Genomic DNA, 127,999 nt, shown 5'->3' on the forward strand with positions numbered 1-127,999 from the left:
AACAGGAATTCGTCACTGAGTCATATGTGCGCGGTGGCAGATCAACTGGATCAGTTTTTGTTTTTTCATATAATATTTTTTATTGTGTACAATGTAGTGTGGTCTTTTGCTCGTCGCGCGCCCTCTTGGCTCGAGGATTCGCGGAGATGAGCGAAGATCTGCACCGAACATCGAAGCTTATACCTCGTGTACATATATCGAATTACTTTCTCTTCTGCAGCCCGTCCTCTCTATAAGCGCGCGCGGTTGTATACGCTGTGTACGAGAAACTGCGTGTGTGGCGTCTCGATGGCCTTTTCAAGGTACATAGGCAAATGAGTATACGTGCGACGATGTAGTGTAACCATTCACTTATATTATTCAATGTGTAGCACTCCGAGCCGCAAGACTCGCTTCCTTCTTTTTCGGAGCCCTTTAAATACGTATTATATTATTACACGTAGAAAGCGCGCGCGATACACACAAAGAGATTCGCTCGACTCGTGCGCGTAGGTGATCGGTTTTAAAAAAAACCGCAGTCTCGGAGCGGTACATTTATGTACGCATAGCGTGTTTACCCGTGGACGATGTGATATTCCCCGACGATGAGTCGTCGAGCTGCCTGGATCCACGTTCGTATTACACTTCGTGGCAGTCCGAGCTGTATTTTCTCTTTTTTTTCATTTCGGTTAAAAGTATCGATTTGCATACTCAGACGTTATTATAATTGATTCGACGGCGCGCAGCCTACGAGCTCCGAGCGACCCAATTGCTGCTGCGCAATTCTTATCGTCGTCGCGCTCTCGTCTCTGTTTAGGCTTGTAATGTAACTGTTCATTGCCGTTTTTCATATTATATCGCCGAGTAAAAACAAATAGTGTGCACTCGCGCGCGATCGTTTACGCCACGCGGTATCAGCGCGTCGCACAGTCAAATGGCTTTATTTCTCTCGCTTCTCTCTTTTTTCGTTCTCTATCTCCTAAATATGTGCTCTAGCGATAATAAATAAAAAATAAAAGAAATAGGCAGTGAAAGAGGGAGAAAAAAGAGTGTTTCGTTGTTCGAGTACGTGTGCGAGTACGTACATCAACGCGCGCAGGGATATTTATGAGAGCAGGTGAAACGCGAAACTGGAAAGTGATAATGTTCGAAACGCACTGCGACGATTTCAGCATACGGGTTGATTATCCGTTCTTTTTTTATTTTTTTTTATTTATTTTTATACGAGTTCGTTCGTTTATATATAGATGCGCGTCGTGCGCACAAGTACATCTACACACGTATGAAGAATTTGTACGTAAAGCGGCCGAATACGATGGCTTTCCCGATCATCATCGTTTGAAAAAAAATTTTTTCCAGCTTTTTCGTTTAAAATTTGTCAGTCACTAGTGTACGCGATATGCCGTTGAAAGTTCAGGAGCAAACTTTTCTGCTCAATCGATGCAACAACAACAACAATAACAAAAAAGGATAAAATGAAGGGGCCTCTATATGCAGACTGTCTCTTTGATTAAACGATTGAGGGGTGTACGCAGTCCATTTATGGGTACAGCGGTCGTGGCATCATTAAACCTTAACTATCCATGACCAAAGTGGCAATTTAATATGTCTGCCTATCGAGAAGAGGGACGTCTACTATCTGTCGGCTGGCTTGCAACATATCAAATCCTTGTTAGATGAATAAACGACGTATTTAAGGGACACGAATACCTGCATCGATACTGAGCAACATGACTATTGTATATAATGCGCTACGAAATATCAAAATGCATTCCAAAGGGTAGCACGAGCCAATCGTCTACATGTGGCAATTGACGTGTAAATAACGTAAGACATATGGTACAGTGTTTATTATATGAAGGTTAGATTCACCTATGTATCTCATTTTTCGTATATGAAAACAGTTCAAACTTTCGTCGTGATGCTGAAAAACTACTTTGTAAAGAAAAATAAAAAATTTATCACGATTATTTTCACTGCAAAGTTTGTTAACTACTTTTTATTTACAATCTGTCTATATACAAGAGTGCAATAGATAACTTTTTTTTAAACAAAATACAAGAAAGGAAGCGTGTGTGAACTCAAGTCCAATGATTGTAACTCGAAATTCTCAACATTAACAATGGCCGAATAAACAAAAATGCCTATTTAAAATGTTTTCAAATTACCTAACCATTAATTTAATTGTTTTGGAAAAATTTCTGTTTCAATTATACTAAAAATATTAAGGGCGTTTTAAATGACCCGACAATTAATACTTAAATAGTTTTAGACATTTTTAAGTGATTTTCAACCACCACTAGATGGTGATGTACCTTCGTCTATAAATTTGCAAGTGGTAAAGTAATTATAATAAGTTATTTAAATTCATCTTTTTTGTGAAATGGATCTTTTTCTCAATATGGATTCGATTGGAACGTTCTGATCTGTACAGTATATTTCCTAAAAAACCCATTGAAATTGGTGTTGTTCAATTTATTTTTAACTTTGCTTGATGAGTGATGGTATTAACGTGCTCTATTTTAAAAAAATGTTAGCTTAATGAAATGACAAAGGCCCTATATACCATTAAAAACTTACTTAAACAATCAAAAACTTCTTTTCACATGAAACCACTTTATCGCAGACACTGCATAATAGAGTTTGCCCATCGTACTTAAATACCCCAGAAAATGGTTTAATCCAGGATATAATATATTTTCTATCAACTGCTATGATGTTAACTTAGCATAGTAACTTGGCCTACAGAAAGAATAAATCGTAAATACTCTACTATGAGTATAATATTTCCTATCATTTAATACCGCAGCTATCCAAGATCGTCGTATACTATCATAAATAAATAAACTGAGGCTAATATAATTTTATTTTGAATAATGATTTTGAATAATTGTTTTGATATTATTTATATCAATTAATTTATTTAAAATTTATTAATATGTTAAATACTTGAAATAAATATTCAACATATTTTGATTTTATTTTCTAAAAAAAAGTTGAAAATATGCAGAAATATGCAAAATATGCATATTTAAAAAAAAAGTCTAAAATATGGAAATATTAAAACATGCGAATGTATATAATCCGAGCTCTAATAATAACATAAAACAGTCATTTGGTTTCCATTTATCATTGTAATCTACGCATTGTCGGGTATGACGAGAGTAATAAATAAATATTTTATATACAGGTGTTTTATAATATGCATCTGCATAAATTTTTCTCACTTTTTAATTCAGCTACTGCTTTACTTTCATCTTTTGGCTCGAGTAATCGAGTTGTATGTAAAACGATCGATCGAAATAATGAAGCAAAACCTCTCGTCACCGAGTAAGAGGTGCACTATTTCGCGTATAAATAACAAATAAAATAAAAACTCGTCATCTAAGTGCATCATCCAAAAAGCGCGCATCGTTGCATCTCGTTGTTTTCTTCTCCGAACTTTGCGCACAAGTACTTGCGATGTACGCACCAGTACGAATCTCAGATTGAATTTCTTTTATGAGTTGAATTTTGAACGCGCAAGAAAAACAAAAAAAAATTAGGGGAGGGAAGGGGCCATCCGTACAGAGTATCCGTTTACGCGCACTTCAATCTACTTCACACTGTACACAACTCGATAAGCTTAAAATAAATCAATGATCATTGCTTTATAAACTTGGTGTGCCGTTTAATAAAGTGAATTATGCTAAAAAAATGGAAGTAAAGAATCGAGCAGTTATTTACGTGACATCAAAGTAAAAAGTCAAGCTTCTTCGAGTAAACGCTCGCGTAATATTTATTAAGGCGACACGCGTCTGCACATATACATCACATGAACATATCGCACGGATGTTGTACGGTAATGCACGTACCAGCTATACATGAAATAAACGACTTGTCGGAGACACGCGCCTCCGACTGCACGCGGTATACGTAATGTAATGTACGTACCTATGTGTGTGTGCGAGTGCATGCGCGCCTTCACCCCATCATCGCCGAGCTTTTACGAGATATTAGCAATAGAGGAAGCGACGGCGGTTTACCGCTGTACCGTCGCTTTTTGTATTATACACCATGTAAGCGCGCGTGTCCAGGTGTGTTGTATACATACAGATATATTTTTTTGGCTCCACATTTTCGAGGACGAGCATCGACGCCGCCAAGTTATATTATACCCGTGCAGCGACTCTCTCTCTCTCTTAACCTTTTCGTGTACACACACACACACACACACACACACACACACACTCACAAGCTCGCACGTTACAAATTTTATCTCGGATCATTATACAGATTTGATCTCGCCACGTATATAATATTATACAACTCAGCATCTCGCGTTACATCGCGTGTCGTGTCTGGCAGATTAAAACGCCCTGCGCGTTGACATCTCATTTCATTCAATTTTCTAGCAAAGAGTTGAGAGCTGCAACGACGACACATGTATTATTATTTGGAGACTCAAAAAGCGACTTCTCGGATCATATCGGGACTTTTTCATCTCTCCTTGGCTATCCTATCCATTAGAAAGGGATGCTTTGTCGCGTATAAGCGTGCGCCTGGACCTCTACATATAAATTTGAAATGTCGGGCTGCGCTGTATATATCATCATTCGTGTGTACCTATGGGCATGCAAAACTGCAGCTGCGTCGAGTGGGGAGAGGGCACAGTTTTTCCAAATTGACCCGAGGAAAGCGGCGTACGCGTCGCCATGTCATCGCTCGAGTATTAAGCTTGCAGCTGTGTACGTGCGCGAATGTGCATGCGACACACACACACACACACACAAACACACACTGACAGACTATACAAGTTATATATACAGGGTTTACGTATGTATGCATATTATGTACGCGTGCTCGGCTCGTGGCAGTCGCGTTTCTGCAGCGCTGCGACGTTATAAACACACTACTCGCTCCTCTTCGTAATGAGCCCGCATATTACGCACCGAGTTACACGCAGAGAGAGACAGAGACACAGCAACGTACATACGAATCGGGCGCGCGCCTCTCCTGCACAGAGCGCCAGGGCAAAAGCGAAAGAGAGTGAGCGAGTGAGTGAGAGAGAAAAAAACGTGCCAGAAATATAAGTTTAGCCAAAAGAGATAAACAACGACGCGGCAATGGCATCGTGTGCCTAAGCGTTAAGTCGAGGCACACTGGATGCGCAGGTGTATTGTATAATGTAAGCGCAGTATGTGAGTGTGTGTGTGTATGTGCGCGCGTGCGCCTCCACCGTCGTCGACGCTGATACACAAGCACTTCGCCTCTTACTCTACATGGGTGGAGCCTAGCGCTCCGAGCCGATTTAGCCGACTGTAGAGAGGAGGTGCCAAGCCTCGTGCTTTTCTTCCTTTCTCTCTCTTTCTTTCTCCTCTCTTACTCTCGGTTCTATCTCTCTCTCTACTACTGCCGTTACATAATATGCTCAAGATGGACGATTTTTTTTTTTCATACTTCTGACACTTTCTGCTCTCGCTCGCGCACGACGGCGCCCAGTGCCGCTACTTATATATGTACTGCTACTGCACGCAAGCCAAATTACTCCCGGTGCGTCATATTTTCGCCAATCAGCCTACCCGCAGGCTTAATTGCGCGCGAGAGAGAGAGAGGGGGAGAGAGAGATCACGCAGAGAGCAGCAGATGATGCGCGTCAAAAGATTTACTCCTTTTTTACTTTTATTATTTCTGCTTTCGTTTCAATCGGCCGAGCTTTCGGTTATAACATCGTCAACACGAGCTGCTCCATATAATAAATACGCGCGCGTCACTTATCGTGTTGTTATTATATTAAACGTCATTCCACGCAGCACTGCCCGCAGATAAGACAATCGCGCTCGCCGACGGATAAGCTCGAGCTTAAGCTTTGCTGGACAACAAATTCGCGCGAGCGCACGCACGCGACGAGTGAGAGCGAGAGAGATTTATTTCCCGGCTGTGGGGCCTTTGATCGTCTCTTAACGAGCGACGTTTAATTTCAATCTCGGATCAAGACGAGCGAGGAATGAAAAAACCAGATACAACATGGGCCTCGTGCGGCGTGACAAATATATATCAAGTACGTCGTGACTTGCTCCAATTTTCACCTGACTTCCTTGGTGTACGAGTATACGGTGTTTATACGTATCCTACGGGCCAGCGCGAGTCAGCGCTAAAAAAGTGCTGTATTATTATACGATTGGAAACTGCACCGAGATGATGCCGGCTTATGGGCCTCTAGACGCATACGCATACACACAAGTACGCCACAGCGTTTGATGTGGGTTAGCAATTCCAAGGCTAACTCGAGGCTTATGCTCGCTTCTTCCTCTTCCTTCTTCTTCCCTCCTGCCTGTACGTATGTATAATGCACATAACGCATGCATACACCTTTGCAGCTTCTTTTTCAATTCTCCGTTCGTCGCCGAGTTTTTGCGCTTTTTTTTCTTGTTTTTTTTCTCTCTTCGGTCGCAAACTCGCCACGCACGCGTCCTTGACTCTCTTCTTTTCTCTTTCTTTCTTGGCGAGTGCGTTTTTTTTTCTTTTCTTCCGTTGTCTTCGCGCATACCTCGGTCTCTTCGCTTTGCTAGTTTGTACATCGCAATTTGTACCGTCGAGACTCTTCTCCGCTCTCCTTCTCTCTTCTCTTTTTCTTTTGCTGCAACGCACGCCGGTCGCGTGTCCCATATATCCCACTCTTTATCGTTCAACCCGTTCTCTCGCTCCAGCTTCATTCACACTTATATAGCGTCCAAGATCATATCTGATGCTACCTTTTTTCCTTACGGTCTCGGAAGGCATTATTCTAATTATTTTGATTCACGACCTTACCTTTTTCGATCTGAACGTCGATTATGTGGCCACGCTTCTACATAAGCAGCAGATGCTCGTCTATTGTATTCGCGACGAAACGTCTGAAAATCAACTGATCGATCTATTGACCGCGGTTACGCAAAAAAGGGTTTGTAACACCATCCCTTTTTCCCCCCTTGATCTATGTAGAAGCAGCTATTGCCGATTATTATACCACGGCCGGGTCCTCGAAGTATAACAGTAAATTTGACGCATAATTAAAATAGTTAGAATCAAGACAAAGTTGCAATAATTCATGAGCGAGATTCATGTAAAAAGATATAGTAATAATAATAATAATAATAATAATAATAATAATAATGAAACGATGCACACCAGCTGAACGATATTGTGGCGTCCAGCCGCGCGACGAATTACTTTTTCATTAGTCGTACTCAATAACGCACGCACGATCGGAAGCTTGATTAATGTCCCTCTTATTTTTCTTTCGCAGTCTCATTTTTTTCTCATTTCCACACTTCATTGGCGCTGACTCGAAAAAGTGTACATTAAAAACTTTTCGACCTAGACACATATACACGAATACGTAAACGTATGTAAGTACGCAAAGGACAAAAACTTAAAGTCGAGTATAAGAAGATGCGAGAGCTCGAGAAAAGGTAAGTATATTATACTGTGGCTATTGTTGAGAGTTTCTTTGACCGTGCCTCGATAAATCTACGCCTATACAAATAACGTTTTATTGTGATGCGAGTAAATTATTTGAGATTAACTCGCGGCTGATCTCTCCAAAAATGGGGAACTTTTTTTATGAGCGAGTATTTTATAACTTATTACTTTTTTATAATAATTTTATTTATGTGCAAATTATGCATAGGGTGACGATACCTGCAAATCTTAATGGAATTAAAGAAAAAAATCACTGTAATACGTATATAAAAAGTGTAATTTATAGGTAATATGATTATTTTTGCTCTCTTATATAAGAATAATTGAATAGTGATAATTATACTTGAAAGTTTACAAAAATCTGATATGAGTAAATTGGTATACATAACCATCTATGTGGATCTGAATGTCCTTACTGATGCTCGAAATTTTCAAGTCACTTTTGATAGAATTAATTATTACAAACCATGGAGCGTCGACTACACATTCAGTGAGGGTAACGAGCAATTATTTGTACGAATTGTAAAACTCGAGGTGGTGCATTTTGTGTGCCCGACACCGAGGTAACAGCCAGCAGCCCCAGCCACTCAGCAACTTGATAGACCGTCATCATCAAGGTCTTTTGCCACAATAGTTTGTAAGCGTTTGTAATAGTTCTTGTAATTACTTTAAGTCTACATTTGTAAATAAAGTTTTGTGTGTGAACCTCACTACAATCTTACTTATTTATTTCAACGTTCCTGCCCTCAGATGGTGGTAATATTTAAAGTAATACATTAAAGTTATTAGCCATAAAAAAATTACCCTAGATATGTAATTTTCTAGTTTGACTTTTCTTTTATAAACGAAAATGGAATTGTCTGCTTGGAGGTTGTCAAAGCGACATCTAGAGTCGTTGAGTTGACTATAAAAATAATCACGCGCAATTGACTATAAAAGTATCACGCGCTATTTTATTAAAAATTGTAAGAATTGAATAATATGCGTATATTTTTAACGAAAGGCAAGTTTATTTAAATTCGATTAATGAAAATTGAATGATAATTATTATAGAGTTTATAAAATTTGTTAGGAACAGAATTTTATGAAAAAAGGCGCTGTTACCAGATTTTTATATCTTTACAATTCATGAAATGTTATTTTTATTTCTATTTAAAAAATGTAGCATTTCAAATTTCACAGGTTATGTAATTAAACACAATTTTTAATCAACTTAAAATATACAATAAATCTCGTTACAGATAAAAAATGTTGTCATCTATCGAAATGAATATTCACAACTCACTTTTTCATTAAAGGATCCTATCGATTTCACATTCCATTCTTCGATTTCATCAATCGACAAAATTCTGGCATCGATATTTATCCCAATTCGTACATGCTTACACAAGCACTTGCAAATATCCCTGTACATAATGTACTCTTTTGACATAAAAATGCTGTAAATCGCGGAGTAAGGAGGCGCGCGACGATATAGCAATAAGTTAGCTTATCTGTCGCGAAAGCGAGGAAGTGTGTGTGTATGTGTGTATGTGTGTGTGCACACGCATCATGCACTGGACTCGATATCCTCGTGCCACGAGCTCGCACGCCAGCGAATAATCTCAGCTGAAAATCTCCGAAGCGATGAAATTTCGCCCCGTCGAGTAAAGTAACGGGCGTCGACACGTCGTTAACGATTCTCTCTCTATCTCTTACTTCCCCGCGCAGGCAGTCACTGCGGCAGATTATATACATAAATTTAAAAAAGGGACGCCGCCGCCACTGCAGCCCGGTGACGAGGCTGATTAAAATATTGTCTTTTCTTTTGGCCAATTACCCATCGGTCCAGCGCTGATATATATTTTTATATCATACGCACGCACTTGCTGATATTTAAGGACTTGTCATTGCGACTTCAAACCTGATTCTCGCCCGAATGTTTAACGAGAGCACGACGACGACCACTCCGTATATCGTTGTGTAATGCGCGCACGCCTGTTTATAATAACTTCGCGTATGATAAATAAACGCGCGCGACAGCCGAAAAGATGTAATTTCACTCGAGTGTGTTTTTTATATTGATTCTTTTTATCGATCTTTCTTTCTCCTTTTCCGACTGTCGCGTTTAATCGGCGTGTAAGATTACTTCGCATCGCAAAAGGATAAAAAATGAGAGCGTCACATAGAGCGAGAAAAAAATAAATACAGCGACAATGCGATTCGTTACATTGGAATATGGTACGCGTCAATATTTACTCACCGTTCCGTCAAAATAGTATAAATCACGATTCATGGCGTGCCTCGTACACAAGTGTGTGCAGTGCGTGTGTGTATGGCAGTCTACAAACGAACACCTGAGAAAAAAGGAACTCCTTTCCAGACGATTGCGCTCCGAATTTCATCCCTCGTTTCTCGTGATCCTCACTCGAGACTTGACTTTTCTCGCGCGCAGGTACAAAAATGCGGTTGCACGGGCCCACGGGGCCGTACAACACGAAGCGATGACAAAGCCACACACGTGCGTATGTATGTGCAGCGTGCGAGCGCGCGCTATACACTCGACTGACAGGCTTATGATACGCATGAACGAGTCGTCGCGCGGCGATCTTTACTGCTGCTTTTCAGTAGCTCCTTATACTTATACGTGTGCGTTGTATATTACGATCGGCCGAAAGGAGTCTTTCTTTATACGAGTGTGCCTTTTCTTAGCGCGGTGAAGGATATATAAGCAATTTCATATTAGTGATCCATCATAGAGAGGCCGAGGGAGGCTCGATAGTCCCACATTAATCTGTTATAGTGTAGAATAATAATATATGCTAGATGCGCATCTCTCGAGTTGTCGGTGTTCTCGGATCGTCTTGGATCGCCTATAGATATACCAGCTACTGGACACTATTTGATATCCTCTCCTACTACTTTGCTACGCACACCCACGCATACTCGTACAGGCTGAGAACGATTTTTTTCGTCTTTTTCCTCTTTTCTCCATTGCTTCTCACAGGTTACCGTGCCGATAGTCGCATTATGCGCGCAGCCTCGCTCGATCATCTCGATAGACTGCAGCAGGTGTGTCTTCTTTCTGGCACTCTTGACTCTTGAGAAAGAAGCGACACATACAATTGCAATGCAAAAATCGGACGTCTTTCAAGAGGCCAAGCGCTTTATTATAAATATATATTACATTCTCACGAACGTCGCAGAGCTTGAATTGCTTCCTTCGTCCGCGCCGACTTATCGCGGAGAGTCGGAGATTTACAAGGATATAAATCGAGATATAAATGTGTGGACACTTGGCTAATTACATGCGGAAGCCAAGAGAAACAGGGAGGGAGAGAGAAGGGCGTAAGTGTAGTTTTTGACGAAAAACTTGCCAACATCGTAAATACATCAGCAGCACGACGAGCGGTGTGATTTACGTTATCTTCGATCGGCTCGGAGCAACATATCTATATAACGTTACACACACATATTATGTACTCGCGAGAAGTCGAGTGAGAAAAGATGCAAAGAGAAAGTATATATATTATAATACTGATATGCATTTGTCTCGACCAGCTTTAACGAATTCGCTCAGTCAATTTACCGCGAATTTGCTTATGAGATTGCGCGAGCAGATCGATGTAAAATTTTTTTTCCCTTTGGTCGTAATCCCGATCTCTCTTTTACGAGCACGAATAATACATCTTTTAATTTTGAGATTTGGGCAAGTTTGCAATGTGCAACTAAATTTTTAAAAATTTACATATTGATTTTTAAATCTTATAGAATCATAGGAAAAAACGATAAACTCACCCAAAACCAAACTTCACCAACTGATATAATCAGTAAACAGCAAAATTCATAGCACGCTTTCTGAAACAATGAAAATGATCCATAATATACAATTGTTTATTTCAAATACGAACGTGAGCTTAATTTTAATTTGCATACGCATTTTTACGTGTGATACATCGAAATCGTTTCGTGCATTATAATACATTTATGGATATTGCGCAACGAAGTGTATTCACGCCTACGCACGAGTCAAGCATCACTTATCTGTCACATATGCTTTTTCCCCAAAAATATGTCACGATGTACTGCACATAAATTCAACCCTTTTCTCTCTTCAACTATCCGCCTGAGCATATGCTCTCGTCAACGAGATGCTATTATCTGAATATTATTGTGTGAAAACGCGAGCGAGCGACGACGCGGGGGGACGTAGAAGCTTATAACTGCAGCCCGCTACAATACAGTATATAGCGTGCGAATAAAGACACGCTATGTTCGTATGCGTAGTGCGTACGCCACGTCGAGTGGCCGACTTGAAGTGCGAAATCGGCGACTTTGTAGTTTTTGAGTATGGGAAAAAATCTTTTTATGTATTTCATCTTTAATGGGACCGTATTGACTTAATGAGTACCGTCACCTTTAGTTTTATTACCTACACTTCTCTTTTATTTGGTTACTTATCCATCTATGCGACTGTCAGGCTTCATCCTTCGAGTTAAGTTCGTGAGATTTGAAAATTCACAAATTTTTTACCGATTTAGAGAACACTAGGTGGTGGAGAAGACTGGAGAATGCTAGATGGTGTCTTTGCTACCCGCAAGAGAAAATGTAAAGCGCAGGGCTTATATAAGGGTCATATTCAGAGTCACTTCAAATGTTGTTTACAAACTAGTTGGCGTATATTAATTAAAAAATTGGTTAATTGATTTAAAAAAAATAATGGTCGGAGAAAGAGAGAGAGAGAGGAAGCATAAAACAAAAATGTTTATTTGGCTGTAATAACACATATGTACACGGGTATAGAGTGTATAGGCGCTTGGGAAAAAAGCACGTAGCCTGAGACTCGTAAAATAATCATCAAGGACGAGTAGCAGTATATGCAGAAACGAAGCTTGTCGCAGTGCATCGCAGCGGTGGTGGGTCCATGACCATCTTCTTGTGTATGCTAATACCCGGTGGGCTTATTCTCGCTGTATATGCGGTGACACTGCCTTCTGCTACGTCGCACTTTACGATCGCGTTTTTGCTTGCATTGTTTTTTCTGTATATACACGACATAACACAGTCCTCTCGTCGCGTCGCTTTCTCGAGGTACTTAATAGCTTTTCAGAATCATTTCGTCCTGTCTCGCTCTGGCCCTCCATATCCCTTTACTGCGTGAGTCGCTGGCATTTTTCAGCTCGTAAAAGCTCAGCACGCAGAAATCATATATAAATATAATATTATATGGAGAAAACAATGCCCAAGCTAGAGCGTACTCGAATCGACGGACAGCCGAGCGCAGCGGTAGCAGCGATGAACCGAATGGCTGCCACGGATCAGGAGGAAGCAAAATATTCATTTATAATAATAAAATACGTGGATGGGTTTATTGGTCTTGCGAAGGCTTATAGCACATCGGGTTTTGCGTAGAGGCACATATAACATTATATTAAGACACACATATGCGCGCGTGCGCACGCGAACTAGCCAATAACTTTTGAATGCGAGACACGCGCTTGCATTCAGCTGCTGCTGCATTATTTGTCTATATTATGCGCGAGTAGACGAGCATCTGCCTACTATACGTTGATAAATGAATCGGTAACATGATGCGCGACCACCGCACCACTGACCTCAACGTTTTATTTCGCGCACCGCTTAATACAGAACTACGTGATAGTTAGTAATTATTATGTAAAGGCTCGTTTCTATAGTATGATTACCATTTGAATACAATATAGTTACGGATAATCAGACACGTGTTGTATTATTTTTTAATCTTTACTTTACTCTTATTCTTACTTTGCAGAATGAGCGTTGTTAAATTATAAAAAAATTAAAAATCTTAATTTTTTTTCGCTACACGGAGAAAAAGACTAGTAAATGTAAACATATTCTTAAGCAAATTTTGCTATGCTCTGTGGAATAAGTGTCCCTGAGTCGAATTATGGTGGTTTTCTGTTAAGTACATGCTAAATATTACTAAGATATTGAATCATTTCAACAATTTTAATAAGATACCCTAAAAATTGCTATACAACATAATAAAAACTGACCTGTAGCAAAATTAACTTGACTATTGCGAGAAAATGCGAGAATTCAAAAAATATTTGGTATATTACAGGTTTCATCATAATCAAAGCTTTTTGATTTTATCAACAGATGGAGTGTGGTCAGTTCCCGCAAGTGGTAGAAAAATGTCTGATTGGTATATATATAGTTATCCTTCGTCTCAGGCAAGTTATTTCAGTTTTGTCTCTTTCCTCAAATCGTAGACTTTTGATGTATGTTCATCATCTTGCTCATTTCTGTAAGCAATATATTGAGACACTAAATTTCGAAATAATCCAATTTTTTCAGTGATTTTTTGGGCGGGTACATATTGCTTTCGTGCCTGACCAGCTGGAGTTGGTGCTTTACCAATTGTATCCAATTTTTTATACAAGTTTCGTTGTAAATGATTGTAACATTTTATTCTTACTGCAGGCATTACATGATAGGCATCTTATACCGCACTATCCTCAAGCGTTTTAAATGCATTAGCATCTCCATCGGCTACCGTTACTTTATATAATACTTTATGTGTGCCTATACTATCTTGAAATTGTGCTGTAGTCCAGTCCAATTAAATCTGACTCTATGTTAAAAGTGAAAAAATTTGCAACTGGCGTTTCTCACCGGGATTCGTTGGATTTCGATGGTAGGAATGAAGTAATAACAAATGCCACAGTTGAGTCGATTGGAATTTCAACAATTGGGCCCATTGAAATTAGGAAATTCGGGTTTTCGGCTACAGATTGAAAACCCTACGTTTTATGAAAAAAAGTTTCAAGCAAAAGTTGTAGGTCCTTGCAAGACCTTCAATTTGACATATATAACATTGGAAATCGGTTCATTTGTTGATTGAAAACGCATCAATTGTCAATAACAATAAAAGGAACTTACAGACATCGCAAGAATACCTAGGTGGGCTCAAATCAAAGATAATTACTTCTAATTTTGTAATCTATGATAAAAATATGTTATTTTACAAAATTAGAAGTAATTATCTTTGATTTGAGCCCACCTAGGTATTCTTGCGATGTCTGTAAGTCCCTTTTATTGTTATTGACAATTGATGCGTTTTTAATAAACAAATGAACCGATTTCTAATGTTATATATGTCAAATTAAAGGTCTTGCAAGGACCTACAACTTTTGTTTAAAACTTTTTATCATAAATCGTAGGGTTTTTAATCTGTAGCCCAATTGTTGAAATTCCAATCGACTCAACTGTGGCATTTGTTATTATTTCATTCCTACCATCGAACCCTAACGAATCCCAGTGAGAAACGCCGGTTGCGAATTTTTTCACGTTCAAAACTAATTTGACTGGGCTACTGGTTTCACCATATTTTGTTCAGCATAGGAACAGGCAAGGCAATATTTATTTTTTACGCCTGCGTACAGTACTTTTCCAGTGCCAATGATTACAGCAAAGCCAGACAAAGAAGCATAATTTTTTCCATAAAGCGAATCATCCAACTTCCATCGCATGTTATAGCGAACCACGAAAATCGTTTACCAGAATGCTCACTAGTAGAACTTTTTACTTCGTGATATTGATTATTTAAAATGGCGTATTGTCTTTCTAATAAACCTGCTTTGTTCATAGAATTTATAGAAGAAGTTCTTAAAATTTCGAGCAATTTATCAGCAATATGTCTATATGTTACGCCAGTCATGCATTCAATATTCACAAAAGCAAATAATTACAAGAGCTGGTTTTGTCCTATTCCAATGTTTATAGTACCCAATACAGCAGCTTCATTAAAATTCAATTCTATTTTTTATCTGTTGCTTTTTGCGTCTTAATCTTATTTGTCAATTTACATTTTCTATAGTGGTATGTGCAGATCGTGTCAAGTCTTAAATGCTGTTTTTTAATACATCTCAAGCGTTCTGAATACTTTTGATAAATCAAATGTTCTTCAACCATTATCATTATTTCATCAGCAAAATAATCGAAGTCAACGAACATCATCATTATCCATATGAATAAGGCATTTTCGTTTTATCGTTATTGGTAGTGTTTGTTTCAATCTTGATATTATCTGAAGATGATTCGTGCAAATCAACCTCATTATCAAATTCTAAATCAGATTGTTAATCATTTTTGAAATCATACATATCTTCTTTATCGGACTCTTGATCGTTTTCGATATCATTTATATATTTTTTATCTTCATCATTTACATATTCTTCATTTTATTAGAATAAAAGGGTACTTCTACTATTTTTTGCCCCCATTTTCACCAAAAATACAGTGGTCGAATAAAGTGTTGAAAAAACGTCCTGTTGGGACTTAATGGGGTAAGTTTTATGCTTCATACCCAAAAAAATTCTGCACTTGATTAAAGCTTTCGTCTTCACATTTGGGCTTAATCTTTGTTTTATTATTTTTATGTTTCTTGGACCAAAAAAAAATACCTTCCCACGACCCTTATTTTTATTGTTGATTATATGCCCGCAGTTTAGAGGAAAAAATCTGGATCATATCACATGCGTGAGTGTATAATCTATGTTCGTTATATGTAAGCAATTGATCATAATTCTCTGGTTCCCAGACAAACTTGCGCACAAACTGAATTTTCGTGCAAACTAGTTAGAGAGATAATAGAGGCATTGAAACACGGGCTATTATCAAAACTTTCCCAGAGCTCTTTGCTTTATTACAATAATGCATGTACGTCGCGATCTGCCGCTTCTTCCTCTTTTACTCTCGAGCTCCACTCAAATATAGTGTGCTGTAAAAAGCTCGGGGCGCACTATTGCACATCGCACGCACTAAAAGTCACCCCCCGCTGCGTTTCATATCGCTACCGTCGCTATAGATATATACCGCCGCATGGAAAATCAGCCAACTTCTTTGTGCGCGTGTGTATGACGGTGATTCGCAAAGGCACCGATTTTTTTCGCGTACGTCCCAAGGGTGTCTCGTCACTTCAATGTAGAAATACTTGGCGCGTTGAGTAGCGATTCATCCAAGTTCTTGACTTTTTTGTCATCTTCTTTCTTACTTATGCGAAAGAAAAATTTGTATCCCAACTTGACTCGTGCTCTCGAGCCTATTTAAAAGCATGATTTTCACACGTTTTATCGCCCGCTATATACATAGGCACATCCAAACAAATTCAGGTTACGATTTTTCGTCGAGACCCGTCGCAACATTCGAGATTCCGTGTCTTATTTTCGGGCAATATAATCTCACCAACTACGGCCCAAACAAAATTAGCTACCAAATTCCATGTACGCATATGAGATCGATCCGCCACTTGCTGCTTATCGTACAAAAGGCATTACATACTTGACTGCAGCTATGAGCTATTATATGCTGCATCGAGTATTTCTTTTTTCATGCAGCTTCGTATGCTTGTCATCACCCATAAGGGATCAAATCGAGCGTGAAAATCACGAGCAATATATACAAACAAGTGGGGTTTTAAGAATTGCATTCAACTGATTTTCAGGATTTTTTTTCGTTTCTAAAACTGCGAGTACAAAAAAAATATGTTACACATATTTTTCAGGCTGATAGAGACTCTAGTAAGAAAGTACTGTTCTACAACGCGTAGCTCAACTCGTTGAAATTTTTCTCGCGCCCGAGTACGATGCATACGGGTTGCATACGTTTGAAGACTCTCGGAGAACATCAACATCGATGTAAGTCCGTGTATAAATATGTGTACATCATTGTGCTCGGCTGTATGTATACTTGTTGCAGATAAAACATGCATGAACGCGTGTAATACTATATATGATATATATATAATATATACATACGCGTGTTCTCCAAAAGGTCCATTGTTAGAGACGCGCAGCTCGAGCGGCACAAGACTCGTCGCCAACACCACCCTTTAAAAAAGACTCTTGAGTGCCTTGCAATGCAAACGTATGTACTCGCGGCCTAACGTGTGTTTTGTGTATTTATACTGTAAGCACGTTAGCTCGACACGTAACCGTAGAGTTTTGAATTATTTTTTTTCCCTGAATATAGCTCCTTTTTCTGATACACTTAAGTGTATACACGTATTTCTTTCTGTGCACTGTGCCAGCGACGATGACGAATACTATTCGGTAACAATTCAGAAAACGTGAGTGTCGAAGACATGGAAAATAAGATGCGCGCGGGGCAGTATAGGTTGTTTGATAGCTTCTGAGGAGGACTTGCGGGAAGTAAGTCGAAACGTTGAGCAATTTCAAAAAATAAAGGATTGTCTGTTATCAGTCATTGAAATTTAATACAAAAAATTCTATAATACGCAGACGTTAAATGAGAAGAAAGATAGCATTTTTGTTTTTGTTGTTTTTGAATCGTACATTGCAAAAAAAAATTAGTATATAACTATAAACTCCAGTCGACCCCCGCTATTCGCGGTTCATTGGTTCCAAAAAACTATTGCGAATAGCGAATCCACGAATACCGGGGCTCATTTTACATTAGTTTATATGGAAAAACAAGAGTATCGTACCATGTCATAGCATTTTATATCAAACTTATTGATTTTAAGTGTTATAAAAGACCACAAATTTCACTTTTTTACAAAAAAATCGGATAAACGATTGCTTAGTTCTTCGCATATAATCTTTCTGCAATTCACGGTAAGTTGACATTGCTACTTCGCATTGATGTTTGAATAAAATGCTACGCGTTAATATAGGATCTTTAGACATCGCCTCGTCGATAGCGTTCTGAACTGCATTCAATATTTTATTAATTGCAATTTTAGATAACGTCTGAATAAGTTGAGCTTCAATGTTATCTTCGTCTGCATTTTCTGAAGGGGCAAGAATTTCTTCAATTTCTTCGGCGGTAATTTATTTTTCGGAAGGAGAAATGACCTCCAGTAAGTCCGTTTCGGTCATATCGATGAATCCTTCACCACCAATATCACGTGTAATAATAGCAACATCTTCTAGGACTGCTGTAATTGCTTCAGTCCCGTTCATGCTACCCGTATCGACAAGCTGCGGTAATAGCTTGCTCCAGCAAGAGTTTAAAGTGGTCATTTTTATTCCTTTTAACTATTCCCTTCAGATTTGTTTTTTTATTATTATTAGATTTATTTGCTGGAGCCATGATGAAAAGTTCAACGTGAAAAAAAAAAACAAAAGTTCGTTCACAATATGAAGAAGGTTACATAAAATCGCGAATATACGGAATCAAAATCCGCGAATGACGGGGGATGTCCTCATTTGTTGAACCGCGAATATGCGGGGATCGCGAATAGCGAATCCGCGAATAGCGGGGGTCGACTGTATATTAATTATAACTATTGCCCGGGTAATATTGTTAAATGTTTGATGGCTAGGTTTTGACCAACAAAAATTTTCTTGGATATCAAGTTCGGTGTATTAGATTTCTAGAAGTTTAGCAAAGACAAAAGCATTAATATAAATTTCGTTTGATCATGATGTCATGGTATACAGGATGATCTTTATAGCTTTCAAGTTTGTAAGAATGTTTCAGGCCCAGCCAGGGATCTTTAATAATAGATTCGCTGCCAAGTTTAGATAGTCATCAGGGAAGCCTATCCTATCAAAGAGCTTTTGTCGCACTCCACCTAGTAAGTAACGCAGGAGCTACTCTGCATTCTAGAATTAAAAAAGATGTATAAATTCGACATCGTTATACTAGATCAGGCAGCGCAATTGATGGAGTCGGAATCTTATCCCGATTGCGCTGGGCCATAAACTCAAGTATGTCTACCCGGTGACCATATGCAACTTGGCCCGATGGTTCAAGCACCAACAAGAAGACCACCCCAGCTCCGGGTCATAGATCTTGCCCAAACTTACTGAGGGTACTTTTGACACGTACAAAGCATGCACAATAGGTTTGATCTCTTGGGCCCCTGGAAGAAGTACAGCCCACATCCAAATATTCAAGATAAGTAGTATACGTAAAATTACAATGCAAGGTCTTCATGATTCCAGTAATATTTTTCAAGGTGATAACAATTTTTTAACTTATAACCCGTTAGAAATTAATTTTATCGACAACGAATATTCTTTTCAGGATCAAACTATGTCTGAGTCTTACGTATCATCTAACAGTAAGGATCGTGGGCCCATCACTGATAAATTGTCATAGATATTTAAGGAACATGATTGCATAACATCTGCTTGCGTAAACTCTTCATCACGAGATTCTTTGAACCTCTATAAATCTTTACAACAGTGAAAATAAAGCTGAGTCCTAACCCGTCTAAATGTGAAATAATAATATACGTAAGGTATATAATAGATATTTGTAATTCTAATTGTTGAATTTATTTTGGGACTACATTTGTAATAATAAGATCTAAGTATAGTTGTAGTGGTAGAAATTCAATTATAAATAAAACATTATTTAACTCTTTTCATTAATTTACTAAGATGGCTTTTGTACATGTCAATGATACACCTTTTTTAATATTGTTTTATAATAATTATTGTAAGTCCTTTACTAATCGTATATTGGTGATCTATGCAAGTACTTTTTAAAAGTAATAAATAATTTTATCACAAAAATTGGTTATACCAATCATGATGCCCGTTTGGAATGATTTTTTTTTCATTAAATTTTGGACATTTTTTATCTCACCTGGTTGAAGAGGAATGGGGGTCATATAAACATTGAATTAATTTTTTAGGTGTGAGTTTACAAGAATTTGAAAAAGTTTCGTCTCTATAATTTAATTCATAAGTTACCGACGAATCCGGTGCCAATACTATCTCCAAAATCTGCGAAACACTGTTTATATTTCTCCACGAACTCTTTTCGATCATTTCGGAAAAATTTATGATATCCTTTAATTGAAGCTCACATTCTTCAGCTTCTTTTTAAAGATATGAAAAAGTACCAATTTTATCTTGTTTCTAAATAAAATACTTTTCACATACACTTTGGCTATCAATCCCCTCACTTTGACACATTATAAATAGGGCCCATTCAAACGTAAAATTTTTCGCTCTTTTTAAATTTGAAATAAAAAATTGGGGTTGCCGTGTAAAAACTCGATTTTGAGTTTCTGCAGCTTTTAGGTTATGTTCTAGGTAAAGAGCAAAAAATTTTACTTTTGAATTGGCCTTTATGTTTTTTTTCTAACATCATTTTTGCGTGCGCCACAGTTAGAAAATGGAGTTCTTCTTGGTTCAATTTTAGGTTAAATGGGGGTTTTAATTGAGCCCGTAGCACCCTTAAAATGGTCTTTAAAAAAAAAAACAAAACACACATTTTGACGAGAAATTTTTCGCTCTTTTCAACTCTGCAATAAAAAATGGGGGTTACATTTGAAAAATCGATTTTTGAGTCGCTGCAGCTTTGAGGTTATGTTCAAGGTCAAATTAGAGGTCACCATTAAATTCCTCGTGAAAAAATACGTCGGATATAAGGTTATCGATTTTTTTCCCCCGCTTGTTTTGGACGCTTTTCGGAGGTTTCCATACTTTTGGGACACCCTGTATAGCCAACTCTAAATTTCAAGATGGCGCGCTTATCCCAAGCATTAACATTGAAAGTGTATGGGGACGAATTGAAAATGAATTATTTTCAATATAGGCAAATATGATTACACACCCAAATTTATTTAAAACAAAGTAAATGTAATGAGAATTCTTAGAAAATTTTTTGTACATTTTAATCAACACTCTAGATATTGCTTTATTTACTTTAAAATTTAGGCACAAAAGGTACACGGCTGCTTGACATAAAATCGTCTGCTTATGTGTTCATAACCTGCTTACATTTTAAAGTAGCCGACATTCGATTATTGTTTTGACATATAAGTTTGTTTAGGTATCATATATCTTGTATGAATTAAAATGACAGAAAAATGCTGTGTGCCCGGATGCAACAGTAGGTCATCTGATGGAAATAACTATGCATTTCATACTTTGTCAAAACCAAATAGTGTTAAAGTGAAAAGAATTCATCTATTTGGTAAAGAAAAATTAGTAGGTAAGTGGTTGGAATGTAAGAATTTAAATTTAATTAGCTACAACTCAAGGGACACAGTTTGCTCCAAACACTTCTCCTCTGAAGCTTATCATTTATCTGGTGTTCCTACAATGCGTAAAAGATTGTTAAAAACAGCGATACCTTCCTTGTTCTTACCTACATCATTAAAAAATCAAAAAAAAAAACAAAACACAAGTATAGCTCGGTCAGAGAGAATAAATGCAAGGGAACTCAAGTTATCAGTCAATCAAAATGAATCTGCAGTACATGACCATGGCTCTGAGGTACAAGAACATCAATTGAGGCACCACAACAAGATTCATGTAATGAATCAAATTTACTAGTGTTAAATGTCGATATAAATTCTCTTGGTGGATTGAATGTCATTGAAGCAAGTGATCCAGTAAATGATGAATGTCGAGTTGTACAACTTTTAAAAGAAACAGTGGCTAATAGTGTTACTCTAGTACAAAAAGATAAAAATGACATCATGCGGTGGCTTTCAATCAAATTTGATAGGCTGATAATCAATAGTAGTAGTAACATACTAGAACATGAATCTGAATCCAATGGCATGAGGCTGATGAAACATAACATGTTTTATAGATCATTGGCATTGATATTTAATATATCAGAAGAAAAGTGCAAGAGAATTTTTATAACTACAATTAAAGAACTAGATCAATGTTTGTCTGTTGCAATTCCTAGGCCATCAAAAGAAATTTCAAAAAATTTACCCACCTGCTTTGATGGGTTTGAAGACACTCGTATCATATTAGACTGCACAGAAGTTTTTATACAGCAACTAAAAAATCATTGCTGTAAAGTCATGACATATTCACACTACAAGGGTGCAGCAACAATCAAGTTTATGACTGGCATATCTCCAGCAGGTCTCTTAACATTTGTCAGACCCATGTATGGTGGAACGACAAATTTGAAAATGATTCTGCAATTTTCAAACAAAGTAAGCTAATCCAACTATTAGAACCTGGTGATGGTATCATGGTAGATCGTGGATTTTCAATAGATAAAGAATGTCTTGAGAATAGATGGAAATTAATAAGACCTGCATTTAAGAAAGACAAAAAGAAATTTACTGCTGCTGAAGCAATTACATCAGCAAAAATTGCATATGCCAGGGTACACGTGGAGAGAGTTAATGCTCGCATAAAATCATGGAATATTGTAGGAGGTAAAATGCCAGCTCATTTATTGCTAGTGGCAGATAAAATTTTCAATGTTATTTGTGCCACTGTTAAGGGGACATTCCCATTGAAAATGAAAAAAAAATCTAGATTTCTAGAATCTTTATTTCTAGAATTGCCACAGGCTGACCATTTTCAAAATAACACCATCTGGGGTGTACGCCAGCCAAGGATTTGATGTCGAAATAACCAGCCGACAGGTTATCACGTCCGCATTGTAACTTTGAATGAAGCGTTCTCTTGCTTTTGTCTTTATTTGTTTTCCATATTCACAGTACTCACTTTTGAAGTCTTTTGGATAAAAGGTGTCTTCAAATTTTTTGTCCCAGTAGGGTTTATTGTTGCTCATGTAGGTGAACAACTTGTAGCATATCGTACCTGTGATTCTTGACTGCCTTTGTTGAATCCAGACATCATTATAGTGTTTAATTTCAACACAGATCTTGAAATAATCACCCTTCAGCTTCTCAAACATATTTATGCAGCACTCGTCAAGCTGCTGAATTTTTTGTCCTTTGCTGTCTTCGTTACTGTCCTTCACTATTTGCATCAAGGTGGAATTTTGATTATCAAAAATCACCTGGATAGCTTGTATAACCTCAGGCGAGTCTAGGTCTACCTGTGGTGGTTTATAAGCTGCATGTCAGTCGCGTCTCAAGTGTCAACGGAACAACACGTACCACAGAGCGCTACTGAATAACAATAGTGGCTTCTCAACATTACCGTTATCGAAAACGCTAAATTCGTTCACCGACAATACAAGCTTCACGAAGGGCTCTTACCCGCTAATTTCAAGCAAAACACCACCAACCATAATGCCTCCAAAAACACAATTAAAAAATCAAACCCAAGTTATTAGTGACAAAACTTCGAACAAGCGGAAAGCTTCTCCTACAAAAGACGCAAATAAACGGACCAAGACGTTAAAGAAGGATAAACTGCACACCAATAAAGGTACCACGAATACCAGCCCTCCAACCGATAAAGACCCAGTGAGCGTGAATAATATAATCATAGCCAACGAGACATCGAAGATCCTTCAGCCCAAGTCCGGCGCCGGCACACCAAATATAGACATGTCAACAACGAATCCGGGCCAAACAGAGGCAGCAGACTCTGACAGTTACGTAACATCTGATAAACAAATCGATTCGCGTATCCCAGCAATAATAACGCTCGGGTACACTACCAAAGACTTGCTGAAGGAACTAAACTCGATCCATAATATAAGTGGCTTTCTCATCAAAAATACGGGTGCTAAAAAATGCAAAATCATTGCCTCGAACAAACCAGATTTCGACACAATAAAAACCCACTTCAAAGAAAATAAAGTAAATTCTTACTCCTTCACGCCATTAACAGAAAAGCCACAATCCATCTTATTAAAAGGACTGAGCTCTGATACTTCCACTGAAGAGATAAAGGCCGCACTAGAGGAAATCACCTCCGATAACATTACGATAACAAAAATAGATGAATTCAATAACAGTAGCAACTGGTCGAAGATCTTCATCGTCCAACTCTCCCCAGACAGTGATCTGCATGAACTCTTAAAAATAAAAAGCCTTCTCCACCAAGTTATCAAATGGGAAAATTTAAGAAAAAAGGCGATTACGCAATGCAAAAACTGTCAACGAGTCGAGCACATCGCTACAAACTGTAACATGCCATATAGATGCGTCAAATGTACTCATGAACACGAGCCTGGTCAGTGCAACATCCCCAAAAACAACACCGACAAAGAAAAGCTACAATGCGTGAACTGCCTGAACTTTGGACATCCGGCGTCATACCTGGGCTGTCCGTATATCCAGGAGCACCTAGCCTTAAAGGTAGCGAACAAGAACAACTTTACCCAAACATCAGCTGCCAAGCCACAAGCTCGTATCTCAAATAATACACCCTCGTACGCGAGCGTCGCAGCCACGAGCAGGGAAGCCTCATCGACTAGCCACGCGGTGGCGTTAGAACAAACAACTTGCATTGACTACACCCAATTTCTGACAAAAGACATGTTTTTGGAATGGAGTAACGACCTGAAATCTACCTTACTAGCACACAACGAGAAATTACAAACAGCAATCTCTACGAACTCGGCAAAAATTGAAGCTATAGCCAACCACCTCAAGATAGAATGGCCGAAGAAATGACGTCATTCACAAGAGCGCAAAATACTCCCTTGAAGATCCAGGCCGTCAATGTCAACTCCATCTACAGCCACGTAAGACGGTACAACTTGCAGCTATTTCTAAATAAACATGCCCCTGATTTATTATGCCTCTCCGAAACACGCCTAAAATCAAGTAACCAGATATGCTTTAATAATTATACCCTGCTCCGCACCGATAGAACTAATGACAATGGCGGCGGCACCGCTATTTTGATCAAAAATAAAATAAAATTTAAACCTATGCCATCGGTATCTACAGAAATTTTAGAAAACACCATAATTAAAATTTTTCCAAAAAACGCCAACCCAATCTTCATCATAAGTATCTACGCATCACCAACTCTTCGAAGCAACATAGAGCCGGATCTTATTAAAATAGCCAGCACACTGAGACTTTCAGACGACGGAAATCCCTTTATCATAATTGGAGACTTTAATGCAAGACACCACGCCTGGAGAGACGTGGCCTCGAACCAGAGAGGCAGACAAATTGAAAACTGGTCAAACAGGCTATCGAACCTATCCCTAAAAATTCTATATCCTACGGAGCCTACGTTCCAACGCTCCGGAAGTCACCTCGATTTTGCCATAGCGTCCGCCGCCCTCGAATTTAACTCAGAGGAACTAATACTGCACCCTTATGCCAGCGATCACCTAGCTATCGAGTGCACGCTGAGACTACAGCATAAACTTGCGGAGGATACCGGGCCAAGTTTGGATAATTTCTTAATCTTCAAAAAAACAAACTGGAACAAATTTAAAAGGATGCTTACGCACAACGCAAACTTTCCATTCCCAGCAGACAAAAATTTATCAAACGCGGAGATTGACTCGGGTCTGCACGTTCTTCAAGCCCACATAACAGAGGCTCTCGAAAAATGTACCCCTAGGTTTAAACCATTCAATATCCTCAATACAATAGTTAATGCAGAAATTAAAAAACTCTATAATGCAAAACATAAGCTTCAGACAAAAATACATCGCCTAATCAATAGAAGAGACCGAAACCTGACAGCCCAAATAAACCATCACAAAGCCCAAGTAAAAATAGTCAAGAAAAAAATCGAAGAAGCATTTAACAAAGCCTCAAAAAATAACTGGGATAACCAAATCAAAAAAATCAATTATAAAGAATCGGCAAGCTTTTTTCCGTCATTGAACAGATTCTTTAGAAACAACATCAAAAATAATAACCAGCAAATTAAGGAAATAGTAATAAAACCACATGAACATGAACTCACCCAAGGCCTAGTCGATCCCAGCACGCTCAACCGACACAGTGATACCTCCATTACGGACCAAACCGTAATAACAGAAGTGATAAGCAGATTCTTTGGCGGTATTAACAGGGCGGACCCCAACTCCAACACACTGCTCGAAAAGGATATTCTTAAAGGAGACTCGGAGCTGACGAACACCTTCACAACGCTAGATACCTTTGTCACATTCAACGAAAACTTAACGGCTCTAGACCCGAACCTCAGCCATCAAGACATTACATTTGCCAGTTATAACCGCATCAATAAAATAATCAAACAAATGAAAGGCAAAACATCTACAGGCTGGGACAACATCCCAAACATTGCACTAAAGAACTTACCCCCGAACTACATCGCAAAGTATACCATCCTGCTCAATAATGCCTTGAACAACAGTTACTTCCCAAGTGCATGGAAAAAAGCAAAACTGATAATCCTTAAAAAGAAAAGAAACCAACCTACGCATCTGGACAACCTGCGCCCCATCAGTCTGCTACCAGCGATAAGCAAAGTATTCGAGAAAATAATTAAGCTATCCCTCCTCAGCAAATATAGCAACGACAGCATAATCCCCGTCCAACAATTTGGTTTCAAGAGTAAGCACTCGACAGTGCATGCTCTACACAAACTAGTTGCGGACCTGCATTGGCACCTGAACGACAACAATATGATAGGCGCATGTTTGATAGACCTAAGAAAGGCCTTTGACTCGGTCTGGCACGAAGGTTTGATTTTTAAACTTAAGAAATTGGCGCTTCCTACCGGAGTAATAAAACTTATCAAGAGCACAATAGCTAGCCGTAGCTTCGTTGTGAGTATGAATAATCGAACATCCAAACATCCACAAATAGTCTCCAAGGGCCTGCAACAAGGTACAGTTCTATCGCCAATTTTGTTCAACTTTTTCACCGCGGAGATTGTCAACAGTTGTGGCCTGAACAGCGGTAACAAAACTTACTCAATAGCTTTTGCAGATGATCTCATTATATATGTAGCAAACAAAAACCTCGAGAGAATCAAGACATCGCTGCAACACCTCTTCAACAGAATAAAAGATATTTATACAGCTTGGAGACTATATATCAACGTGAATAAATGCGAAACAATTCTGTTCAGGTCGCAGCTGAAATCAAAGTCTGCCGCGACGAGGAGGCACTGGAGGGACTTCCACATAATGGACATAGAGTTAAATACGCGTGTCCCTCACAAGAGAGCAGTTAAATATTTGGGTGTCGTAATGGATGACATGCTGAAATTCGACCAACACATTAATAACCAAACTCAAAAAGCTAATACTACCTACATGTTACTTCGGGCACTATTCTGCAACACTCACCTGTGCAAAAGATCGAAAATAATTGCNGTGACTTTTCGACCGAATCACGTGATCATCGCGTAATGACGTCATATGACCATTCCACCGAATGGCGGCGATAATGACGTCATATGACCATTTCACCGAATGGCGGCGATAGTATCTTATAATATAGAGAGATAAATGTAACAATGTAGCCATTACATGTTTACGTTGCGCAGCATCGCCCACAAAACACTCACAATTAAAACTTTTTATTTTTCCATTAAAATCAATACAGCCTGTTATTTTATGCGGCTTTTCACGCATCTGACTTGATTGAATACAAGCCGCCGAAATGTCAAACGCGTCATTCGATCGTGTATAACAACACAAAATTAAATTTTTGAAGGCCAAAACACTTTCGCCCATTTGATATTTATTCTAGGCTTCATTACTATCAGCCCAAGTGTATATGTCGTTCAATGTTATAAACATTTTTGAATAATTTAGCTCTGCTCAGATATACTTCAATGTAAACACTAGGTATAAGTGTGTCAATGTAAGCAGGCTATGAGCACAAAAGCAGACGATTTTATGTCAAGCAGCCGTGTACCTGCTGTGCCCGGATTTTAAAGTAAAAAAAAACAATATCTAGAGTGTTGATTAAAATGTACAAAAATATTTCTAAGAATTCTCATTACATTTACTTTGTTTTAAATAAATTTGGGAGTTTAATCATATTTGCATATATTAAAAATAATTCATTTTCAATTCGTCCCCATACACTTTCAATGTTAATGCTTGGGATAAGCGCGCCATCTTGAAATTTAGAGTTGGCTATATATATATCGCTTACGATTCCCCAATACTACTTTTTATATTATTAATAAGATATACTTTTTTAAATTATTAACAATTATTGTATTTCACGCCTCGTCTAAAAGATCAACTTGTAGTTCCCCTCCCTGTTGCCCAAGTTCCACACGTTCGTAGCACAAAAAAAATCACTCCAGCGTCCGCCACCAACACCGCTCGGCGCTGCCGCATGCTTCATTCTTTTCCTTTGTGCCAAAGGAAACACACGTAGCGCAAGCGGGTTAAGATTTCTTTATTTTATAGGAAAAGTTGAAACAAAATTAGTTGGTCGAAGAAGCGAAGATCGGAGAAGAAATCTGAGAAGAAGAAAGACAAATCGCGGAGAAAGGTATCAAGGCTAGTGGAGAAGGAGCTGAGGAAAATAGGAAGAAAGAGGCGTACCACAACCTCCGACGACTCGTCCGGGAGCTCGCGCGTGAATTCCCGCAGTGGCTCACGAAATAGTTAGCGTAATAGTAGCAGATCTCGCAGTGCTTCGCACGATAAAGACGACAAGAGGAATTCTCGCAGTCATACTCGCAGCAAGTCTTATCGTATATAGTCTAAGTCGTATTTCACTTCTCTTGGAATGTCCAAGCGCTGCTTCACGATTATTCTTAGACACCATGCAAGACGAAACATCTATCCGTCGCAGTTTAATTCTGGACATCATTAATGCGTCGATTAAGGATACATTGGCATCATAAAAGTCGGATGAGAAATTTCTGTTTGGAGAAAATTTGTCGGAGACATAAAAACAGGCTCATATCACGGGAAGAGACGTGCAGGCTCTGGTCAAGAAAAGTACGACTGCTGCAGCTCATCCTTCAAAAAACTTGAAGGGCCCGCCTCGCTATCCAAGCAGAATACAGACAGCAAGTGCGAGCGGGCCATCACGATCTGCACGGAAAAACTATCAGGACTCGACAGGTTATCGGACCGATCAGTCCAAGCAGACTTACCCACGGAGCAATCAGAAGAACTCCTACAACAACTATGACCGATCCACAAAATACAAAATAAGAAAAATAATAAACGCTTCGACAAGAGATCGAGAGAGTAGTCAAGAGAGTTCAGACGAAAGTGACACTTCGGATACCTCGACAGAGTCATTGCAAAGCCTCATAGAACGACAAGACAGTGGGTTTTGAGTATACGTAGTTGATAAAGCACATAAAATAATTAGATTTATACTAATACGAAATTTCGTTGTTCTAATATTATTATTATTATTATTATGTGCATTACCGGTCATTCAGATTCACCACCGCGCGCTCGTGTTTACTCACTCGTCGCCGCTCATCTCGCTCGGCTGTTGCTTGCTCATAACTCATACTCAGCTTCGTCACCAAACTTGTAACGTTTGAAAATTCATCCGATGCAATACAAAGTGCACTTGTGATTGTCTCTCTTTCTCTCTCCATGCTGCGCGTCTATGTACGTTATATCATTCGTAAAATATATCCCAAAATGTTGCCTCTCCTATCTATCGCGTTTAATAAGAAAAGGCCGATTCGTTAAAAAAGATTACGCATTGCGTGTATTACACGCGGGGGGCTTGCAGCAGCGAGCTCTGACCCCGGGATAAAGCTCGCAATTCAAAAGCTGCTCTATACATTATCCTCGCATACGTCGTAGTACAGAGAGAGAAAGAGAGAAGAAATCTTAGATCAAGTGTGCAACGCTGCAGCACACAAACGCAACCCTACCGTCTACGCGAGCTTTTCTCACTATTCTATCGGTCAGCTTTCGCCCGCTTGATGTGCTCGCTCGCCTATCGCTCGCATCGTATCTTTATCGAGCATGCGGATGCATCACGGTACAATTAGTGTCCTCTTAATGCTTTTCTCGCTAATCTTTCGCGTCCGTATTACTCACTCATAGCCGCTCATCTCGCTCGTATATCGCTTGCTCATTACTCGAACTCAGCTTCACCACCGAGCGCTCTGTAGTCTGCTCCGGCTTTTCTCGAACATTTCTCGTTCGCGTAGGTTGCGCTCGACTCTCGCTTGCACGAGTTTCGCTCCTGTCTCGTGTCTCGTCCGTGCGAGGCTCTGAACTCTACTGCGCTGTTTAGTTTACATGTATTATTTTCTTTTTCGATCTTTTCATTGTCGAATTATGTCCCATTATCTTTGAATTGCATGCTTATGAATATTTGTATGAAAAATAATAGATAATGTGGAATCTGATCCTGATAACGTCGAAGCTGATGAAGAATCGGATGGACGTGATGGAGATGTAGTAGACGATGAAACGAACCGACGAGATGACGGTGTGCCAGACGATGAATCGGACGGACGACATGACGGTGTAGCAGACGATGAATCGGACGGACGATATGACGGTGAAGCAGACGATGAATCTGACGAACGAGATGACGGTGAAGCAGACGATGAACCTGACGAACGAGATGACGGTGTAGCAGACGACGACGATGAAGAAGAAGATTCTGAATCTTCGTCAAATTCGGAAAGCAGTTCAGAAACAAGTGAATTTTCAGACACCGAAGGAGAAGAGAGTGGTGATGATGACGATACGTTATATTCCATACCTGACGGCAACTCACCTCTCCATCAAAATGCTCCTATCACCTTATCGGAACACATTTTGATGTTATTATCATTATTGCTGCGCTTCAAATTAACTGGGGTATTATTTTCGAAAATTTTATCACTAATAGCTATACATTGCCCTCAACCGAATCTCTGCGTCAAAACCATGTATAAATTTAGAAAATTATTTAGTACGATTAAGACCCCCATAGTGAAAAATTATTATTGTTCAGAATGTTTTAAAATTGTTGAAAATGATGGCATGTGTGTTTATTGCGAACAGATTACGGAAAAAATTATTTTATGACCGTTTCCATAATAGAGAAGCTTAATCGATTTTTTAATCGTCCGGGTTTTCGATAATTACTAAAGCATCGATTTTTGCGCAATAAAAAAAATATTAATAATTATGAGGATATCTATGATGGATGCATGTACAATGAATTGGTTGACTCTGGATTTTTATCGGGGTCAAACATTTAATTTACATGGAATTCTGATGGTGTCCCTCTATATAAATCGTCAAAATTAAGTATTTGGCCTCTGTATTTAGTTATAAATGAATTGCCGTATGCACATCGCTCTGCCCGCGAAAATATGATCCTTGCAGGACTCTGGTTTGGCGCTACAAAACCCGAAACCAATACTTTTTTGAGTGGGATAAAAAAAGATTTGAAATAGTTGTATAAAGGTATTTTATTAGGAACTGGCGAAAATCAAATTAAAATTCGTGGTATAGTAATGTGTGGTACGTGTGATTTACCGGCAAAAGCTTTTTTTCTGAAGATGAAACAATATAACGGTTATTACGGTTGTCAATTTTGTAAGCAGCGAGGTAAAAAAAGGAATGAAAATGATAATGTTATCATTTATCCTAAAAATCAAAGTGCAGAGCTCCGCTCAACAAATGAGAATTTAGAGCACGCCGCGATAGCTTTGAATGAAAATAGAAGTGTGTTTGGCGTCAAAGGTTACTGCATGATTTCCAAATTAGTCTATAAGTACATTGAAACAACATCGATTGATGTTATGCACATTGTGTTTATTGGCATCACAAAAAAGCTTTGCTCTCTCTGGTTTGACTCTACATATCATGACCAATATTTTTCAATAAATCATTATGTTTCAATAGTAAATGCACGCCTTCTCAAAATTCGTCCACCGTATTCTACAGTCAGATTACCGCGAAATGTTACAGATATTGCCTACTGGAAAGCGAGCGAGCTTAAACTTTTCCTCTTAATTTATTGTTTACCGATATTACATGATATTATGAGTCCAGACTATTTTCAACATCTTTCATTATTAGTTTTTAGTATTCATTTATTGTGTAAAGAAAGCATTTCTGAAAGTGAAAGACTCGATGCACGAATTATGTTGAATGAGTTTGTATCGCAATTTGATTCCTTATATGCCGAAGAATTTATGACCTGCAATGTACATTTGCTATTGCACTTACCTGAGGTAGTTAGAAGATTCGGACCATTATGGACCACTTCTTGCTTTCGCTTTGAAAATTTCAACGGCGTCTTGATATCTTTGGCGCATGGAACAAAATATGCGGAATTGCAAATTTGTTCAACTACTTCATTGTTTTTAAGCTATTATGAATTAAAAAAAAAGTACTTGAGAAATCATAATTCTGTCAGTGAATTTTGCAATCAATTAGATTCGAAATCTCGGTTAAAAACAAAAAAAATTGGTGAAAATTTAAACATGGTAGGATCAAGCAATCAAAAAAACATCACTCCAATTATTATTGATTGTTTAAGTAATTATATAAATGATAACGATAAATTATTTTCTTTTTACCGGATACTCATAAATAACATGTACATTGACTCCGAAATGTATTCTCGTAAAAAGAAAACTAGCTCCTCGACAATTCAGTATTGGTTGAATGGATCTCTTCACGTAGGAAGCATTAAAATGTTTATAAAAATATGCAAGTGTGAATTCGCTTGTAAATGTGAAGTGTGTTATGGGGCTGACTGTAAGAACTACGCCATTATCAATAAGTTTTCCACTAAGCAACCGTATTATTTTTATTCAATTGAAAAAAAAATACCATTCATACAAGAATGTAAAATTACAAATAATTTAATAGCTGTAGAATTAACAAATATTGAATGTGTACTATTTAAAATGATAATTAATGATAATATTTATGTAATCCAAAAATGTAATAATATAGAAAAAGAATAACGACATTAAATCCCTGTAATGTGTGGGTTTTCTTTCATTTTTTTAATAATAATAAAAATTATTACAACGCATGGTAAGTTATTTTACGCTCGCATTTCGCGAGACTGTCTGATGAGAATCGACGGACCACACTAAATATCGTATTTTCACGGTAATGGTCAGGGTGCGAGTCTGGTTGATTTCGCCAAACTCTCAAGTGGACCTTTTGCCCGAGAAAATCGTGAATTTGAAGAAGTCTAGCAAAATTCGCCAGACGAAAAAAATTCTATTTATGCGGCTATTGGTCATGGTACGAGTCTGGCGAGTTTTGCCAGACTTCTTCAAATTCACGATTTTCCCGAGAAAAAAGTCTGCTGGATAGTCTGGAGAAAATCAACAGACCACACTAAATTTCGTATTTTCACGGTAATGGTCAAGAAGCGAGTCTGGTTGATTTCGCCAGACTCTCAAGTCGACCTTTTGCCCGAGAAAATCGCAGGTTTGAAGTTTTCAACCTCGATTTTTGATGCGCGCAAATCTGCACAAAAGTATGGCCTAGTGGCCAAAGCGAGACTTTGGCCAGACAACTATGCCAGACCTTTGCGGCACTTTTGCCATACTTTTTTTTTTACACGGGATATCAACAATTGTTAATTTTACTATTTTACAGAAATAATTTGAAAATATGTCCAGCAACTGCGTTGCAAGATTATATGGATAAGACAGATATGCTACGAGGTTCTATAAAAGAATTATTTTTATTAATAAATTTACCGACTAAATCGGTGTGTAAACAGACACTCAGTAATTGGGTGAAAGACGATTTCGAAAGTTGTAAGATCGACACATCCATATTTTCTGCCCACAGTACTAGACATGCGTCCAACTCTGCAGCGAGGCGGTTGGAAGTTAACATGGATATAATTTTAAGGTCAGCAGGGTGGTCTGAAAAATCGGATACATTTGCGAAGTATTATAATAGAGACATTATAACAGATCAATCCAGTTTTGCGATGGCAATTTTAAATCAGTCGAAAAATAAATCGATTACTTAATCAGTAATATGCTCAATTTATGTGTAAGAGTATTTTTCACTTGTACTATCAATTTTATTAAAGAAATGCTGCTATTATTTTTATAAAATTAAGCAACCATAGATTGCTGTAAACATCTACAAGTTGATCTTTCGGACGAGACGTGAAATACAACTATACAATCGAACGAACTTGGTGAAGTTCGATTACAATTGTATGAACGCCTCCTGCGGAAGATCCATGCCCACCCTATATCCATCTTTAAGTCCCTAGGATATTTACGGTGGCTTTGAAAAAGAATGAAGTATGCGGCAGCGCCGAGCGGTATTGGTGGCGGACGCTAGAGCGAGTTTTTTTTGTGCTACGAACGTGTAGAACTTGGGCAACCGGGAGGGGAACTACAAGTTGATCTTTCGGAGGAGGCGTTCATACAATTGTAATCGAACTTCACCAAGTTCGTTCGATTGTATAATTATTAGTAGGTGAAATTTTATCATTTTTACAATCTTTCGCGATATATTTATGCCAAAATAACCTTTTAGAGTTTGAATATAAGGCTTCAAAAACGTTTAAAATTATTGTAGAGCTTTCAATGTTTTAAATTTAAATGTTTTAAAAACATTTCGGTAAAGTCTGTAAAGAAAGTATTTTTTCACCGTATACAGTTCTAAATGAGAACCAATAACCATAACCCCAAGGGGGAAAAGGTAGAGGAGTTCAAGTTATGACTCACAAAAGATCTGGAATCGGAAAGCTCTTATTGCAATTTGTGCGAGCGTGGTAATACTTCTCGCAGAGACCTAATATCGTCGCCCCAGCGCAAAAACCGCACTAATAAAGTCGAGAGGCAAAAACATGCCTTAATCGCGGGCGACAGCATAGCGAGTGCTTAGTGGCGCTCAGCGGCAAGAACGTGTCTTATGTGAGCGCAGCGGCAAGAAGGTGTCTAATCGGCGCCGAATCTTTTGCGCTTCGATTTTAAGTTGGCAGCACTGTTAGACATCACCAGCTCAACCCGGCAGAGTCACGCGCTTTTGCCTTCGTCTGCAGTTCACTGTTTGTATATCACTGTTTGTATTGAAAATGTATGGTCGTTGCGTTGTGCTGTGTCGCTGCATCAAGTCAAACAGGTAAGTATGAATTGTTCATCTAGTTTCTAATATAATTATTTGTTGCAATTCTATATCTAACCTTAAACAAAACGATACTGTTGCAATACTTTGTTGCAATTTCTATAATACTCTTTCTATATTTCATATTCTTCTTTATATAATCTTACTAATAAGTTACCTATTTTTGCAACTTCTAATGTTTTTTTTTGTGTTGCATATGACCGGTGGCAATTGCATCCAGAGTATGCGAAGAAGCAGGTAGCAGGCAAAAATAATTTGAATGCTGTGTCAAAGACAGCAACGACCATAACAGTTGCAGCATCAACAACTACAGCAACAACATCAAGCCTAACAAAGACTGCAATGACGATAACAGCAGCAGCATCAACAACAACAGCAACAACAAGCTCAGCTGTCAAAAGGGTTGGTTTGAGAGTTTAAGGCATAAAGAGTCGATCAAGACTGAGATAGACACAAATGCTGTCAGTACAAACGCAACACCTCAGATCTGTTCACAGTTTGTGCAAAACAGTTCTGAGGTATAGAGTTTGTACGTTGCCAATACAATTTTCAACTATGACTCAGTTCCTTTAGATTATTATTGCTTTTTTAATAATGTTTTGATCTTTTTGCAGTAACGTTAACTATTTGTAAAATTTATTTTAGATATTTTAGATTTAATTTGGAGGTAATAAATGATTTTAACAATTTTTCATGTAAATTTTTTGTTTAATGAGATCATTTATTTTACTAGTTTAAATCATGCTATAGTTAAAATTATAAATATATGATCATATATGCAACAACGATGCCACTAGTTTACATGAACTGTTCATACCATTTATGGAAATCTTGAGGTATTGTACTTTTATTCATGAGATCTTTAAAATCTTTGATCTCATCTTTATTTAATGGAATTTTCTTTTTAAAACAATTCATCACTTTTTTTTGTAGGGTTCAATTTCCAAAGTGTAATTTTCCTCTTCATAATCCAGTTTATAAATTACATTGGAATTCGGCGCAAATGTAATTTCTGTTAAGCGCGATATCGGTACAGTTTTCCACACCTTCTTATAACTTTTTCCAGCAAAATTCAAAAAATCTTTGAAGTCGAATACATTTACTGTGTACTTAGGCTCTTCTGTTTTGGCTTTTAACATGACATCAACTAGTTGCTCCTGTGTATATATTATACTGGTTGTCTTTATGGCGCGTTCAATGGTTGAATGCATTGAATTCCCAGGAGTCTCTGTGTGACCTTTTACCAAAAATCTGCAGGAAATTGAATTTTTTACAATTGGTGTTTTAATATGTTTATATTTTTATAAAATTTCAATTAAGTACCTGTGACATATAGTAATTTTTAGCTCCTGGCATATTTTTAGGTACATGGTAAATATGATGTTATTTCGATTCTGTCCACCACAGTTATCCGAATAGAATCTAAAATCTCTGTAGCCAGCTCTAGCCTTCATTCGTATCCATTGGTATAAACAACTGCTGACTTCATTCGCTCCTTTTTTACCTGTGCACTGATTCCAGACGTTACAATATCCTTCACGAGTCAAGAGATCATATATTGTAAAATTGTAAATGGTAAACTTCCTCTTAAAATGCAAAGATCCGACATTATTAATTGGGAGATTGATCATTTGCTGCAGGTCGAATGACGCGGTGCATACTGCGCTATTTTCTTCGGCTATTGCCACGTCTGCCTTGTACTGGTTTCTCGTAAGATCAACATAGCTTCGATGAACTTCATATTTTTTTTTCACATCTGGTTCTTCTTTTTCTAGCTCCGGTAAAGTATCATATGCAAAACATTGAGTACACAAATCCTTTTTAGGTCTGTGAAAACCTATATTGTAGCACGTGTTGAAAATATGTGTGTACCGGTACGCTGATACAACATTGGTTTTATTTTGGGTAGCCATCCACTCCCGGTATAAAGCGTACATTCTAGAAATACTCAATGAGCCATCGATATATATTCTTTGTGATTCTTGTCTACAGTAATGTGATGGTACTGGATCGAAAGATTTTATATGATTATGGACCTCTTGAATAGCGTCAGCTGGAATTCTATTTGGTCGATTATGATGCTTTCCGCGTTGATCCTCTTTTATTGCATTTCCCAATTTTTTTTTTGAAATTATTGTTCGGAACGCGGACATACCAATACCTACAATTTTAAATCATAATAAGTAAAAATCACAATATAAAAATGTGTAAAAAAAATTCAATCAAAAATTTACCGAAAGTTTGCATGAACATTTCACGACAAACTTTGAGGGACTGTGATGGAGTCGATAATTTGTAGGAGTGGGAAAGTCGTTTTTCGTTTGCGCGAGTGTGAATAAATTTATCTAAGTAGTCCCACTGACGCGTTTTACTCCCTTGAGCCCAATATTCATCAAATAATTTCTTTCGCTCTTTTACGGTAATTTTCGATGAACATTTACTGGGACAAGCGCAACCAATGCCCATGACTCTTTCCTGAATTTTGAATCCACGGTGATCAATTCCTTCCTTTCCCGTATCTCGACACAATTTTGCTTTTTTTGTTACATGGTTTTCTGGATTGCGTTTCCTTTTTCTTGTTAATTTTTTAATATTACTTATTTCTTTAAAAACATGAGTTGCTAGAAGAAAATGAAATAATTTTAAAATTAATAATCGAGGAAGTTATAAAGGTTCACATCAATATTTTTAATTTTCGTATCTTACTGTTATTGGAACTTCTGTTTGAAGACGTCGCTGGCTTGGAATCGTTGATCGAGGCTTCGTCATAATCTGAAACTTCACTAGATATGAATTCCAAAAAACTACCATTATCATCGATTCCCAATTGATTTTGATCTGGATCGATTTCTAATTGATTTTNTATATGAAAAAATATTTTTTCTAAATTATTTTCAATATATACAATAATAATTACAAGTTGTACGTACAAAGTGCTGTAAAAAAAGTACAAATCATTTTTATATATAAGAAAAAAATACATTAACTATGCGAAACTATAATACAAACTAACTTTGCCTATTTTTGAACAAATTGAATTATTCTACACATTATTAAAAAAGCAGATCCAAACTTAATAAATATAATTGTTTGTGCCACACAATGAAATAATTTGAATATTTTGTAAACATAAGTTTTATTTACAAAATAAATAATCTGAAGGAATTGAGTCATAGTTAAAAATTATATTGGCACTATACAAACTCGACACCGCAGAACTGTTTTTGAACAACAATTATTGTAAACATTATTGAAAAAGCAGATCCAAACTTATAAATATAATTGTTTGATATATAATTGAATAATATGAATATTTTGTAAACATAAGTTTTATTTGCAAAAAAAAAATAATCTAAAGGAACTGAGTCATAGTTGAAAATTGTATTGGCAACGTACAAACTCTATACCTCAGAACTGTTTTGCACAAACTGTGAACAGATCTGAGGTGTTGCGTTTGTACTGACAGCATTTGTGTCTATCTCAGTCTTGATCGACTCTTTATGCCTTAAACTCTCAAACCAACCCTTTTGACAGCTGAGCTTGTTGTTGCTGTTGTTGTTGATGCTGCTGCTGTTATCGTCGTTGCAGTCTTTGTTAGGCTTGATGTTGTTGCTGTAGTTGTTGATGCTGCCTCTGTTATTGTCGTTGCTGTCTTTGTTGAGCTTGATGTTGTTTCTGTTGTTATTGATGCTGCAACTGTTATGGTCGTTGCTGTCTTTGACACAGCATTCAAATTATTTTTGCCTGCTACCTGCTTCTTCGCATATTCTGGATGCAATTGCCACCGGTCATATGCAACACAAAAAAAAACATTAGAAGTTGCTAAAATAGGTAACTTATTAGTAAGATTATATAAAGAAGAATATGAAATATAGAAAGAGTATTATAGAAATTGCAACAAAGTATTGCAACAGTATCGTTTTGTTTAAGGTTAGATATAGAATTGCAACAAATAATTATATCAGAAACTAGATGAACAATTCATACTTACCTGTTTGACTTAATGCAGCGACACAGCACAACGCGACGACCATACATTTTCAATACAAACAGTGATATACAAACAGTGAACTGCAGACGAAGGCAAAAGCGCGTGACTCTGCCGGGTTGAGCTGGTGATGTCTAACAGTGCTGCCAACTTAAAATCGAAGCGCAAAAGATTCGGCGCCGATTAGACACCTTCTTGCCGCTGCGCTCAAATAAGACACGTTCTTGCCGCTGAGCGCCACTAAGCACTCGCTATGCTGTCGCCCGCGATTAAGGCATGTTTTTGCCTCTCGACTTTATTAGTGCGGTTTTTGCGCTGGGGCGACGATATCAAGGCATTCACAGCACAGTGATGTCCACAAGCAAAATTTAAAAAGTAAAATTTTATCTGTTCAATCGCTGGGATTGCAAGATGAGGTTATAGTAAATCCCGAATTCGTAGAACACAACTCCTCGCTAAAAGTCACTGAATATCATCCTTCATGGAATATTGATAGACCTTGGCTTCAATATGAAGAAAAAACTCCACATACTGCGTATTGTCATAGTTGTCAAGGCCACTATGGACATCTATACATGTATTCGGTGCCATGAAGGATCAGACAAACATAAATTAAAAAGTATAACTTTAAATACGAATAAATTAGATTCATTAAATTATCAGCAAGCTATGGCGAAATACAAATGTGCGTATTTATTGTCAACCAGGCGTTAGCTTTTATATTGATTGATACTTTGTTTCCATATTTGAAAATAATGTTTTACGATTCGGCTATGGTAGCCGATTTTAATCAAAACAGAAAGCAATTAGTGCCTATTTTAAAATATGTTATAGTACCCACTCACAAAGAAAGGCTTGGTCATATTTTAAAAATTAATTTTTTTCCCCTTTTGGTCGATGAAAGTAAACAGTGTATGTGTATTGTTGTGCGATATTTTTGTCCTGAAACTGACAGTGTTCGTCAATCACTGTGGGATTGAGTAAGTATTTTTGACAGTGATGAAAAGACAAAAGCAGATGCTGAAACCCTTTCTGAAAAAATTGTTGAAATTTTTCGAATTTACGATGTTCCGCTTACTAATATTCTTGGATTTAGCGTTGATACAGCATCAGTAATTACAGGTGTAAATAACTCTGTCGTTAATTCATGGCTATTTAAGGAATATAATATAGAAACACCTTATACCCTGTCGAACCCAATTACGTAATTAATGGAAGGCCACCCAAGGAGTATGTCAAAAAAAACCAATAGAAGGTTAAGGAGTTGCCATTTGGATATAAACTAAAAACCCTGTGGGTATTGAGAACTAAACGATACCCATGCGCCCCCTGGTGAATCAGTGGGGAATTGAGGCAGATGAGTAAATTTTAAAAAATAACATGTAAAAATGGGAAAAACTGTAAATAAAAAATGCTAGCCATAACAATGTTGATGTTTATCATTCTTAAAACGAAGATCAGACCCTCACATAATATTAGAAACAATAAAATTCTTGAAAAGTTTGATCTGCGGGTCTTAAATAGTAAAATGAATGTAGCAAAATTTCGCGGGAGTTGCCGCCGCCACCGCAAGTTGATTGGTATTTGCGATTCTTTTGTTTTTTATTTATCCATTATTCTATTACATTGTGTTCACGCTCATCATATCATAAATATATTATCGAGATATAAGCTAAAGATGAGTAATATAGAATAAGAAATAAGCTTTGAAGATATTTATACGATATTAGGGGATTCAAAGCGACCTATAGTCGAAGGTATAGCCGTTTTATTAGCCGATCACATTTTATTGTGCCTACTATAAAAATAATTATGCAAATGTTAATTATTAGATAAGCATTTAATGATTGATCTTCAAAAAGGATTTGATACAAACTTGGTAAAAAATCTTCAGGTAAAAAGTGAATACATATACGAGCATGCACTGATAAATTTTTTACTTTCAGAGCCAGTAGCCACTTATTAAAAACTGAACGATCTTTTGGTGGTTTATGAAAACTAATACAGTCTTCGTGTGCCTTTTTTTTGTACATCCCTGTACACTGCAATACACTGGTTTTTTAAGTTTATCTATGTCAAATATAAAAAAATTGAGTGAATCTTGGCAATGTCAACAAACGAACGGCAAATGCTCAGCAGACGCCAGTAGGGTGCTACTTATGCTGTTTTCGAAACTGCTGTCAGTCGTGACTTTTAATTAGTGTTATTTTAAAAATGTGACAATTTTTCAAGAATGTTATTGTTCCTAAAATTATGTGAGGGGTTGATCTTTGTTTTAAGAATGATAAACATCCACATTGCTATCGCTGGCATTTTTTATTCACAGTTTTTCCCATTTTTACATGTTATTTTTTAAAATTTACTCATCTGCCTCAATTCCCCACTGATCCACCAGGGGGCGCACGGGTATCGTTTAGTTCTCAATATTCCATTCCAATAGGAGGCGACTATAAGAAAAGCAATAAAAGAAAAATTGTTGCATGTGCAGCCAATACTTTAAAAGCATTTGAATGCTACAAAGGCACTTAAGGACAGTGGTGCTGCTTCACGTTTTCACCATTCAACACCAGTTCTTCAAGTGGCAAGGCAGGAAGCGAAGGGTGAAGATTTGAATTTGGCAGATTATCCAAATCCTCTCCTAGATTCATTGTTATTAAAAATGCAGAAAAATAGTGTCTATGCAAGGAAAGTGTCGACAGACCCTGTGACAGATAGTGTGGTAATGGTCAGAGCTCCAGATCACATTATGCAACCAAGTGTCCAACCAACATCTATCCATCTTCATTGATGCTGCAGGAAGATTTGTAATGCCAGTGGAGATCATAAAAGAACACTTCAGTCCTGACATCGTCCTTTATAACATATGTGTCAAAATTGATCACAAGATTTTCTTTTTAACACAAATGCCCTCCAGTAAGCATGATTCAGAAACTATCCTGTTATAATTACTGGGACAAATTGAGTCTGGAGCATAACCACCATATGAAGCAGTCGCTGACTGTTCCAAGGAGCTTTTAAATGCTATCTGTCTTGCCTTTAACAAGTGTTATTATACAGATTATTTAGATGATTGCCTATCTCTAATCACCAACGAGTCCAACATTAATCCCACAACACTGGTAAAAAGAGATAGGAATCATCTCATCAAAGCAGTGATACGATGGAAAATATTTTACCCAATTAAAATCAACTCAGAGATCAAGGAATTTTATTGTAGAACGATAGCTTATTGTTTTGAAATAACAGACATAAAAATGACGAAGAAAGTGATTCTGGCTCTATTTATTATGTGTCAAAGTGAGGGGATTGATAGCCAAAGTGTATGTGAAAAGTATTTTATTTAGAAACAAGATAAAATTGGTACTTTTTCATATCTTGAATAAGAAGCTGAAGAATTTGAGCTTCAATTGAAGGATATTATAAATTTTTCCGAAATGATCGAAAAGAGTTCGTGGAGAAATAACAGTGTTTCGCAGATTTTGGAGATAGTATTGGCACCGGATTCGTCGGTAACTTATGAATTAAATTATAGAGACGAAACTTTTTCGAATTCTTGTAAACTCATACCTAAAAAATTAATTCAATGTTTATACGACACCCATTCCTCTTAAACCAGATGAGATAAAAAATTTCCAAAATTTAATGAAAAAAAAATCATTCCAAACGGGCATCATGATTGTTATAACCAATTTTTGTGATAAAATTATTTATTACTTTTAAAAAGTACTTGCATAGATCCCCAATATACGATTAGTAAAGGACTCACAATAATTATTATAAAACAATATTAAAAAAGGTGTATCATTGACATGTACAAAAGCCATCTTAATAAATTAATGAAAAGAGTTAAATAATGTTTTATTTATAATTGAATTTCTACCACGACAACTATATTTACATTTTATTATTACAAATGTAGTCCCAAAATAAATTCAACAATTAGAATCACAAATATCTATTACATATTTTAAGTTTATTATTATTTGCATAAGTGTTTCAAGCACTTATGAAAGCCTTATTTTACAATTTTTAAACGCTGAAAAAGATAATCATTAAAAATCATGTTATTTACATTATTTTAATGACCACAAGATTTTGGGTAAAAAATTTACCATAGAAAAAATTATGAACTCTGAAAAATTAAAGAAATACATGCTGAGAGGCGCAATTTTCTTGCAAAGGTTTTTTCTAAATCAGAGCAATTGTTTATTTTGAAACCCTCTGAAATAAAATGAAAATTGACGAGAAAATTAATTATAAAATATGCGTGAAAACGATATTAATTTAATTGATATCACATTCCATGTCGATTTTCGATTAAGGGGGGGGGGGGGGNAAGGGGGGGTATGGTCCTGACCTCGAAAAATTTTGATTTTTTTTTATTGTTTTATTTGATTGTTCATACTTTCAAGAGTATTCTGTGAAAATTTCATCCCAATCTGAGCAAAATTGACGAAAATATTGAACTTTTAATTCGATTACTATATGCCATCTGTGGCATTTCACGTCAATTCATTTTGTTCGGAAAATTCGTTATAAATAAAAAAATTTTCGGAAAAACCGAAATATCTCTACGTCAGTACCTGCTCAAAGGGTTTATAAAGAACTGTGCAAATTTTCAAAAGGATCGGTTGAATACTTTTTGAGTGACGTTCCTCACCGATGTGAAAAATCTTGACGTATAATGTTGTATCTTTGATGCAACGATTGCGATTCCTCGAAATGACATTTTTCAAATCGGTGAGGAACGTCACTCAAAAAGTATTCAACCGATCCTTTTGAAAATTTGTATAGTTCTTTATAAACCCTTTGAGCAGGTACTGACGTCGAGATATTTCGATTTTTCCGAAAATTTTTTTGTTTATAACAACTTTTCCGAAAAAAAGGTCGATTTTTCATGTCTGAAAGCAATTTTAACGTTTTTTTCAACTTCAAAATTACGTCAAAATTCGAAAAATCACTATAATTGAAAAAACTCTACGTCAGTACCTGATAAAACTCATAAACTAATGAGGTAATTTTGCATTTTTCGTTTCAGATGATTCTCTGAAAAGTTACGTTCCTCACCAGAATTTTCACGACTTTTCCGTAGATTTGCTCTCAAAGGTCCAAAAATGAAAATTTTTTTATGAAATTTTCACAAAATACTCTCGAAGTCATGTACTTTCACATGTACATTGTAGAAATAAAATTTTTTTTTTTTACTAGTAAAAAAAAAATTTTAAAAATTTAAAAAAATCGATAAATCAGCACCATACCCCCCCCCCCCTTAAGCTTTTTTTGCGATCATACCGTAATACGTTCTCAAACAGTACATTACGTTACGTTATAATTGTGCCGTCAAAGCTTCGTTTTATACGTTACGTTTATTTTAAACGTCCATACACTGTTAAAAACCACTATTAAAACCATTTTTTTATTTAGAGTGAGAAAGTATTATTACAACAGTGTTTAAAAAAAGTGAACTTGATGTTAAAAACCTCGCCAAAATTATTTCCCAGAACATATTATTAATAAAATATGTTAATTTCAACAAATTAACAAGTGTTTCATTACTTGATAAGGTTACTTAATAAGGGACAAAAAACCAATGATAAAAATATTACGAATAGTTTTAATGCATGAAAAAGGCGTTAAAACTTTTTAAACTTTATTTGATTTACAACTCTCATAAAAACCAAATAGTTATCACACCTGCATTATGTAAAAATAAAAGACTTTTTCTATAAAAATGTATAGGTAATTTAGCGACTAATCTCAAATTTAAATACAACAGTCGGGTTTGCCATGATGAGTTATATGTTAATCCTCTTACATTCATCCAAAAATTAAATTTTATAGATTGCTTTGTCAGATACGCCGAGTCCAAAAGCAGTGCACCTGCAACCAGCTTTCGCTAGAATACACTATGCCGTGAGATCGACTCTCTTACATGCTCAGAACTAGACTTATTCTACTGCGCGAGCGACGATTTGAGGGGACGCCACCTAACGGTGACTAGTTCAAACACAGGTGTTTCGATTTTGTCAAAATATCAGTGTAAGTAAATGTGATGAAAGCATAATGTACTAGTATAACAATAAAAAAAACATATGTAACGTAACTATAAATGGCACCACTTATTCTATTGGATCGTTTATAATCACATGTATGGTAGAACCAGAAATGCAGTTTGGCAAAATTGTTTCTATTAACAAAATCATTATTGATAATACTGAGTCGGCAATATTTAATGTATTATATTCAGAATTATATTTTGATGAACAGGAAATGGCATATTTTATCGAAAACATAAGCTCAGAAAAAGTTGAACTATAGTTGTCCGATATAATAAGAATGCCAGCAAGTTAAATGAAAATGTATTTATTGTACCAAGATATGTCCTATAATATGTATAATTAATCAATAAAACAATTCTTTAATATATGTAAACAATTAATGAAATAAATCTAATAAATACAGCTATGTGATTCACTTCTTTTGTATTGTAAGCATCGTAGCGTAATTCATATGTAGCGCTCGCATTTCTATCTGCGTTCGCCGCTCACTATTCATGTATAAGAGTAGTCACTACTCTTCAAATGAAATATAGCAGTGGCTCCCGAATTCGGAGGTGCCCCCACTACTTGAAGTGGTAGTCAAAGATCACAGCGCCTTCGAAGTAGCCCCTTCTTTTGGCATTCTTATTCTCAGTGCAGGTAGAACGGCTAATCCCTTTCAGTGCACTTACACAAAAAATTATATTTATGCAATAGTATGACGAAAAATGTCTTTTTTCGCACATTTTTTAGTGCGCAAAAAGCGTTGTTGGACACGGGTGTGCGGTAAAAAGCCTTATTCAAATGAAAGTATATTTCGCCTACTAATGCATAAAATTTTGTATGCAACACTTGCCCAGCTTTTTGCTCACGGTGTGCGGAAAAAAAACCCACTCGTGCCGGCATAGCCGACACTCGTGTCTTTTTCCGCACACTCTTGCCCAAAAACGCCTTTTGGGCACTTGTTGCATAAATAACTATTTTTCATTAAAAAATAAGTGAACGTACATGTTTAGGGGAGGGGGTTTTCGTGCTTCATTTCAATAATTGTTTTTGAGCACATAGTAAAATGAACTTATCTATAAATTATATACGTTATAAATAGTTTTGTAAAGAACATTTAGTTAGCTTTTTTAGCTAAAAATAGTGAAAAATAATCTAACTACAGCAAATTTTCTAGCACAACTGAAAAAAAAAGATCGATTGCGAGGGACACTGTTACTGAAAATCTACTCGACCGATTCTTTCCAAATTTTTCGAACTATTTAACTACATAAATTATGAGGTAATGACGTCGAGATTTTTCGTTTAAAATGATTTTTTGGGTTTTTGGCATCATTTTAAAGTGAAAAAAAACCGCTGCCAATTTATTGGCAAAGAACTTCCTCATAAAAAATAATATTAATAAAAGGCATTGGCTATTAACGTAAAAATTCGTATTTTTAATTTTTCATTCACTGTCTAGTGTCTTAACTACCAGTAGAATTCTATGTTAGCCAAAAGGCAGAGAAAACAAAAACTCATACAGACATTTGTTGGTAATTCAATGTAGTTTCCAAATATGTAAACCAAATTGTCCTACGACTTCTGGTTCAAAATCTCGTTTTCGAGCCTGTCACAGAGCTCCCTCTATGAGGAAGCAAAAAGACTTTTTTGAAAGAAATTAAGGTAAAAAGTCATCGTACATGTTGGTAAAAAGCATTTAAAAATGCAAAAAGTTAAATTATCTCGACGTCATTTCCTCACTTGAAATAATGATGGACCTGAAAGTGAAGCCAATCTATTCGGCCTCTGATTGGTCAACTGACTTTTGACTCGAGTCGAAACGTAATAAAGTGACATCTACGGTCAAAATAGCAACTTTTTCGAAACTGAATAAAAAATGTACGAGCGCGAAGCGCGCCTGAAAGTTGCTAGTACCTTATATATTATCTACTTAAATAGTGTATAAAATATGAAGTGGATCGGTCGAGCAGATTTTGAGTGATGGTATCCACCGGATTTTGAAGTGTTTTTTACGTTGCATGTGAAAATTTGTTGTAGCCAATATTATGAATCGAATTTATTAAATTTTTATTTGACATATGAAGATGAACTCTCCTTACACTGTGTGAAAACCGCAAGATAGAATGTGCTTCTCTAGTTATTCGCATCGATTAACGGTCAACGAGGCTCATTATTCAAAATCACACACAAAGCGAAGAAACCCACAAAAACTAATCGAAGGTTAACACGCATACTCGCTAGATTAGATCGGATCATCATTAACGAGAAGAAAGCTCAATAGCCTACTGAGCGAGCTTGTGAGAGTGAAGGTCCACACGATTCCGATTTAATCGAGGAGTGCTGCGACGATCGATTTCTCCGTGGTTTATGAAGAAAAATCGAAGAAAATTTTCGATTGAAAAAATTCGCCGTGAATACGCGTATACTTGGTACTGTAGCATTCAAACCGATATAAACACGGGGCTCCCACGTCCATTCTGCTCGCTACGCGTATCATCAATCAAATCTGTACTACTCACTACTCGCTCGAGCATAAGAAGTCCTCAAAAAAGAAAAGAAAACAGAAAAAGAACGAAAAATCGTTATTCACGTGATCCTCAATATATATGAGTGGTATAAACAGAACGATTATGAGCTACTGCACATTAATTATATAGCTCGTCGCGAGTCGATGCGATAATTGTGCTGCTATATAGTATCGTCGTCGAGCCCGCTGCGATCGCGATTCGTATATAAAAAATAGACGCGTAGTGCACTTTTATCGTCCGAATGGTTCCGACGCGATAAGCATCGAATTTGCTCATCGCCACATTCTGGGACCCCAAGAATTAGTATAGGCAAATTGCATCGTCTGCGAGTGGCCTCAAGAGCGACTCCTCTACGTATAAGCTACTCGTATATTTACTGTACGCATATATATGAGAATGATCTGTACGTAGTGTATATATACGGCATATATGTCAAAAGGGCGAGTGAATATATCGAAGAAAAGAGATGGACGTCAAGCGGAGAGAACATTTATGTGTTGCGACTTTTCGAAGTAGGGCTGAGTGTACACACGGGCCCTCGACTTGTGCACAAAACACATACGCTCGTTCGGTAGATGCTAGACAAGTCTAGACCGTTTAATACACGCGCCCGCGCGCGGCTTTTGTGTTATATCGCTCTCTGCAGTAGCAGTAGCGGCATCGGAGATCTCGCAATGTGCGAGAATAGCCAAGACCTATAAGACCTACGATTTGTACGGTGATATCCAATACGCTTATGTATCGTACGTACATCAAGAGCACCTAAACTTTTAATCGTGTGATTTTTACACTCAATTTGTACGATACCTCGGGGATAAGCTGCGACTTTTGCTCTGCTCTAGCTAATCTTTCCATCTAATTCGTTGGAAAATTAGCCTGGTCGAATGATTATTACATGCTACACCTCGAATGTACTGAAAAAGTTTTTACGAATCGTATTTGTATTTGTAAATCGAATAGGTCGATGTAATTTAGTTTAAAAAAAATGAAATACGATCGTTTAAATAAAAAAAAGTTAAACATGGAAAATTATTGAATGGTATTTGTGTGTTTGTGTTCTATGCAACAAAAAAGTCGCGTAGAAACGGCGTAGAGAAGCGATATTAACTCAGATTGAACAAAAAGAAAAACCGTTGAAATTATAGAAATTACAAATTTATGCTCGTTATTTTTCAAATATAAAATAACTGTAACTCTTACCTTGACTGCTGTATTCACAACAATTCTATACGATAATACCGAAATAGCTCCTGCATCCTTCTTGACTCGAACTTCGTTATCATGGATACAAAAAAATTTCAATAGTAATCCAACTATCGATCCGCAAAATCTGAACGTTTGATGCAATCGAACAATTACTGTTATAAGAGTCGTATTGTATTTATTACATACGCAACGACGATTTTTGAACATAGCTCACAGTTACTGCACTACACGAAACACTGCGAGGACTGCGCCGCCAATCTAAGCGAGTGCTGCCCCCAGTCGAGTCACTAACCGAAGCACTCTGCACTAGGCGTTCTGCGTTCTACGCGCCAACGGTCGTCGGCAACATTGGCAGTTATGCACGCAGCGAGTCCCGCGCGCGGGCTGCATCTTATCGACTTCGTATGCCCAACGTATTTGTATGCTGCCGGTGGTGCAATCGCTAGTACAATAACGCACGGACGTGCAACGTTCCAACGACGACTCGTACGACGGACGGTTAGTGAGAAAATTCAACGGCCAAGAATCCTTCGAGCGCGATGGCGGGTTTTCGTAACAGCAACGTCGTTATGGAATTCAGCGACGAGGGCAATTCGAATAGCTGCGACAGTTTGATGAGCTGCGGGTCCTACGCTAACAACACGGCCACTGCAACGAACTACGACGCGGAGCTTTTGGTGGAGAAATTCGCAGATATCAGCATTCGAGACTTTCGAACTCGCCGGTAAGCTATAACGATTTCGTCTCGATTAAAAATTCGCAATAGCTTTCGTTACACACTCATCTAATGCGTAGTGCATTTGTGTTTGTTTTTTTTTCGCGACGCAGTTGCTTTCTCGTAAAACGCATCGAGGACTTGGCTCGCGAGCTCGTCACCGACATCGCACAGCAGAAGGTCCCGAGCTTCGAGTACGACGACGGGCGCAACTCCGGCTGGAGCAGCTGCAGCAGCGGCTATCACAGCACGGGCGATGCGCGCGAGAGGCGCATACGCTTTAACGGCAACGCCGGCCGGCAGAGGTTCACTCTGCTTCTGCACATACTGAACGACGCCCACCGAAACCTCGTGAATTACCTCGACAAGACCGACGATGCCTTTTATCGCACGAAACGCGCACTCTTCTACATGATGAAGAACGAGCCTATCAAGCGGTTTGTCAAGAAGCAGGCCAAAGTCGAGTGGGGAATCAAAAACGTCACGCTGCTTCTGGACTGCAGTCCTTGGGAAATTGGTAACTTGTCTATGTTCATATATTTGCATTCAACGAATACGATTGTATCCAAGTTTCTTCGTTTGTTATATCACAGGCTACATATCGACCAGCAAAGGTTTGATCGCTGGCGATCTCACGCTACACCTGAAGAATCCCGATCGCGTAATACAGTTCGAGCAGCAGACCTGCCGAGCCGTGCCCGACGTCGTGGCCAACATCTGCCACATTCGCACCACCGCCGAGTTCGTACTCGTCGTCGAGAAGGATTCGGTTTTTCAGAAGCTGAAGAGCGAGGACTGCCCAAAGTATAACAATTGCATCCTGGTCACGGGCAAGGGCTATCCCGACATTCCCACTCGCATGTTCGTCAGCCTGTTGTCTTCAAAGCTCAAACTGCCAGTTTATGCGCTCGTTGATGCGAATCCTTACGGTTTCGAAATTATGTGCGTTTATAGGTATGATAAATGAAAGTCAAGTAAGAAAATGATCTTCTGAAAAATGAGTTATTCTTTACGTGTATCATTGTAGGTTTGGTACTACAAATAATCTAGGGTATCGAGAGCAACTCTTATGTCCAGACATGAAGTGGATCGGAGTTCACCAACATGATTTGGTTAAACTCGGTATCACTAGAATAAAGCTTACAAAAAATGATTTAAAAAAAATTCGAGATCTACAGAATCGCAGCTACATCGATCAAGATTTTTCAAAACAGTTGATGGAAATGAGACTGGGCAAAGCAGAAATTGAATCTGTAAACAAACCAGCCTACCATCGATTTCTCACGCAATATTATATTCCAATGAAAATTCGACACAAGAAATATTTTTAGAGTTTTCATCTCTATGCGGTTAAAGTGAAAAGCTTACATTTGAAAGTTTTTTTAATTTTATATGAAATATCATAAGAGAAGTGCATGTTTTATATTTTAATTAATTTTTAATATGCATCAAGCATTTTATAGAATTGTAAATAGTATTTTTAATGGCTAAAAATCAATTTTAATCGTTGATGTATATTTGCTCGATGTGCATGTATATTAAGATTATTTTAAAACTTTTTAACTGGATCTGTGCTTACGTGCATGTCTTGAAGCCTGTCCAAAATATCGTTATCACTGGGCATGCTAAAATTGAAAAAAGAGAATTGTAAAGCAACTGCATTTTGTAAAATTGCTTAATTAAACTTTCTACTTAACCCATTTGAAGGTAATATTCTTGAATTATTTCTATTTGATACTGTGTCATTGAAATTAACGTGATTACTATTTTTATAACTTCGCAATTTTTGTTTATATGGTTCAGTCTTGAGGGATTCGTCATCGCTGCCATCATCGAGAGTGACCAGTTCAGGGATCTTTTGATAATTTCCCAAATAAATGACACTCTCCATACTGGCCACTGTTACCGGTCTTGGTTTTTTTTGGAATGTGATGAACAAATCTCTTTTGGTTTTAGACGTGTCAGGCTCGGCAGAACGCTGTCTAATTCGGTGAGTCCTTCTGCATGCACGTACGAATAAAATTATAATTTTTCTGGAAAGTTTGTTTCAAATCGAATGAAATGAGTACCTCTTTGAATGACATGATATTTTTCGGGTTCCTACGTTATTGAGTCTCGGACTTCTTCTACGCGGTATTCTGCGCGCCATTATCCTGCTATTTTTTGATTTTTTCATTTATTATGTACCATTCAATCCGACTGGATCAAGCTAAAGACTTCCCGAAATATATTTTGTTTGTAAATATATAAAATATCGATTAGAGGCCTTTACTTTTAACCTATAGAGTTTAATCGATGCTCTTTTATTTTGCTTGCAAAATAAACGCCCGTTTCGCGATGCAGTTTACATATATCTTCGTAACTCTTCACCTTTGAGCGAGTAATAAAAGAGTGCATGAATGAGTAAGTGAAAAATAAAAAAAACACAAGTCAGGTAATGTAACAGTTTATTGAAAACATTTCACACCCGATACTTGACATGCTCAGACAAGCTATCGTTCTTTCTCTTGTATTTTTTTTTCGATATTAAAAATCGCAGAATCTTAGTAAATAGCGACATGATCGTCTCATTGGAGCAGAAAATAACTTGGTGCTAGACACCAGTTTTACATTGTTATTGCAATGTCATATCAAAGCGCAATTCGCATCGGTTATTTTTTTTCATTTTTATTTTTCATCTTCGTATTTATTTACTCTAATAAAAAATATCATGAATGTGATTTCCTTTCCTTTTTATTATTTATTTTTCCCTTAACGAAACGTATACCTCATCATGAGATTGGATCATTGCGTAACAAAGCAATCGAATGGTAAATCCAATTTCACAATATCATCAAGTACACAGTTATATTTGTATAAACATCGTAGAAAGTGTTACAATATCGCTCAATTAATCGTAGAAAATTCAAAACTCAAAACTGACGAAGATGTGTCGTGGGAAAAACAATTGAATGTTTTATAGGCATTTTACATACCTTACAGAATAGCGATCGCTTTTTTTGAACTCTTGTCGTCGATGTGCATACACCGCGCGTCGATAATTGTCAATTAATTGAGAGATATTTTGTTTTCGTTTGAATGAAGTATGTCTCATTGAAGTGGAAATTCGTTAAAATGGAATAAATGTTGTTTCGTCGTTTTCTCGTTAGTATTTTGGGGGGGGGTGTTTTGGCGTGAGTGTCGATAATTTGATACAATTGTTTAACAACGTTATTATAAAGATTCTGGAGTTTTATTTAGAAATATTAATAGCTAAAAATAATTTTATCGTACTTGTTCAAATATGCCTATATGTCGTTTTTTATGGGATAATATATTTGTACATATATGAGAATTTTTTTGTGTTGCAATTGCAGTCGTCGAATTATTCATCTCTCGAAATTGACGAATTTCTACATTTATATTAAGAGTTGCTTCAATGATAAATTTTCGAACAAATTCTTCCATTACATTTTAATTTTCACAAATTTTTAAGATTAATAATTGATCGTAGCACTATATAGTCCAGTTATACTTAATGTCTTTCCATTTGTTTGCATCATATCTTTCGGATCGAGTCAACGATATCGAACTCCAGTAATAGGTAATAATCGGCGTTCGGATTGATATGCAAACTTTTTTATTATATTTATAAATAACTTTCTACGATTCCTCAAAATTTTTTTCAACGAAAAATAAAAGTGGATCAAACAACAATGATTATCTCGATTCAAAGCTCGCGCATAAGCTCGGCCACTGCAACGGAAAACCAATCAAATTAATCTTATTGTAAGCTTACACTATGTATTTTTCGGCAACTTGCGTGCCTTTCCATAGTCTCGCGCTAAAGCTCGGTTTACTCATATCAATTACATATATAATATATTTTTGTTTGTTTTTAAAGTGCAAGGAACATGACGGTGAATCATGACATTCGACATGTTTGTGCTGAACAACATTTTCAATTCCCCGTGTCTATACATTATTTTTTATTCTCCGCTGTATACACATAATTCATTTATAAACCGATAAAAATAATGTATTTACAGAATTCAACGTGGATGAAAGCTCAATTTTTTTTCTCTTTTATTTTTGCTGTTTTCTGTCATATCTGAAAATGCAATAGCGAATTGGATTCCGTGCGCACCGCAGAAAATTATCGTTAAATCGCGCCACGAGAAAAAACAAATTTAATTCGCTTTCTCATCGTGCTCTATAGACGTGACCATTGCAACAAACTTATACATGCGTACACATACACACTCACACACAGATAACGCACACGTATTTTTTCTCTTTTTTGATATATTGCCGTCCACGCGAACCGTTTGTCTTTTACATATATACACAGAAGCGCGCCAGCGAGCGAGCGTTGATATCATTTGCAAAAATCACAAATTGTTTTATCACTATACGTAAAATGTAGCAGCAGTGCTGTATTTTCTCTTCCTTTTTTTTGTTACTCCTCTGGGATAAGCGATACACACGTCCAGCAAAACAATTTCAATCGCTCGTCGCCATCGTGTTTTTCTTTTCTCTCTCTCTCTCTCTCTCTCTCTCTCTCTCTCTCTCTCTCTCTCTTTTCATTATTTATTTTTTATACACGCTTCGGACTTAAATTACCATCAGATTATTTTGCAATGTTTGAACTGCTTTACATGTTTGTTTTGAATGCGGATAAAACAACAAGGTGCGTTCCAACAAGATTTTTCGCAAACTTTAATTTACGAGATGTAACGATTATCATAAGCTTTGCTCGTATCTTTACCCATTTGTTGTATCTATACTACTCATCCTTATGAACTAGCGGCGTTACCACCACCCGCTGTTATCGCCCTCGCAATCGTTAATATTGCTAAAATTGATATAATTATTGTTGTAATTGCGATCGAATTTCGCAAGCAGTGGATGTGGCGTTATAATCGTCGAGGCGCGATAACGACAAGTAATGACGGTAAGGAGGGTTTAATATTTATTAATTATATTTTGTCGATTATTCATAGTTTGATTACTTGCACTAGCCTTGATTGTCGGCATGTTGAAAGGTTGAACGAATCATAATTGAATAGTGCTGCGAATGCGTGCCATTAATATAAAGCTTATAATAACGACGCATCTTAATTATTATGACGCATATGAAAAAAAACTATTCTCCTAATTAATTTCCTCTCTTGTATTTTGATCGTCTTCAAGATTTTTGATTATCAAATTTAAAAACTCGTACGATTGTACAAAAAACAGGTACGATAATGGTGATGTTAGGGTTATTATTAGCGATAACAATTCTCTGGCAGAAAATTAGGCACATGCATATTAGGTTTTGATTACTGTAGCGTGCTGATTTTCGTGCTTATAAAGTGTAGATCTTAGAAGTGGAAAAACTTAGCGTATTGAATTTCTAAAATGACTGTCAATATGCTTAAATTCTACCAGAGTCGTAAATTTTAAATACTCAAAACAATGTAGAGTGACCTTTGAATAACATTTTCTTAGACCTTATCAGTTATGTCCTAGAGTTAATTATTTATTAATTCTCATTCAATAAGAATAATGTTTGTTAAACAACTATTATTTACAATTACCTTATTCTCGTAATTAGGTTTATATTTTTTTAATGTATATGACATTAATGTGAGGCCGTAATTGGATCACTCGCTTTTATATATATTGTATAATATATATAAATATTGTACGACTAGTTTGATTATTTTACACCTATATCGATTAGACGTTAAAATCCGTATTATTATACGGTAATTTTTTTTGATACATAATGGAAAGCCTTAACCGCAACGATGAAAAATGATTCATTAGAATAATCGATTTTGTTAGTAAGTTTTGGGGTAGTGCTCGAAAATTGCGAGTCTTTTTTCTAAATATCCATAGTCGACGTAGTATTTGATTGTATCGCAGGCCTTTTATAATTAATTTTATCTTTACAAAACAGCATAAATACTCATTTAGCCCGAACGCAAGATCGATTTTATTTAAAATGACAACATTTTATTCAACTGATTGCACAATGACTTTTTATCACATTGTTACAAGAGACTATATGATATTTCGACGCTGTTAATAATGATTAATCGGTGATTGTCCATGGACATAATCGATGCAGTTTCAAGCGTACACGTGATTATATCTTAAAACTTTGAATTTTTTTTTATTGTAAGCGTACATGTTGTAATTAATTGCTCTTTTGTGTATACATTATAATGTACATGAAGCAGTTACTTGGGTAGAGCTGCTCGACCAAAGTTATAGTGTTGAAACTTTCAAAAAATTGCCAGCTTCTTATTATTGCAAGTCGAAGTAATTTCCGAAAGACTTTTTGTTTTTGTATTTTTCTATAAAACGAGTAACATTTTTTAGCATATTAATTGTTGACAATATTACATTATTTACAGCTTTTAGTCAGAATAACGATTTTGGTTTTAAGAGTTGAATGGCAGCTAATCGATACTTCTTTTTTCTCCCTCTTTTTCTCTCTCTCTCTCGCTCTTTCTCTAAACTATATAAAACATCATGAACTCGTTGAAGAAGTTATTCGTTTCTCGTGACTAGCTCGACAAATTGAAACGAACAAGTTGGTTAATTAGCCAGCGATAACGAAGCAGCACCGCCGCGCCCGTTGGTATACCGACTATTTTCTGGCTACACGAGCACACGCGACGCGAGGACGAGGCTTAGCAACAAGAGTTTATATGCATTTTAGGCGTGTGTGGGTGTGGGTATAAGAGTGAATTAGGCGTGAGTTTGCGAGAAGCGACAAGCGGAACGATCTATACAGAGTCAAAGCGAGAGAGAGAGAGAAAGAGCTGCGCAAAGTGTGCGCTAGGAAGAGCTAGGAGGTGTTTGCAGTAGTAGTAGTAGTGGTAATAGTAGTAGTTGCTCCAGCAGTGATAATGATAGGAGGTTGGCCTTGTTAAAGCTGAACAATAGACGGTAGCAGTGGTAGCTACGACGACGACGACGTATCGACCAAAGACAGTCGTGAGTCTGAGGCACTAGGAGGCGTCCAGAGCCAGGCACTCAGCGAGAAAGTCCTCCATGGAACGATAGGCGTGCTCCTGCACGCCGCTCAGTGCGTGATCCTCGTCTGCGTAGCTCTGCGGAGGGAAAAGAGAAAAAGCTCGATAAAGGATACAGTCGAGTTTTATTTTTTTCAATTTTCAATTGATTTCACTTCGAATGTACGCACCTGATATCGGAAGATGACGCCGGATTCGGTGAGGGCCTTGGCAAAGGCCATGCCATGCGCGTACGGGGCCGTGTGGTCGGCCATGCCGTGGAGCAAGTACAGACTGTGACTCGGCACTAGTCTCGCTCGCTGCGACAAGTCGGCCTCGACGTAGCCCTTGAAGTTCTCCGAGGGCGGGCCCAGTACACGTTCCGTGAACGCAGAGTCTGCGAGTCATCACCGGTACACGGTTATAAAAAAATTTAATATCTCATTGAACTTGGTTAGTAGTTTCAGGTACTCACTGTAGAAGAGCCAGTCGGAAATTGGATTAACGGCGACGCCACATTTGAAGACGTCTTGCTGGCTACCGAGGACCATGGAGGTGACGTAGCCACCGTAGCCCCAGCCCCAGATGCCGACGCGCGACTCATCCAGGAACTTGTAGCTTTCCAGCAAGTGCTTGAGCACCGTCACCTGGTCCTGGACTTCCACTCCTCCAATGCGTCGATACAGGGCGCGTTTGCCCTGCCCACGAGAGCCTCGCACGTCCAACCGCACGTACACCACGTCGTTGTGGCTGGACATGTAGGTGCCCCAGTCCATGCGAAATTTGTCAGTTACCGCGGCGCTACCCGGCCGGCCGTTGACCTCGACCAGCACGGGAAACGCGGCGTCGCGCAGCTCCTCGCGCCACGACGGTGGTAACATCAGCTGCACCTGAGCTCGCCAGCCCTGCGGAAGCGGCACCTCGAAACTGTGACGCTTGGGCAGTGCGAGCTGGGATAGCAAATCAGCGCGCTGGATCCTCGTGTCGTACAGCACGCGTATGATCTGCTGCGTCTTCATGGAATGGATAGCGGCGAGCGGCAGACCCGGGCCCTCGCAGTAGAGCACGTAGTAGCCCATGTCGTCCTCGGAGGCCTCGGGGCTGCCCGGGACCGGCGCCGGATTCGCCGAGGCCCCGAAGTGCGAGCAGTTCGTGTAGTAGTGCCGACCGTTCCACTGCAGATCGGCGATGTCGCAGGTAACGCATAGCGGCTCTACTCGACGTGGATCGTCCGCTATCGGGTCCTTGACCACGTACAGGTGTCGCTGGCCGGGACTGCGCTCCCTCGTGGCCGAGTAATAGACCAGGTGGGATTTCGTGTCCCATGCCAAAATTTCGCCCACCTACGCATTAAAACGTTAAAATTATACATATCGGCTAAAAAAAGTCAGATTTTGAAAATGAAACAGAAGTGTTTTTGAAAGTACCTCGTATTGGCCGTGCGAAAGCACAGCGATTCTCTGTTGAGTCAACGTTACGTGCTTGATATGCGTGAAATGCTCTTGAGCACCTTCCTGTACGGCCGCGAGCAACAGAAAACTGTCGCCGTCGGGCGCGAAGACCGGATGAGGCTGGACGTCGAGCCACTGACCCTCGGGTGCCCTCTCCGAGTGCTTCTCCTCGCACTCCCAGTTAGGGGCGCGACAAGCCGACACCACCGAAAGATTCTGCGAGCGAGTCATCCAGACCACTGCCACTTGGCTGGAGTCGTCGCCTACCCATCCGGCTGATATCAGGTAGTAATCCCTGATGATGACAATGACACAGTTATTAGATTATGTTCCTCATCTGAACACATAAAATTGTTCGCTATGCACACTTACTGGCCATCGAAAACCGGTGGAGGTTTGAGTTTGAGCTTGGCAGGCATCGCACTGGTAACGTTGGTGATGTTGTTGTAAACATTCGTGACATTGGTGAAGTCGACGAGCCAAAGATCGACCTCGGGATTTGGGGAGCCTGGCGTCGGGTAGCGCACCGAGCGCGAGGGCGGAAAAGCACCCTTGCGCACGACCTCAGCGTTGTTCGTCTGACCGAACCAGGGAAACTCGAGAGCCCGCACCGTTGTGTCGTTGAAGGTGGCGAAGAGCAGACGCGAACCGTCCGAGCTCGGCCAGGTGCAGTCGGGTCTCGGCATTATCTCCTCCTGGTAGAGCCAATCGGGCACTCCATTGTAGATGACGCCCGGCTGGCCCGTGTCCGTGAGCCTGATGTCCTCCGCGAGGCCGGGCGACTGGCGCACGTAGATGTCGTTGTTCGAAACCATGAGCAGGGCGCTGCTGTTGCCGAGCCAGGCGGCGTGCTGCAGACGCGTCTGCTGGATGCGCGACGCGGTCTGCAGGTGCAGCGGCATGTGATGACTGCGTAAGGAGTTAAAAAAGGACGTGAGGAATAACACGTAAAACATAGAGCAGCCCCTAAACGTGATAAAAATACTCACTCGTTGGTGACATCGTAAACTGTGTAATGCGCGGTGAAGGTGTGCCTAAAGACCTGCGACCAAAAAAGCTCGTGAGTTTACACAAAGGTAATATACGCGAGGATAAGAATAAAAAGACTTTGGGACAATGTAAACACACACCACAGTCGCAGCATCGCTCCTGATCCATACTTTGCGATGTATGTGCGCACGTGTGTGTGTGAGTGTGTGTGTATCTATGTGTGGCAGTTGTGTAAATGTATGCAGGAGGAAAAGTGTTTACATACCAGCTTGACGTTATGCTTGAAGAGTACATAGCGAAGATCCGTGCTGCACTGATAGTCCTGAACGTTCAGCTGCCTCTGCAAGCCCATAAATAGCCTGGGTTAACGTTATACATACATAGCAGGGCATATAGATTACATTATTTATATAATACGCGTAATAGTACGGGTGTAATAAAGGGGAAGTAATACTCCGAGAGGATAGCTCTCTCTTGCTATATGGTCGATTCTCTGTGAAATCGAATGTATCACATTATTTGACATTTTAGGGAAACTCTGAATCTTTTAATAATAAAAGTCTGCATGATACTCGATTCGATTTTTTGTTTATATTGCTAAGAATTTAGAGTGCTTAGACGGCTTTGGAACATTATTTTTCTGAAATGTTGGAAAAAGTTCTCTTGAAAGACATTTCTCCAGCATTTTTTTCCTTTATTCACTCTACTTGTACTCCTTAGCAAGGAATTTTTGAATTATTTCCAATAAACATGAATTTCGAAAAAAATTCTAACTTCGGGCCTCTAAAAATGTGGCATACATTTTTAAAATTATAAAATTTCAGGGCATGTATAACATCACAAACAATTCGATTTTCATGACACTGGAAAAAAAAATTTTGGACATTCAATTTCTCAAAGAATCGGCCATGTACACGTACACAAATATACGAGAACCGATAGTAATTTCGAATCTCGGTAAACATTCTACTGTGCGAATACAAGTTTCTCTTGGCCTCTATATCTATTCTACGGTAAAGTACTGCGCTCGTAGCCCCTATGCACTGCACAGATGCCACCGCCTCCGCAATAGAAATAAACCGTGTACATACGCCGTTACATGGATGTGTGTATGTGTACTCCCGTGTACAGAAACTGCATGTGTACGTACGTACTTCAACACAGGGTTGAAAAAAAATGAAAAAAGCTCTTGAAAAACGTAAACCTTTATATATCTAAGCGCGCCGCAAGCTCTAATGCGCGGAATAAATTGGAAAGAGAAGCTATACGCGTGGATTATAGTAGCCACGTGAATGTGTCGGTGTGTACGTGTGTACGAACTGCGTGCGTGTTTGTTGCCGAGGGCACAGCACCTTTCACGAAAATCACGAGCGGCAATTCTGTTTCCTGACGCGTTCGGTTACACCCACGCCATACTAGCTGCTTTAGTCCATATTGTATATACTCGACTTTTATTTCTTTCCTTGTTGTTTTTATTTTACTTTCTTTTCCTTTCTTCGTTACTTCTTCTTCTGCTCTGTTTTTTTCTATTCTCTCTTTCTCTGCGCGTATACACACGTGTAACGCCTAGACCTCGTTCGTGCACAGCAAGAAAGGCATGTATCTGCCTTTAGCATGTAGAGCTGAAAAATTAACGCTCGGAACACCCATAGCCTCGGAGTATCATTAATCAGTGTACGAGAAGAAGAGAAAAAAGAGTAATCCGACCGCGATACAGGAGATCCTTTTATAGATAAAATTGAGGTAACCCGACGAATCAAATCTCAAGGTGGTACTTTGATCGTTTGATTTAGCAGCGTGTACAAAGTAGCCGGTATCGTTTCAGCATCCACGACGTAAGCTGGTTAAGAAATTAATATTTTAATCCGACCACGTAGCGCGGCTATCCGAACATAGATGTACTTAAGTCTATATGCGCATTCGTATAACGCCGTCGCGAATGAATCGCGCGCGACTCTTTGATCGAGAAAGAGCGAAAAAGCTCGTCGAGAGCTTGCGAAGCGCTCGCCGCCGCACTTCGTATAGTATACGTGCAGCGGATCGGGTGCGGCTGCCACTACTGCTGCATACTACTGGAGCGGATCAATGTCTCGCTACTGCCGCAGTAGTACTAGTACCACAACTACTACTACTACCATCGCCGCTAGTATAAACGCACGGCAGCAGCGGCAACGGCGGTGTCGGCATTACTCTTTGCGTCCGAGGATTTAGGGAAGCCTTTCCACTTGCCCCGACTGCTGCATCGTACACTCGCATCGCGTACTGTGTAATCATCGGTTCGTTTTTCTCTTTCTATCTCTCTCTCTCTTCTATTTTTTTTTTCAACTTTTTGTTTCTTTTTTTTTTTCACCTGGCCACGCGCGGATCCTCGATTAATAGGGCCACTACTCAACTTTATGGGATAATGAAAAGCTCCGTGGAGAGTTGCAGCAACGCGCGCGCGAGTTCTGCACAGCTATACATTGCCCGAGTTATTAGCCGAATGGAAGCTTTGCAGATGCAGTTTCTCTTTCTCTTTCTCTCTCTCTCTTTCTGCCTCTTCTTTTTTTTCTGCTGCAATAGTATCGTTTGAAGCGGCCGCAAGCAAACGCCCATTCAAACGTGTGCGTATTAATATATTCCTCTCACAACTGTTTACATTTATCATTAGCGCAATCATCAAAAATATTGGGAAGTGAAAGGACGCGTATGGAAACACTCATATATATTTCAAATGTCGAATAAATGAAAGGCCAAAAGCTGGGCGGCGTCTACTAAGTAGGGCAACAGCTGGGTATTATAGAAGAAATTGAAAACTGCCCGGAAAAAGTAATAATCTAAAGAGAGAGGTATTAAAGTGAAATAATAATGATAAAAAGACTTTTATAGCGAATGAGCTGTATACGAGTTCCTTGATGAATACCAACAATTGAAACAATTAAAAAGCCCTTGTGAACAGCTAGCAGCAGCAGCAGCAGCTACCGTAGCTTCGATGTGGCACAGCTTTAGAAGTTACTAACTCCCTTGGCCCTTGAACTGACGTGGCAGCTTTTTTTCGTTTTTTTTCCTCCCTCGATAAATAAACCCTCTGAGCCCTCGGAAAGTAAACGTGTGCCGTAGTTCAGTACTGCAGGATAGATATATAACATATATAGACCAATTGATCGAACGACGATTAAACGAGCTGATTCGTTAAAGCTGCACGTGCCAACGGTCATTCACGAAAATCAGCAGCCACGCGCGCGCACGAGTACCACTGGCGTAACTCAGTTCTTTCTCTTTTATTTTTTCATTTTCATCGCATCAGCACATCGAGTATCGTCATCGACGCGAGTCCTGATTTTTTCCAATGCTCGTCGAACTGTGTCGCAATCGTCACAATGCACGTGCGCAACGTGTGTGTGGCACATCCATAATGCACCATGCTGGGCAAGGGTTTATCTTTTTGTCACAAGCTCAGTTCGGTGTGAAACTCGTTTCACGGAGTGCAGTGCACAGAGGCGCGCGCACAAGCCCATACGCGTCTCGCTCGTTATGACCACCACGCGCGCGAAAGGGTCGAAACGACGTGCATTGTTTCATCCGCGAATACGCTTGCGTGGGCGTAATCGTCGCGCCGATCATCGCGATGATGCTGCTGCACTGCCTGCCACTGCACACGCATAAATTCTCGATGCCGCGTCGCACACACATGCATATAGCAGCAGCGCTTGCGTTTATTAAGCTCGTCCAGAAGAATCGATAATCGCGCGCGTGTAGGGCTTATGTACCGTATAGCATGTATTGTATTGTACATGTGTACACGCGTCCACGCGCCTCACTCCTAGTCCTCGATGTAATATAGCGCATACGTTATTGACAAATACATATAATACCGCGCGGCGATTGTACGAGATCCGTCTCGTTTACAAGAGGCCCCGCGCAAAGCACGTAGTACAAGCCTCGCGAACAAAGTCAACGTAATATTTCTCCCTTTCCATATATGCCTGCTCTGCAAGCTCTCTTGTCTCTCTCTATTGCTCCATATAGATATTTCACATCTCGCAGTCGAGCGCATCGATCGACAGCTGCTCTGCAACACCACCCCCCATTTCGCTGTGTAAAGCTTATCGTGCGGAAAATTACGCGGAAAATAGGCCTTTATCTCCTCGAGGCATTGCCCATCTCGCGCTTTCTCTCTCTCTCTCTTCCCCCGCTCTTGTTCCTCTCTTTTTAGTCGACTATATCCTCTTTTCTTTTTGATTCTTTTTTCAGCCCTTTTTTGTTTCGAGTTCTAAACCTGCAATTGAAAATCCCTGTGATCCTGTTTTTGCTCTGTGTATTGTGCGTACACGTAATATATACGCGTGTACTATTTGAGCTCCGCAATACGCTGCAAGAACTAATCAAGTCCTTTGGCGTGCGTCTGGAATTTCAGCGAATTTTGTCTCTCTCTCCCTCTGTATCCCTGGTGGAATGATTCCTTTGTATCAATGGCAAAGCGCATACTGTTGCATTGCAGCTCGTTTATATATGTATCCGCTGCGCAGCACCGACTTTTGTTTCGATTGCCTCTTGCGGGCAACGAGAATCCCTGGCGGACGAATTTGCATATAATCCGATGGAACATTCTTTACCACGTAGTGAGTGCGTCGTTGTTGCACATGTGAATACATCTTGGAACATGATTTCGCATCGATAAGGAAGTAGCGTATACGTATTCATTCGAATATAACTCGTACGTAGAGTGCGTTGAAACACGCGTATTTATCGCTAATTCCATATCCGCGCGCTGTGTATGCAAAAAAATTGATGCACTATGCGCTTTATCGATGAGAAAAAGAGAGCGAGTGAAAAAAGAGGAAGAAGACATTGATAGCTATCAGCTTCGCGCGCCGTGTATGATTGATGCTGCCTGTTAGATATATTCGTACGTATATAGCTTCGACTCTTGATCTTGGAAGATTGATTCGCCTCGGCAGGATACGGCGTCGTGATCCTGCAACATGTCGGATATTATATCGGCGCTTCCGAGTACGACGCGCGCACACATTATATACCGTTCCGCGTTGGAACGAGCTGCGCAGAAAAATATTTGCGATTCGAGGTCGTCGTGGTACTCGCGCGATCAGCTCCAGAGAGACCTCTAAGTGAAACCTCTTACGGACAGTGGTAGATGCATAACTGCATTTTTCACACCTATGTCCTCGCGTTTGTTTAGCATATCATCTACATATCTTTCTCGTTTTGCCCTGCGGTGGTTAAATAGTCGCTCGAGCCGCAGTTCTATTCCCGCATTGTAATAATTTATTGATGGCGACTAGCTTGCGAAATGCGTCGCTCGCACGCCTATATATGTACATAAGATATATAGTTGCTCCATAATCGTCCGCCGCATGCCAATGGGTAATAACTCGAGCAATGAGCTTACTGTCGCGCCTTCACACGCGGCGGGAGCTAATGCAGTTGTGCCCGTGGTGCTCGCTCGCTCGCCCGCTTGCGCCGTATAACCGTCGCAGGAAATACGACGTGATGTACAACTCGCACAAGGCAAACCAGTAGCTCGTCATAAATAGTATTAGCCGTTGCCGTTGCTGCTGTATAAGGGCCGGTAGCATATAAACGTAAACACACACACGCGCGCGAACGCTACGCTTGGGAATTCCGGAGGATAGCTCGGTCGGTCGGTGATCGCATCACATCCATATACATGGCGTGTGCCGGGCACATTTGCCGCAGTATACATAGTCCCGTACTACTGGTGTACAGGACAACTATCATCGTATAGTATACGATATACTTACGAGCGTGTGATTGGAGACCAGCAGGGAGACGGTATTGTTGGACGCGTCGAGGAGCGCCAGCGAGCCATCGTCCGCCTGAAATATGAATTTGTCGTGGGCCACCCAAGTCGGTGCCAGCCTCTGCGGCGTCAAGTCACCGTGAAGACATTCCTCGAGCGTCAATCGACGGCCGCTCCAATAAAGAAGCTCGTCTACGTAACTGCTCGCACGACGTCGGAGAGGCAGCGAGAGCGATAAAAAAAAAAAAAAGAAATTGAAAAATTAGACGAGAGAAAAAAAATCCCTCGGTTTTTATATCACGGGCTGAACGACGTATCGTATATACGAGCTTACCCTAGAAGGTAGATGGCCGTACAAATGCCGGCGATTACGGTACTGATGACCAGCAAAGAAAATATGATGCTCCGCCAGTTGTGGCCATCTCCGGGATAAGTCAAATCCTGTAACAAGTAATTTCGAAACCTTTTATTACGCACATCTGTATGAGAAGGTGTGTGTACCTATTTATTTTTCTGCTTTTATTTGTAACTTATACAATGTATCACCGCATCGTCTGTAGAATTGAATTTCGTTGACGCGATTGCAATTCGCGCGTTCTACGTGGCAATACGAGTCGAGCCCTCGCGCGCGCTATAACTCATTATATCTTTCCCGATCGCGCGAAAAATGTCATTGGTACACTCTAGGGAACACAGCATATCGTTGTGCATATACAACATAATATTGTATATATATTACACGCGCATATATAAAACGGTCGACACAATGCGCGAGCGGAAGAGAAAGAGAGAAAGGCTGTGATTCGTTGGTGCGTTATGCGCGTCCGACAAAACTGGACGCGGCAGTGTTCGCGACCAAACGTGCTCCAAATAGCTTATATACGCAGCTTCCCGGGTGCGTTGTACGTTTTCATCGCTTAATTACTCACCGGTAGCAGTTATATTCGCCGAGTCCTGCATACACACACACGTAGCCACGAGCACGAGTTGTGATCCACAGTCCCTACATATATGTGTACGGTTTATTACGCAGGACCGCGTCGACGCGCGTTTTTAGATCCTGTGTGCGATGCTTATCGCTTTTGTGTACGCTTCTCTCTTTCTCTCTTTCTACGGCGTAGCGTGTGTAATAGAAGTGGTAGTAGTGGTGGTAGTAGTCGTACTAGTGATGAAGGCGACGTCGAGGCGGCGAAGCACAGTCTAAATTGCTCCTTCTTATATATACGTGCAGCATGTATGTGTACGCCGCAGAAAAGAGCTCGAAAAGAGAGAGAAAGAGAGAGAAAAGGTTTAATCGAGCGTAACAGTCAATGCTCTACGCGATAGAATAACTTCTGAGCTTTCGGTATACTTATGTAAGTCGTTCTCTCTCTCTTTCGAGCTAGTGCTGCTAGTTTCCACTTATTTTTCCGAACGTAATGTGTTCGATTCGAATGTGTACGTGTGTAAGCGTGTGCTTAATCCTCCTTATAGACTCGCGATCGCGTTTATGAGCGATCGTACAATCGTCATCTCAGAGATGAATGTCATATCCGCGTATCGGAGTAATTCTATGGAAAAACCTTAAAATTGGAAGCTAAAGTCACGATTGAAACTTTGGTCAAAACGCAGAAACAAGCTACATTCTGATAGGTATTTTGTTTATAGCTATTTTTGTTTTCTACAGAATGAAATATCGCATTTTTTCTTAAATATGCGACTACTTATTTTGTGCTTGACAATGGAAAAATGCAAATTTTCGTCCTGTGTAACAAAAACATAACTATCGACCAAATACCTTCTTTTGTGATTCCTGCATTTTCTCATGTTCCTGGGACCCCAAAAATAGTTTCTAAAAAGTTATTTATAAAAGCTCCGAGAGTATGATATGAACATTTTTTGTCTATATTCTCATAACCCCGCACAATTTTACCTGATAACCGTCGAGCATGCACAAAGCTATGCCGTGTGCATATAATAATATTCAAAACTACATTTGTTATACGAAAATAGTCGCGAGAAAGCGCCGAGCTCTTTATAACTTCTGGGCGAACGCGAGCGGCAGCGCGCAACGGAAGAAGAAGAAGAAATCTACGAGTTACGGTGGGTGGGATGGGCTTTTCTCTTGATAGAGCAGGCGAAAGTAGCGAGTCAACATCGGAATCCTAAACAACTAAAGTAGCAGCAGCAGCAGTAATATATAGCAGAAAAGCAGCAGCGGCAGCAGCAGAGTAGAACGGAAGAAAGGGTATAAAATGAATAATCCACCGTAACGCGCGCGCTCAGCCTCTCTCTCTCTCTCTCTCTTTCTCTCTTGCGTACCCGTCGCGTTTAGCCTATATACATCGCGACTGAATTCACGAGGAAGATTCGTCGCTCTCCTTCTTCTTCTGCTTCGTGCTCCTTCTTTAAGTATTCCGTACAAGTGCGCGCGTCAGCGTTGTCCGCGTATACCATATACTGCACGGAGGCGCAGCTGCAGCAGCAGCACGAAGCCGCACCAACCCACACCCACCCCTATACAGCTCAAGCGAGTCGCGACTATACATATAATACAGCGGCAGACTTTTTTAAGCATCATTATCTACGGCGTTGAAGACAGAGTTTTTGCACGCGAGCGAGGAAGAGAGAGAACGAGCGAGCGAGCGAGCGAGAAAAAGCGTGTTCGACGTTACCTGACAATTTATGCGGCTCAGCAAGCTACGCCGCGCCATCAATCGCCTGATCTATTCCTATCTATCTACGTATAACTATACACTGCGTGTGATATATATTAGGCGCTAGTAAATCGCGCGAGCTAGCTCGCAAGCTCTAACATACCGCGCGCGACTGCGAATATAAAGCCCGGGCAATCGTAATACTACTGCGCTAGCGAGCGCGAGAACAAAGCGGCGTGTGGCAATGAAAAAGTATAGAGCAGCTCTCACCTCGTAATTCTCGATCGGCGCCTCATAACTCGTCATCATTTTTGACACATTCGATTCGCGCCGCGAGGGACGCGCTTAAATACGTATACGTAACGTTACAAAAGCACACGACGACGACGACTCGCGTGCGCTCGTGTAGCCGATACTACACAACGACCACACAGAGTTGGACGCGACAGTCGCACGAACGAATGACGGATATATAAAGATGCCGAGACGTCGCGCAGTTACACGCGTATTTGTGTAAATGTGTGCCCGCCGCCGCCGCTGCCGCGTGCCGCGCAGTTGTGTGTCGCGGTAACTGAATCTAATCGAATTATGCAGTTCGCACGTATAAGCCCTGCTCTCTCGCTTTGCGGAATCGAGTTTAAGGTTGAAATAACGCGACGAGTCCGTGCGTGCGTGTGGGGCTTCCCTTCGTTTGCTCTCTTTCTTTCACTTTTTCTTTCATTTTTTTTTGCTTCGAGCTGTCTTTTGGCACACACCGTCGTCTATATTATACGTGTACGCGGCAGCGAACTACGAAGCGCATCCATCGCACGGAAAGCGAGCTCGTGTAATTTAATGCACACACGCTCTACGTATATGACGTGCAGCTTTTTCTTTTGACTGCTCGTACTGTGCACGATGTGTGCTGCCACGCGTGCAGCGAACCATCACCGGTGAACGAAATTTTTCTTATATGTAATGATGATGACTGCGCGAGGATATGTACCAAACACGTATATATACGTATACGTAGCCCCGCGAGGCTGCATCGCGCTCCTGTGTACTTGCGTACGCTGCGTATATAAAATCCTTTCTGCCTCATTAAATTAAGTATCTCTCCGGGCCGTGGGCCACAACTGGCGCCCAAGTTTAATTAGCTTCGCTACCACCGCGGCGTCGGCGTCGAGCGTCGGCTGCGGCAACGGCAACGGCAGCAAAGACGAGAGCTTGTATAGCAGCTATTTCGACCCGTGCCAATTAACCCGAAGAATTATTCCAACATTACGCCCTCGTTGCTTCTCTCTCCCATCGTACTGCTGCAGCTCTACTCTCTGCTTTGGCCCTGCAGCTAACAATACTAACTTTGAATTTTATTAGTCGCTTGGATAATATCGCGTCGAAGCGAGAGTGCGCGCATATACATAGTCCGGGGAGAAAGAAGCAGTTCTAGAGTTCGGTGGCTGTGCAGTACTGGCCTCTGGCTCGCCGTATATATAACGTTATAACACAATACATACAATTATATAGCGCGCCCTAGTCGAATCAGAAATTCCAAAGCGATTTCAACACGAATAATTTCCCGTAAATATAAATGCGCGCGGCTTTCGTAACGCGGTCAACTCGTGGTCGGTAAAGCAGCCCGCGAAAACTTATCGGCGATACAAAGCTGCACTCGCTAGTATGTAGCTTTATATCGTGTATAGAGTTGAAGCCCGACTGATACGCGCGCCTGTTGTACATGAAAAAATCGTCCCGACCATCGGACCATCGTCGTATATATACCTAGGTACGTACCTTGGAGATCCCCTCACATTTTAACTTTTTATCGAGTTCCTAGCTGAAAAATTGTACTTTATGAAAGTAGCAGCACTGCGCGTCAATTCGATCACATTATTCGCGTACACGAGAGAGTAGAACTTTTTTTTTGCTCGCTTGCTTGCTTGCTTGCTACCGCGTTATATACAGTCGAGTACTAGGACGACGTCGCGCAAGCTCGAAGCATAAAATGTTTGTATATAGCGCGTTTTTTTCTAAATTACAATGCGCGCTTTGACCTCTTGGGCTATATATAGGCTTACGCATTCGACTTTAACGAGTTTTACTACCAATTTTTTTCCTTTTTTAATCTACGATAGTAGATTTTGCGTCGCGAAAAATCATTCGCTATCTCGCACCATAAACTATAAATGTATATAGCTAAAACGCGTTGATGATGTAAGCTCTAACGGAAAGCTCGAGCGAGTATAATACATGTATATATCATGCGTTGGACCTATACGCATAATAAAATTGAGCCATTGAGAGACTCAGGTGTAGTAGCGCCACGATATATCTATATAGGAACCCGGTATACGTGCCTTAGCATTCCGCTGCGTCGCTACTGCTCTGCTTCTTACACGCGTATATAGTTACTCATCATCATAGTCTTAGGTGACTCTAATGAAATGCAAGCTCGACGCGCGTATATATACGTATAGTGCGGCACGTGTTGCGTAAGCTCATTTACGCTGGCGCGTGCATCGCTCTGTGAACAGCTCGAAAGTGCCTCATCACTGCGAGCTGGTATAATGAAAGGAAGAAAAAAATCAAGAATAAAAAGGAGGAAAACGACCGTATCGATCGTTGGCTCGTTTTAGTCGAGCTTTTTGAACGAGTTAAAAGGGCTTTGTCTCGAAAATTATTACCACGTAAACGAAAATTGCGTAAGCCAAGTGTATAGTCCCGAACGTACTTCCAGAAGCGAAAAGTTGCTGCAAGGAGTAATTTCTCGATAAAAATTCACGACGAAAATCATATGTCGGCATTTTCTATCTTATGCATCATCGAAAAAAAAATTGTCTAGTGTAACGTATAGATTGAATGGATTTTCAATAGAAATTGTTGCACTCACACTCACATCTTGAGGTTCGTTTTTGCTTCGTACATCACCGACCTGTATGGTCTCGTCAGGAGGCAATCGCCAGGAGTTCCTCTCAACGTTGACGCTGGCGTTCATAGTGCGTACACGCCAACGACCTCTCTCAACCCCTACCTATCCGCCTCCCGGCTCATCCAGGCGCGCGTGCATTCACGAACACACACACGCGCGCGTGGACTTTCGTTCCAACTCCTTCAGTCCCTCTTGCGACGGACCGATCGCGTGTCGCGATTTTTCATGCTTGTTGCTCTCTCGTAGACTGGCTGCTGTAATGCGATGCTAATCGACGATGATCATGGCAAAAATTCAGCAACAGGCCTTGATCCTCGGTAGCCATGATTTTCCCTCTCCTGCAACAAAAACAACGATTAACGCTAAAGAGTAGTTCATTTTTCATAGGGTATAAAAATAGATCGCAGCGATTCGTAATTCAGTATGCGCGAAACGCGAAACTTTTTCTGTTTGCTTTTGTTTTTCATGTGGAATTTCAGCGCGACACGAGCCATGTACACCTGTCCGCGATTTCAAACTTGTCGCTCGTGTTGTGCTTTTTTTACGCGATATATGCTCGTATACGTACGCGTATTCGTAATGTTCCAATGTGTGTGCAAACCCCGAGGAAATATCGGCTGGATCGAATTCTCTCTCGCTTTCTCTCAGCTGTGCTTTCACACATACACACACGATATACAGAATACGCTTATAGCGCGTAAATTCAAGCGCAGCAACTGAACAATTAATTGGATTCCATTGATACCCTGTATCTCATCCATCTATCTCTTTTTTTCTTTCGGAAAATACAACGGATCCCACACGGCATACGGCGCCTGGTTCGCTTGCGCGTGTATTAAATTCTTCGACTTGGCGAATTATTCGACGGGTTTATCGACGTTGAGCCTCTCTGTCTCATGTATCGATTGGCGTCGCGTTTCTGTTTTTAATATGGAGTCACGCGCGACTCCGATGTGTTTAGACTACATTTAGCGAGTGCTTTACGGTCGCAGTTAAAAGTTAACATTCGAATGTCACCAAGTGACTGAATTATTGTTTTTATGTGAAATTTCTTATGGGATATTTAGTAGGCCAGACTATTTAATGAGAAACGAACGAACAAGCGAACGCGATGATCGCAGAAATGCTGACTTCTCGGTCCTCAGAGCCATCGTATTTCGTACGCTGTGATTAACCAGCACCCGGCGCTCGAGAGTGCCGAAAGTCTGCTTGCTTGTTACTGCTTTGATTAGTAGAAAAGGTGATTATTACTGAAATTATTGCTAAGGAGCTATCATAATTGCAGGATCACCTCGCTAATATACGAATACAGTGAGGACAGTTGCTGGCAAGGATAAAAATTTGAGCAAGTTGATTTTAAAATCAAATGTGAACATACAGTGAAGATACAGTGTTGCCTACATGGCTTAACCTCAAAATAGTGTATATCGTGAAAATTCATAGAGTCATTTTTATTATAATCAAGAAAGTTATGGAAAATAGCAAGGGCATAGTTAGGTATGACTTTCTTGTACATTTCATGATATTTTTTCAAGCGATTTGTAGAATCAAATTTAATAATTCTTTAAGGTGAAGGAAGATACGACAGACAATTGGCCAGATTCAGGTGGAGATGATATTATAGATTCTGTGGATTTTTGTAAAGTCAAAAACCTTGAAACAATCATGTTTTACAAATCATCAGTAGGTTTATTAATTTAAATTATATTCTATTTTTCAACATCAAAAATATAACATAAATTTCAATTATAGATAAATCACATGAAAGAGGTTACGCTGTTCCAGGAAAAGTTAGATAGAGAAATAATCATAGATTTAGAGTGCAAAGATGTTAAACCTGAATTAAAATCTCCATCAACAACTATCTTCAAAACTGAGAATCAAAGTTATCCACTAATCGTGAAAATAAAAAAGCAAGTTGAGAACAATTACAGAGATGAAAAAATTCCTGAAATTTTAATAAAAAAAGAAGTGGATTATAGTAGTAATTGTCAATTGCAAGAAAATTCTCAATTGGACCTTGACAAATCTGAGAAGGATAAAATATTTGGAAAAAGTAATTTGAGTCGAAAAACCTATAAAGAAGAAGCATAAGCATAAGAGCAGTAGAAAATATGAATGTGGAATTTGTTACAAATCATTTGGACAAAAAAGTGACCTCAAACGTCACGTTAATGTAATACATGATCTTTGTAAACCCTTTGAATGTGAAATTTGTCACAAATCATTTGGACAAAACAGTCATCTCAAATCTCACATTAATTCAGTACATAATCAAAGCAAACCCTTTAAATGTAAAATTTGTCACAAATCATTTTGCCGCTACAGTACATGATCATATTAAACCCTTCGAGTGCGATACTTGTCAGAAGTCATTTGGACGAAAAGATCACCTCAACATGCACATAAACACAGTACATTATAAGATCAAACCCTTTGAATGTGAGATTTGTCATAAACCATTCGTAGATAAAAGTAACTTCAAAAGGCATAAAAATACAGTACATAATGAGATCAAACCCTTTGAATGTGAAATTTGTCTCAAAACTTTTGGGTACCATAATAATCTAAAAAAACACATATTCGCAGTACATGATCGCAGCAAACTCTTCGGGTGTGAGGCTTGTCACAAATCATTTGGATGTCAGAGTAAACTCAAAAGGCACGTCAATGCAGTACATTATCACAGCAAACCCTTTGAAAGTATTATTTGTCACAAATCATTTGGGCAAAAAGAGAACCACAATAGACACAAATGCACATGATCTGTACAAACCATTCATATGAGATATTTGTCATGAAGAATTTATCAAAAGGCGCATGGACGTAGAAAATCATGTAATGTGAGATTTGTTCCGAAACGTATGACAGCCAATTAAGACTTTTACATGTACATGAGTACGTTACGTTATTTTGGAAAATCTGTCACGTGCATATCCTTTAATTTTTTGAACAGTAATTAAATATTTTAAATTGTTATACATTTGTTTATTATTATCTTCGTATATAAAATCAAACATTTGAAGAATTTTAAAGAAATTCCGCATGATCCTTGGATCGCGTTCTCTTGAAATTAGGAGAGAAGTAAGTACAGGGTCGACCACCTCGAAAAAAGTGAGAGGTTCATTCATCAGTTTTTTCAACGTCGCGACTCTACAGCAAAGAGCGTAAGCTCTCGAGCGAGTGTATGTTTATTCATGCACTTAACTACTTTTTTTAGTCATCGTCGAAAATAGGAAAGAAACTTTGTGTCGTTTCAACGCAGCTTCTGTTTTGCCGCGCGACGCAGGCAGAAGCTATACCGTTGTAGTTGTTGTTGTTGTTGTTGTTGTTGTTGTTGTTGTTTAAAAATTCATACGACCGAGTTATTCGTAATAAATCCTTTTCATAAGGCATTAAAGTATTATGCGCGAAGAATTAAAGAGAAGAAAAATTTATATATGCGCGCGGCTGTCGACGCGGAACAAAGAAAAAAGACCAGAAGAAGGAAGAAGACGCTGGAGTATACATAAGCAGCTGGGTACCGTTGTGGCGGTGGTGGTCGCGGGATTTTGTAGCTTTTACGGCTCACAATGAGTTCGCAATGAGCTTTGGAGTTTACCTTGCGAATACTTGTGTGTGCGCGCGTGCACTCGTGGACCGAGTGAGCACTAAGAGAGAGAGAGAGAGAGAGAGAGAGAGAGAGAGGAAAAAAGGAAGACAGAGAGGAGAGTCGCAGAGCTCAAGTTTTATTTTTTGAACGCGGGTAATTTCCGAGCTTCCTTTCATTAAAACAAAGTTTCTGCAGGCTGCATTCTCCAAGTTAGGCAAGTATATAGTTCGTGTTTTATGCAAAATTTATTACATTTATTATCCAGGTCTGACCGGCTTGCGAAAGGGAGAGGGTGAGCGGGTGGGCGCATGTATCTCTTTGTGGCACGCGCAGCAGCAGAGCTTAAAATTCTTCGTCGCTGATTTTTCTTTTTACTTTTTTTTCGGCGTTGAAACTTATGGTTCGCACGCGAGGAAAACAATCGATCAATGGTATATTCGGGCTATCCGATGAATATAGATAACGGACTCGTCTCGCGCGCGCACTACTAGCAGCGTCTTATGCGTTTTTCAATATCGAACGTGAACGTTATACCGAACTTTCGCTCTGTGCAACCCACTTTTTCATAAAGTCCAGAAGGAGGAACTTTTCGATAGGTATATCGAAAAAATGTTTATTAAATTTTTCCCTCCGATCCGTACGCTGAAATATTTCATCGACGTATTATATACGTGTATGTACCTATATAACGTAAAAGCTCGCGCTGCCGCTACTAGTCGGGATGAATTACTTTTAATACATTTACGTGTCTCGGGTACAAAAGTGATTCGACTGTTGACTGCTGCAACTGCTGCGACGAGCAATGCACCCAACCAAGCTCAAAAGTTTTTATCGTCGATTCGACGATTTATCAGCGAAACAATAAGTGAGACGTTGGAGGCGCCTCGCGTAAGGAGTTTATAGCCCGAATGGAAGACGTTGCACTGCGACGAGGAAATAATCGTCGCGCGTGCTATAGCGACGCTATTAGCGGCAAATGATCTAGCCGAGCGTGAAAGGTGGCCCTAATTCTGCCACTCGTTGTCGTCGTCGGAACTGTCTTTCTCTTTTTTGCCCAGATCTCGAGTCCAGATATACCCGTCGGGTGCAACGCGCGCCCGCTCCTATTCATTTATATCTATATATATCGTGCAGTGCGCAAACAATGCCTCGCAGACACGTCGCCGAGATGGTCGCGCGCGTCGCACACAAGAACAAAGGCTTATAGTGCTTGACGAGTCGTCATCGCGTCGTCGTCGTCGTCGTAGTTTTCGTCGCGCGAGAAGCCTCCTGTGTGCGCCGCGTGCTAAAGATTCTGGCTATCGTATACAGTGCCACGGGCTTTTCACTCTCTGCACTGCACGTATATGTATGTGTGTGTGTAGGCCAGACGCAGTCAGATAAAGAGCAATTTTTTTTCTTTTCGAGTTGACAACGAAAACGACGATGGCCGCGTTCTAATCGCCGACGAGCGAGGCAACTTTTTTCCTCGAGTAGAAAAAAAGTTTTAGTAGAAGTAGTCGCAGTTGCTTTTCGTGCAACCGCAAGCATTCAGGCGATCGAGGTCCTCCTAAAGCCCAACAACAAACATCTTTGAGAAAGTATGGATAGAGCTTGCGACGAATTTTTTCTCTTTTTCTTTTACACACGCGCGCAGACCTTCGAAATCGATCGCATGTTCTACTGCACGGGTGCAAGATTAAAGGCCAGTACTGCTCCAAAAAACCAACGTCCTGTGTAAAATCTTACGCGAGTATACTGCACGAGATCACGTACGTCGCGATCATCAGGCTGTATACCGCGCTGCAGTCCGGGGGCGAGCACTCGGGGCTGCATGTGCACACGATTGCGCGCGCGCTCGCAGCTCACATCCGGTTTTTGTGAATTTTCAGCGGGCGAGAGATCTTTGGCCGCGACTTGTGCAGTGTACACATAGCCGAGCTTGTCAGCTTATACAACATTGAAAAACAAGGCAGGGCTATCGGACCGCTCAAAGTCACGCGCTCTGCACTTTTTTTCTCAGAATAATACGTATACGTTTATGCGGCGTGCGCGGGAGTTAAGAGCTTAGATGGGGGTTGCCGAGAATACTGCGCGCGTGAAAGACCCCTTCTTAGTTTTTATTTTATTTTGAGAGCTAGCGTCGATTTTGTAGGTTTTTGGAACGCCCGCGCGAGTAGCTTGGTTCACTGAGAGAAAGAGAGAGGGAGATGATAACGACGTTGCGAATAAGCGAGCGTTTGCGTCACACGATTTTTCGCGTAGTTTTTTCCTTTTTTGTCGCCTCTGCTACTACGCTGCATGCTGGCTCAAAACCAAGAAAACGAGCAACCATCAAGGAATATTATGCGCCGATTTTTCGAAAGTAGGAAGAGAAAAAAAATGTGATCCCTTTTTTTTTCGAGCCGCGTCAACGTAAAGAGCTGGGCGCGAACGCGCGTGGCGGAATGTGTCAACTCGACGGATGAATATGCGGGAAAACGAGCGACAATTGTGTGCCTCCGCTATCGTTACGTTATTCGCGCGCTGGCATACAAGATCTTCGAGGACGACGACGACGATGACGACTATGCTCAGCGCGAGGCACGTAAGAAAGGGCTATAGAGCATAATATACGCCGTTGTAAAGCAGCTACTGTAGTTCGCCTTGAATTGTATCAAGCACTCGAGCCAAAGCTGCACGGAAAATGAGGCCAACACTCGCACAGACAAGCACGACGCGGCGCGTACACAGGCCAACGATTTTACATTTATTCGCTCCGAAAGGAAGCGACATTCCTTCAGCTAGCTCGACGCAAAAAGGGACTCGACTCTTCTTGAGACTATACTGTAACACGCGACTACGTGTACTGTGATTTAATATTTTTTTTTCCCCTCCCATCTCGCGCGCTCTTACCGCGTACATTATATGATAGAATAATATAAAGTCGTCGAGCTAACTGTACGCGCATATAACTCAACGGCGGACCTTTGCACAATTGAGAGGATAAAAATTAATCCTCTTTGCAGGGTTTAATCTCTTCCTTGTCCAAGGAGTGTGAAATCGCGAAACTGAGCGAGTTAGTTTTATATTTATGCTAATCGGGGACTCCTTTTGCTACTTGCAGATTTACAATACGCCATCTGTTTGTGGAATCGAAAAGCTCACAATAATATGACAACTTTTATTTATGATAAAACTTATTACGAACCAAAATGATTTTTGGAATATTAATCCTCACGCGTTTTTCTACGAAAACATACAACGCATATATTATGGAGCAAGGTTATAGACAATACGCCGAGCGTGTACGTTTATATTCCGTTCCGCGCTATTTTTTATGTAGTATACCGTAGAATAGAAAAAATAAAAATAAAATAATCGTGAACGGTATATACGAAGCAATCTATCTGTACGCGCGTACGCGTGTAGTGCATACGATATACGCGTTCATATTTTTTACCAAAAGAACCAGCGGAACACAGGTGCTCGCGCGCGGGCGCAGTGCACGAGGCCGTTCCTCTTTCTCTCTACCTCTCGACTGCTCTATACGTTGGAACTGAATCTTTTTTCTAAATACTCTTGACTGCAGGCGGCAGTAGCAGATGGAAAGAAAAAGAAAGGAATTCCTATCCCCGTCCGTGCAAGCGCACGGGCGCACACCGCCTGTAGCTTTCAAGTGCACTTCCGTAAAACTTTTTTCTTAGCCACGACCTCTCTGTCTCTCTCTCTCTTCCTATGTTTGTGAACGCTGGTGCGAGAACAATGCAAGAAAAAGATAGAAAGAGGAGAGAGGGAGTGAGTGCCGCCAGCATCCCTACCCCCGGCCTGTCAGTCGCGATTGTAATTTTTCTAATGGCTACGTGCCAAAGCAGCTTGACTGATAAGAAAATGTGAGCGCGTGAATGCCGTTATGTGCTTTTTTTCTCTCTCTCTCTCTTTCTGCCGCATAGCTCGCGCGCGCCGAGGATATAAGTCAATTAGAGGCTCGCGCCGAGTGTAAATCTTCGTTTGCTTGCCTTGCGCGCCCGCTCGACCAGCTGCAAAATGGAAACTAAATAAAAAAAATGGATGCATTTGTGCGCGGGAGGGGTACGGTATATAGCGTACTGTGTACGTTTGTTTTTGTTGGCTATTCGCTAGGCCACCGAAAACTGACTCGCCGATCTCGCGCGCAAATTAATATTGACATTGGCCCCGAAGCTGTTTATTATGCAAATTGCACTCGCAAGCGCAAAATCGTATTACATAATAAATATCGGCGATTAGTTGTATAGCGACGTTGAAACCTTTGTCAAAGTTATAAATTTACCAAAGGGTACGGTACGCTTTTATGTAGACTGTATAAAACCGAGGGAAATAGGAGGCGTAATCGTGCGCAGAGACGCAGATATACATCTATAATTTATCCAGCGTCTTCGTATCGATGCAAATTCAATCGACTCCCTTAATACGATATACTCGACGCCGAAAAAAAGCACTTGCGCGCTCGAGCTTTTTTCCTTTTTTTTCGCTTCTGTAATACCTAGGATATAGATATACTTATAAGATAAACGTTGCGAGCTTAATTATGCCATTTGAAATTGTAGCTGCAAGCGCGCAACTGCGGGATAACGATCTCTCCACCGAAACCGGGGGATTTTGTACCATTGTATTGGCCTCGTTGCGTGCTTTATACCGAAACGCCGTGGCGAACTAACATCGGTGCGACTGCACGCGCGTGGAGAGCAGCTCTCGGAACTTTGGATTTACTGATGGGGGAAAAAAGCGCAAACCAAGTCGGCTTGTGCAGTTCTGTCACATCTATATATCTATATACGATTGCGCGCCGGCAGCTCTGCAGATTTCTAATACATGTACACAGAGAGCCAAAGCAATTTCGTTAAAAGCGACGATGCGCGCTCTGTCCGACAATCGATGTGTGCTGCTTCGTGTGTGTTTGCGATAGTGAATGCGCCGACTTATACACGTTCGTCGAGAGTGCGCGAAAGGATTACGCGCTGCTCTGTGACGATAGCTTCGCATCTACGTCACATCCCGAATTTTCGACGTTATATATTATTTAAAGCATGAGGCGGTTTGCTTGTGGGGGGATTACCATTGGTTTCTTATATACATGCACTCCGACGCGATATTTTACTTTTCTGCCTTGACATTTTATCTTGCGCGTTTCGACCGATGGATTATATGCCGCGCGCGCGCGACGACGACGAGCTCCGTTGCACCCCGCGCGTATACGTATACAACTCAACGTGGTGGCCTCGCGTGTGTGCGTCACATCAACGAAACTCGGCTCGACGCTATTCCACTGCTGCAGCTGCTCGCGTAAATCGTAAAACAGAAAGGAAAAAGCCTCTTCATTGATTCTCGTCGCAATATTACTGCCCCCTTTGCCCCGCGCTCGCACGTGTTATATATGTACGACGTTGTTGCACACGCGGAAGGCCCCGGCTCGTATACCTGTACATGCACGAGCTTGCGACTTGCTTTATAGTCCGTGCGCCAGGCAGCTGCTCGTAAAAAAGTTAGTGCTGTACGGCCCTTTTATCGCTCGGCGGATTATATTCGTAAGATGGCGTGGCGTGGATTTACCAAAAGCCGTTTTACACTGCGTCAAACGTACAGTACTTTTGCCGCAAACTGATTTTTACTCCCGTGTCCAGTGTAGCCGCGCTCGCCCCTATAGCTGCTAACCCGCGTCTTGATACATCTATAATATACTTGAAAAATTGCTCGCGAAGCCTCTGTATATAGGGGTGACTGGTCCCTAAGACAATCCAGCATCGATAAAATTCAATATTGCTAGGAACTTTTTATCCACTCGAGCAGGCCACCTTTTCGCGTTTTCAAGCTGCCCTCCTCGTGGTCTCCACAATTTCCTTTTCATCGCGCGTCGGCTAAGCTCCATTGCACCTTTAATTGTATACTTCCCTGTGTACCAAAAAAAATATTTTTGAAAATTGTTTAATAATAGTGTTTGGAGCTATTTTTTAGCATAAAAAGGAAGTAGGAATCTACCGATTTCCCACTGTAATCTAACGAAATTAAACGCTCTTCGCCTTATTTTATTATTACTTTTGTTAAAATCAGTCTATATTTTTTAAATATATTACACAGAGTCTTTTTTCAGCCAGGCGACAACCGTCTTCCAGTTTTTTTGAAATTGATTGAATCACAGGCTTTTAACTACGAGTTCAAGTTTTACACAAGGTAAGAATTCGAGCATTTTTAAAAATTAATCTAATATTCAAAAAAATTATAATTTTAATCTGAAGAACTAAGTGAAAAAAATTAATTTTTAAAGTTATAACTATAATTTGTGCTTACTATAGGATAAATTTTACTCTTTTTTGTAATACAATCATACCCAGTTGCAGTGATATTCTCACACTGATTATATGATAAAATTGTTCACTCGCGTTTTAGAAGTTTCTCCGATTACGTTTTATTTAGCGAGTAATTCAAATTTACAGTTAAACTATTCATAACCTCGAAACCCCTTAAAAATAAAAAAAAATTACATGACATTAAGAAAAAACTTGTTCGTGTATGCATTTCACTGGGCCAATCCTCTTTAACGTGTTCGTTCGAAAACCCAAATACAGTTTTTACCAAATGACGTAATTGGAAATCCAGTAGTCACATTTTAAAAGTCCCTCAATCTAGACAATACAAAATAGTACAGTTTTCAACCGTTCTATTTATGATCATATTCTTTCTTGCATTTGATTGAATTTAAATTTTTGACCTTTTCTCTGGTATTTTTAGATTTTAATATTTTATGAGTGATTAATAATTTACTTGAATTAAAATTTTTTGTTGAAGTTACTCTGCTGCCTGGTGCTCTCAAACAGTTGCTCGTTGATTTTTATAATACATTTTAAATTGAATTTTTGTTTTTTTTTTCTTTTACGAGAAAAAAAAATACGAAGTCATGAATTTGTGTGTTGTTCGATTGCTCTCTGGTAAATATAATGATACCAAAATATTTATTGGCTCAGCTCAATTAATCATTCGCGATTTCACGAAGAAAGATAATTTGGGAATTTCATACGCGGATTTTGCACCGGCAACAGGCAGAAACCCGACGTCGTACCTTCACATATTCATATATGACAGTTCAGGGTTTTTTTCTCTCCATTGATGACCACTGATAAATGCGAAAAATGAATTTATGCAAATATATCAACTAATTATATATGGTAATTGTTTCGTTACTGAATCATTTCCATAATTAAGCACGTGCCGATTTATTTCTGCTCTGTAATATAAACCAAAAAGAAAAACAAGCAGGAGCTCAGTGTCATTTCAACGAGCAAAGAGCTAAGAACACGTAAGATATTAATAACGATGTCGATACTCGCGACGTTTTGCGCGATCGTCGTCGCTCTAAACGGCATAATCCTACTCGGTTCAGTTTCACCTGCGAGTGCCTATCAGAGTTTAGCGCTCGAACGCGACATTGGTGAAAATTTCTTAGTGTTTAGTGAAAGTGCCATAGAAAATACCACCGTCTATTACGGAATTTGTGGCAGGGCCGTCGAGCAGACAGAGAAGGAATGCATTGTGCGTCGGGTGCAGACCAATTTCTTGGGAGAGAACCCAAAGGAGGATGAATGTAACGTTGTGTTGCGCTCCGAGTCCGGTGGCTTCATTGCAATGGATGTCATGAAAATCGATCCTCTGGGTAAGAATCGAGCGATCGTGCGTTGGGTTGAGGATACTGGGCGCTCTAATTGGAGGAATAGGTTTCACTTGAGATTCAGCATCGTTGATTTTTCCAATTGTCAAGTCAAAACGACCAAAGTTTCAAAAGATCTTGATCAGCATATCAAAAATATAGTTTATTACACCAAAATTGAGGAATTCAAGAATGGTCATTTAACCCCCTTTTTTGATCAATATTTTAACAAACCGATCTATAAGAAAGGAGAAAATAGTTTCGAAGTTTTATCACCTGACCAGATGGTAGATGTAAATCATCACACAGTGAATAGATCATCGATTGATGCTGACGGAGTTGTTGCAAAGGTCGATACGTTGCTCACTTCCTTCGGGCACTCGCCAGGTATAGTTCCATTGTCAGAGGACAAGGGCTATTTACTTTTCGATACACCAATTTACGATTATCCCGAAAACCCGTCGTTGACGGTAGCTCATATTCAGCCAAACGGTAATTGATAGAGAAACATGTCTTGATTTTCGGAACTTGAATTAACACTAACGAGACATTTTTCACGCTTTCAGGTCAAAGGCAAAATTTAACCCATATCGAAAATGCACACACACCTTTGGTCTCATTGGCGAACGGACTGATCGGAATATGCGCTCGACAAAACGAAACTACAGTGAAATGTACACAGTTCAAGCTAGGAGACAAAGAGATAAACTGGTTTTCAGCTAGCATCGTCTACGAGGGTATTTCCTGTGGACGAACTATCTATAATTTACCAAGAGGCGAAGGATTTCTGACTCACGTCAATTGCAACGAGGGCTATGAAGTCTCTAACGATAAGTACCTGGTGAAAATCGGGCTAGATGGAAAAGCCAAGCAATTCGTGGATCCCGATATGAAGTGTCAGAGCGTCAAGGAGGCCGGTTTTATTAAACTTTTTGAAGACGATCGAGGCAATTATTGCCTTAGCACTGCCTGCGCAAAAGTTGTTTACCACAATTATAGCTTCGAATCTAGTTACGTAAAATTGCACTCCAAGTGCTTCGAACCAAAAGATTTTAAAAATGTTTCAAAATACGACCCGATGAAATTATCCTACCGCTACGATAGAGTGTTAGTAATCGAATGATAAATATCATTCTTTTAGTCAATAGTATACTCTATTGCTTAATTAAAAAGACAATTTATAATTCGTATGTTTGTTTTAAACTATCCTCTACTTTTACTAAACATACTTCATCTCTCAATGTCGATAAAACCCTAAAAATTAACTCGTTCGTCTAACTTGTGCTAGAATTCGCATGTGATTTTTAGTTGTTAATGAATAAGTGACTTTGTCACGTTTTCAAAAAAAATGTTTAATAAAATAATTTTAGTCAAAAAACTTAGTTTTTGGAATTTTTCCCTCCTTTTGACGTGCAAAATCTCAATTTTTTCATCGTAAACTCTCGCTAATATTACAAAGAGTGGTAAAAACCAAAATCTAATTAAGTTATATCCAGATTTACACCCCGAAAAATTCTCAAAGCTTCCTTTCCAAGTCATTTAATGCCTTACAACTATTATTTAAATGATCCTTTTAGTTGAACGGCCATGAAAAATCCGAGAACATTGTGCTGCATGGAATTTTTTAAAGTAATTAATATTATCTTTGAAAAATCGAAAATTAACTACATGTTGACATTGAGGACACCTTGTTTTACAAACCGTGTGATCGCTGTAACCGTTAACTCAATTTTTCTGTATACGAGAGTTACCTAAAATTTAAAAGTTTCTAAGAAATTACCCTGTCTGTAGCTGCTTTACGCTACTTACTCGTATAATTTGTAGTTGCGGCGCTGCACATACTTACATAATGTATTCGTACCGTCGTACACTTGTGCATATAAAGACTTCTGAGCTTGCACAAGTGTACTCGTACCAATACGTGGCGCAGTGCGCAGCTCGATTTATTGTGCTTGGCAGCTTGTAACTACTATGTAGCATCGGACGCAGAGTAAAGGCATAAAAAAATATATAAGAGAGAATGACGAAAAGGACAAGAGCTACTAAAAGTGAAAAATTTTAGTCGGAATTTCGGATGCGATAAACTGCATAGCCACGACAAGCAGAGTTAAAAAAATTTCCTTGTACCTGCACTGAATCGCAACTTCTACATTACGCTATACATCTATATTTGTAAGCTCGAGCTCGTTTTTGTCTCGGGCCGTACCGCTACAAACTTGCAAATAGCTTTTGACAATTTGCGAAATGTATATACGATTTCCCACAGCCTGCTGCTATCGCCCGAAGTTAAGATGTACGCCAAGTTCTTTCGAGCTTGAAAAAACGCTGCGGTGTAAAAAGAAGAAGGAGGCAAGAGGACGCGTACGTTATGCAACGAACGTAATGCGCGCAATAAGCTCCGAACTATCTGTGCAACTGTCCAGAGAGGTGCAAAACTTTTCCTCTTCCTGATCTGTAATCTTTCCTTTTTTTTCTTTTTAATGCGTCTCCGATTATTCTATGTCGCTTTGCCAAATTCAAACTCTGATTCGATGCAAGAAGAAAAAGTGTTGACAAAAAATTCACGGTCAGCCGAAGGTGGTGAAACGAACCGAATTACGTAGTTTCGAGTAACGAATGCGGCAATTACACACTGTGTAGGCGGTTTAATTATCTTCAAGGATGCAGCTTGCGGAGTATCAAGAGCTCACTCTGTAAAGTTGCAGATATAGATACGCGAATTGTTTGGAGTTTAATTTTTTGGGCCATATCCAAGTTTTTTATTTCAAGAACTATATGCGAAGCTTTTCTACTCGCGCCAAATTTATGTACAATTATATTTTCATACCCTTGGTATTGAACACTTTCGATGGAGATTGTCGAGTTTTTTTTATGCATCTAAATTCATGCAATCATCTGCGTCGCTTTTTTCAAAAACAATCGCTCTTTCGTACCAGAGCCTGAAAAATATTTCACTTCGTGCCAAGTTTCTTCGCTCTCGCTCTCTCTTTTTTTTCTCTCTGTCTCTATTTCTACCTTTATTTCTCCGTGTACCAAATTATTGATTCACACAATTGTTTTCCAGCGCCCGGCATCATCGATAAATCATTTCGATGCTTCTAGCTTTTTTATTTTCTCGTTGTCGTCATTAACCTCGCGTCCGGAAAAACGAGTAATCATTACTGCGGCGGCTGCTGCTGTGAACTGGTGAGTGTTTACGGAGCTTGAGGCCGCGATGACGAATGTATAACTGCGCACCTCCTCATAAAATCAAAATAAATCAAACGTGCCACTAGCGTAAATCCATTTATTTTTCCCGATCGCGTGACCAGTACTACCTATATATACGATACCAATGGTAGATATATGATTTATATTACGCGGCAGACAGTTTTGCGTACATCGACGGCAACTCAAGAAATATTTTCTGCCAAGTGAGCATCGACGTTAATTGAAAAGTAACATCTGATAACGCACGTTATTAGCTTAGCATCGTTTACAAATTGCAAATCGTTCGTATAAATTGTACTATTGTGCTTTGGTAATTCGAATCGAATACCAAGCAGATTAAGAGAATCATTTGCACATGCATCAATCACGCGTTAAAATGATCGACTGGCATAATATTATTTTAACATAGTATCGGAAAAATTAGTAAATAAATTTATGCGAATAATTAGCAACGATAAATTTTCGGGATACACGCGTGTTGAAAGTTTGTAGCGTCGCTCTTTGTGCGATATGCAACGTACAGCAATTATTCTGTATAAGCGAGGACCAGAGATGAGTTGCGGAATGAGCGACTCAACACGCGCCAGGATCAGTTGTACACGCATAAAGCGTGTATACCACATAGGTGTGTTACATGCGGTTACACGCGTATGTAAACGCAAACGTGTTTAAGGACAAACGCGTCGAAATCGCCCTGTGTACGAGTTTTCCCTTTCCCTGCCGTGTGCCCCCATGACGAGCACAGTAGTTGCGCTGCACGAAATTTGCAAGGGAACGTTAACTCGAGTTAATTGTATCCAACTGCCGGGCGAGTGTCTAACGAGTTTCCATAATTGCGATTAATATTAGCACCACTGTGGGGAACTCCTTGCTCGAAACAGAAAAAGAAAATCTCCATGCGGCAGAGCTCGTCCAAAAGAGAGATTCAATTCAAAATTTAGCTGTAAAGTTTCTTTCCTTTGGGGCGTTTCATATACGTTCGCCTACGCGAGCCCGCGCTCTGTAAGGTGTACAACGTATATAGCTGGCGAGGAATTAGTATGCGTGCCAATGGGCCAGGTATAAAAAAGAATCGTCGAAAAAGTGAAAAAGTAACTTCTCTTTAGTCGACTATCTCGTATAACTATATAGACTCGAGCACACGCAAAGAAATGGTCAAACTTGTCGGGTGTGCTTCGTTAGCGCGTCGCGGACGTGTGCCCCAACTTTGTCGAACAAAATCAGCAGTTGCAGTACAGTCGAAGCACAGTAAGCGATAGAGAACCGAGAGGCACAGTTTTTCCCCTCTCTTTTCTAGGTCTCTTCCCGGCTTCTACTCGACATTTGCACCTACAAAGCTCCTGCTGCTGCGTGAATGTTGATAAACCCCTACACATTGCGCAGCTGCTATACAGGTCTACGTACCATTAGTTCAGCGGGAAAATGAGCACGTACATGTACAAAATCCTTGATACATAAAACCGAAATATCATCAATTCCTCTCGCTAACATTCACGCAACATTGGTCGATGTTTGCGCATAGATATATATTATGGGCACAAAATCCCTTTGAAGAGTTAAGCGATGATCGCTCGTCGGGCTATACAAACATGGGACGTGCGCAGCAGGCGAGCGCATGTGTTCACTTTGAAAATTAGCGCTCATACACACTAGGGCACTCACTCACTCATTCACTAGCGCTGAGCGTAATAAAATTTGTGAATTTGGCGTATTATGCAAAAATTTTGCTCGCGAGTGTACACACTTGCAGAAGTACCACTGGCTGCTGCTGCTCTATGTACTGCTTTAGCTACTTTCTCCAGTGTGCTCGTGGCAAATATAAGCGTACGCAAAAATGAGCGCGCCCCGTGGTTTGCACATGCAATTTTCGCTCGCGTGGAAAGCATATATGCGAAATAAAAATATTCTACGTAGTATATTTCTTTTTTTCTTTTTGTATCTTTATTTTTATTTCATAACCATTGACGAGTATAAGCAATAAAAGCGCGTCGCACTTTTTTCTTGCGCGTTAATTCGAGGTTATGAATACCAGCCGCGTTTAATTGATGTATTACAACTCCGCAATTACTGTAGAATGCAGAGTATTCGATAATTGATTACATAATCTCGAGAGTGCGAGTGAGAGAAAGATATTGAGGTTCTAACGATGAAAATTTCCGTGTGCAGCATCTATTGTATGAGTAGTTAATCGAGACGATATTACTCTCGATACGAGGGGAGGAAAACTGGGCTGCTTGTTCATTAATTTCAATCCCGGGGATTAATCGATAGTTAAGCAACGCGCGCAAAATTATTTACCATTATTATTTCATAATTCAACGCGACGATCGGCGTCGAGTGGATGTTGTAAAATGCTGCGCGCTCGGACAATATAATAACTCGATAAAGCTCGTCGAGAAAAAGAATAAATAAAAATAAAAATAAAAACAGTAGAGGAAAAAGAGAAATAATGTACTCACAATCAATAGATGCAGAAGAGAGGGCGAGATAGAGGCGAGAAGAAACTACATCGGTGGCTGCAACAACGGCGACGACGACGAAGTCGCTGACGACGGTGACGACGTCCAAGTCCACGGTATCATTATCGTTCCTCTCGCAGCTGCAACATATATACACGCCAAGTGGGTAAAAACTAAGAAAAAGTGACGTACATGAAAGTCTGCGTGGCTCGAGTAAAGTATCCGAGAACTCGTGTTTTTATTTATATGTTTACTCGATAAAACTTTGCGAATTAAAATTCCGAAGCCACGTGAGCACGCGCCCTGCATAGCAGTAGTAGAAGTACCAGTAGTAGTGAAAGTAGTTGTAGTAGTAGGCGCATTCTTTGCTTGAAGCATATTTTTTTTATTTGCATTTATGTAAAAGGGATATAGGGCGAATAGTGCAATATCGGCCACAGAAACGTCAACAAGCTGGCACACATGCAGTATAGGTCTAAACTCTCGCAAGCAGTCCACTGCGCGCATATGGCTAAGCTGCTGCTATATTTACGTACTCGCAAGACCGTGGGGCTTAAAAATTTCTTGTCACACACAGAGCGTCGTAGTGCGTATATACATGCGAGGTGAACTCTAGTGCCAAACTCGCATGTGTCGCAATTTATATGAAGTCGTAGTTGTTATAGTTTAGTGCAGCAGCCGCAGTATATTGAACCTGTATCTGCCAGAATCCGCTTGCCGAAATTACTGCCGAAAAATTCGATCGAATTGCGACTCGTTCGTGCGTGCCAGTACAACAGCAGCAACCGCTGCGGCAGAGCTAGCCATGGGTGATCTTGAAAAGTATTGTAATCCGTGTGTCGGTCAGCACGCATCAGGCTTGTGCGCGTTTTTGTGTGTCTATACCTTTATATCGACCATAGATTCGATCAAATTCAATATTGTTTTTCAAATAAGATTCAGAAAAAATGATTACATCATGAATCGCGAAAATCTTGAACACTTATGCACACAGTTAGGTCGCGCCGCGGACACTGGTACAGCGCCTATAAGTGGACTCTCGGAGCAAAACGACAAACGAGCCGCAGCGCGCGCGCGCGCCGCTTTTGTAGTCGACGCTCGCTCGCTCACCTATAATACGTACACGCAGCTTTAATCCCCCATAGCTGGGCGGCCGCGTAATCTCTTTAAAAGAGCAGCCGAGTGCGCAGCATTAAGGGATGTAACGAGATTCGAGCCGCTTGTTCTCGCTCTTCTCGGGACAAAATTGACACCGACTGTGTGCTGCACGGTACCCGAGTAGAGCAGGTAGGCGGCGACGCTGCGATCCCCCGAGCGAGAAGAAATTATAAAAAAGAAATTTTTCTCGTTAACGACCGCGGTGCGCTCGAGAAAAATCGAGCTCGCCGAATAAAGCTAGACTGTCGCTGCGGCCGCGGCTGCTGTAGCGTCGTCGTCGCGCGCGCGCGGCTCAGCTGCACACTTGATATTATTTCTACATGACTGCAGCTGCTGCGACGGCGGTGACGGTGGCCAGCTATAGAACGCGTAAAAGCCCAGCGAACTCTCGCGATGCGGCCACAAAAATAGCCGCTTCGTATGATACAATATATATTTTAGATCAGTACAACCATGGGTTGCAGTGCATTCGCGAACGTAATTGTCAACTCTCGTAATCGAACGATAGCCAAGATATAATAATTGTTGCTTTGATGCGTATATGTATGCGAGTATGTATTCGATAACGAGAAAATCCCTGAAATCCTCAAAGTCATTTTCGGCAATTGCACTTGTGCGACATCTCTGCATGGGATATTATCCATTATATATGAATACCGCCCGATTAAGCTCGCACGAGTCGAATCGTTCGTAAATTCAATAACCGTGGATATAAAGTCGAATCACAGCCGAACAAACCGGAGGTATAAGCGAAGCTCGCGAGTACAGCTGCAGTAGCAGCAGCTGTGCGGGAGCTTTTATTCTGGCGCGGACGAGCTACACGTCATCCGTGCTGCAACTCACACATATAGTGCGCATAGGTACGCGCGCACTATGCGCGTTGTCATAGTTACAGGTGTGTACAGCGTGTGTGACGTCGTCCCAAAATCTGTTGCTAATACGCAAATTCGCCTCTAAGCACTTTTATATATTCGTATACGTTGTGTGCGTTGCAGCTGTGCGCGCGCGAGCTTCGTTATGAATGCCGAGGGAAAAAAAAGAAACGAAGAGTTCGTTGATTTTTCTCGATGAAAGCGAGAATAAAAGATTAGCTCGGACATGAAAATCAACGAGCGCGATCAAAAGAGAAAAAAAGAACGGACAAAGCAGTTCCGGGTTCTTTTGCGTATTCTTTTTTTCCACGACCAAGTTTATGCTGGATACAGCTTTCCTAGCAAAAGAAAGAGAGAGAAAGAAGGAGATAGAGGCTAACGAAGTACGCCCACGCTAGCAAATTGCCACAGCGGAAATTCGAAGGAGGCCTATAGTTGCTGCGTTACCGCCGCTGCTACTACTGTACCGCTGCTCTTACGTTCGAGAAAAGGAGGTGGGAGCGCGCTCGTGGAAAATAAAAATCTCGAGGCTCGCTGTACAGCTTGGAGGTATAATCTGCCTAATCGTCTTTGACGCTAATTAAAAAGCTATGCTGCACCGCGAGAGCCGCATTACCAACTGACCCGCGCGAGCTCCATCATGAACTCGGAGCTACTCCTACTACTATTGCTGCTGCTGCTGCTGCTGCTGCTGCTGCTGCTGCTCTACTCGAGAGCTATAGAGAGTGGGTAAGAGAAAGAGACTCTGTGATTATTAATTAATTAAAACCACGCACGCGAGCTCTAGTGCTGTGTGCGGGACGAAAACTGTGTTTCTGAAAATACGACGATTCACGCCGAAAAGTAAATATTCAAAACGCAGAACTATATATACTTTAGAGCCCCATACTCGGCTAGCAAAATAATAATATTAACCATATTATTGATCAACGCGGTGTATACAATTAGCACTTGCTATAAAGTTTCACATCTCGCACTTTCTGTTGCTATATTTATTTTGTTTACATTTTCGTTCGCGCCGATCTATACTCTATCGTTTTGGTCAGGTGAGATAGCGGCGCTCAGTGCCAATAGTCGTGTTGCTCAGTGTACCCTACACCTCATGACTAGTAAAATTTATTCAAATTAAAATGGGACTGTCTTTGTCTAGCCACGTGAAAAAGGTGTTCGGAATGAATCTCGATTTCGGTAAAAATTCCAATGCAAGTTCTGATGCAAGTTCTGGAACAAGTTCTAGTGCAAGTTCCGATGTAAGTTCTAATGCAAATTCTGGAACAAGTTCTGATGCAAGTTCTGATGAAAGTTCCGATGCAATTTCCGATGCAATTTCCGATACATTTTGGGATACATTACACAGTTCTGACATAAAATTCGTTAATCGAAAAAGGGAAAGAGGCAGAGTCAGATTAGAAAAATTCAAGATCATGCGAGCAGAATTAAATTGGGAGATCGAAAAAGAGCGGCACGAATTTCGGGATAAATTTTCTCTCCTCACCGAGCCTAGATCAACTTGGTATTGTTACCAACCAGATCTCCGGGACTTTTTTCAGCCCGAACAAGTTGAATGGCTTATCATGGATTCCCTGAAAGCAAGGGTGAAGAAAAGGAGTTGTGACTGTAACTGTGAGTATACGGAACGTTCAGCTTCACTTATCGACTTCATAAAACTAAGTGGCTTCAAGATACAGCCCCACTTGGATGGGGACGGCAATCCAGTGTCGCGTCGCACCACCCCACTTCACTATGCGATCACGTACAGTTGCTCATTTATATGTCAAGACTTATTTGGTGCTATAAGGCTATGACGTTAATTACACCGACAAAAACGGTCTCACGCATTCACACGCGGCCATCAGCATTCCCTTACCAGACTACGTGGATGAATTTCTTGAACTCGGACATGCGACCTGCGTCCCGGAAGAATCGGATACGGTTGATCCGCCGCTGCACTGGGCTCTGATCGAAAACGATAGGTCGTCTGTCGTAAAGCTAATCGCCAAAGGCGCCGATCCGAATTTGGCCAACAAGGATGGACTGACTCCTCTCCACGTTATTTGCAAGAGTGGTCGAGAATATAACACAGAGTATTTCTTCAGGGCATAACAACGACATCGGGCCGGTGCTGATCGTTGCCCGGGACAATTTGGGTCGAACGCCGCTTCAATGGGCCGTGTCGTCTCTCATGCCGAAAACAGTCTATGTGCTCTTGGACCGTGGTGCCGATCTGTCTGATTTTATTTTCCCAGACGAGAGTTATTTCGCCCTGAAACTCCAGCAAATCAAAAGGCTGAAAGGATTCGAAGTGGGACTAGCAGCTGGTACGCTTGACGTCGTCAAGCGCTTGGAGGCGAGAGGATACCAATTGGACCAAGACGCTGCTCAAACGATCATAAGAGTATTCGCCAAACTCGAAATTTTCAAGATTACTCAAAAATATTCACTCGCCGATTCCTACTTCGTAGGCAGGTCGAAAAAGCTGATGATGGGCCCCAAAGTTTCGCTCTACAAGTTATGCCTGATGTCACCCAAAGAGGCGATGAAACTAGCCACGTTCGAGGACTACGTCCGATTCGCGTTAACGCGCAAATTTTGGAAGCTGCGCAAAGAGTATCGTCAGGCCTGCGGCCGGCGTCTGTGCGAGATCGTGTTGAGACAATTTTTCCGACGATGGGCACTGCAACACGTCTCGACGCTGACGCGACTGCGGTTGTCGATTTACGACTGCGAAAAAATCATCGACACGCTGAAAAACGTGGATTTGTGGTGCATTTGCATGGCGGCCACGGGACAAATCTCGGATGACGAAGAAATGAAACAATATCTAAAAGATACATCTCGACACACGAGCCATACTACCACGACCACGAGGAATGTGAATGGTATATTACTGTCCTAAGCCGTGAAAAACAGAAATATCCCAAACATCGTGTACTTGGTGCCCTCGGCGAGACAGGCGTGCCCGATAAACACATACTCTGGGGATTTCATTTTTGGCGGTGTAGGCCTGAATGCTATTTTTTAAAAGCAGTGTCCCGAAAATATCTCTTCCCGCTTTGCGCAGCGGCAGGGGGCGTTTGGGGAACTTTTTGGGCCTCTGGTATGAAAAGAAGTTTTAAAAAAATAATTTGGTAAAAATTAAGCTTCATGTTAAATATTTTATCATAAGTCTCGGTAAACTCGCATTAATTACAATTAGCGATCGAGATTGCACCAAAAAACTTGAAAATTATTAAATTTTTAATTTATTTTATTTTGATTTGGTTTTTAGTTCTTTTTTTATTCAAACATTTATTTCATAAATGTAGTTGAATGTAATTTATGCTCAATAAAATCTGTTCTTGTTACCTATGTTTATAATATTACGTTTTTTTTTATTAGTAATTTTTTTAATTGTTCGAATATTTATATGAATAAATATACGTAAATATATTTCATCTAACAATCTGCTATCCCGAGAAATTTTTCGTCAATTCATCCACTGATTCACTGAAATTGAAGCATGCATTCGGCACAGTACTCGATATTCGAGCCCAGTCTAGCCTATCTTTTAGTATCTATTTAAACTTTCATTGGATCTGTTGCATTTGCATAGCTGACCCGCAATGATCAAGCAAAGCAAATTGTGCGACAAAACCCTACGCATTGCACGTATTTTAAATGCAATCGAATTTAAAATTTGTATAACCACCGCGTACAATTTTTTTCGAGTAATTTATAGAATAGCAAATGTTTTATATATAGATCCGAAAATTCATAAGATTCATTAAGCTCGTCAATCGTGACTAGCGTACTCGTGTTTTTACGCGTTCACATAGCTTACGTATATATATGATATTGTACGAGCATGAATCTATACATGTATATCTGCTCATCTCCTCCATCTCAGCTTTGCAAGCCCAGTACCTTAGAATGGCTGTTAAAGGTGTGCACTTGTTGGAAGTAATTGAATGGAAATAATAGCCTGAACTTTATAGAGCCACATCTCTCCATTCTCTCCCTCTCTTCATCTTTATAAAGTCATATTCTCTCATTATCACCACCCCACCCATGTGCCCGCCCGTACACCAAGAGGATATTATAACTCATCTGAAAATACTACTCGAAGGCACTACTAGTGTTTGTGCTTGAGAATATATATATACATATGTATGTACGCGTAGTTGTGCAGTATTGGATCGATAGTAAAGTTCCAGAGAGAGAGAGAGAGAGAGAGAGAGAGAAAGAGATAGAGCTTTTGCAAGTTTCTCTCTTTCTCTCAGCTTCCATTTACGCTCTGAGAAGCATATTCGGTGTGGCGCGCGTCTAGAGCCCCGGCAATGTGGAAAAAGAAGGAAAAAAAGGAAAAACAAAATGTGCACCGACAAATTTTTGAAGCTCGTACATTGACTCTCGTTTCGCCGCTACGTGACGACGAAAAAAATCAAGTCAAGCGTGTACACACACCCGCGAGTTCGTGTGGTTTATATCTGTGTGGCGATGCAGCCTTTATCTTTGTTTGGCCGTAGCGATGTCTCGTGCGCGCCCCCGCCACATACGAGGGTTATACGGCTATTGGCACAGATCTTGCTCCGCACATGCTCTATATACTCATTTTTTCGGCTCTGCACACACGCAGTTCTCGACTTGTCTTGGCTTTCCTCTTTGCGTCGTCGATCTGAACCAGCGCCATAACTATTATTTTACCAAAAAAAAGTAAAATAAAAAGAAGCTCGTCTCGACTCTCTTTCTTTTTCGCAGCGGCGCTCCAGTGACAGCTGTGAAATAGCAATTCGATCGATCGTATAACTCTGAACCGCAAAAAAGTCGAGAGACGGCTTTGCATTTTTACTACTGTTGCAGTCGCGCGTGGCTGAGTCGCTTTGACTTTTACCAAGGCTATATACGCGAAACACCTTTAGCCATTATTCGGCTCTCAAGAATTCTTGATACAGGTATATATACACGTACGAATGAAAACGCTTGCGGTTGCGATATAAAAGAGGTGGAAAACAAACGCGCGTTGGGGCCGGTAGCGAATATAAAACGGGCTTATGCGAATATATCAATCTGACGCGACAGGCAATGATAAACGGTGCAGCTGATGTTGCCTCCTACATACACGAAGATCATAAAATTGAATTTTTTTTTTACTTTATTCTTCCCTCCGGACGTTCGAGAGTAATTTGCCCGTTATCGAGTCATTGAGTCTCTATTGCGCTCTCGCAATAGCTCGAGCGAAAAATATAAAAACGAAATATCATACGTCTCTGTCTTTGCTCCTGTCGCGCGTCCAGTATTCTTAAATTATCCCCCTGCGTCCTTCCCTCTTGTCGGCATCGATCAATCTGACAATCGCTCTACGAGCTTACACTGTCAATTTTTAAAGTACATGATCCACGCGCTCGTGTCGGTGTCGTGAAAAAAAAAGACGAATAAAGCGTATTATATTCATAAAACATCGCAAGCTCGTCTCCGAGAGAGATTTCATTGGGGAAATACGTACTAGAATACGTATATATCGAAGAATAGTTTACACATTCTTTGCCGGTGCATAGGCAAAAAAGATTATACGAGTGGCGTGCGAGCGAGCTTCACTATGTACTATATATAATATATAGTACGAGACTTTTGGCGCCGTTCCCTGCCTCGGCGCTCACTCACATACATACAAACACACACACGTACTTGCCATGCCATCCGACATCTTACAAATGAAATTCGAAAAGTGAGCGGATTTATATAGATATATAGTTTGTAGGTGGAGGCGCGTACGTTCGCGAGAACTGCAATTAAATTTGCAACGAGTTTCGAGTGTGTATAGTCTCTCTTGCCTGCGCGCAATGTATAACGTATAACCCGTTGGCTTACTTCTCTCACACTCTGTATCGTGAATAATCTCTCCCTCTCTTTCCGGCTGTAAAGATTAATCCAGACTCACTCGAACGCGCGAGCGCGCGAGTCACAGCTATTCGAATGAATTTTTCATTTTCCTTTCCTTTTTTTTCCTGTTTACACGTCCGCGCGCGCCTTGGATTCTCTAAACTACTACTTGGCACGTTGCGTTTCGATAGCTTTATAACGATGAATGCTCAGCGAAGCAGCCGATTTACAGAGCCTATAACTTTACTTTTTTCCCATTAATAACCGGCGTAAGAAAATAGAGTGATAAGTTTCATATATATCTATTTTATATATATACTCGTGGTACGTGGATAGGTGTGCAAGCTCCGAGCAAAGTGTAATATAACTCTTATTCCCTCTCTCTCTCTCTCTCTTTCACTTTCAGAGCGCCCGAGAGTGATAAGCGCCCACGCGCGCGAGTGAATATAGGGATATATAAGCTCAACTGCGAGGGATGAGCTCTACAGCGCGGAAAACTTTTTAAATGGGTTTGTCGGGGAAAAGTTACACGCGCGCGCGGGAGGTAAAATAATTGAATGAAATGGCCGACTTTTGTATCGAATCCTGAAGCCAGGGCAATTATCAGCGTGGCGCACAGCGAGAAGAACCGAGCCAAGGCAGTGCACGGACAAGCAGTACGCGTTGAGAGAACGTTGTGATCTTAATTTTCTCTTTCTCTTTCTCTCTCCTTCACTCACTTTGGTGCCCTTAGCTCGGCTCGGCTGTAGATATATCTATATGCCGCGCACACGTTTCCCGGTTATAATGTCTTAATTTCAATTCCTCAACTTTGTGTTAGATGCGGAATGAGATTCGACAGCGAAGCCGGTTCCCAAGGCCAAAGTATTGACTTTTGTCTCGTGTGCGCCAGGCGCGCGCGCGCGCTGCACGGCTCGAAACTATAACGTGGCAGTTACACGTACAGCACGAGAGCCACTTGTAGTCGAGGAGGCTGTGCAACTATCCTGCAACTTGTGGAGTGCGCGCGTCGTAAGGACCTGCAGTATATGTGTCTCAAACTCAATCGCCACAGCAGCTGCTACTACTACACCATCGTTGATGTATATACTCAGATCTCGTATAAACAAGTCTTCTCTCTCTCTCGTTGGGGCTATATGTAGATACGCACGAGGCCACTCCAAGTCTAACTTATGCAGTCGTTCTTGAGCATCGACCCTGTCACTTTATATATACAATGTATAACAGCTGGATCCGGAATTCGCTTTTCTCTAGATTTAATGGATCTATGTTTAATGGACACCGTTTATACGACGAATTGGAAATGAGCTACATCGGCTTCGGGCATTCGCATATGTATATAGCTGAGGGCCGAATTTGCAGCGAGTTAGAAGCCAAATTGAAAGCTCGGGTCAACCAACATTAGCTGTCGTCGCAACGACGATGATCATTGGAACAAGTTGATACGGCGCTGCTGCTGAGCTACAGCGGAGGAGAAGGCGAGTTTACGCAGCTGACAAGCAGTAATTATATAGCGATCGAGCTACTTTGTTATATATATATAAACAAAACGCGACTATATAGCTCTTGCGTGTGTTTATGTATGCAATAGCTTGCGAGACATCATTCATCGTTCATTGCCATCAATAGCGTACTGAGTTCGAAATTGGAAAATTTTAATTATCCGCTCTAGCTTTGACGCATAATCTTCGTCCGAGTCTATAACGTCAAAGTAGCCTGAGTTATTATGATGATTATTCCCCGACTCCACTCTTCGCCCATGTATTGACGGGCCGTAGATGAACTAATATTCATCATGTTTTGGCATTAAAGAAGAGTAGTTTTATTAGGTGCTTAAAATGTTTTCGGATAATGAGTCAACAGAAAAAGTAGCATCATCTAATTAAAAAAGATACAAAACGCACATACGCGAACGAAGAGGCCGCAAAGAAGAGGCAAATATGTCGCGCACGCTACACGTATGCGCTGTATCCCCGCACAGCTGCTGCTGCTGCGCAGTCGAGAGGAAAACGAGGAGAAAAAATAGAGAAAAAATGTTGCCATTTGAGATGGGTTAAGAGACATTCAAGTGGATCGCGCTGAGAGTAGCATAAGAGTTTCATTGCGTTGATGAGCCTAGAGAGAGGGAGAGAGAGACAAGATGGGATCCCGTTGCTCTCCAAGCTCTCTTCCTCTCTCTCTCTCTCTCTCTCTCTCTCTCTCTCTCTCTCTCTCTTTCTCTCTCTATCGCATACATGCTATATATCTTAATTAGCAGGAATGCAACGACGCGATGCAGTTGCACCGCTAGACAACTGGAAATTCAACGAACGAGTCAAAGAAAACGTATACGTACATGTATACGTCTCTGACGAATTCCTCGCGAAATAGGTGCGAAATAGGTATAGTCGCGATCTACAGTCTCGCAGCGGTGCAATGGAAATTTTGATGTAACAGCTGGGGGTTTTCAGTCGAATGCCGCCCTTCTACATTGATACGGGAGCTTTAACGTAAACACAATATGCATGAGAATTCTCGACGCAAGCTCAGCTATTTATTATTCATATTGTAAACCAGTACTCTGAAGTTGGCATACAATACGAGCTCCAGAGCTTATGCAATTAATCCTTTGATACAAGAATAACAATGAGTAAAATCGAAGAAAATTGGCTTGTATATTTTCTCCGATCGCGCACGATTTCTCAAATAAGACTGATTTACATCATTGTGATTCGAGCGACGAGTTTTTTTCCAATCCCAATCAACAAATGAGATACGTGCATCTCGAGTTGCGAAATTGAAGCTGCCCGTGCTTAAAGGAGCTTTACTCGAAGAATAATTTTCACAATAAAGATTTATGCGCGGGAAAAGGTGAGAAGAGAAAATTTTTCTTTTTTCTTTCATTCTTCTTCGTGGCGTAGTTAGCTGTAGAAGGAGATTATTCGTTCATTTTTTTTCTCTAACCTAGACGTTCTCTCGCTGTATCAACTTTCATAGCGTACGGCACGCGCGTCGAACCCACGCAAATATATGTATAAAATAGGAAAAAGAAAGAAAGAAAAAAGAAGAAGAATAAATGGTAAAGGAGAGGAAAAGAGATGGAGTTCCGAGCTTAAGAAGCTAAACGCCTTTCACGTTCTCGAATATAAGGAAGAGAAGAAGTCGAGAACTCTCGGAAAAAGGCTGAATTTTATAGATCCTCCAGCGCGCGCGCAGGTTTCGCAGTGCAGGAAAGAGAGACTCGGCAATAAGCGATGAATGATAAAAGATGCGGCGTCGGCGGCTGCAGCGGCTGCGATGACGGTGGCGACGAACATCAGCGCGGGGATGAGCAGGAGAGAGGCAACGACGGCGTTCCTTTATGTATTATATCGCGAGCACTGTACCTTCCGAACTCGGGGGAAAAAGGGAAGAGAGGACGGACGGGGGCTGGATGCTGCTGGATATAGAGGATGGAGTGAGAAAAGAGAGAAAGAGCTGGAGCATTGGAAGAAAGGCGATCTCGTCGAGTCGAAGAAATCTTACTTTTTTGCCCGGTGCTGGCGGTGCTACCGTCCGTCGGCAGCTCTTTTGCTGACTCTTGGGATCTATCTTGAAGCTGCAGCTTCACTCCTCTTGGGTCCCGTATATATATATAGATACATACTCACAGTATACACACTGCAGCCAGCCACCAGCTCATTTCAGGCTATTACTCTTTTATTCTCGGCCAACATCAGCGCGCATAGACGTAGTCTGAGAGAGAGAGTGCCGAGAGCAGCAGCAACAGCTCTACCGCTCAAACTGTATATAACCCATTATAAAATATATACGTATCCACGCTCGTTAGCTACCGCGCCATTGGCTTGATGAGTCTAGGGCGCAGCTAGCACACTATATATATATATATATACGCGCGTTTATATAGAGCTGCCTGCACAGAGCTTTTGACGTTTTGGAGCGCGCGAGCACCGGAGCCAAATTATATGCCCCGGTTGCAGCAGCAGCAGCACTACCGAGCTAAATCAGCTCGGGCTTCCAAGGAAATTTGCACGGTAAACAAGGGAGTAATCTCGAGCGTTGCAGACCATGATGTCTACATATAGGTATATGACACGTAATACGTATACGGAATACGCGCGCAACAAAGACGCACACATACACGTACATAGACCCACACAAAGTGTCCAAAGTATAATCCTCCATTGGTATACACGCGCACGAAATCAGCCGTAAGCCCGTTAACAAGTGACTCCCGCGACGAAGCGCATATATATGTTACATCGTGGCAGTAGCAACAGTAGCAGTAGTAGTAGTAGTAGCCCATGCCCGTTGCTGCATGTCCCAAGATTACTTCGGGTAGCTGCTTCAAGACTTTCCAGCTCCTTGGCGCGCATTTTTCGTTATACAGCCGCATCGTCGCGCATAAATATATTTTATGGCGTGTGCGCGCCAGGGCAACATCTGCACGGCGCGCTCCACTATAAAAGAGAGCTTTTCTGTACTTAAGAAAAGCATCAGCAACAGCAGCATCAGCGAGCCTTGAATGGAAATTACGTTGGCAGGTGGGTGCGCGAATGAGACGATCTCTGGCTCGACGAGAATTCGTCAGCCAATGAATTTCAAGCGCAGCTCAATCTGTTAAAGTTCAACAAGTATACACCTCGCGCGTATACTCGCATATCTATCTCTCGGCAGGGAAAACAAACTTATACACGCATATACTTTAGCACACACACACAAGTGCACGTATAGTCGAGGAACTGCGCTGCTAGCTGCAGTGAGAGAGTAGAAGCGGCAACGCATTATCTCGGCTGAACTTCATGCTAAACCCAGCAACTTATACCTTGCCTCTCACCTCGCGTTTCTCCATTCTCTCGTTGGCAGCTTCTCTTACGTACACCACTACCCTTTCTTTTATGTGCCCTCGCAGCACGAGAGAGAAAGAGAAAGAGAGAAAGCACGGAAGAGCGCAGAAAAAAAGTCATTTTAATTAAGCTCTTTCACTGTGGCTGCACGCAATTTTTCTCTCGTCGTCGTCGTTGTACGCCCAGGACAGGCTACCGTTACAGTGTCTAGTTCTACTGCTGCCGTTGCTACTGTGGCTTCACAACGTGCATATACACGATATATAACGCCTGGTACTAAGGTATATAGCTATTTTCTTATGTGTGTGCGCGCACATCTGTACGTAGGTGTATGTACGAGCTAAAAGTCCGCAGGGCTCGCACGACACGATGCCGCTCTGTGCTCTCCCACGCGAGCTCGTGCACATCCGTCCGTCGCCGTTTTGCATATGCAAATCGCCTCGGGCTGCACGAGAGAGAGAGAGAGAGAGAGAGAGAGAGAGAGAGCTACCTGCGCAAGAATATATATATTGTGTAGCGCAACGAGCTCGCTCCGGTCTTCGCTGCTGCATGTGTACCTCGGTACCTACGCTGCAATGCCCAATGCCAGGGAATAAAAAGGTAAGCCAGCAGTGCTAAGCTTTAATTTATATTTGCACGCGAGTCATTTAAAGCATCCTCTTGCGCGCGCGACACCCTCTCGCTGCAACGACTTTATGCATTCGAATGTCCTTTAAAGCAGCAGCAGCAGCGCATGGCGATCGATTTGGCATTCAAAGCAAGGCTGCTCTCGTTGAACAGGCGGCATCGGCAGGGTATAACGTCCTGCTGTGGCCAGAGAGCTCGGGATGCAGAATCGAGTCCCCGTGTATATGATACCGCAACGTGTCGCGCAGTCGATACACGTACACGCTACGTTGCACGTACATGGCCGAGTGGTGTGCGAGAGCTTCGGCCTCACGGTGTGCCCAATACATATCACACGTGTACAGTACGTGTGCCGCCGTGTTCGGGCGAAAGCGACAAACTTATCCCTTAACTGGCCGCGCGCACCAACACCACCACCAGCCGCAGCAACATCAGCTGTCCGATACACATGCCTTAACGCCCTGCGGACTTGCCTCTTGAGAGCCAAACTGTTGGATACCTATATAGCATAGGCGTATACGACGAGCTTGTGCCCTCGTCTATATACCTAGCAAATACACGTTATGATATGATATCGAGTCACGCGACATTGCGACAAGTTGATCGAAGACTACGTGTGTATGGACGCGTTGATAAATGTGCTTGACCGCGCACGCGACTGAAAATATGATCGCAAATTCGTTAGACTTACCACGACTATCCGGCGTCGTGTCGCTTTTTTCTTTTTTTTTCTTTTCATTCCTACTTTGTAAGACGTTATATAAGCCAGGTTAGCCGACCGCGCGACAATGCAGCTTTTGCTGTGGGCAGAAAAGCACAATTGCGGCGTGACACCCGAGCTGGGTTTACTTCCTCTCTCTCTCTCTCTCTCTCTCTCTCTCTCTCTCTCTCTCTCTCTTTCTCTCTCGATCTTTCTCTCCGCACACAAGACGGGCTGCTTTGAAGCCTTCGTCTATATACTGTCTAAGAAGATTAAAGCATATCGAGATAATCTCGGATCGTTCGAGTGCGTTTCCGATTTCCCAGCCGCTGCCTTTACTGACTGCGCACCCGCTGCAACTATTACTGTTGCCCCGTTGCTGCTGCTGTTACTTTACGTCGAGCCAGTTGCAGATCCGATATTAGATACAACGTTCCGGTTCTCTCTTTGCTGTGTGTGTCTGCGCGACTGCTGCTCTGACTAGGCGCTTGCAGCAATTGCAGCTGCCCGCGCAAGATCTTTGTATTATATCTATATCTATATGATAGATTATATATCGTGTATCAGTCGCGAAAAAATTTCTCATTGCAACATTTTGCACGGATGTTCGGCTTATATTATCGTATTCTTGCCGTTCAATCTTCTCGAGACTTCTGTTATTTTCTTGTTTGGATTAAACGAAGCTAACGATATCAACAAATTGGTTTAGATTCGGATTGTTTGAGCAACGTGTGTATAGGTATATATTAAGTAAGGACGATCTCGCAGTTCCAGTGGTCAATCGAGAAAAGCTTCCGCGTTTCGGTAACGAGATGTGTATATGTATACACGAGAGAATGAGAGAGAAAGCCGGATCAAGAGCAGCAGTAGTGATGGAAGGGGGAGGACATAAAGAGCGAATAATAGCAAAGATAGGCGGGAGGCATCCCTCTTCAGCGCCGGGCTATAAGAGACTAAGCCAGCAGTGCGGCGTATTGAATTCGATTGGAAACTTTGAAAAGCTCGACTACTCGGAAGCGCAAAAGCTTACCCTCTTTGCGTATAGCTCCATTTCTCGTTCGTGTATATATCTGTATAGCGCGAGTCGTGATGATGATTCATTTTGCTGGCAGAGGTCAAACTTGGCTATTCGATTGTCATTTTAATTAAACTTTCTTACATCTTCGATTCGACGCACTGGTATACAATTGTTCTTTATTTTATTTTTTTTATTCTTTAACCTTTTTTTGTACGTCCTTTTTGTATAGGAAAAGAGTATATGACATTGCCCACTTTCTGCTCTTTGATGTAACCTTGTAAAGAGGAAAAAGAAGTAAAAAATCGAGCTCAGTAGGCGATGTAGTACTTTTTTCGCCATTATCTCTCGCGTACATTTTGGACTCGATTGCTTTTTGAAACTCTGCCAAAACAGTGTAAAGGCACAAATACAGACAGACACACACACACACACATGCGCGTCTGGTTGAGGGAAAAAAAGTAAAAAATTGTTTTCACGTGGTTATGCATCTGCCTCGTTTTCTCGTCGACTCTTTCAAACGAAATCTGAATTCAAGCTCGATTATGCGCTGTGCCGAATAAATAGAATAACCAACGGCCCGCACAGGTATGTACATATTATTAGGTTACAAAAAAAACTGCAATGCGTCAATCTGAATATTTATAAAACGTGTGTCTTACGATATCGAAGTTTGGAACGTCGTTTCAAAATCTATGACGCTCGACTTTCTCGAAGCTCGCGTAACTTACCCCCAATCCCAAATTGGTAAAGTTTTTTAATCAGTCCTATACATACATACTTTTTTTTTATCTCTCACAGCTGACTGTGATTTTTATTCTTGCGTGTGTTCGCACAGTTTCGTACGGGTGTACAGCTTTGCGAAAAAAAATGTCAAAAATTTTCCTTTTTCCCCCGTCGTGTGACCCCGCGCGCGATCTCTCGCCGAGAGTTTGCCGAAAGATATATAACACGCTCTCGAAACTCGAAGGTTGAAAAAAAACGAAAGAACAAGTCAAGCCGCATGTATACGCGCGCATAGAGAAGTTTTCAGTTGCACGACGACTACTTTATTTACTCGCTTCTCCTCGTCGGATGTATAAGAGTTTCACGATGATATCCTTCGCTATCTAAGGAAGTAAATCGAGCCGTCGATTATTTGGATAAATGAAAACGTTCACTCGAGTTTGTTAAATTAAAAGCTCGAGTTATCCGCGCGTTCGCGTATTCCGGTAAATGAAAGGAGCTGAGAATGAGACGGAGTCAGGGGGGATGGGGCGCTTAACGATAGGACAAACGAACTGCGCGCTTTTGTATATAGCTATATATATATACGCGATCCACGTCTACATGACAAATAGCGGCAATTGACACCGGGCGAATCGATGCGCTTGGGTCCGTAAGATCAAAGTGCTTTCACAAATATATACACGACGTATAATGAGACGCGCCAGCGCAAAATCACGTCGGTAACATGCACAACGATTCGATTCGCTTACATGTGCCCTAGTAGCTTCGACAATGGAGCGCACCATGGAGTATAAGTATATTCGGCGGCGATGTTGACGACGATTGGGTGGGGAATGGAAAGTCTTTAATAAATTAAACGCTCACCAGTCACTCTGAACCGCTTGTCGAGCTTTTGTTTCTCTTATTTTACGCTCGAGCTACACGCGCGCGCGCACGCTTAGAAGCAATCGTTTACGCGCATATATTGTATACTCGCGAGCAGCTTGCATCAGCGCCGACACGAGGGCCGTTGAGCTTTCTCTTCTTCCATCCCTCCCTGCGCTCTCTCTCTCTCTCTCTCTCTCTTTCTCTCTGCCTTCCCCTCTCTTTCTCTCTCTTCAATTAATTCGAAGCATCAAAGCGAGCCTTAAAAGGTACATTTCCAGTGACGTAAGAGAGAGAGAGAGAGAGAGAGAGCCTTGCAGCAGCCCAGCTTCTCTTTGTGCATCAGCAGCTTCGTTTGCGCGGGTGTCGAGGCTTGAAACTTCTCTCTTTCTCTCTCCTTCTCTTTCGAGCCATTCTCTCTCACTCTTTCAAGTTGTTGTTGTTGCTGCTGCTGTTGTTGTTAATGCAACTACTGCTACTACTACTACTCCTACTACTACTACGACTACTACTACCTCTACTACTACTACTAGCAGTGCTTACTGCTGATGATTCCGAGAATATAAGGCAGCTAGCTCTCCAACACTGAACTTTACTCTTATCATACTTCGGGAAATGAGATAACGACTCTTGTGCTCGATGAAAGTACGTGTGCGGTTGCACAGCAGTGCCATAATGCTTGGGTGTGTCATCCTCGTGTATGTGCGACTTTATGCACTGTGCGTGTAAAAAAAGGGAAAAAGCATGAAAAAAAGAACCCTATATAAAAGAACGAAGTAGCCACTACGGAAGAGGAGAATAAAGTCTGACCCAAAGGACAAATCGAGGCTGGTGACGTTTGCGCCCTGCGCGCGCGAGACGCTCTTTGTTGCAAGAAGAATAAAAAATGACCGAGAGAGCTTGGATAGAGTCCGACTGCGAGCGCAGCACGAAGACTGCCCTCGACCGTTCGTTTATATACTCCATGGACTCATGATAATTTAACAAAGGTTAAAAAAATAACTTATTTTTCCCTCTTTGTCGCTCGCTCATTCCTGTTGCACACATTCATTCTCTTTCATTCGTGGACAAAAAAAACGTGACATTGTGTTTCTCGAGAGTAAGCTTTCCTTTTAATTTCATGACGACGCAGCAACAGCAACGGCTGCAAAGCATCAGCAGTACCTTATAATGAAACTGCTCTGACCACGCATAATATTATGCCAGAGAGCGAATATAGTCGGGAGAAGGCCGAAAGCCAAAAAGCTGAAATAGACTTGCACATGGAAAAATTGTTCGCGATATGTGAATATGTGCACGCGAGTACGCATGTGATTTCGCGTAGAAGGAACATGCAGCGAGACGTTCGCAAGAATAAAGAGAGAGAGGGACTCCTGACAAAGTTTGCGCAGAGTGAACATTTATTCTGTCATCTTCTCTCCGGCGATATCTTCTTCTTCTTCTTCTTCCCTCGTTTGATCTTTTTTCTTATTCTCGGATACGCCTCAATTTCGACTCCAAAATTTACGGCGCCTTCGCAGCGGGAATTTTATTTTCTCTTTCTCGCCTCTCTCTCTCTCTCTCTCTCTCTTTCTCCCGGCTCTTCCGGCAAGTAGAATCGTTATTTTCGGATTTTCTTTACCAAGACCCTGCGCTACTTTTACGTATGTACGTGTATGCGAAATACGCAATCGGGATTTCAGCACATTTTTTTCGCTAGCTGCAGTAGAAGCAGTAGTAGTAGCTGCAGCACTGCACCGACGTCGCTGCGTGCTCGTCGTCGTAACGTCTCTTAGCGTACTCGCGCGCGTGGTAAAAAATGTCAAGCGCACCGCGAGAGGAAAGAGCGATTTCAATGATTCTTCTTGCTTCTTCTTTTTTACATTTACCCCCCTGCGCGTCGTGCAAGCAAATAAAATTTTCACAAAAATCTTAATATCTAGAAAAGCATACGTGTGAAAGTAAGAAAGCTATATATCGTTACCGGATGTGTAAACGTGAAAGAAACGACAATTTTACATCGATTCCGGCCCTGCTCGGATATGCAATGCATGTATTTTTTAGTTTATATATTCTCATTTGTCCCTTGGTAAAAAAGAAACATTAAATAATTCACGGTCATTTCGATATTTCTTCTTACACTTATAAAGGAAAACAATCAACAGCCGGTGCCACTGCCGCTGTTTTTACTTGGCTTATTAATTGAGGAAGAGTCATAAACTTGAGTTAAAGTAACTGGGAGGTAAAAATCTTTGCTTAATTACAGATTTTTAGACGGCCAATAATAAAAAGTTTTATGGGGTTGTTGTTAAAGTTTTCTAGGATTTTATGAAGCTATTGAAGTTATATTTTGGCTTTTATAGAATTTAGGAGTTGCTTATGCGGGTTTTAGGGGTTGTTTTTTAGTGTTGTACAAATCACAATTTCTTTGCAGTGATTTATTGGCGTCGATAATCAACAGTTTCTAATTATTAACATCGCTTGTCGTTCTTGTGCTTGTTATGTATACAATGCGTTGATTGATTTTGAAATGATAACACAGCTCTACAAAAAAAAAAAAATTTTCAAATCCACCGACCGGACCTAGTGGACTTTATGTTTTTGGGGTCGCTGAATCTGAATCCGGGGTCGGTTTTTCAAGGTTGGCTCATTTTAGAGGTCATTTGAAGGTCAAATAATAGGAAAAAGGTAAAAAATCTGAAAAAATTCATACATGGGTTTTTGAGGATGCCGAATCCAAATCCGAGGTCGGATGACCTTTAGGAGGTCACTTTCAAGGTCATTTGAAGGTCAAACTACAAGAATTCAATGAAAATATCTGAAAAAATCACCCTATTGTTTTGAGGGTCGCTCATTCTGAATCAGAGGTCATTTTGACTGAATCCGGCCTTGTAAAGGTCATTTGAAGGTTATTTTAGGGTCAGATCACGAAAAAAGCTCAAAAAAAATCTGAAAATACTCATTCAGAGGTTTTTAAGGATGCTGAACTCAAATCTGAAGTCAGATGACCTCTATGAAGTCACCTTCAAGGTCATTTCAATGTTAAATTTATTTAATGCGATAAAATATTGGAAGAAGTTTGTGCTTAGTTTTTTAAAACTGAATTAATTTTTCAGTCTGAGACATTTAGCGAGCTCACATTCTGGGATAGAGCTGCTTTTTTCCCTACTCAATAAATATAATACATTTTTTCTAAGCTATTTCCCCGCAGTAAAGCAACCAAAAAAATCTCTTCATTTTTTAACAATCAATTTTTACTTCCTTTACTTTTATATATTATATATGAATATAATATCGTCGCCTCAGCGCAAGAACCGCACAAATAAACTCAAGTGGCAAAAAGGTGCCTTAATCCTATCCTTTTAACATAAGGATAAGGTTGTTTTTGCCCCTTACGTTTATTTGTGCGGTTCTTGCGCTGGGGCGACGATATAGGCTATTTTATTTTTTACTATAGAATTGGGTCACAAAATTTGAAAAATCCTTCATCAATGGATTTTTCTTCGATTAAAACGAATGCATTTTAAAATTTTGTGAAACAATGTCTGAGAGTGTAAAAATAAATTCACTATAAGTATATCCTTATGACAAAGTAGAGATGAGCCAGGTGGATTGGCATGGGGAGTAAATTGACAAATCGGCATATTTTTTCATATTAATGCACCGTTTTCGTTCGTGATATTGATATGGAGAAATATGCAGTTCTGTTAACTTACTCTCATTCTGACACACTTTTTTCTCTTCTAGTCTTTACCTACTGCCTCGATAAGTTTGATGTCGGTGAAATGAAATGTAATATGTCTTATAAACTGCATTTCTTACATAACCATTCAGATGAGTTTCCGGATAACTGTGGTGATTTTAGTGACGAGCATGGAGAACGATTCTATCAAGACATGAAAAGTATGGAGCAGCGGTATCAATTAGGTAGATAGGATGTTTCGATGATGGATCATTACTGCTGGATGTTGAAGAGAGAGAGTCAAAATGAGAAAGGCAAAAAACGCAAACGAAAACCATTACGCCGTTCGTTTGAAGAAAAAAAGATGCGTTGCGAAAAAAAAGTAAAAACGCATGCAAAATTAAAAATATTTTCTTAATTTTTTACTTCCTTGTATTAATTTAAAGTTTAAATGACCTTCAAATGACCTTTACAAGGCCGGATACAGTCAAAATGACCTCTGATTCAGTATGAGCGACCCTCAAAACATAAGGGTGATTTTTTCGGATATTTTCATTGAATTCTCGTAGTTTGACCTTCAAATGACCTTTAAATTGACCTCCTGAAGGTCATCCGACCTCGGATTTGGATTCGGCATCCTCAAAAACCCATGTATGAATTTTTTCAGATTTTTTACCCTTTTCCAATTATTTGACCTTCAAATGACCTCTAAAATGAGCCAACCTTGAAAAACCGACCCCGGATTCGGATTCAGCGACCCCAAAAACATAAAGTCCACTAGGTCCGGTCGGTGGATTTGAAAATTTTTTTTTTTTTGTAGAGCTGTGTAATTAATTAAAGAGGGAATTGATAGGAAAATTTTGGTTGGGGGCTAAGCAGACGTAAAAATTGATAAAAATTGATAATTGAAAAAAATATTTAAATTTAAAAAAATAAATTCCTGCTTTAACGATTAAATAAAAACGGGGTAGGGGGAGGGGTCATCGAACGAAACACTCAGGGGCGAACCCCTTACAGTATTTTATATGTACAAGCGGCAAAGATGAGAACGGCAGATTATAACAATGAAATTCGGCTATTAGAAGCTTTCTCGAGTCGCCCTCTTCCTGCGTGTTGGCGCATTTTATATAAGGTGAGTAGCTGCCCGTGCAAAAGCAAATAAACGAACGAACGAACGCAACTCGAGAGTAATGACCTTTTTCACGTTGCAGAGAACAGGAGTATAGCAGATAGTAGAGCGAGCTGCTCCTGCTGCTCGCGCTGCTTCTGCGAGTGCAGCGGGAATTGAATCTAATGGGAAAACCACGTTCAGCGCTCGGGCTATTGAAGTTTGGCTACTTTGGGACTGCAGCTATACACCGTTATACGTACGTGTGGGTGTGTCTGCGCGCGCGTGCACATCTGCAAAGTAGTCGTCGAAGAACTTCGTGCATATATATCTGGTCTCGAGCTGCACTCTGCCGCATTTATGCTGATTTTGCGGCGCGCGCGCGAGCTCGTCTCGTCTCCTCTCTCTCGTTCTCTCCCTCTACCCCTTTTCCCCAAAAACTTGCACGTACATTATTGTCGCGCCCGAACTCGAGACTTTATTATTGTTCTTCGACAAGACTCGGGCGCGCCTCGCTTATTATCACGCTTATCGGGTAGCCCGCTATCTCTCTCATATAGCTCTCACGTCTCTCATTGAAGCTTCTAATTCTCCATTATTGCAAGTATAAAGATTTGAAAGATCGAGGGCTAGGAGGAAAATAAAATTCGCTTCGAACTGGAGCATTTACAGGCAAACTCTAGCCGACTTCGAATCAAGCCGACGGGGTGGGGCTTGTAGGGGATTAAAATTAAAATAGATTCATCGAGCCGTGCGCTCTCGCCCACTCTCTTTTTACGGAAGTACGCGCCCCTGCAATTAACGAGGAGCTTCGGACTTTTATTAAAATTAGGGAGCAGAAATGAGCTTTTTTTAATTCTTCCTCGGAAGGACTGCTTCGGACGAATCCTTGCCCTCAATGCAGCTCCGTAGTTTATGAAAATTCGTTTAAAGCCCATACAAATTGAACAGAATGTGTATGTAAGCGTACGGGGACGCGCGCGCGTGCGGCACAGAGTGAGAGACGGCCTGTGGAGACAGGCTCTGCCGCCCGCGCGCGTAATTAGAGTTGTGCAAGGCCAATTTACACTCTGCGTTAATACACCCACGCGTTTTACAAATGGCCTGGACGCGCCACAACATTCATTACAACTTTTGACTCGGGCTAATGCCGTATACTGCTGCCGCCGCTGTCGCTGCTGCTGCTGCCACTCTGCTCTATATGATGAAACTTATCGATTTTCGCGCGACCGGAGCGAGAGGAGAGCTCAACGAAAAAAAAACAAAAGAATGGAAAGAACGAAAAAAGATAACAAATACACTTGCGGAGTCGTGGAAACTAATCATTGCAAGGCCAACTATGAGCAATAATTTTAAAGCTACGTAGCGGCGTACTACAAGCGTGTATACACAAACAGCTCGGGAAAAAAACATTTTTCTTCTTCCTTTTCCGTGGGATTACCTGCCCTTTATTCCCTTGAAACTTTTTTCGCTCGTCTGCCGTTGTTTGTGAATTCCTTTTTTTTCAGCTTATATGCGAATCTAACGTTAGTCCGATGGAATTTTGCCCCGACTTCCGAATCAAGGTTTTTTCTCAACCTCCCGATGTTTTATTTCACGTTTTTTGTAGCGTAGAAAACTGGAATAGTACTGAACATCCGATTTTCGATTATTTCACTTTATAACAATGTACAATAACGATGACTTGTGTATGGTGTAGCTTCAAGCGACTTACGATATTTATATGAATTTCACAGTTTCACGCGCACGTTTGTATGTCTGTACTGGAGCACCGCCGCGCGTCGCGATAAATGATTTGAAGTGTGAAATATACGGGCGGATTTTTAATCGACAGGCGCGCGAATGCATCCTATCGGAAACACCGTTTATCCCGCCGCTATGCCGATAACATAAGCTTGCATTGTTTCATGCATGAGGTTTGCGTATACACACACACGCGCGTACACAATCATAGGATGGATTTCATGGGGTGCACGTTTCTACGGCATAATCTGAATTTTTTCATTTGTCATTTTCTTTTTTCTTTTTCATTGTGCTCTTCCTTTTCTCACTGGACCGAATTGGAACACGAAAATGAAAAACAAAAAAAATCTCTCTCTTTCTCATCGCCATTTTTCTCTCCAGGGAGTAAAATATTTTTTGTCAGACGAAATACGCCACCGCCCGCCTTGTATCCTTGTATACACATTATTTTCCTTCAATTATTTTATTCTCTCTCTCGGTTTGCACGACGAAATAGAACTCTTTTGTCGAGCGGAAAAAGATAATCTTGCCTCTTCTCGCCAAAACTGAGCAAGAGAGAAAACTCGAATCAGATTCACGACCGCGCGAAGATAGCGAGCATATTACGCCGCGTCGCTCGAGAGTTGCTCTCTTCTATGTATGTATATACCGCATTCGATGTAAACAAAAGTGTAACTCATGCAAAGTGACATTCAAATTTCGCGCACGCGTGTGTGCATGTTTATTCGTGTTTAAATATATATTCATATAAATTGCTCGCTTTTATGCGTCGGTGTTCTCTTTACGGTACTTCTTTCCTTTTCTTTCTTCGTCTTTTTTTTTACTTTTTTAAGCGTAAAAACGTCTGGGAAAGGAGGTAAAAGTATATACACCAGCCTGTGCACCGAACTTTATCATCATAACTCCTTTGCTTGTTTTCTCTATCTTTTCCTCTTGCCTTCTGCATTTCGATTAAAATTATTTAGAACGCGCCCAAAGGAACTGTCATCGCTTCTCCCATGCACGTGTAATAACGTGTAAGAACTTTTCCGGAACGTGTAACGTTCCATGTTAACATCACTGGAATAAGGCGTTTTTACGAATACATTTTCGGGTTTGGCTCTATCGATTAATTTTGCTGGGAAACAGTCAGCAACGACGAAAAAAAGAGAAAAGGAAAAATTAAAGAGTCGGACAGTTGATTTCGCCGGAGCTTTTCGGGGTTGAAGGCTTGCGGACAAAAAAAAATTATACGTCGAACAGGCGCGCGTACGATTGAGCGACAAGAGATACGATTTTAAAGTTGGAAATTCGATTTCACTCGCACCTTTTTCCGCTCTCTATCTGTCTCGCTTTATAGCCGGTCGCCTAGCAGCAGCTAGTCGTGGACTATTGTCGTGGCTGTTGTTTACGCCATCGGCGTGACTGCTCGAAGCGCAGAGGTACATGCTATATGCACATCGAAAAATTGCAGTATACGCAAAGGAGCAACACGCCGAGCTTTTTGGTGGCAGCAGCAGCAGAACAGAGTAGAAAGAGGATAAAACGAGTGGCAGTCCCGAAGCACAAGAGAGTTATTGACCGATGGGAAAATTGATTTTCCGGTTTCACTCGCACCAGCGTTGTCGTCTTCGCGCGCGCAATTTCTTCACCGTGCTCCAGGATATATAATGTAGGTTATGCATCGCAAAATCATTTATGATCGTTGGTCAGGCTAAACCATGTTTTTGTCGCTTATATGACCGTCCGCGCAAAACCATATTACTTCTCGAGCCTTCATATAACTGCGGTTGATGACGCCGGCGTCATTGTTGCTGTTGTTACTGCTGCTGTTACACGAAAACAATCTAATAATGCGAGAATAAAACAGATGTCCCACTTAGCATTGTTGATTATTTTCAGTCCTATCTGCATTTACCACAGAACATCGCGTCGAGGTCTGTTTTTCCATTACGAAATGTAAACACGCGCGAATACACGTATGCGCGCCTCGTGCGGTCGCTTCATATTATGCATACCATTGCTGCAGGTATGGTATGTACCGAATGTAGCTCGCGCGTTATAGAATAAAAAAAAAAAGAAATGAAAGTCAAGCAGACGTGCGATATAACAAAAAAATAAAAAACCAATTGTGCACGCGCGCGTACGTAGATACACGTCCTGTGTCGAGAGGAGTATAATATAAGAATGGGCCGAAAGGGGCGCGAGGGAGAAAAAAATCTCGGTCGGATATGATTGACGGCTCGTCGAGTACAGACAGCGGTTGAAAAAAGCAAAATATAATGTATACCGTTGCGTGAACTACCACACGTTCGAGTTTTCGCAACTTTTATTATTATCTCGTGCAGTGAGTTAGGTGGAGGAGGCGATCGCAAAGCACATAAGACCGCGCCAACTTGTATGTGCGATGCATATACATAATACGCACGATGTGTATAGGAGCTAGCCAAGTTCTACACCCCTCTCTCAAGCTCCTCGAAGCTTTGTTTGTTCTCGGCACTATAATACACGCTACACAGTACTGATCAAGATTCAGTTGCCCAGTCAAAGTATCGATTCGTAAACAAACTTTGGACTTCGATACTCGCCCTAAGACTACACATAGATAATGCTCGCGCTACAATTATATATTTGCTACAATGGCAAGATACTTTTCCCGCTAATCAAATGGTTGCGAACGCGATATACCGCCCGAGAATTAATTCGAGTTAAATCGAGCTATAAATTGGATAAGAAACTATTGTTCCAAAACGACGATGATTAATCGTTGACGTGCACGTGATTATCGGCGAAGAAAAGTTCAGCTTCCAACGCGATCGAATATAATACATTCGATCTCAGCTTTGGCAATTCATTCCTTGGAAATTTACTATTGGTACCCTGCTGCGTGCTACGTCTGCGAATATATGTATGTACCATTCGGTGCTGCGGCGTATTATAGTATTATAATACATATATAAATTCTTGATTTCACGTGGGAGCTCGGCGATTGCAATTTTCCAGAGTTAAACTTATACTGTATGCTGTACATATATTTCGCGCGCGCATGCGACGTTCGTGTATTATAAATACGTGCTATATGGGAAGAGAGAGGAAGCTGCTAATACGAGTGAGAGAGAAAGAGAGAGGGTAGAAAGCGTCAGGACTTATCATTGACAATGGCTAAAAGCGAGTCTCTCGCAAATTCAATAGGATTGCAGCTCGTGCGAAGCTCGATTTATACAGCATACATATATAGCGACGAGCCATGCAGTTGCGAACGCAACGCGCTATACATATATAGTCATCGATATAAATCAAGTCACGACTTATAGGTATATAGAGAATGCATATATAGCGCGGCCCACTCGCGCGGGTAGGACACGAGCAGCAGCTCCTGTGGGTGGTTGGATGATACATACACACACACGTACACTGTATGTCTGTCCTATATTCGCATACAGATGAATCTCACCCGGCCGGCGCAGGGCGTTATATACACGATGCCACGTACAGTACGTTGCCTAGCATGGCGCGCTGGGGCGATATGCAATCTGCAGCTTACATATGTCGGGGACCAGAAGCAAAGCGCCTGTCCCGTGCTAAAGTGAATGCAAAACATTGTAGCGCAAAAAAGGATGCGCCATGTATATATCTCATTCGCGCTCGCCCGGAGACTGACATCCGACAAGATGACTTTTGTTCGTCGCTCGCACGCGAGCAACAAGTGCACACAAAGGCCCAACTTGTGTGACTGTGACTGCGTCTATGTGGCATCTCTCTCTCTCTCTCCTCTACCGTCTCGCGAACTTTGCCGTACTAGCGCGAAAGGAGAGCCGTCTTGATAACATTTTCATCGGTGAGAGACAAGAGAGAAAGAGAGAGAGAGAGAGACACCGAACGAGATAAAGTCAGGTAGAACGAGAACGCGAAAGTGTGCCCCTTATTTGCAAGTAGTTCAGGCTAAGTTTGGTCAGACCGGAGTCGCGCTGTATAATTCGCCCCATGACCGCGCAAGCACTGCCGGAAATTCATCGCCGTAATTGCTGCTACTGCTGCTCCCGCCGAGGCATATGCTTTATAATCCCCGGGCTCGCTTGCTTGGCCGAGAGATTTCCGCACACGTAGCGTGCATTATATTATGCATATATCTATATATCAGGTCGCGCGCACAATAAAAGCTTATTTTTTCACGGAAGTTTCGATTAATTATCGCAGAGCGTACACACGTACAACACGTTATGCACACCATCGGCGTACCCGGGGTATGCAAACACACATACACACACACACACCAGCCTAGATAAAATTAGCAAGCGAGGGGTGAAAAAAGGAGGGTGAAAAAACGCGAAGAGAGAAGCGGATAGCGACGTCAATTAAATATTCGATTGGATGCGCGCTCGTTCGAAACGAAACGAAAAAGCAGCAGCAGCAGCTTGTTGCAGTATATACAGCTGCGTTAAAAGGCTCAGCTGTGTGAAATTGTGACTTGTTCGACTAAATGCCAATTCATCCCCAGCGATCGCGAAAATTGTATTATTCCTTTCGACGATGCTGCTCCTACCCAAGCTCGGCGCAGTGCAGTGCACGGAGTTTTTCGCGAGCCGAGTTCGCTCTAGAGTTTGGTCTTTGCAGAACTGAAAATGTATACACCTTTTTGGGTTTTTTAGTTGCTTGGTCGTTGCCTACAGCGAGTTTTTTTTCGTCTCACTCAAGAGTCACTTTAATTTCGATTGAGAGTAATTTAACAGCTAATGAGATGTATGATATACTACCCCCATTCAACGCGCTACACCCGTCTACAATTTGCTCATAGTTAAAAATTAATAACAATTTAACTAATTATGAATACATAACGCATTGTTTGAAATTCATTGAAACATTTGTTCTATAAACATGATTTTTAGCCTGAAAAATTATCTGATTCGAAAAATTATTTCATTCAGTTTGAAACATGATATAAAATAACGAATTTTGGAAACGTGGGCTAACTCTACGACTAATTTTACGACGCCCAATAATAATCCCTGCGCTGCCTACGCAAAACTACTTATGACTTTTTAAGAGTGGTTAAATCAGAAGAAACTTATTTATTTCTGCTGATATCGATTATCCAGCAGGGATGAAGCTCGTATATATATATATGGACGGAAGGGAACGGGGAAGTTACGCCGATCAACCCGAACAAAGTTGCAAGTACGTAAGTTGCAATGACTCGCGTAATTGGTCTTTGATGCTATCTTCCCCTAGAGCTCAGCTCATTAGCCCCGCTGCGCGACGTTTTCTCTTTCTCTCTTCCTCTGTCCCTTATAACGGCTGCTGCTTATCGTTGCCCATTTACATGCGTACATACAGCACGGACTGAGGAGATATAAGGACGTTTGCAACGCGCCAACAAGTTTCTCGCCTGCTGTACACGACTAATACGATGGTTCAACTATGAAAAATGTCCTCCCGCTATTACGAGCCTGTCTCGCGTTTAATAGCTACAGGACTATTCAATTTTCAGCAGTCGCTGCTGTTGCCACTGTTGCTGCTGCTGCTGCTGCTGCTGGAAGATGGAGAGAGCAGATGAGAATGATACAATTGTAGAGATTAGCGCTCGACACAGTCGGAAATTGCTGCCAAATCGAGAGTAACGAATGGATTTGTACTTCGCTCGTGTTGGATAGTAATAGGAAATTTTCGTTAGAAAAGAAAATGAAAAAATAAATCTCTACTATGACAGCATAGAGAGGAAAAAAATGGAAAAAAAGAATAAAGGAAACAACAATTGTTGTCGAAGTCGAGTCTTATTATGGGATCAGCCAGTTATCGATATAGACATGAATACTAAGCAAAAATCTGACTTTTTTCCCCTGGAGGATTTTTTGACAGGATCGAAAACGAATTTTTGAAACAGATGTCGTAAGGTAATTTTGTTAACATACTTGAAAACTATATTGAATTCTCGACAAATGCCAGTATATGTGTTTTTTTCATCGAATCATTGGTAAAAATTCCAAAATTTTATGGCTAGTTTTTGGCCAACGATAAAGTTTTATACATAAAAATACTGTTTCTGTACGGATTTAAACTGGAAATCATGCTTTGACTTATTATAACTATATTTTCACTTTACCACTTGCAGATTCACAGATAAAGATACTCGCCATCTTGTGGTGAAAAGTTGAAGTGGTGTTATCGTTTTTAAAGTGGTTGAAAACTGGTCTGAATTCTTTGAAATGACTAAAATTTCATTTTCCGGCGATTTAAAATACTCTCAATGATTGTAACTAAGTTTTTAATAAAAAATCGCAAATCTAGCTAATAAATGGTTAGGTAATTTAAAGCATTTTAAATTGTCATTTTGGTTCATTAGGCCATTATTGATTTTCATCATATGTACTAGAGTGGGTAAAATGTCAACTCACACGTAAAAACATATGCGTAATACGAAAGAGCTATTCCAAGCCGACTGTGTGAAGTAACAATTAAACTTTGCCTCAAAAACTTTATTATAAGCTACTTTCGGGTCATGTTCAATTTAAAAACTCGACCATAGTCAACCACGTATTCACCGATAGCTATTAAAAAATAATACGAATGAGACCAGGTGATATAATTTAATCGCGTGTGCACCGAGTTGAATGGGGTGTGACACGCCGTAGCATTCACCACTAAAATCAACGACTGCTTCGCACAGCGAGTCAAATTATTTTTCATCGTTTATTTCGTCTCTTATACAACCATTTTCTCTTTATGCTATGTCTACGAATCAAAAAGTCTCATGCGTACTTTAATTGAATTTCGCTCCGACGACATTCTTGAGAAACAACACAAACGCGCGGGGCTGGTTATATATATATACGCTACTGCTCTCTGCGTATATATATTCGAGCTAAGAAAGAAAAACTAAAATCGGAAACTCGGCTCGCGCTCCGAAAGCAAATGAAGACGATGCGGGAGGAGGAAAAAAAGCTTTCGCCGTGAAAGAATGCAGGACCCGAACGAGGACGACGACGACGTCTACGACCAAGAAGGAGAAAAAAAGTACCTTAGCGCGCGCGCTCTAAAATATATACTCTATTGTTTTTGTCGCTACTATATACGGCTTGCCGCGGCAGTAAAGAGAAGAAAAAAAGTCGGGCTTCCTTTCCAGACACTAGCGTGTCTCTCATTGGGTATTTATTTATTTAGGTTTTTTTTTTAATATACAGAATAATGAAGCTCCAAAATCCAAGGAAACGGATCAGTGATTTTTTTTCTTCTCCATATTTTTTTATTTGTGCTGCGCGTGGCATTTCAATGCGAGTAATCTCCTTTCAGCCGCGCATACAGCAGTAGTATAAGCAGCGGCAGCAGCTGATCTAATAGACCATAGTGAGATTGGCTTCATTCGAAACGGCTTAATTACTATCTATCTTTAGCGGGCGGTATAAGCGGTATTGTTCGCGGCCAGTGCCGAGGTCGATCCCTATTGTCGAATTTTGCATTGTACCGTGTGTATACGTACGTCGTGCGTACATGTGCGCCGCTGAGAAAACGTCACTCGGATATCCCACACAGTTAGGTTTATCCGTGGCAGTCGAGCAAGGGAATTAGTGTCAGTGGTGTGCGATCAACAAGATTCGCCGTGTATTACACACGCCTGCAGCATGTAAAATCCACCTCCGAGGTGGGATTTGAAAATGAGAAAAAAAAGGGGGAGAAACGATCTCTCGCTCGAAGCGAAACGAGGATGAGAAACATCACGGGGTGGGCTGATCGAAAATTTCTCTCTCACTCTCTTTCGTCGAGCTCTTTCCGTCGCGCTCCGTGCTGCACGTCGACGCAGACACGCGCGCGGACAGCTGCAAGAGAGGCACAAACATCGGACTAATTTCGCGCGCGAGCTCGCCTGAGAGCAGCAGCTCCGACGTACAGCACAGCGCGCACAGCAGCAGCAGCAGCGAATATTATTATGTCGGTGCTGTGTGCGGACTCGCGTCGGAGACTGACGGCTCCCGTGAGAGAGAGAGAACATATATCTACTATAGGTAGAAGAAGGATGAGGTTCGAGCGCGAGGAGAGCCTGGGATATGGCGTGACGAAGCTGCTGGCAGAGCCGACCTGCTCTCTGCGCGTATCATACCAAGAGTAATGTATACGTAGCATAGACGAGCAACAGGAATGCCGACGAATAACAACTCGTCGTCGATGTGCCCTTTTAGTTTTTCATGCATTGTAGCTGCTGCTGTTATTGTATATACTGTTGCTGTTTATCCGTCGACTCGTCATACGTTATTCCGTTTTACGAGGAAAAAAAAATTACGATTCAAGGAAGCTGTGAGTATGCTTCGCCATGTTGCGGTAATACGGAAACAACGATCTCTCGGGATTGGAGGGTGAAAGAACAGGCAAAAAAATGATACATCGCTGCGGTTGTTGAGTGATTACCTTGAGGAAATAATCAGCGAAGCGGTAGTAGCTAGCTTCTTTCCTTGTATTCATGCATCAGTTTGCTGTTTTATAATTGCTAAACACTGGTTAATTCCAAATTAAACGTTTTTCACTGTAGTCAAATTACGCTTGCACTCTTAACTTTTATAAAGTGTCCCGCGCGGAAAATCGCTTGCCCACGTACATAGACAGGTAGGCTCACTCGCTCGTTCTCTCGCTGTAAACAATCGTCGTCGTTGGGCGCTTACACGCGGGTGTGTTGTCACTGCCACGGCACGACGTCGATCATCCGTAGCTGCGTAGCACAAAGATGGCCCGGCCAGGTGTGTGCGTGTATGTTTAAGGAAGAGGAGATCGCAAGCAATAGGAGAGAAAAGAGGGAGACAGGAATAAATATGTCTAGGGACAGATCGCTCGTCCGACTATACGTGCACACATACGGCAGTCACTTGTAAACTTATTTATTCTATTTATTATAATATTTAATTAAAGTCCACGCACAAGCACAGGTGACAGACAGACAGAGACAGACTGAAAAAAGGGAAAAATAGGGCCGCTGCGAGGAAGATAGAGAGGCCTCCTTGCCGAAAGGAAGGCGGCGCGCGCGAGACGGCAGAGTCGAGATGCTCGCGCGTTTGCCCGGCCACTGCGCCGACGACTGAGAGCAGCCACGCCGCATTTTGCAGCAGCCTCCTGGTGCCGCCAGCACAGCAGTAGCAGCAGCAGCAGCAGCAGCTCCTCCTGCCCCTCTTTTGCCGCGCGCAGTCCCTTTTCGCAGCAGTGTGCGAAAGCAAGGCAGCAGGAGCGCCGCTGCTGAACACCCCCGGCCGCGGCCCCCTACCCGCCAAACTCGCGCTGGCTGCGCTGTGCTGTACGCCGCCACCACCACCACTACCACCACCACTACCACTGCCGCCGCACCACACTCTACCACTACTATTACTAATACTACTACTACTATGACTGTTGATACTACTGCAAGTGCACGTCCACGCGCGCCGTTATATATCTCTTTATTAACGGAGTTGCATTTGCGATTCATACATGTGTATGCGTATCTTTTTGTCGGAGCATGCGATCAATGGAAACGTACGTGTTTAGTAGCGATTACGAGCTTTTTCAACTTCGCGCCCACTTACTGTGGAACCGTAGGAGGGAACGTGTTCTCCGGTTCATAATGATCCTTGCGAGGAAATTCGTCGTACGCACATGTATGTACCTTTTATACGTACATCGTCGAAGCTCCGTCTATCGATGTATCTCGGTCTCTCGAGTTTGACGAGTTTAGCGCGCGCGCGCTTGTTGCCGGCAACGAGCATACACACGCACACGCACACAGGAGAGCGCGCGCAGCCTCCACTCCCTGCAAGCGCGGAAAAGCTCACCCGGCGTATTTCCCCGCTGCACATACACGACGACGACGTGATGCTGCTGCGGCCGCTGCTACAAGTGCGTTGCGCAAGTCCAACCTTATAGCAGCTTTTCTATCTCGCTCCTTCCTCTGACTCTCCTCTCCCCATACACGTCCTGTAAGCAACACGCACACGTACGCGCGCGTACTTACACGTACGATGGCAGCGCATTTATGCTCTTTTTCACGCATTTCACGTATATATACTCCGTTGGCGTATACTTTCATACATACATTCGTGTATTGTGAGCTTTTTTCCATGAGCTTCCGATAATTCAAGTAAGACTAACGAACGACGCGGATAAGCCAGAATAATGTATAGAGATAGACTCTGACGAATCTGATGAGTGACAAAAAGGAAGAGAAAGAAAAAGAGAAATAACAAGCTTCCAGCTTGTGAACTGCATACAGCATTATCCGAGTGCAGAGGCTGCGATGAGCGCATACACATATTTTATTATCTATGGCAATTTGTTTGGCTGACTCTAAATATATTCAATCTATTATTAATTTGAGAGAATGTTTAATTGTCAACAACAGTAGAGAATTTAGAATATGGTGCAGTTTCAATAACTTCGATTCGTGCGACGGTGAGAAGATTTGTGAAAACCTGAAATATTAGGCACTTCTAAATGGACCATTTTTAATTTTTCAAGTATAGATTTGAATTCAGTTCATCTATATTGTATAAACAATGTCATATTGCTTGTCGCTTGTGCTAAATATCTTCTGTGCACTATATGGTTTTTCAGAGTAAGACAAACAAAATGTTCATACAGATAAATCAGCTAAATCTTTTTTAAATTCTAAAAGCTTTGCAAAGAAAATGGATACTTAGATAGAATAAGATTATGTTTGAGAAACGTTGTAAGCGATCCTGTAGAGTTGTAATACATAAAACAGATCAATTGAATTGATTTAAATAAATATTTTGAAAATGGATTAGACTCTAAAATGGATATAATCTAAAATTTAATTTAATTTTCTTTTAACACTCAGTAATTATGATATAATCTCATCTAATATAATTAAATTTGCCCGCATCGATCAACAACCTTGTCCACCTACGCCAGTATAGTTGTCATCGGTAAATTCTGTTCATCCACCAGTCTTATCAATACCAACGTTACTCTGCTAATTAGATAGTATTAGCGCAAATACCCAATTTGAATTTCTGGAAAGCTTAAATAATAGAAATTCGTGATGATTTCATGTACGTTATGTATTATTAATTTTCTTAACCAGGAAAAAGGCCGCAGTTATGATACGAAAATTCTTCATAAATGCAGTGGGATTGACTTCTGCAGAAATTAAAAAACGAATTCTATATTAATGATGCAATGTAATTATTATATTGGTCTTTATTCTCTGTTTCTGAAATCTACGAAAAAAGTAAGAAAATACTATATTAACCTGAGACAGAGAGAGAGAGAAAACAGAGGTATCGTCGAATGTTATAGGGTTACGATAGGCCTATTGCAAGTTCAAAGCCAACGCGTGCATCGCATAGATACGTGAACGTACGCGCTGCAGGGGCGGACACGTTATATCGAGTGATTTGTGCTATAAACTAAATTGAAGCAATTAACTCGCACTTCAACGTCTGTATGCATGGGTATGTACTATCTACCTGCGCATACATAGAGAGAAAGAGAGAAAAGCACGAGCGATAACGACGTATCGCTTCGGGCTCGATCGATGTATACGCGGCATACGTTGCACTAGCAACACCAAAAGTACGCCTAACATATTTCCACCACTCGACAGCCGACCTTCCCTTCTCTCTCTCTCTCTCTCTCTCTCTCTCTCTCTCTCTCTCTCTATTTGGCTCCTTTCCGGACACGGTTCGAAAGGTCAAGGTATATATGCGTTGGTCTCAGCTACACTACTACCACCACTACTACTGCTGCAGCGATACTCGACGGTTAATGAGTTTTTGGATGCTCCGTATAATTAACATATATCATTATGCGCTGCGGTACAAAGATGATAACAAGGGATGGTCGCATCGGACTTGCAGAAGAGATACGTGCTTTGATCCTCGTTGAGAGATAAAACACCGTCTGATGTACTTCATATCCAATTGTCGGTGAATGGAGCGTATAAATTTGGAAAAGTTAGGTCCTCGTGGGACGACCACGTGGAATCCCTACATCAAAGCAATCCATTATTAACGGCGGTATGGACTGTTAGGAAGTACAATAATGACGTCTTCTCGTTTCAAGATACTTAATAACAATTAATTGAGTCCAATTTTGAAGGCAACTTCCTTTTCCCTCTTATTTAATTATGAATCGCGATATATATATCGAAATACGACTAAAAAACATCAACTTGAAAATTAATTGAAAGTATTCTTCGTATTTTTATGATTAAATCCTCTTTAAATGAAAAAATACTCCAAGTCATCGAGAAAAGCTGCCACGCTTCCGATCGTAGTTATGAAAAAATTTTCCCGATTTTTAAAAACTTGGTCAGGGCACACAGCACAATGACAATTCACGTCGGATTTCACAACGAACGTACTTCAAGTATCAAGCGAGACGTATATATACACTTGTTCAAAAAACTTATACTTTTCATTCTCTTTTATATTTTTTTTATCAAAGATCGTATCGGATCGTCGCGTCGGATGCATCGTCTCGCGAGCCTCGTGATCAAGCTAATCAAGATATGTCACGTATTTTATGTAGCACGTGCACGTTTGGCCCTGTGTGTGTATATGACTCGAGATGTTCCTACACACGATGTAATATAAAATATATATCATGTACGAAACTCGCTGACGATGTACCAAAGATGAAAGTAAGAAAGCTGCAGCAGCCCCGCGCGCGTACACGCGCACCCAGCACGTGCACTTTCGGAAACATCCTTTGATATATGGAGCCAGTGGAACACCTATATCGCGGCGCGCCCGTCTAATGCAATTAATCGAATGTCTCGAGGCGCTGCGCCGAAGTTTAATTTATATTACTACGAGCGAGAGTAGTAACGATTACGTTATGCATTACATCCGAATTTACGTGTAACGCGTGTAATATAATTTCCGCAATGCGGATTATATGGCGCGAGTCTAATTATTTTTCGTTGTCTCTGCATAGTAATCGCTCGAAGCTATAAATTTATCCCTGTAGCGGGTGCTCGAATGAAAAAAAATTAGCCAAGCACCGAGTATAAACGCGTGTCAGTCGACGCCTTTCGACAACGTGGTGTGCAATTGCTCGACACGTACTACGCTTGCAGCAGCACATCCTTTTAGTACCCTCTTTATATATGTACGCTCGTCTACATCGGCGCGTGGTATAAACGCGTGGTGGCATGGAGCACGGCGTATGGGATTTACGACTCTCTCTCTCTCTCTTTCTCTCTCCGACTCGTTCTCTCGTCTCACTTATTGCGTGGCGTTTGTCTTTCGAACAACGCGCCATTTGTTATCCAAGCCAAGAATGCCTTTTACGCCTTGTCTTGATTATGTCTTTCGCGCGCGAATCCCGTCCTCCTCTTCCCCCGCCTACCCCATCGATCGATCGTGTACAATACATCGCGTCCTGTGGCACAGCCGCGCGGGCGTCCGACACGGAAATTTGATTTTCTTATAATTACGCCCGCGGCGAAATTGAAAGACAAATGTACATAACATTGGCGAGTCGAGCGGAGTCGCGGCTTTGCGAATTCGTCGTAATATAACTGTATATGAAGGAACAATTAATGGGCAAAACTGCTGCGCATTGCTACCGTTAGTTCACCGTTATACGCTCGCGTTAAAACAAAAAATATGATATAATCACGCTATAGCATATAAGAGAAAAGTTTTCGCTCGCGAAGATGATTTCGTTCGAAATTTTTTTCCTCTCTTTCTCTCTCTCTCTCTCTCTCTCTCCCTTTTTCTCTTTCTTTCCTCTTTTTTTTTTATGATCTCAAACGCTAGTGGACAATATCGCACCGGTCAGCGTGAAAGTTTGAACAATGGCAATTTATATACGAAACGAACTCGGCGCGCTCGCTGCAATCGCCATCAAGGGAGAGCTTTCGACCCGACGAACTTGTTTTGCGACGCCGCGACTACTGCTGAATGCTGCAGCAAACCTCCCACAATGTCTCGCGCGCGCGCTCGCCCCGCCAGTTAGTTTTTCTCGTATTATATTCTCTCGATCTTTTTCTTGCTTTCGCGAAGTTGCGGCGTTCGCATGTGATGAAAAAAAAGAACGGAGAAAAAAATCACATTTATTTAGGTTTCGTTTTATCAACGATGTGCGCGCAACGACAAGTATAAAAAAAAAAAGATGGAAATCAATTTTTCGCTGGATTCTCTTCCTTCGTGTGTCTCGGGCACAGAATCAAATCCTCTCGTTGAGAGAAGATGAGAAAGAAAATGTGTCAATGGAATAAAATTAAATGTGGGTTGGCTCTGATCCTCGGTTGGAAATAGGGGTGAAAAAAAAACAAATAAAAAACGTAACTGTGCGATCGGTTTCTCACGTTTATCGCATAAAAAACGTAACTGCTGCATTTATATCGGCACCGTCGGCTAAACTTCCATTTAAATTAATTCAGCTCTCGTTTAATCGCGGGAGAGTTATGATTCACCGTACACTCTTTCCATTCTAATTTAAATTTTAATAGACGCGTTGAATCTTGTTGAATTTTCGAAACACTTTTTCTGTCGGTATAGAGAGGAAAAGAGAAGTTGAACGAAATTGCACTTGTAAGCTATAGTCGAATTGATAAAAAATATCATCAATAATACGTGATTATTTCAAGACTCTATATTCCGAAGTGTTAGATTGAAGAATTTCATTCACCTGAAGAGAGTATTTTTGGCATGTTTATTGCGTCTATACCTCTTAGACTCGGATGGAATTATTGATAAGTTTCCCCGAGCGATCGTTTCATCGAAATTCTTTCCTGCCATTGCTCAAATTTACGAGCGATGCGTCAAACAATTTTTTTATCTCGTGTGGTATATATCAATCAATACTGCTATATATAATATGCTCTGTAGCTCCTGCCTATAATTACATTTACAATTTGTGCAATCGTTCATTTCCGCTGCATTCGAATCATCGATTTTAAAATCATTTATTTTCCACAATTGAGATCGCAGGGAATTAAAACAATGCGATATAAGCAATTTGTATGTGTAGGAGTTCATCGGAGGGATGAGTAAAAATCACGCAACAACTCGCGTAATTGACACTTATATGCTTTAGCGCTGCTGCTGTTGCTGCTGTGCATGCACATGTAAAAGGGTATACGATATAATAATAAGAGAAACGAAAGTTACAATAGTTATAAAGCCGAAGTGTATGTGCACATAGGCGTGTGTGTACATGCGCGGGCGCGTCGACGTGTAACATCGTATAAGTAATGCACATGCCTCCGAGTTATCTCTCACCGGAGTGCTCGACTAATTAGTTATTCTCGCGAGACATCGCTCGCGCGCGCGCGGGGCTTGCGCGATACATACACGTAGCGCGCTTGCGAGCTTATAAGCAAAACTCTTCCCCTCTTGCGCACCCTGTCAGTCAGTCCAGACTTGCGATGCGCGAACATCGCTATATATATACGATATATACCGCCGTGGCTTTGTTGTTGTGTTTGCTATTTCAGCTGATTGGTAGTAGTAGCAGTAGTGTAACCTGTAGAGACCCCGACAAGCGCCTCTTTATTGCTCTCGCTTATACATGTGGAAAAAAGGAAAACCAGACACGAGCCGACCACGCGGCGGTGGCTGCTTATGTATACGATATAGCAAGATACTACTCGCGTCCGAGGGGCTCATGAGGGCGATGCTATCGTGGACTGCGCGCGAAACTTTGCCCACACACACAAACACACATTATATGTGTATATGCAGAAGTTTGCGTGCCTCGAGCGCATCAGTCTTGCGAGGACGGGCGCGCGCGATATGTGCATGTGCAACTCTGTATATAATATAATGCATACATGTGAAGGTGCTGGGGTGTGCCGTACATGCCTGCAATATAACGTAGTGCAGCTTGCCCGAAAATAGTTTCGACCCTGAACTGTACACACATACTTGTACATGTATACGAATGATAGTTATATTAGGCAGGTACGCCACGTATTTGGAAAATATATAGGCTGCACTGGCTATTGTGTGTAGCTGAGCTACGAAAGTAAGCGTCCGCGACCTTATTATAAAAGTCGAGCTCGCGATTGCACTTGCCGTGAAACACCTTCGAGCTTTTTCTCACTCGCTGTCTCTCTCTCTCTCTCTCTCCCATTACCGAGGCTTTTGTATATCGCAAGCAGATAAGTCGAGTGCTCGCCTGTGTGCAACCCTGCAACGCTATAAGAGACTAATATGCACTTATCGATCTCCACTACCGCCTTGCCAGCTGCCAGCGGCTAAGATTTATTTGCAACTCTGCAAGGTAGCTTCGCGCGGCCACCTACGTACGATGATATATGTACAAAACGATCGTGAAAAGGTCGAATCGCTATAGCGAGTAGAAGCGCGACGTGTTAAGTATATAGCTACTCGAAAAAGCTCCTACACATTTGCAGTATGTGAAATATTCGCGGAAACAAACGAATCCTTTGTTTACAAATAAGGATGATTCTCGAATTTTTTCGTTAGTTAAGTATACCTGTCATGAGCAACAGTCACCTCATGATCGGCTCGTATCTGTTTTTCTTCATTATTTTTTAATCTTTTTATTTGATGATATAAAAAATAAGACAACATTGAATACAGCAGAAACGTAACAACTGAGATTGAAAAATATGCAAGTATCCTTATGTATTTTTTGAATAAAAAACTGGCTATATATTAAGTCAATATTTGTCATAAAATAATTTTATGACTGGACAATTATTTTTAATAAAGTAATAGTCTCATTATATACCATGCCATAAGTCATATTTCTTACCAAAGTAATTCTTGGTAGGGAAAACAAAGCTAGACAAATCAGCACCACGATGCAAGATCATATCGACTACATGTGACAAAAGATTTGCCAGAGCCAATTGAAGCGGTGTCTGATCGTTCTTGTCCCGGAAATCGACCTGCACTGTCTGCTGGGTGTCTTCGTTGATCTTAAAGAATATCTCTACAAGGTCATCATCGCATTCTCTCTGGCAAATAATACGGAGAGGTTTCAAACCCTCTTTGTTGGGCAAATTCGGATTGCTTGCAGACATTTCTCAGCAGCAATTAACCACCTTCTTTTTGCTTTTGCTCACAGTCAAATGAGTCAGGCCTCGTTACTGAAATCAACGACTTCAACCGTATACTCGTCATTTGACCGATTAATGCGCAGCGCGAAAGATACACAACACAACGTTGTGTCGAAATCAACTCTGCGTTATGAAAAACAATTAAAAATGTATTTGTGAACATTATTCAATTCTTTTGCAAACAGCATCTTGTTTTCCATATCCGAGTAGTATATAAAGCATCATGGTCATTTACTGATTAAAAGTTATCAATCACTGAAAAATTGAGCTATAAGTTTACGAGTCTTCGGAATTGTTAATTGTGGTGGTAATACCATATTAACGCACGCGTAATTATCAGCTGAAGCTAAAAAACATGTGCTCTGAGGCTTTCTTTTTTCAATTCATAAGTGCGTATATTTTTTTCAAGAATCCCCCAGCAGGATTAGTTAACTTTATATCGTGTATGGTCCATTCTCTTTGAAATCGAATAATGAGTGATTTTTTTGTTTTCGACGATATTCAGTGTGAGGATCGAGAGTCGAACCCTGATCCTCGTGGTGCAAGGCAAGGCTATACCGACTGGACTTTCACTCGTCAGGCCTATACAAATATACGTATGTACGATCGGAATACATCATGAAGGCTTTTGCGTGATTAATGTTTCCCTCTGTTTCAACCCGTGGCTGCT

The 127,999-nt window shown here is 40.7% G+C and overlaps 4 protein-coding genes across 8 annotated transcripts; 3 read left to right on the forward strand and 1 right to left on the reverse strand.

Annotated features, from left to right (window-relative positions):
* Window positions 1-29,955: 29,955 nt before the first annotated feature.
* On the forward strand, window positions 29,956-30,908 carry LOC111693993 (prostatic spermine-binding protein-like). Its single transcript, XM_023460386.1, has 3 exons — window positions 29,956-29,971; window positions 30,329-30,804; window positions 30,900-30,908. Exons 1-3 carry the CDS (start codon window positions 29,956-29,958, stop codon window positions 30,906-30,908), a joined length of 501 nt encoding a protein of 166 aa, XP_023316154.1.
* Window positions 30,909-49,363: 18,455 nt separating this feature from the next.
* LOC106660034 (meiotic recombination protein SPO11-1) lies at window positions 49,364-50,870 on the forward strand. The gene is made up of 4 exons (XM_014382844.1): window positions 49,364-49,548; window positions 49,653-50,056; window positions 50,133-50,493; window positions 50,567-50,870. Exons 1-4 carry the CDS (start codon window positions 49,364-49,366, stop codon window positions 50,868-50,870), a joined length of 1,254 nt encoding a protein of 417 aa, XP_014238330.1.
* A 1,099-nt stretch (window positions 50,871-51,969) lies between these two features.
* On the reverse strand, window positions 51,970-119,332 carry LOC106660191 (inactive dipeptidyl peptidase 10). Of its 5 annotated transcripts, none has more exons than XM_023460415.1 (12): window positions 118,713-119,332; window positions 87,175-87,314; window positions 70,278-70,612; window positions 65,065-65,171; window positions 64,732-64,930; window positions 59,235-59,309; window positions 58,969-59,021; window positions 58,352-58,888; window positions 57,956-58,274; window positions 57,004-57,871; window positions 56,720-56,925; window positions 51,970-56,627 (listed from the first exon to the last, which is right to left on the reverse strand). In XM_023460415.1, exons 3-12 carry the CDS (start codon window positions 70,338-70,340, stop codon window positions 56,526-56,528), a joined length of 2,529 nt encoding a protein of 842 aa, XP_023316183.1. In that variant the 5' UTR covers window positions 70,341-70,612; window positions 87,175-87,314; window positions 118,713-119,332; the 3' UTR covers window positions 51,970-56,525. The 5 variants fall into 5 exon arrangements, with proteins under 5 accessions (XP_023316183.1, XP_023316182.1, XP_014238564.1 ...); XM_023460414.1 differs by having other exon boundaries at window positions 70,242-70,612; XM_014383078.2 differs by having other exon boundaries at window positions 70,236-70,612.
* Window positions 71,253-72,541, forward strand: LOC106660193. Its single transcript, XM_014383079.2, has 3 exons — window positions 71,253-71,771; window positions 71,844-71,957; window positions 72,027-72,541. Exons 2-3 carry the CDS (start codon window positions 71,940-71,942, stop codon window positions 72,366-72,368), a joined length of 360 nt encoding a protein of 119 aa, XP_014238565.1. The 5' UTR covers window positions 71,253-71,771; window positions 71,844-71,939; the 3' UTR covers window positions 72,369-72,541.
* Window positions 119,333-127,999: the final 8,667 nt, after the last annotated feature.

This window comes from Trichogramma pretiosum, unplaced genomic scaffold, assembly GCF_000599845.2.
Source record: "Trichogramma pretiosum strain Unisexual culture from Peru unplaced genomic scaffold, Tpre_2.0 scaffold29, whole genome shotgun sequence".
Taxonomy (NCBI): Eukaryota; Metazoa; Arthropoda; class Insecta; order Hymenoptera; family Trichogrammatidae; genus Trichogramma; species Trichogramma pretiosum.

Bases quoted from the DNA above. Each gene is read 5' to 3' on its own strand.
- LOC106660191 (XM_014383078.2), bottom strand. From the start codon at position 70,340: ATGAACGCCAGCGTCAACGTTGAGAGGAACTCCTGGCGATTGCCTCCT. The intron at 58,889-58,968 runs GTGAGTATTTTT...CTCCTTACGCAG, and splicing joins GTTTACGATGTCACCAACGA to TCATCACATGCCGCTGCACC. The intron at 58,275-58,351 runs GTAAGTGTGCAT...TGTCATCATCAG, and splicing joins CCACCGGTTTTCGATGGCCA to GGATTACTACCTGATATCAG.
- LOC106660034 (XM_014382844.1), top strand. From the start codon at position 49,364: ATGGCGGGTTTTCGTAACAGCAACGTCGTTATGGAATTCAGCGACGAG. The intron at 50,057-50,132 runs GTAACTTGTCTA...GTTATATCACAG, and splicing joins CTGCAGTCCTTGGGAAATTG to GCTACATATCGACCAGCAAA. The intron at 50,494-50,566 runs GTATGATAAATG...GTATCATTGTAG, and splicing joins GAAATTATGTGCGTTTATAG to GTTTGGTACTACAAATAATC.